We start from the raw sequence: 142855 nt of genomic DNA, 5'->3' as shown, positions 1-142855 counted from the left end.
TTCCACGATTGCTCAGAAAAAATTAATGGAATTTCGGGTGTTTGTTGATTGCGGGTCTACTCTGAATGTAATTGATGGGGGATTCGTGGAAAGACTCAATTTAAATCCTGAACCTTTATCATCCCCCATTGCTGTGGTTTCTGTGGATGGTTCCCCTTTGAAGAATATTACTCTCAAGGTCTGTGAATTTCCTCTCACTATTAATGGTGTTCACCATGAGAAATTGGATTTGGTAGTTTTGAATAACTTGCCTTCTCCAGTAATATTGGGATTGCCCTGGTTAAAATTTCACAATCCTGTACTGGATTGGTCTACCAGTGAAATTAAATCCTGGAGCCATAAATGTTATGACAAGTGTTGTAACGGGCGTATTGCAGCTTTGGATAGGGGAGAATTGCCTGTTCCTATTCAGGATTTTTGGAGAGTTTTTTCTGAGAAGGAATCGCAGGTTTTGCCTCCCCATAGAGACTATGATTGTTCTATTGAATTTGTCCCTGGAGCGACTCTTCCTAAAAGTCGTTTATTTAACCTTACTATTCCTGAGAGGAAGGCTTTGGAGGAATACATACAGACAAGTTTGGCCGCCGGTCACATTAGGCCCTCTAAGTCTCCTGTGGCGGTTGGATTTTTTTTTGTAAAAAAAAAGGACGGCGGTTTACGTCCTTGTCTGGATTTTCGTGAGATTAACAAAATTACTGTACGCAATCCTTACCCACTGCCATTGATTCCTGATCTGTTTAACCAGTTAATGGGGGCCAAGTGGTTCTCTAAAATTGACCTTAAGGGGGCATACAATCTGTTGCGCATGAAGGAGGGTGACGAATGGAAGACTGCTTTTAACACTCCTGTGGGTCATTTTGAGAATCTGGTTATGCCTTTTGGTCTTACTAATGCTCCTGCGTTTTTTCAGAATCTGATTAATGACATCCTTAGACCTTTGATTGGCAAAAATGTGGTTGTGTATTTGGATGACATTTTGATTTATTCGCCGGATCTGGAGTCTCATTGGCAGAGCGTGCGTGAGGTATTACAGTTATTAATGGACAATTCGCTTTTTGCTAAGCTGGAGAAATGTGAGTTCGCTGTACAGAGAATTAGTTTTTTGGGCTACATTATCTCCAGCAAAGGTTTTGAGATGGATCCAGTTAAGGTTCAGGCTGTGCAGGAATGGCCTAGGCCTATTGGTTTGAAATCGATACAGAGGTTTTTGGGTTTCGCCAATTACTACAGAAAATTCATAAAGAATTTTTCTAGTATTGTCAAACCTCTGACTGATCTCACCAGGAAAGGTGCTGATGCGGTTCAGTGGTCTTCTGAGGCCATTGAAGCTTTTGTGTATCTCAAGGAGAGGTTCACCTCTGCTCCCATCCTTATGCAGCCTGATGTTACTAGGCCGTTTTTGGTTGAGGTTGATGCTTCCTCTGTGGGGGTTGGCGCAGTATTGTCTCAGGATAACGGGGATGGATTACATCCCTGTGCCTTTTTTTCAAAAAAAGTTTCGGAGACTGAACTGAATTACGATATTGGTAATCGGGAATTATTGGCTATTAAACTCGCATTTGAACACTGGCGCCACTTCTTGGAAGGTGCGGAATTTCCCGTTCAGGTTCTTACGGATCATAAAAATCTGATATATCTTGATGCTGCCAAGCGCCTGAATGCCCGTCAGGCTAGGTGGGCACTGTTTTTCTCGCGGTTTAATTTCTCCGTTACTTACATCCCTGGTACTAAGAATGTTAAGGCGGATGCCTTGTCTCGCAGTTTTTCTCCCATAGTCGGTGCTGAGAAAGAGGAGAACATTTTACAAGAAGGTGTTGTGATAGCTGCTTTGGACTCCGTTTTGGAAGATGAGATTCTTAAAGCACAGGAGAATGCCCCATCTAACACTCCCCATGGGAGGTTGTTTGTGCCTGGGACCTTTAGGAGAGATTTATTTGTTGAGTGTCATGAATCTCGGTTGGCAGGTCATCCCGGAATCTCTGAGACCAAGAGACTGGTGGGTCGCAGTTTTTGGTGGCCTGGATGGCAGAAGGAAGTCATTAAGTGGGTGCGTCAATGTACTATATGTGCTAGATCTAAGTCCTCTCATACTCCTGCTGCGGGGTTGCTTTGTCCTTTGGAGGTTCCCAGTGCTCCTTGGACACATTTGGCTATGGACTTTATAACTGACCTTCCCCCCTCTGAGGGTTTTACTGTCATCTGGGTGGTCGTGGACCGTTTTAGCAAGATGTGTCACTTGGTTCCCTTTGTCAAACTGCCCTGCGCTAAAACTCTCGCTAAGGCCTTTGTCAAGGAAATTGTCAGACTTCATGGCGTTCCTACTGACATTGTTTCTGATAGGGGTCCTCAGTTCGTGGCTCGTTTTTGGCGTGCCTTTTGTGACAGGTTGGGAGTTCATTTATCGTTCTCGTCCGGATATCATCCTGAATCTAATGGCCAGACAGAAAGGAAAAACCAGGATGTTGAGCAGTTCTTGCGTTGTTTTGTGGCAGACAATTGTAGCACCCTGAGGACTCGGCTGCTACAGGGGTATTGCACCTCAAACCAGAGGTGTGGTATTCCACTCCCGGGTAAGGATGGAGTGTGGAACTGAGCTAGTAGGCTGCATGCACTACATACATCCCATTTCCGGGGGACAGAACTACGGTACTCCCACCAGTATATGTGCAGGTACGACAGCGTCTGTCCCTGGCTGGAGTGGGAGGGGGGTGGAACATCCCAGTAGTGTAGGGGCAGATAGGGGGAGTAGTCTGGGTAAATGTAGGAGCTCATTGGGTGCTGGTCACCTGAGCTCACACATAGAGGGAGTATATAAGGTGGGCACCATCTTAGGACAGGGTCAGTCAGTCAGTCAGTGAGTCAGCAGTAACTCCAGGAGAGGAGAAGGAAGAGGGACCCAGAGGCGCAGAACGAGAGGGGACCCCAAGAGCCCGTATGAGAACTGATAAGGGTGAAGGGTCGGCAAAAGGGTACCGGATCCCAAGCTGGCGGAGGCCAAAGCAAACCTTAGCCAGGAACCGGAGGTCGTGGGCAAGATTTGCCACGACCCTCACCAAATCCACCAGAATGGCACACCGAGCATAGGGTCAGGGAAGCCAGAGAAGGTTCAACCACCAAGAGACCCGAGGGAGCCGGACACAGGTGGATCCCTGGTGGGAACGGCCAGAGAGAGAGAAGAAGGGAGCTCAGGACCATACTCAGGAATTGCCCGGGAGTTGACCGAGTCCTGCACCTGGTGGACGCAGCACGGCTTGGGTGGTCACTGCTGTACAGAGTGACCCGAGCAACACCAGTGAGTAAAAACCCTGAAACTGCATTTCATGCCTCTGAGTCTCCTTGCTGCACCTTCACAACCACCATCCTCCACGTCTGACCCCCTGAGGCTATACCCCTCCCGTTGGGGGTTATACTACCACAGCTGCACACACACCACCAGCCTCAGCGGACCCTTCTGCAGCGGCGGCCTTTTGACCGCAAATCAACGGGTGGCGTAGTCGACACTAAGAACATCTGCAAGGACTGCCGCACACTGAGTTTGACACCCTGGGCACGGACCGGGTCACAGCCACTCGGAGACTACAACCTCCATCTGATCCGGCTCCGGGTATCCCTAACAACATGGCCCAGGGGGCGCGTCAACTTTGGCGTAGTCGGCAGGATCACGTGCCCGCAACAACCGGGTACTGCGTGCCTGAAGAAAAGTTCGCATTTACCTCAAAACGTAGTCTCCCGCCAATTCCAGAGGGTCCCCGCCATCGGACGCCATCTCGGATCAGTTCCCGCCATTTGCCCGTCATCTGCAGTCTTTTCCCACCATCTGCAGTGTCTCCCGCCACTGGGAGACGATTCCCGCCATCGGAGAAGATTTCCCGCCCTGGCAGAGCGGACGCCATTGTGGGCGTGCCAGAGGGTGGCAAGAGGCCACCTCCCATCGTGGGCCAGGACCGGAAATGGCGCCAAAAGTGGAAACCGCCCCCACCAGCAGAGACTGTGATGATTGATATGTCCATCAGCGTGAAGGAACTGCCCCTGGAACTGGCAATCACAAAGTTGCCCCAGGACGACCCCCAATGTGGGCGGATACAGAACAAAAGAAAGAAGATGGGTGCAGCCTGGAAGAGTCTAGAGAGAACACACCCGGAGATGGAGGGAGAGTCAGGCAGCACCGACCCTGTGGTCAGGAGCCTGTTGCAGGCCGCCACTCCAGAAGGCCTGCTGGAGATCCTGGCGCAGCTCCCCGGAGATCGGGAGCGTGCACAGACCGCGCTGGAGGGCCTCGCACGAAGGATGGCCCGGGTGCAGCAGGAAACACTGGCGGAGTGGACCCGAGAGATGGCCCGGCAGGCCGGAGCCCGCCAGCGAAGCATGCCACCCGCAGCGAGGAGCAAGTCCACCTCTGAGGACGGCGAAGGAGGGACGACGGCCGGAGACGACGCCGCGGAGGGAGCCGAAGAGATGATGGCAGGTAATGGGGACGACAACATCCCGTGCCCAGAAGCCGTAAACCTGCCCCAGCTCCCCGTCGCAGAGCCCGAAGCCCCACTCACCGTTCCCGTAGCCGCTGAGTCATCGCTCCAAGCTAGGCCTCAAGCGGCCGGAGCCGCGGCCACGCCCCCTGTGACGTCACGCGCCTCAACCCTGAGCGCGGCCAAGCAGGAGACGCCACCGGCCTGGTCGCAGGGCCGAGTACCCCCGGGCGCCGCAGTACCAACAGCGCCCTCTACCGAGCCACCGGCCTGGTCGCGAAGTCAAGTACACCCGGGCGCCGCCGTCTTCACGGTGCCCTTCACCTTCAGGGTGCCCCAAGCCTGGTCGCAAGGCCTGGTAAACCTGGGCGCCGCTGCCACCACCGCGCCCTCAACCTCTACAGTGCCGCACCTGGGTGAAGACTTGTTTGCCCAGCACACTTGCCCGGATGGGCAGCCCTTAGAGTGGCCACCGGAGTATTACCATCCCCGACTCCGGAAGGAAAGACCCCTGGATGAGCCCCTGATCCCGGCTCCGGCGCCCGCCAAGATCACCCCACTCTCGTTGGAGGAAGCGCAGTTTGCGTGGGACCCCACCGGAGAAGACCTCATTGGGTTCACCGAGGAGACCCGGGCAGCCGCAGCCCAGCGTGCGGAGTGCTGCCAGCAACAATTGGAGGTTTTTGCTAGAGAGCGACGAGAGAGGCGGGTCCGCGAGGAGCGGCTCCAAGTGAAGAGCGCTGAGCAGAAGAGCCGAGCCCGCAGAGACCCCCGTGCTGCCCACGGTCCCCGTGCCAGCGGGACTGTAATAAAATTCCAGTTGGAGCACGGGTGGGGTTTCATCCGGGACCACAAGACCCCCGGCGACGTCTTTGTCACCCGCAGAGACGTTGAAAGTCATCTGCCGGAGGGACACAGAGGTCGTGACCTATACCTGGGTGATGAGGTCACCTTCACCCGGCATCAGTGCGCCAAGGGCCCGTATGCCCTGCATGTGCATAGACTTACTGAGGAGGAGCTACGGGGTAAGGAGGATCAAGAGGACCCGGACGGGTCTAAAGATTACCCTCAGCCAAGAGCACACCGCCACTGATGAACTGTAAATAGAATATGCAAATAGTTACCCGTGAGGGTACAAAAACTGCTGCTACCAAAGTGTAGTCCCCGTCGGGACCAGCAAGTGAATACCCGTGTGTCCCTATCCCTTAACAGGCTGAGGACTGTGAACAGCCATTCCTTTTCCCCACTGGCCGAGGACTGAGAGCGGCCATATTCCCCTTTGTACATAGTTGCGCTTTCTAAGGCGCCCCCTACTGGTTTTGTAAGGAACTGTGTCTTTCCAGAAGAGACTGTTGCACTTTACCCGGTCACAAGTTGCACCGTGGCCGGAGGAACAAGAATGTTTACTATGAAAAGTTTTAAAATGAAAAGTTTTATGCTGCTGATAATGTTTATATGTTCTATATGTTTACGTTTTGAAAAAAAATTGTATGTTTTTGGATGTTTTTATTCTTTTACAGCCCGAGGACGTGCTGTGATTTACCAGGGGGAATGTAGCACCCTGAGGACTCGGCTGCTACAGGGGTATTGCACCTCAAACCAGAGGTGTGGTATTCCACTCCCGGGTAAGGATGGAGTGTGGAACTGAGCTAGTAGGCTGCATGCACTACATACATCCCATTTCCGGGGGACAGAACTACGGTACTCCCACCAGTATATGTGCAGGTACGACAGCGTCTGTCCCTGGCTGGAGTGGGAGGGGGGTGGAACATCCCAGTAGTGTAGGGGCAGGTAGGGGGAGTAGTCTGGGTAAATGTAGGAGCTCATTGGGTGCTGGTCACCTGAGCTCACACATAGAGGGAGTATATAAGGTGGGCACCATCTTAGGACAGGGTCAGTCAGTCAGTCAGTGAGTCAGCAGTAACTCCAGGAGAGGAGAAGGAAGAGGGACCCAGAGGCGCAGAACGAGAGGGGACCCCAAGAGCCCGTATGAGAACTGATAAGGGTGAAGGGTCGGCAAAAGGGTACCGGATCCCAAGCTGGCGGAGGCCAAAGCAAACCTTAGCCAGGAACCGGAGGTCGTGGGCAAGATTTGCCACGACCCTCACCAAATCCACCAGAATGGCACACCGAGCATAGGGTCAGGGAAGCCAGAGAAGGTTCAACCACCAAGAGACCCGAGGGAGCCGGACACAGGTGGATCCCTGGTGGGAACGGCCAGAGAGAGAGAAGAAGGGAGCTCAGGACCATACTCAGGAATTGCCCGGGAGTTGACCGAGTCCCGCACCTGGTGGACGCAGCACGGCTTGGGTGGTCACTGCTGTACAGAGTGACCCGAGCAACACCAGTGAGTAAAAACCCTGAAACTGCATTTCATGCCTCTGAGTCTCCTTGCTGCACCTTCACAACCACCATCCTCCACGTCTGACCCCCTGAGGCTATACCCCTACCGTTGGGGGTTATACTACCACAGCTGCACACACACCACCAGCCTCAGCGGACCCTTCTGCAGCGGCGGCCTTTTGACCGCAAATCAACGGGTGGCGTAGTCGACACTAAGAACATCTGCAAGGACTGCCGCACACTGAGTTTGACACCCTGGGCACGGACCGGGTCACAGCCACTCGGAGACTACAACCCCCATCTGATCGGGCTCCGGGTATCCCTAACAACATGGCCCAGGGGGCGCGTCACAATCAAGAGGGGTGGTCTGAGTTTCTGCCACTTGCTGAATTTGCTCTGAACAATCATACATCTTCTTCTGCTGGTTGTTCGCCTTTTTTTTGTTGTTCTGGGAGACATCCGTCGTTTGGGTCGTTCTCCAAGTTGGGATCTGCCGTGCCTGAGGAGGAGAATTTTTCCGGTGATTTGGAGAGAGTTTGGACGGATGTGCGTGGTAATCTTCAGGAGGCCAACAGAAAATCTAAGGACTACTTTGATAGGAAACGACAGGAGGTTTTGTTCGCTGTTGGTGACATGGTTTGGTTGCCCTCTAGGAATCTGCGGTTGAGGATTCCTTCTAAGAAATTGGGTCCCAAGTTTGTAGGGCCCTTTAAGGTGCTTCAGGTTGTCAACCAATCTGCTGTTAGGTTGGAGGTTCCTACCTCCTGGAGAATTAATCCGGTATTTCATGTCTCTCTGTTGAAAAAAGCTGTTGTATCGGATTGTGACGCCTCTGCCTCTGTTCCTCCGGTGGTGGAGGACGGGGAATATGAAATTTCTCGCATCCTTAACTCTAGACTGTATAGAGGTAGTTTGCAGTATCTTGTGGCCTGGAAAGGTTTCGGACCCGAGGATAACTCTTGGGTGAGGTCGGATGATGTTTCCGCGTCCAGACTTATCAGAGCGTTTCACAGGAGATTTCCTGATAAGCCTGGTCCTAGGGGATCCGGAGGATCCTCTTAGAAGGGGGGGGTACTGTTAGAACCTTGCTCTTAGGTTTTTTTTCCTTTGCTGGTCACATGACCTTGTTGGCCTATTTAAGCCTGCTCCGCCATTCTGGCTTTGCTGGACTTCATTGTATATCTACTTTCTAGCTAGCCTGTGCTCTGTGTCTTGCTCTGTTAGTTTGCTTGGTCTACTGACCTCTATGTTCCATATATTTTGTTTGTTCGTCTGTCTGCTACTATTTCTGTTAGGAGGTGTCCCCTGTTACATCGTAGGGATTAAGCTGAGTTCTATCGTAGGGACAGATCTCCTCTCTTTCCTTAGCTCTGGTAGCAGAACATAACATGCTGGGCCTTATGCTATGACATTTTCCCCCACCTGTGCCCCTGTCTGGTAATGTCCCCATTCTGGCATCATTTACTTCATTCTGGTTTAATGTCCCCATCCTGGTATAGTGTCCCCATTCTGATATAATGTCCCCATTTTGGTATAATGTCTCTAACCTGGTATAATATCCCCCATGCTGGTGTAATGCTCCCAATTCTGCTATAATGTCCCCAAAGCTGGTATAATGCCCCACATCCTGGTATGGTACCTCCAGTTCTGGCATGATGTCCCCCATGCTGCTATAATATCCCCCATACTGGTATAATATCATCATTGTGATGTAATGTCCCCATTCTGATATAGTGTCACCCATCCAGGTATTGTGTACCCCATTCTGGTATAGTGTCCCTTATTCTGGTATAGTGTCCCTTATTCTGGTATAATGTCCCCAATTCTGGTATAATGTCCCCAATTCTGATATAATGTCCTCATTCTGATATAATGTCCCCATCCTGGTATAATGACCCCCCATCCTGGTATAATGACCCCCCATCCTGGTTTAATGACCATCATACTGGTTTAATGCCCCCCATCCTGGTACAATGCACTCCATTCTGTTACAGTGTCTCACATTCTGGCATAATGACCTAATTCTGGTATAATGTACCCATTCTGGCATAATGTCCCCCATCCTGGTATGGTATCTACTGAGATGCCATCCTGGGGATGGGTTATCAATATCAGATAGGTGGGCTCCCACACGTGGCACTGGCTCTACCCATCAGTTGTTTGCAACGCTCAGATGTAAATAGTTTGAAGATCTGAACATCACTGCTCCATTCACTGTACTGTGGGTCCTGCAAGTCAGCTAATATTCATGTAATAGGAGCTGATCTGCAGCACCAGGTAGCAGCCACTACACAGTGACCAGAGCTGTGATGTTCAGCTCCTCAACAATGTTTACATCTGACCTCTGCCGGAGTTTCAAACAACTGAGTAGTGGAGGTGCCACGTGCCGGACCCCCACAAATCTGATATTAACTCCTTATTGATGTCAGGCGTAATAATATGTACCTGCGACCTGGGCCTATTGGACCAGGTGCGTATTATTATGCCTTGGCGATCGCACCCATACAGAGGCTGTGCTGGCGCGATCGCTGCCGGGTGTCAGCTGATTCTCACAGCCAACACCCGATGCTTTGTGCCAGGAGTGGGGCCGCACCGCTCCCTCGAAATGTTGCGAACTAAGTCGATCGCAGCATTCCGGGAGCAGGGGGGAGGTAAGCGCGACTCTCTTACCTTGAATCAAAAACTGCACTGTGAGCACGGGGTCCCGATCGTTGCTATGATGACCCGATGTCGTCATGACAACATCCGGGTCACCAGAAAGTTACTTTGATCATGCGCAGTGCACAATCAAAATAACTTGTGCGTGTGCAGCGCTGACAGGCTGCATGCATAGAGATGCTGCTGCTGCATCTCTATGCTGTACAAGCGATCGGCCTGCAAAAAATGAAAGTCCCATAGTGGGACAAAGTGTAAAAGTAAAAAAAAGTGTAAGAAAGTGAAATATATATATATATATATATATATATACACATAATCAAAATATTTGGGTATATATATATATTGTATATGTGTGTGTATATATATGTATACTGTATATGTGTGTATATATACAGTACAGACCAAAAGTTTGGAAACACCTTCTCATTTAAAGATTTTTCTGTATTTTCATTACTTTGAAAATTGTACATTCACACTGAAGGCATCAAAACTATGAATCAGCTGTGACGCCTCTTACTCGAAAAAGCCCTTTTCTTTACCCTGGGAGATGGGGGACTCGGAGTCAGGTCCTGTGATGGAGAGATGGGGTGTAGCCGTGGCCCGGACCCGACCCGTGCTCAGGGCCGTCACAGTAAAAAAAGAGATGGTGTATGCTTGTCCGGGTTGAGTGGCTGATTAACGACTACGCCACCAGTGGTACCTGGTGAAGGGCCACCAGCGCCGCTTCAGTCCGCTGAGACATGGTGTTATGGCGGTCAAAGTTATTACTACTCCCCACAGGCGGAGCGTGGCCTCAGGGCAGAGGGACAGGATGGAGGGGGTAGTAGTGAAGGAATGCGGGCTCCGCGTCTCGTGGTGTGGCGCAGAATGAACAGTCCGGAGGCCGTAGGGGTGAACTTCCAAGGCTTTACTCACATAGATGGCATGAGGAAGGTGACTCCCTGCTCCCCGCGGAGTCCTTCGGTCACCAGAGACGGGGGTCCGACAACCTCCGAGTAAGTCCAGCATTCAGTCGGGACACTACACCAGAGTGTTCCTGAACTACGGGCCTAATCCTTTCCTGTCAGTGTGTGTGCAAATAGGCCGGGTCTCCCTCTGAGCTCCTCTCAGAACAAGGGCTCGGGTGGCAGCTCCGCTCCGTCCGGTACCCGGTGGGATCCTCAGGGCCTACCGGGCTTCCCCGACCAGGACATGGAGTAGCAAGGTCGGGTGTCGGGGGTAGGTACCCCTCTTGCAGCCGGACTCCCTCTGAATATATCAGGTTGGCGAGGACAGGTGGCGTACACCGCTCCGTCTGCATCCTGCCTGGGATCCATTTGCTGTGGAGTCACACTCTTAAGCTCCAGGCCTTCTTGGTCATGGTCATTGGCCGGGTTGAGACATTCCCCGTCTGCAACTTGCCTCTCGTCCCAAGACCAGGGTACGAGGGCCGTGTCTCCGACCTCTGCAGGCCCACACAGGGTCCACTATCAGAGTGGGAGAGCACAGTAACACACAGTATTTAACAGCACAAAGACCAAAACCAAAGATGGCTTTTTATTAAATATGAAATTTAAAGTGTAACTAACTTGTAGGTCCTCCACCCACACCCACTAACTGGTTCCCCTCACTCTTGGTTCCCCAGTCTCCCTGTAACATACTAGCCCCCTCTGGTGGAGAAGTGTGGTGTTGAATGCAAAGATTGGGTCACGACTATCACACTGTTCTTACCTCAGAGGAGGAACACTACACTCCATTAAAGAAGTGCAGCATCCCTGTGGCGGTCGAACCCTCAGGGGCGCTACACAACACATGTGGAATTATATACTTAACAAAAAAGTGTGAAACAACTGAAAATATGTCTTATATTCTAGGTTCTTCAAAGTAACCACCTTTTGCTTTGATGACTGCTTTGCACACTCTTGGCATTCTCTTGATGAGCTTCAAGAGGTAGTCACCGGAAATGGTTTTCACTTCACAGGTGTGCCCTGTCAGGTTTAATAAGTGGGATTTCTTGCCTTATAAATGGGGTTGGGACCATCAGTTGTGTTGTGCAGAAGTCAGGTGGCTACACAGCTGATAATCCTACTGAATAGACTGTTAGCTGCTTTTTTCTTGCCATAATACAAATTCTAAGCAAAGAAAAATGAGTGACCATCATTACTTTAAGAAACGAAGGTCAGTCAGTCTGAAAAATTGGGCAAACTTTGAAAGTGTCCCCAAGTGCAGTTGCAAAAACCATCAAGCGCTACAAAGAAACTGGCTCACATGAGGACCTCCCAGGAAAGGAAGACCAAGAGTCACTACTGCTTCTGAGGATAAGTTTATCCGAGTCACCAGCCTCAGAAATCACAGGTTAACTGCAGCTCAGATTAGAGACCAGGTCAATGCCACACAGAGTTCTAGCAGCAGACACATCTCTTCAACAACTGTTAAGAGGAGACTTTGTGCAGCAGGCCTTCATGGTAAAATAGCTGCTAGGAAACCACTGCTAAGGACAGGCAACAAGCAGAAGAGACTTGTTTGGGCTAAAGAACACAAGGAATGGACATTAGACCAGTGGAAATCTGCGCTTTGGTCTGAGGAGTCCAAATTTGAGATCTTTGGTTCAAACCATCGTGTCTTTGTGCAACGCAGAAAAGGTGAACGGATGGACTCTACATGCCTGGTTCCCACCGTGAAGCATGGAGGAGGAGGTGTGATGGTGTGGGGGAGCTTTGCTGGTGACACTGTTGGGGATTTATTCAAAATTGAAGGCATACTGAACCAGCATGGCTACCACAGCATCTTGCAGCGGCATGGTATTCCATCCGGTTTGCGTTTAGTTGGTATCAGGGTCTCCACACTGTCCTTGTCTGCTAGGTTACTATTGTGTGGAGGCTGTCAGTCTGTTTTGGGTTTGCTGGGTTGTTTCTGCAATCATCTGTGTTCACTTCCCTTGATTAGTCTTCTACTTAAGCATGCTAGCTCCTTCACCCAGTGTCAATTGTACATTTGGTATTACCTGTGTAGGACTGATCTCTCTGTGCTCTGTGCCTGACCCCGCCTATTTTCCCTTACCTGGATTTTGACCATTTGCTTGTTATCTGACTACTCTTTTGTCTGCTCCCTTTGTACTGCGCCATCTTCCTGGACTTGACTTTGGATTGTTTGACCTCCCTATTTTTATCTAGTAAGTAGCTCTAATATTATATTTCTTTCAGTAATATTAGTCTTTTCTCTCCTCTTCTGAGACTGTTATTTCTGTAGTGACTCGCGTCACAGTTGGACCATCATTTATTTTTCAACAACACAATGACCCCAAACACACCTCCAGGCTGTGTCAGGGCTATTTGACCAAGAAGGAGAGTGATGGGGTGCTACGCCAGATGACCTGGCCTCCACAGTCACCAGAACTGAACCCAATCGAGATGGTTTGGGGTGAGCTGGACCACAGAGTGAAGGCAAAAGGGCCAACAAGTGCTAAGCATCTCTGGGAACTCCTTCAAGATTGTTGGAAGACTATTTCCAGTGACTACCTCTTGAAGCTTATCAAGAGAATGCCAAGAGTGTGCAAAGCAGTCATTAAAGCAAAAGGTGGCTACTTTGAAGAACCTAGAATATATTTTCAGTTGTTTCACACTTTTTTGTTCCACATGTGTTAATTCATAGGTTTGATGCCTTCAGTGTGAATGTACAATTTTCATAGTCATGAAAATACAGAAAAATCTTTAAATGAGAAGGTGTGTCCAAACTTTTGGTCTGTACTGTATATGTATACTGTATGTGTGTGTGTGTATATATATATATATATATATATATATATATATATATATAATATATGCTCTGTCCTCAGTGGCTAGCGGTACACTGCAGGGCGCGGACCTGCGCACCGCAGTGTGCTGCCAGGACCTGCGGTGAAGTCAGCGTTCACCTGATGGTCACGTGACCATCAGGTGATCAGTGCCATCAGCGATCACCTGATGGTTACGCGACCATCAGGTGATCAGTGAAGTCAGCGGTCAGCTGATGGTCGCGTGATCATCAGCTGATCAGTGCTGGCAACAATCAGCTGATGACCACGTGACCATTAGCTGATTGCTGACGCCGGTAATCAGCTGATCAGTCTCATGTCCGATCAGCTGATGTTCAACCTGAGAACATTTGCAAGAATGTTCCCATGGTGGTAAACTCACAGGGGCTCATCAGCTGATCTTCAGCTGATGAACCACAGTGACCCCCTGAAGCACTGTATTCTGACTAGGGGTGATTTTACACCCCTGTCAGTATACATTAAAATACTTTATTCTGGCCGTGTTTTTATTGAAAAAGCGCCGTTCACTTTACTACACGGTTAGTATTGGGGATCTTATGCGCCATTTCTGGGACTGCTGAGGGGTGATATTAATAGCCGCGAAGGGGGCTAGTATTCATGACCCCTTCCCTGGCTATTAATATCAGCCCACAGCTGTCTAGTTTAGCCTTTGCTGGTTAGGTTTTATAGGGGGACCCCATGTCAATTTTTTTCTGGGCTGCTCCTGTAATCTAGTCAGTTAAGGCTAAACAAACAGCTGTGGTTTGATATTAATAGCCAGGGAACATTGTTGGCTAATGGAGCCTTCTGCGGCTACTAATATCAGCCCCCACAGGTGGAGGTCCTGGGGAGAGGTCTTACATTTTCTCCAACTAATGCTTTCAACTTCTTCACAGGGATAAAAGATCTACACCTATTTTCTCGCAAATTGGTATTGAAGAAGTTGCATCACAAGAGCCCGGAGGTTATGGATGCAGCAGTGACTGAGAGAGAAGCATTGAGATGTTTGGAAGAACTGGCAGAGGAACACTGCAATCCTTCACGAGGTGGGTTCCCTCAATCTATTATGCCGAAATCTACAAGGTTCCCCCCTTATCTCTATGCCCTGCAGTAGAGATTTTCACCAAACTTGTCACTGAAGATTTCCTTAGATTACCAACAAAACGGAAATTTGATAATCTCACATATAACCATCGCCGAGCTTTACAACAGCTTCAGGAACTCAGTGACGTGGTTATCAAGGGTGTAGATAAGGGGGGCAACATTGTTATTTGGCCTATCAACAAGTATGAGCGAGAGGCTTTCCGCCAATTGAGAGACCCCAATACCTATGTTAGATTGCCCTCTTGTCTTTTGACCCACTTCACTGCTAGGCTGCAGGACATCCTAACCCAGGCTCTGGAGTGCTGAATAATCTCCAAAAAGGTTTATGAGGGCTTGACAGTGGCCTTCCCCAGGATCCCCACCTTTTACCTTCTACCCAAAATCCACAAAGATCCCGTCGACCCTCCAGGGTATCCGATTGTGTCTGGTATTGGGGGACTATGTGAACCTATATGTAGATTTATTGATCACTATTTAAAACCCTTAGTGACCAATTTACCATCATACATCAAAGACACAACGGATGCCCTTACTAGGGTCGACGGTATCACGGTGGATGAGGGGACTCTCTTGGTCACTGCCGACGTTGAAAGCCTGTATACCAGCATTAACCACACTGATGGTTTGAACGTGGTGCGTCTCTTTCTCGGAGCCTCCGACCTGGATAGTCCCTTGTGTGAACTCATCCTTGAGCTGATGGAATTTGCCCTGACTCATAACTTTTTTGTTTTCAAAGATCAATTTTATCTCCAGAAGCGTGGCACAGCCATGGGGGCGGCCTGTGGCCCCTCATATGCCAACCTCTTCCTAGGGCTGTGGTAAAGGGAAATCTTTGATGGGGATACCATCCCTGCTGCCCACCATGTGCTGTGCTGGCTGAGATATATTGATGACATTTTATTTTTGTGGCGGGGCTCTATACAGCAGCTCGGAGAGTTCATGGACTGTCTTAACATGAATCAATATAACATCAAGCTGACCTATATACATGACACTAAGAGGGTGGACTTTCTGGACATATCCCTGTGTGTCGACATCCATGGGGGCCTGCAGACGGACGTGTTCAGAAAGCCCACCTCGGTCAATGCTTTGATTCATGCGGGATCTGCCCACAGTCCAGCCACAATTGGAGCTGTCCCGGTCGGACAGTTCCTGAGGATGAGGCGCATCTGCTCTACTGAACAGAGCTTTCAGCGTCAGGCACAGGACCTTAAACAGCGCTTCCTGCAACGTGGTTATAGTCGGAGATGTATTAGGAGGGGGTATGATAGAGCATGTAAGACTCCTCGTACTGTCCTCCTGCATCCGAAAATACGATCTTCGGATAGGGAAGAAACCATACGTTTCATCTCCACCTATAACCACGAATGGGATAGCATGAGAGCCATCCTTCAAAAACATTGGAGTATCTTGATGGTGGAGCCCTCCCTGAGGGGACACCCGGGGTCTCTTCCATCAATGACACCAATGAGATGTCGGAATCTTGGCGACATATTGACCAAGAGTCACTACGTTGCACCGGTAACGCGACCCTTTGGCTCTGGGGGCCCTATTAAAGGCAATTATAAATGTGGACACTGTGTGGCCTGTCCAAATGTTTTGCGGTACACCAGCTTTTGTTCAGCTGATGGCCACAGAACATTCGATATCAGACACCATATTTCCTGCGGTACATCCAACATCATTACTATGCCACGTGTAGCTGCCCCATGATCTATGTTGGTTTAACCACAAGGGAACTACGGGTTCGCACACGTGAGCATATTTGTGACATTGCAGCAGCTACCTCGGCGAGCGATCTAGCTCAGCTAAAAACAATACCACGGCACTTTAAATTGAAACATAACTGTAATCCCCGCTCTTTCATGGTGCGTGGTATTGATGCAATACACATGGGGATACGGGGTGGTAATGCCAAAAAGCTATTGGCTCAGAAAGAGTCACAATGGATTGTACGATTAAACACTGTGACACCTTATGGCTTGAACGAATCTCTGAGCTTCTCTCCATTCTTTTAGACACAATCTATGCATTTCTTATTTGGAGCTATATAATCTCCTTACACATGCATATATTGGGTGGTTGTTCATTATTTATATTTTATTTTTTCATTTTATTTTGCATTCTGGTTTTTATCTGTGGCCTTTCTATTTGTGTTTTCTTTTTGGTTTCAGGAGTGTATAGATTTGGCTGCTTCCCTAACCCAATTTGATTTGGCGAATTCTGTGATCACATCCATTATGGGATATATGTCCTGATGAGAGCATTACAAATTAGAATACACACCTATGCCGGGATGATGCTGCTGAATATGGCTAATCTCTATTACTCTGTAGTGGCATTTGTATTATTACTGTTTCATCCCTGTATTGTTATACTGTTATACTCTCTCGTGGCTGCTCCTAGTCGTTGTCCCCGTTCTTCTCCTTTCTTATATCTACAATTGGCAGTGCCATTCACTGACGTGATGTGCGCGTGCGTGTATGATGGGGGAGATTGCGTCGCGCGCTTGCCTGGCTGTCTCCATGCCTCTCTGCGCCTGCGCGAACCTTTTTGGTTCGCGCTTGCGCAGTAGCGGCTTGACGGCCGGGTCGTGCGCGGTGCGCCCCTCTCGCCCGCGTGCATGCGCCGTTACAGCTTTACTTCATGTCATGTAATTTGCGGGACACGCCCCCGGTTTAGCTGGCTACTTCCGGGTGCGCGCCCCGCATCACAGCTACATGTATTTTCGCTAGTATCAAAGGGATATGGACATATATATATATATGCCTTGGGGGCGCCATACATCTATCACCCGCCCTTGAGAAAGCGGTTTTACCGCGAAACGCGCGTCAGGCTCCATGCTACCACCACACTCTCTTCTCTCCCCCTCCTCCCCTCTCTGACTGTGAGAGCTTTCTACAAGTAACATACTTCTCATTATATATTTTGCCCTGGTATTAGGTAGATGTTGGTGCGCCCCCTTGACATATGGCAATGCTTTTCTCTGTTACATTAAGAATACTACTTTACCCGACACAAGTGACAAGTGGAATGCTTTTATTATATATAGCACATTCATTGCTTCCACTATTTATGATTCATGTTTTGCCTTGGGCTAGTGTGCAATCCTATCTATATCAAAGGGCTAAAACCATTGTCTTATTAGTGCATATATTTGAGTATTAGTATGTTCCTACTCAGTCATCTTTTACCTACAATTTGTCTGGTCTAAATACCTATTTTTCTATATATGTTTAAATAAAGATACTTTTTTGCAATGATATGCTGAGCTTTCCTCCTTTTTTTGATATGATGTTTTCAGCGTGCTTTTGGACGGATGCTCGCCATTTGGCTGGCTATCCCCCCACCTTTTTGTAGCTATTGTGTGGCTTTTTTCTGTATTATTAATATCAGCCCCCAGCGGTCGGCTTTCCCTCTGCTGGTTATAAAAATGATGCGGGAGCCCACACCATTTTTTTTTTCTTAGGCTCTGTGCCCATAATTCAGACGTAGCAGCGCTTTGGAAGCAAAGTTTTCCTGCGTCCAAAATGCTGCATTCTATTGAACACAGGTAAATCCACATGTGTTCACTGAACCATGCTGATTTACCGCATTCAATACATTCTGGTGGTCAATTTTCTGTTGCGGAGACTAGCGACTCCGCAAGAGAACTTGACATGCTGCGGTCCTGAAAGACGCACCGCATGTCAGTGTCCACGGGTGATTCGCAGCCTCTGATGCACGCATAGTGGACGTGGGATTTCTAGAGATCCCATCCACTATGCTGTAACATCTGGACGCTGCGGGTTTGACGCTGTATAAACACGCCGCATCAAACCTGCAGCGGCTCCTGATCGTGGCCACGAACCCAAACTCACATGCTAGTCTCTGCTGCAGATTTTGACCGACCTGAAGTGTCATTATATGTGGTGGATTCACATGTACCGACAACAAAAGTGCGGCGTTAGAACATCACGTTTTGGATGCAACATAAATACGTTGTGTCCAAAGCGCTGCTGAGTGCTGATCGGGGGATGTAGCGGCTAACAAACCAGCTGTGAGATGTTATTTAATGGCCAGGGACCATGTTTGCCTAATGGCACCTTCCCAGGCTAAAATTAGCATCTCACACAAGTCGCATAAATTACATGAATAGAAATGCTAATGAAGATTGATTGAATGGGACTAGCTGACACCCAGCTCTTTTGTTTAGTGATGTCAAGGTGTCAATTAGACCTTTTCATGACCAAACTTTAATTTAAAAAAGCATAGACACAGTGTAAACACTTTATCTGAAATACAACAGACCCATTCTTTAATCATTTAAATAAACCAGTATAAACACCCAAGTTCTTATGGTAATCCAAGAGCTTAAGCAATGTCCCACCACCTTTATTTTGCTCCAAAAAGCATTCATTGATGTACAAAAACACTTAAAAAAGCGCATGTAAATCCGCATGCCTTTTACTCTGTCGCCTCTTTGGGGGACACAGGACCTTGGGTGTTATGCTGCTGTCCACTAAGGGAACACTATGCATAATCTGAAAAAGATTAACCGTGGCTCCTCCTCTGCAGTATACACCCCTGGACGGCATCAGCCTTCTCCAGTTTTTGCTTAGTGTCGCATAGGAGGCACACCTAAAACTTTTACTCCGTTTTCTCCGACGGGATTACAGATGAAGAAAAGTGGGTCTACTGAGAGACTCCCGGCATGGCTCCTTCCTCGGCCTCTTATTACGAGGTGCACGGTTGAAGTCGAGATGGCTATTCCCCATGTCGCTCCTTCCCCAGCCCCTCGGGTGCTGGTTCGAAGTCGAGACCCCCCTCCTTCCCCAATTCCTTTTGGTTTCTGGGTTGAGGTCGAGGCGAGGATATAGCCCCCTGACGGTGACAGCAGCACCTCCCTAATCCCCACCCTGGGGGTATTAGGTTGAAACGCCTCAGGTAGGGCCTGTACAGGCAGCAGCTCCCAGCAGCCAGCACACTACGGCTCAATCCAGGGACCCCAGTCCTGCTGCGGGCTCCTGTTGGGGCCAGGGGGTGTGCAGGCAGGCATGACACAACAGAGGCACAGGCCTCCCTGCGCCCTGTTTCTGCGGCAGCACCAGCTCTATGGTGCCTCAGGGGGACTCTTCACAGGGCCCCCCCTTCCGCTCATACCCCACCGCTATCCTGCCTTTAAATCCGGGGGGGTCAGATCCGTCCCCCTCCTGGACTTCCGAGCCAGTCTGGAGTCCCTTTGGGCATCAGGCATCTAATTTAGGCAGCGGCTTCGGCCTAGCCGAAGCCACCACCTCCTCTCCCCGGCCCGCCCCCCCGGATGACAAATTTGACACTCTACAGTGTCATAGAGGGGGCAGATCGAGACTGAAAGGGCGCGATTTCACATAGTTCTGCCGCCCTTTTCAGCTCTCAACCCCACTTCTTTCTTAACTTTACTCCGGCGGCCATTATCTGCTGCAGGATAAGGGAAGACCAGCCAGTCTCCGGGGGGCACAGGACTGTGGATCTTCGGTGCTGGAACTACGGACACACTGGTGGGATAAGATCACAGCTTGAGTTCTTCCTCGGCTGTGAATCCATTATTCCTTATAGGCTCCTCTGCATAGCCAACCCTGTAGGGCCCTCTGCATAGCCACCCCAGTGCACTATGCCTGGCTCAAGGTCCAAGAGAACCAGGCAGGACTTCTATTATGCACTCTGTACAGCCTGCAGCAATACTCTCCCCAGTGGCAGCACGTACCCGTGCTGCCAGGACTGCATCCAGACTACTGTGCCAGAGCCCCAAGAAGCCCCTGTCAATGCTTCGGTGTCTAATTCCATGCCGGAATGGGTCACTCAGATGTCGCAATCTATGACGCAGTCTATAGATAACCTAACCTCCACATTGCTTCAGGCTCTGCAGAGTCATGCCTCGGCTATGAACGCTACCCAGAAAAGGGAAGGCTCGACTCAGGGACATGACGACCCGGGCACATCCACGTCTAGGTCACGACGCAAGCGAACCCACAGGTCACGTTCATCTGCGTCATCCTATAGCACACGGTCATCCCCTTCTAGAGAGAGACACCGTAGTTCCAGGTCATCTAGACCGTCCCCTACCAGGGACAGACAATGCAGTTTTCCACAGCGATCCCCGACCAGACCTCCACCCCGGTTCACCCAGCAGGAGATGCCTTAGCGATACACAGGATTCGGAAGGCATCTGTAATTCCGACTCAGACAAGGAAACTGAAGGGTCCCTGATCCCAATTCCCCCTAGCAATACAGCGCTAGTTGAGGACGTAACCTCGTCCATCCATCGGGTGCTGGACATTTCTGATCCGCCCCCGGAGGCACCACAACACAAGATTTCCTTTTGAAGGAGTTCTGAAGCCGCCTAAGGTCTTCTTTGACCACCCAGAGTTTAAGTCGATCCTTAAAAAGCAGTTCTCACAGCCTGAGTAGAAGTTTACTAATCGCAAATATCTGGAGGCGCGGTACCCCTTCTCACAGGAGGCCACCAAGGAATGGACAGATCCACCCGAAGTGGATCCCCCAGTCTCTAGGCTAGCAGCACAGTCACTCCTTTACAAGCTGGCCTCCAAGTATCTGCTCCTGAGCTGTTGGACCAAGCGGTTCAAATAGCAGTTGTAGCAGATTGCACGCTTCATGCAGCTCTGGATTCTGCAAGGGGTGCAGCGGGGATAGCATCAAACGCCATCAATATTCGGTGTATCCTCTGGCTGCGGGAATGGAAAGCAGATGCAGCCTCTAAGAGGTCCCTCACGCACCTCCCGTACCTCAGTGGTCGACTTTTTGGTGAATAGTTGGACACGATGATATCCAACGCCACCGGGGGTAAGAGTACCTCTCTCCCCCAACTGCAACCCAAACGCACTTACAAGAAGAGTAACCAAACTCGATTCCGATCCTTTCGGAACTCTTCGTGCTGGTCCGTCTCGAGGCCAGCACAAAATAGCAACCACTCCCCACACAGGGACAACTCACGGTCGACTCAAAAGTCGGACAAGACCTGGCAGTCAAAAGCAGGCTAGTCAAAGTCCAAAGGAGGAAAATCTCAGACTTCCTCCTCATCATGACTCATGGACTCCGGAAGACACCCCACCTATAGGTGACCGACTTTTGCTTTTTCATCAAGTCTGGCTGCCTATTACAGAAAACAGGTGGGTCAGGGAACTAGTGTCTTCGGGATGCAAAATAGAGTTCACTTCCAACCCACCAAACAGACTCTTTCTTTCTGTTCCCCCAAAACCGCCAGCCAAGGCTCGTGCCTTCCGCCAAGCGGTCTTCTCGCTTCTTCAAGCATGAGTCATATTACCGGTCCCCGCGGCCGAGGGTTCTACTCCAATTTATTCGTAGTCCCCAAGAAAGGAGGAGGCATACGGCCCATACTGGACCTAAAACAGCTCAACAAATATGTACGGGTACGTCACTAACGCATGGAGTCCCTTCGGTCAATCATTGCGTCCATGGAAAAGGGAGAATTTCTCGCCTCCATAGACATACAAGACGCATACCTGCATATACCAATTGCACCTCCCCATCAGAGATTTTTCAGGTTCGCAATTGACCAGGACCACTACCAGTTCGTGGCTCTCCCGTTCGGACTCGCCACGGCTCCCAGAGTGTTTACCAAAGTCATGGCAGCCACCATGGACGTCCTGCACTCCAGAGGCATAGTAGTCGTTCCATACCTGGACGATCTCCTTATCAAGGCTCCCACCTTCAAGGACTGCGAGCTCAGCGTCTCAATCACAATCAACAAAACCAGGGGAGGAGTCCTGAGGAGATAATTTGCATATTCCCACTGCATTTTGGGGTAAGTGAAGAGTCTCCGCGAGCTCAAAGAACACTGGATTTTGGCTGTTGGAGCTGAAAATAGGACATCGGTAAACCAGGGGAGGAGTCCTGAGGAGATAATTTGCATATTCCCACTGCATTTTGGGGTAAGTGAAGAGTCTCCGCGAGCTCAAAAAACACTGGATTTTGGCTGTTGGAGCTGAAAATAGGACATCGGTAGACCAGGGGAGGAGTCCTGAGGAGATAATTTGCATATTCCCACTGCATTTTGGGGTAAGTGAAGAGTCTCCGCGAGCTCAAAGAACACTGGATTTTGGCTGTTGGAGCTGAAAAGAGGACATCGGTAAACCAGGGGAGGAGTCCTGAGGAGATAATTTGCATATTCCCACTGCATTTTGGGGTAAGTGAAGAGTCTCCGCGAGCTCAAAGAACACTGGATTTTGGCTGTTGGAGCTGAAAAGAGGACATCGGTAAACCAGGGGAGGAGTCCTGAGGAGATAATTTGCATATTCCCACTGCATTTTGGGGTAAGTGAAGAGTCTCCGCGAGCTCAAAGAACACTGGATTTTGGCTGTTGGAGCTGAAAAGAGGACATCGGTAAACCAGGGGAGGAGTCCTGAGGAGATAATTTGCATATTCCCACTGCATTTTGGGGTAAGTGAAGAGTCTCCGCGAGCTCAAAGAACACTGGATTTTGGCTGTTGGAGAAGAAAATAGAACATCGGTAAACCAGGGAAGGAGTCCTGAGGAGATAATTTGCATATTCCCACTGCATTTTGGGGTAAGTGAAGAGTCTCCGCGAGCTCAAAGAACACTGGATTTTGGCTGTTGGAGCTGAAAAGAGGACATCGGTAAACCAGGGGAGGAGTCCTGAGGAGATAATTTGCATATTCCCACTGCATTTTGGGGTAAGTGAAGAGTCTCCGCGAGCTCAAAGAACACTGGATTTTGGCTGTTGGAGCTGAAAAGAGGACATCGGTAAACCAGGGGAGGAGTCCTGAGGAGATAATTTGCATATTCCCACTGCATTTTGGGGTAAGTGAAGAGTCTCCGCGAGCTCAAAGAACACTGGATTTTGGCTGTTGGAGCTGAAAAGAGGACATCGGTAAACCAGGGGAGGAGTCCTGAGGAGATAATTTGCATATTCCCACTGCATTTTGGGGTAAGTGAAGAGTCTCCGCGAGCTCAAAGAACACTGGATTTTGGCTGTTGGAGCTGAAAAGAGGACATCGGTAAACCAGGGGAGGAGTCCTGAGGAGATAATTTGCATATTCCCACTGCATTACCGGCGCGCGCATTTTGGAGCTTTTTTTTTAACCCCTTAAGCCCCGGAGCATTTTTCGTTTTTGCATTTTCGTTTTTGCTCCCCTTGTTTCCAGAGCCATAGCGTTTTTATTTTTAGGTCAATATGGCCATGTGAGGGCTTATTTTTTGCGGGACGAGTTGTACTTTTCAACACCATTACTAGTTTTATCATATCCTGTACGGGAAAACGGGAAAAAAATTCCAAGTGCGGTAAAATTGCAAAAAAAGTGCAATACCACAGATGTTTTTTATTTATTTTTTTTACCATGTTCACTGAATGCTAAAACTGACCTGCCCTTCTTATTCTACAGGTCATTACGAGTTCACACACACCAAACATGTATAGGTTCTTTTATATTTAAGTGGTGAAAAAAAATTCCAAAATTTGGTAAAAAAATAAATAAAAAAAAAGCGCCATTTTCTAAGACCCGTAGCGTCTCCATTTTTCGTGATCTGGGGCTGGTTGATGGCTTATTTTTTGCGTGCCAGGCTGACGTTTTTATTGATAGCATTTGGGGTAGATCCGATGTTTTGATCGCCCGTTATTGCATTTTATTGCAATTTTGCGGCGACCAAAAAACGTAATTCTGGCGTTTAGAATTTTTTTTTTGCTACACCGTTTACCGATCGGAATAATTCTTTTTTTATATTGATAGATCGGGCGATTCTGAACGCGGCGATACCAAATATGTGTATGTGGGGTTTTTTTTTATATATTTTATTTTGAATGGGGCGAAAGGGGGGTGATTTAAACTTTTATATTTTTTTATTTTTTTTTATATTTTTAAAAACTTTTTTTTTTTACTTTTTGCATGCTTCTATAGTCTCCATAGGAGACTAGAAGCAGCAGTTGTCCGATCGCCTCTGCTACATACAGGGGACGAGCAGGTCCCCTGCATGCAGCAGAAATGGTCCTGTGCTATGAGCGCCGACCACTAGGTGGCGCTCATAGCGACAAGATCATGACAACCACAGGCGTCTGCTGCAGACCCTGGGTTGTCATGCACGCCCATCGGCGACCCGCGATCACGTGACGGGGTCGCCGGTGGGCGGGGCTTATGACGCGCTACCCGGAAGCGCGCGTTAAATGCTGCTGTCGGAGATTGACAGCAGCATTTAACTGGTTAACAGCCGCGGGTGGATCGCGATTCCACCCGCGGCTGTTGCGGGCACATGTCAGCTGTAAGAATCAGCTGACATGTGCTCGGTTCAGTGAGGGCTCAGCGCCGGAGCCCTCACTGAACCGGCGGTACGCAAAAGTGCGTACTAATACGTCCCCGGTAAGTAAGGGGTTAAGCTTTTTTCACTGTTTTCAGAACATTAACAATAAGAACATGGAAGAGTCCAGGAGCCATTTGGTGAGCTGCATATCCTGCTACATGTTCACAGACTTGCCAGTGGAAAAGCCAAACTTCACATGCCAGAAATGCAAGCTTGTGTCCCTGTTGGAGGAAAAGTTGCGAAATCTAGAAGAGAGGTTAACTACCTTGAAAATCATTAAGGAAGGTGAAGAGTTCTTAGACAGAGCAGAATTATCTCTTCATGATTCAGAAAGAGAAGAAATTCGAACTGCACCTGACGAAACAGAGGAATGGAAGCATGTGACCCACAGAAGCAGGAGGATCGAGAGGCAGTCAGCACCCATACTGCTCAGGAACCAGTACCAGGCTCTCACGCAGGAGAACCATGAAGAAATACAGCAAAATAAGACTTTGCCAGCAATGAATAACCTTGTAAGCCCTCAGAATCCTCCTGGATGGAGAAAGAAGAATGTTGTGAAGAAAAAACGGAGAGTGGTGGTCATGGGGGATTCCCTGTTAAGAGGAACAGAGGCCGCTATCTGCAGACCAGACATAACCTCAAGAGAAATGTGCTGTCTTCCAGGAGCAAAAATTAAAGATGTGTCTGACAGGATATCAAGACTCTTCAGACCTACAGATCACTACCCATTCCTGCTAATACATGTGGGGACAAATGACACCGCAAGAAAGGACCTGGAAACCATCTGCAGTGACTTTGAAGACTTAGGCAAGAAAGTGAAAGAATTGGGAGCGCAGGTGGTCTTCTCATCCATCCTCCCAGTGGATGGCCATGGAACAATGAGGTGGAATAAGATTCTACAGGTGAACAACTGGCTACGTCGATGGTGCCGTCAACAAGGATTTGGATTTCTGGATCACGGAATGAATTACCTATACGATGGACTACTTGCTAGAGATGGGGTGCACCTTACGAAGACTGGAAAATATGTATTTGGAAGTCGCCTTGCTACACTCATCAGAAGAGCTTTAAACTAGAACAATGTGGGAAGGGAAGCAAAAGGCCAGAAAAAGCAATACAGCTGACAAATACTATTGAGATCTCTGCTACTGGAAGTGGAAAGGAAGAACAAAGACAAAACAATTTAAATAATAAAAATATGGGAGGAAGAGAAACCAATCACAAACTAAAATGTTTTTATACAAATGCACAAAGCATGGGCAACAAACAAGGAGAATTGGAACTACTAATGCAGGAAAAGGAATATGATGTCATTGGAATCACTGAAACTTGGTGGGACGATACACATGATTGGAATAAAAGGCTAAAAGGATACAACTTATTTGCAAGAAACAGACTTGATAAACGAGGAGGAGGTGTTGCATTGTATGTTAGAAAAGCGTATATCTGCACAGACATTGAAGCTTCAGAGACTGGGAGTTCTGTGGAAACTGTTTGGGTAAGAATACAAGGAGAGAACAACGGAAAGGACACCATTGTAGGCATTTACTACAGGCCACCTGGGCAATCTGAAGATATGGATGAACTCTTTATGTATCAAATGACCAAGTTCTCCAAAAAATACGACGTAGTGGTCATGGGAGATTTCAACTATCCAGACATTTGTTGGGAATCTCTCTCAAGTAAAACTAACAGGTCAAGCAAATTCTTATCCTCTCTTGCTGACAACTTTATCTTCCAAAAGGTAGGGGAGAAAACAAGGGGATCTGCTACTTTGGATCTAATCCTTATAAACAAGGAGGAAATGGTTGAGGAGGTAAAAGTGGCTGGGACCCTAGGAGGCAGCGATCATGCTATTATAGAATTTTGGATAACTAGAGGAGGAAGACATGTGAAGACTCAAACTTCAAGGTTAGATTTTAGAAAGGCAGATTTTAAGAGACTCAGAAAGAGAATAGGAGGGATCCAATGGCTGGATGTCCTTAAGGACAAAAATGTCCAGGAAGGATGGGAAATTTTTAAAAATGAGATTCTCAAAGCACAATCGTTAACAATCCCGAAAAGTAGGAAGAATGGGAAGCATTTAAGGAAACCAGGATGGATGAACACAGAACTTAAGCACATGCTAAAAAGAAAGAAAGAAATGTTTATTAAATGGAAAGAGGGAGGCATATCTAAAGAAGATTATAATGCAGTCTGCAGATCCTGTAGGGCACGTATCAGGTTAGCTAAAGCTGACAATGAATTAAGGCTTGCAAGAGATGTCAAAAGCAATAAAAAAGGATTTTGGGGGTATGTCAAAAGTAAAAGAAAAGTCAAAGATGCTATAGGATTTTTACAGGATGAAAATGGAGGAATGGTAAGAGAGGATGTTGAGAAGGCCGAACTTTTTAATTCCTATTTTGCATCTGTTTTCTCTCAGAAAGAAAATGTAACATCAACTGATCTTCACTGTCCTTTTAAAGGAATAGAGGAATCCAAGTTATCTGTAAACAGAAAGATTGTGAGGGAATATTTAGCTAACATAAATGAGTTCAAGTCTCCAGGTCCAGATGAATTACACCCCAGAGTATTGAAGGAGATCGTAGAAGAAATTTTAGAACCACTCTCCATAATCTTTGAAAATTCTTGGAGAACAGGAGAAGTCCCAGAAGACTGGAGAAGAGCAAATGTTGTTCCTATCTTCAAAAAGGGGAAGAAGGTGGACCCAGGGAACTATAGGCCGGTGAGTCTGACTTCTATACCAGGAAAGATCTTTGAACAAATTATTAAACAACATGTATGTAAGTACATGGATAAGAATGAAGTGATTAACCAGAGTCAGCATGGGTTTGTAACTAACAAGTCATGTCAGACTAACTTAATTTCCTTCTATGACAGAATCACTGACTGGGTGGATCAGGGAAATGCTGTAGATATAGTATATCTTGACTTCAGCAAAGCATTTGACAAAGTATCTCACACCATCCTTATTGAAAAAATGACCAAGTATGCAATGGTCCAGGCAACTGTTAGGTGGATTCATAACTGGCTTAGTGATCGGACTCAAAGGGTGGTTGTAAATGGCTTCACATCCAGCTGGATGAATGTCTCAAGTGGGGTACCACAGGGCTCCGTCCTGGGACCTGTATTGTTCAACATCTTTATCAATGATTTCGATGAAGGAATTGAGGGTAAACTGATTAAATTTGCTGATGATACAAAGCTAAGAGGGATAGCTAATACTAGAGAAGAGAGAGAGAGGATTCAAAAAGACCTAAATAAACTGGAGCAGTGGGCAGCAACCAACAGAATGGTTTTTAACAGGGAAAAATGCAAAGTACTACATCTGGGCAATAAAAATGAAAAAAGCATATACAGAATGGGAGGAATAGAGCTAAGCAACAGTACATGTGAAAAAGACTTAGGTATACTAATAGATCATAGACTGAACATGAGTCAACAGTGTGATGCAGCAGCAAAAAAGGCAAATACAATTCTGGGATGTATTAACAGAAGCATACAGTCTAGATCACGTGAAGTCATTATCGGTCTTTACTCCTCTTTGGTCAGACCTCATCTGAAATACTGTGTACAGTTTTGGGCACCACATTTTAAAAAAGACATAGACAAACTGGAGCAAGTTCAGAGAAGAGCGACCAGAATGGTGACTGGTCTGCAAACCATGTCCTATGAGGAACGGTTGCAGGATTTGGGAATGTTTAGCTTGCAAAAAAGAAGACTGAGAGGAGACTTAATAGCTGTCTACAAATATGTCAAGGGCTGTCACATTGTAGAAGGATCATCTTGATTCTCATTTGCACAAGGAAAGACTAGAAGCAATGGGATGAAACTAAATGGGAGGAGACACAGATTAGATATTAGAAAAAACTTTTTGACAGTTAGGGTGATTAATGAGTGGAACAGGCTGCCACGAGAGGTGGTGAGTTCCCCTTCAATGGACGTCTTCAAACAGAGGCTGGACAGACATCTGTCTGAGATGATCTAGTGAATCCTGCTTTGAGCAGGGGGTTGGACCAGATGACCCAGGAGGTCCCTTCCAACTCTACCATTCTATGATTCTATGATTCTAATGCGTAGAGTGGACAGAGCAAGCTCTTTTACCATCTCCCTGTTCTAAAAATCCATTTAATATATGGTCCCCAGATAGGGGACGTATCAGATATTAAACTGATAAGAACAGATTTTTTTTTTTAATTTGGCTATCCCCTGCAGAGGGATAAAACCGTTTATTAAAACTTTAACAAATTACAAGCATAATTAAACAAATACCAAACGTTAAAAGACAAATGAAATTTACAAAACAAAAAAATACAAAGATTTTAAATAATTAGGTTCCATTGGTCAACAAGCCATTTTTTGGAAATATGTACATTCTTCTTTTTGTCAATTAAATAATAAGTATATGTAGCACCCTGAGGATTCGGCTGCTACAGGGGTATTGCACCTCAACCCAGAGGTGTGATATTCCACTCCCGGGTAAGGATGGAGTGTGGAACTGAGCTCGGTAGGCTGCATGCACTACACACATCCCATTTCCGAGGAACAGGCCGACGGTACTCCCACTTAGAAATGTGCAGGTACGACCGAGTCTGTTCCTGGCTGGAGTGGGAGGGGGGTGGTACATCCCAAGTAGTGTAGGGGCAGATAGGGGGAGCAGCCTGGGTAAAGTTAGGAGCTCATTGGGTGCTGGTCACCTGAGCTCACACATAGAGGGTGTATATAAGGTGGGCACCAACTAAGATCAGGGTCAGATGCAGAGAGTCAGTCAGCTGCAGAGAACAAGTCAGGAGCAGAGGAGAGAAGAAAGACCTAGAGTGAGAGAGGAGAAAAGAGAGAGACCCAGAGGCACAGAAGAAAAGGACTCCAAGATCCCAACTAAAATCCCCGGGTGAAGAGTCGGCATCAGGGTACCGGAACCCAAGCTGGTGGGGGTAAAAACACTCCCCAGCCAGAGACCGGAGACCGTGGGCAGCGTTTGTCACGGTCACCCATCACATCCACCCCGAAGGCACACCACATGAAGGGTCAGGGAACCCAGGGCCAAGGGTGTCCCAACAGAAGGCCCGAGGGAGCTGGACCTAGGTGGATCACTGGTGGGGACGGCCAGAGAACGGGACAGAAAGAGAGCTCAGGGCCACGCTCCGGACTTGTTTGGGGGTTGGCTGGATCCAGGACCTGGTGGACGCAGCACGGCTCGGGTGGTCACTAGCAGCTGGAGTGACCAGTACAACATCTGCAGTAAGTAAACACCCTTAACTGCACAACCCGACTCTGTCTTCACTGCCGTCTGCACTACACCACCACAACCCCCATCCTCTGCACCTGTCCCCTCTGAGGCTATACCCCTCCCGTTGGGGGTTATCCCACCAAGCTGCGCACCCACCATCAGCCTCAGCGGACCCTGCTGCAGCGGCGGCCACAGTGACCGCATCACAACGGGTGGCGTAGTCGACACAAAAGAACTCTTAATAACATCTGTAGGACTGCCACATAACACAGAGTTTGACGCCCTGGGCACGGGCCGGGTCACAGCCGCTCGGAGACTACAACCCCCCATCTGATCCGGTGCCGGGTATTCCCCTCAAAAAGGAATATGTCCCAGGGGGCGCGTCAATTTTGGCGTAGTCGGCAGGATTACGTGCCCGCAACACCCGGGTACTGCGTGCCTGAAGAAAAGTGCAAGTTTACCTCAGAAAGAAGTCTCCTGCCGGTTCCGGAGGGTCCACGCCATCGGACCCCGTCACAGGTCGTTTCCCGCCGATTGTCCGCCATTTCCAGCTTGTTCCCGCCATCTACAGAGTTTCCCGCCACTGGGCGACGCTTCCCGCCAAATCCGAAGATTTCCCGCCTTAGAAGAGCAGCGGACGCCATTATGGGCGTGCCAGAGGAGGGCAGGAGGCCGCCTCCCATCGTGGGCCAGGACAGAAAATGGCGCCAAAAGTGGAAACCACCCCCACCAACAGAGACTGTGATGCTAGAGGTGTCTGTCAGCGTGAAAGAACCGCCCCTGGAGCTGACAGTCACCGAGTTGCCCCGGGACCGCCCTCGAAGTGGGAGGGGACGAAAGAAAAGAACGAAGATGGGTGCCGCCTGGAGCAGTCTGGAGCGAGCGCACCCGGAGGCAAGAAGTCTAACGAAGAGTAGCAGAGAAGCTCACCCGGAGATGTCCAGAGAGCAGAGCAGCACCGGCCCGCTGGCCAGGAGCCTGCTGGAAGAAGAGCAGAGCAGCACCGACCCGTTGGTCAGGAGCCTGCTGGACACCACGACCCCACTAGGCCTAGTGGAGGTCCTTGCACAGCTCCCCCGAGACCGGGAGTGTGCACAGACCGCTCTGGAGGGCCTCGCACGGAGGATGGCCCGGGTACAGCGCGAGATATTGGCGGAGTGGAGCCGGGAGATGGCCCAGCAAACCAAGACCCGGAGCACGCCAGCCGAGATGAGGAAGCAGACCGCCTCTGAGGATGGCGCGGGAGGACCCAAGGCCGGAGACGGCGCCGAGGAGGGAGCCGAATACATGGAGGCAGGTAAAGGGGACGCCTATACCCCAAGCCGTGACACCGCTTACCTGCCCCAGCTCCCCGTCGCAGAGCCCGAAAGTCCCCCTGCTGTGCCCGAAAACGCCATGTCACCGACGCAGACTAGGCCCCAACCGGAAGCCGCCGCCGCGACCCCTGTGACGTCACCCGCCTCGACCCCGAGCGTGACCAAGCAGGAAGTACCACCAGCCTGGTCGCAGGGCCTAGAATTCCCGGGCGTCGCATCACCAACAGCGCCCCCTACCTCCGCGGAGCCTCCGGCCTGGTCGCAAGGCCAGGTAGCCCAGGGCGCCGCCGTCCTAACGGTGCCCTTCACCTTCCAGGTGCCCCAGGCCTGGCCGCAAGGCCTGGGCAACCCGGGCGCCACCACCACCGCGCCCGCACCCGTAAAATCAAGGGTGCCGCGTCTGGGAGAGGACTTGTTTGCCCAGCACACGTGGCCGGACGGGCAGCCTTTCATCTGGCCCCAGAAGTATTACGAACTGGAGCACCAGAGGAGGGTTGGGGCCATGTGTGCACCCCTGATTCCGGCTCCGAAGCCCGTAATACGGATCTCGCCCCCGCTAGCGGAAGCGCAGTTTGAGTGGGACCCCACCGGAGAAGATCTAATGGGGTTCACTCAGGAAACCAGGGCAGCTGCAGCAGAGCGTGCTGAGTGCTGCCGCCAACAGCTCGAGGAGTTTGCGAGGGAGCGGAGAGAGAGGCGGGTCCGGGAACAACAGGCCCAAATAAGGAGCGCCGAGCAGAAGAGCCGGACCAGGAGGGACCCCCGTGCAGCGCATTGTCCCCGCACCATCGGGACAGTGATCAAGTTCAACCAGCAGCATGGGTGGGGCTTCATTAGAGACAACAACACCCCCGGCGACGTCTTTGTCACGCGCAGAGATGTGGAGTCCCATCTGCCGGAGGGGCACAGAGGTCGTGACCTCTACATCGGAGACGAGGTCACCTTCACCCGGCACAAGTGTGCCAAAGGACCTTACGCCCTCCACGTACACCGCCTGACGGAGGAGGAGTTGCAGTGCGAGGAGGAGGAGCAAGAGGACCCGGACGGGTCTGAAGTTACCACCAGCTATAAGCAAAGAGCAGGAGGAAGACGCCGTTGAGTGCGGCAGAGCAGTGATGTGAATAGTTACCCGACCGGGTATCAAAGAGACTGTTGCAACATATATATAGTCCCCGTTGGGACCAGCTGAGTGAACTGTTTACCCGTTAACCCCTTAATCCCACAGGCTGAGGACTGTGAGCAGCCATTCCCTTCCCTCTACCTGGCCGAGGACAGAGAGCGGCCAACTCCCCTGTATATAGTTGCGCTTCCTAAAGCGCCCCCTACCGGTTTTATAGGAAAACCAGTTTTTCTAAGAGACTGTCGCACTTTTCCCGGACACACGTTGCACAGTGTCCGGAGGAGGAACCTGAAACAAGAAACGACTACGAGAATGTTTATATGAGAAGTTTTATATATGTAATGGTTAATATGTTTTATATGTTTATAAAAAAAAAAATTGTATGTTTTGGTGTTTTTGTCTTTACAGCCCGAGGACGTGCTGTGATTTACCAGGGGGGAATGTAGCACCCTGAGGATTCGGCTGCTACAGGGGTATTGCACCTCAACCCAGAGGTGTGATATTCCACTCCCGGGTAAGGATGGAGTGTGGAACTGAGCTCGGTAGGCTGCATGCACTACACACATCCCATTTCCGAGGAACAGGCCGACGGTACTCCCACTTAGAAATGTGCAGGTACGACCGAGTCTGTTCCTGGCTGGAGTGGGAGGGGGGTGGTACATCCCAAGTAGTGTAGGGGCAGATAGGGGGAGCAGCCTGGGTAAAGTTAGGAGCTCATTGGGTGCTGGTCACCTGAGCTCACACATAGAGGGTGTATATAAGGTGGGCACCAACTAAGATCAGGGTCAGATGCAGAGAGTCAGTCAGCTGCAGAGAACAAGTCAGGAGCAGAGGAGAGAAGAAAGACCTAGAGTGAGAGAGGAGAAAAGAGAGAGACCCAGAGGCACAGAAGAAAAGGACTCCAAGATCCCAACTAAAATCCCCGGGTGAAGAGTCGGCATCAGGGTACCGGAACCCAAGCTGGTGGGGGTAAAAACACTCCCCAGCCAGAGACCGGAGACCGTGGGCAGCGTTTGTCACGGTCACCCATCACATCCACCCCGAAGGCACACCACATGAAGGGTCAGGGAACCCAGGGCCAAGGGTGTCCCAACAGAAGGCCCGAGGGAGCTGGACCTAGGTGGATCACTGGTGGGGACGGCCAGAGAACGGGACAGAAAGAGAGCTCAGGGCCACGCTCCGGACTTGTTTGGGGGTTGGCTGGATCCAGGACCTGGTGGACGCAGCACGGCTCGGGTGGTCACTAGCAGCTGGAGTGACCAGTACAACATCTGCAGTAAGTAAACACCCTTAACTGCACAACCCGACTCTGTCTTCACTGCCGTCTGCACTACACCACCACAACCCCCATCCTCTGCACCTGTCCCCTCTGAGGCTATACCCCTCCCGTTGGGGGTTATCCCACCAAGCTGCGCACCCACCATCAGCCTCAGCGGACCCTGCTGCAGCGGCGGCCACAGTGACCGCATCACAACGGGTGGCGTAGTCGACACAAAAGAACTCTTAATAACATCTGTAGGACTGCCACATAACACAGAGTTTGACGCCCTGGGCACGGGCCGGGTCACAGCCGCTCGGAGACTACAACCCCCCATCTGATCCGGTGCCGGGTATTCCCCTCAAAAAGGAATATGTCCCAGGGGGCGCGTCATATACATTTCACATAAACATAAACTTAAAACATCATTCACTGATAAAACATCTTGTTTAAAAATAGCAATGTTGCGCGCTTTCCAGAGAGATGACTTGGCGCAGTTCACTGTCTTCCAAGCCATTGTGTACTGGTCCATTGTGGGGCATTCCATAAGTCCGTATAGCACAGTTTTATATGTAAAGTCCTTGAGGTCTGCCACCCTTTCCAGTAGGGGGAGCAGTCTTCTCCAGAAATCCTTTGCAAAATTACATGTCCATAATAGATGTTCCACCGTTTCCTCGTCTTGGCATCCGGCTCTTGGGCAGATGGCAGACCTCACAAATCCTCTTCTGTATTGGAATGCCCGGCAAGGAAGACAGCGGTGCATGCAACTCCAAGCCAGATCTCTCTGTTCATTAAAAAGATAAAAACCGTTAATCATTTTCCAGATAGACATAGATTTGTCATCATCATATCTGTCAACATTACATATTTCCTCACTTTTACGTATTTCTTTAATTAGTTTCTTACTATTTCTTAATTCCTCTATTTTCTTAGTCCCTAAATTAAAATCGGACACTATTTTCCTTAAAATCTCATAATGCGTCGACAAATTAAAAGCATGGGGCACAGATATATTAACTTCATACCATCCAAACTTTCTCATAAAAAATCCTGTATTAAAACGCATAAAAAAGGACCAATAGTGATTCTTAAAAAGGGCATTAAAACAGTAAACGAACAGATGGATTAAAAGAAACCTATTAAAATCTGGAAAATCTTTACCACCTTTTACTTTTGATTTCATCACGATTTCTCTTTTCAGCTTTTCCATTTTTGAGTTCCAAAAGAAGGTAAAACAGGTTTTGGTTATCTTTTTTAAAACATTAACAGGCGGGGGGAAAACCATGCTAAGATACAATAAAAGAGGTAAAATCACCATCTTTAAAACCAATACTTTACCCTCCATTGTAAGTCTCCTCATGTTCCACATACATATTTTCGTATTTATTTTCTGTGTAACTGTTTCCCAACTATTATAACCATCATTATTTTCAGTGAATGATATACCTAAAATGGAAATGGATTCGGAGACATTAATTGGTACATCACGTAAAATCATCCCCCCAACACTTAAAATGTTACACTTATTAAAATTGATTTTAAAACCAGAAGCTAGACAAAAGGATTGCACTTGATGGAGAGTGGCCGTAAGTGATGGTGCATCTGTACACAAGACCGCCACGTCATCCATGTAGCCTACAACCTTGGCCTCCAAACCACCGCTTCCAGGCAGAGGGACACCGCATATCTGTTTATTTTGGCGTATTGCACATAACATTGGTTCCAGTGCACAGATAAACAGTAGGGGGGACAGAGGGCATCCCTGTTTCACCCCTGACCGTAAAAATACCTCTTGTGTCTTAAAACCATTCACTAAAATCTTACTTGTACAATCCTTGTAAAATGCTTTAAGCGATAGTAAAAACCCTTCTGGTATGCCCATTTTCTCTAAAACTTTAAAAAGATAAAAGTGTGAGACACGGTCAAATGCTTTTTCAAAATCAATAGATAAAATCGCTATTTTCCCCTTTCTGTCTTTCACATCCTCAATACAGTCTTTCACTAAATTCAGATTGTCCCATATACTGCGCCCCGGCACCCCACACACTTGATTAGAATGAATAACTTTGCTGATGACTTCTTTTAGACGATTTGCACAAATTTTAGCCATTATTTTATAGTCACAATTTAAAAGTGTTATTGGTCTCCAGTTTTCTAATTTTGATTTATCGCCTTTTTTGTATAGGAGGGAGACTTCACCTTTCTTCCAGGAATTTAATAAAACCTTATTATTAAAAACCTCAGTAAACAAATAAAACAAATCATCTTTTAAAATATCATAAAAACATACATAAAATTCTATTGGGATGCCATCAGGACCAGGGACCTTTCCAGTTTTAAAACTTTTAATAGTTTTTAACACTTCTTGTTCCGTTAAAACTTGGGATAAAAACTCTTGGGATGCGGGATCTAAAACAGCTGTTAGTCCTTGCAGCGAATCATCCATTAATTTATTATCTATATTTTTTCCATTAAAAAGATTAGAAAAAAAAAACTCAACTTTACCCAGCATATTTTTTATATTATTCTCACCATCTATATGGTCAATTATCACTTTTTCTTTTTTATTTTTCCTAAAAAAATATCTGGAACACTTTTCATTTTCTTCTATATGTTGTACTCTAGAACGAAAAATTATCTCTTTTCCTTTTTGTTCTAGCCATTTTGAAATCTCTTCTTTTAAGTTTGAAATATCAACTTGTACATCTATCCCATTGTCTCTGAGCTTAAATAATGTTTGTAGGCGGGTATTTAAAATTCTATATTCTTCATATTTTTCTTTGGCTCTACATATACTCTTTTTAATAAAAAAGTCTTTTATTTTTACTTTCATTCTATCCCACCATACACTCATAGTCTCATTTGTTTTTTTCCCTTTTCTACATTTCCTATAAAACTCAATAAAATCTGATAAAATCTGCGGGTCGGTTAAAAGGGATACGTTCATTTTCCAGCTTTTCTTACCACATTTTTTGTTGTCATTTACTTTTATGGTAAAGGATAAAAGTTTATGGTCTGAAAATATATTAGTTAAAACTTCACATTCGGCAGGTATTGTTTTATCTGAACCAAAAATAAAATCAATCCTAGAGCTACAATTAGCATTGCTCCAAGTGAAACCGGCGTCCTCTGGGCTGTCACTATGACACTCTTTATATATGTCTATCAATTTAGCATCTTTGACTATATCATGTAGCATACCTGAGGTTTTATCGTAGTTCCTGCTTACAGAGCTGGAGCGCCGGTTTTCACCTTTTAAAACACAATTAAAATCCCCTGCTAAGATAAAAGGTTCAGAGTTATTAATAAATAATGGTAAAAGATCAAGCATTTCGGCTCTTTCATTTTTCTCTGGGGATCCATAAAAATTTAAAAACTGCCATCTAATACCATCAATAAAAGCTTTCACTAATAAAATACGACCTGGTAAAATTTCCTGAATAAAATCAATTAAAACGTTCCCTTTAAAAAGTATGGCTACACCCGCTGATCCTGCAGCATTCGATCCGGACCAGACAGATGGCCCACACTTCCACTCATCTTTATATTTTTGATATGACATTTCATGTGGGATATTACATTCTTGCAGAAAAAATACAGATGCAGTAAAACACGTAAAAAAATTAAAAAGAGCAGTTCTTCTCGTGTTAGATTTTATGCCTCTCACGTTGAGGGAAATACCTTTGAGTTCAGCCATCATTAGAAAATGTAGAAATTTTACTTAGGTAACTAAGAGCAACGGATTTACCTGTCCGATGAACCTGATCAGACCACTGGGCTTACGCCTCCCTCCTCATCTGATAGTATCGTCACGAGAGTCTCCGTGGAGGAGGAAAGATTACCACATTTATATAAACCCGACGCTACACTGGCATAGCTCGGAGGGCTGGCTGGCAGAACCCGCTGGGTCTCCATTGGCTGGCCATGCAGTTCCTCATCAGGTGGGTCCCCGAGGGGTTCCGACGCCCCTGTTTGACCTGTAGAAGGTCGTCCTAAAGGAGGAGGTTGCGCACAAGGCAGAGCCTCTGACTCTTCAGAGGCAGCAAGATCCCGGTCCCCACCTGTAGCAGCGGAGACCGAAACCCCTGAGGGTCCTGCGTCCACGTCCCCTTCTGGAGAAGTGTCCATCTGTTCACCTCCTGCTGCCTCCTCCGAACCACCCTTTTTCTTTTTCTTAGGACCCACCTTTATCCACTCAGCGCCCTCAGCACTAGGAGACCCAGACTGGGCATGGGCTTCTGTGTCGGCCTTTTGCCGGTCCCTTTTGACCTTACCAGTAGTGCCCTTCTGCTCCTTCTCAGCCCTCCTTTTGGACTCCCGCAGGTCCTGCAGCCAGGTTTTGGGATTTGGTATTTTACCTGTCATAGACTCTGGAGACACTTCACTATTTGGTACGCCCTTATTGTCTCCAGAGGCTCCAGGTTGTTGTTCCTCCTCCTGAGGGGTGGTCTGATCTTTTGGTCCTTGGTCGGACGTCTTGGACTTCCCCTTTTGCTCATCTTCCCGAAATCTGTGAGGGCAAGAAAAATAAAAGTGACCTGGAGTCTGGCAAAAACTGCATTTCTTTTCCTTAGGGCATTCTTTTGTCTCATGTTCTTCACTAGCACAATTTCTACATGATACATGACAGTTTTCTTTTGAATGACCATAGCGCCCACAATTTCTGCAATATACTGGCATCCCAGAAAAGAAGAAATCCCCATTTGTTTGCCCAATTTTGAAACGGGCAGGGGGGAGCCGTATACCACCTGGTGTATTTGGATCTCTTGTACACTTCACAAGGAATTTCCACTTAGATGTCCATATGTTATATTCGTTTAATATCTTCCCAATACATTTAACACTTTTAAAATAAATTGCTAGAAATGACATTACTTCTGGAGCAGAAACAAAGGGCGAAAATATTTTTACAATAACCAGTCTTACCTCATCCAGGACGTGCTCAACAATTTGTATCCCTTTCAAAACAGGACTATTTTCAACTTTTTTTAACTTTTCTAGTACATCTCTAAAAATACCTTCTCCGGTGAATGTGATGTCATAGTCACCTCTTCTGGGATAATCCTGGATGGAGAGAATTTCATTCCTTTGTACGCCAAGAAGGTTCCTGAGCACGTCCTGGACTACATACCCTAATTTCCTCATATCCGAGCCACCCGCCGTGAAGTGAACTCGGATAGAGTTTTTTAGCCTCGCATAAAGAGGCACGAGGTTAGGGTCAACCTCCATGGAAAAAGGCAACAAGGTTGCAAATTGCAGCCGCTTGCAATCTGCGCTCCCAGTGTTCTTGCAGCGAAAAACACCTGGAAGCTGGGGGATCGCAACTCGTTACCCTGGGACTAAGCCCTCTCCCTAATAGCAGCAAGCAGGTTAAGTCCACCAAAGTGGACGATCCTGCCAGGCCAAGGAGAGGGGTACCCGAGTGCCCTTCAACCACAATCTCCTGCAATAAAGCACTTGATCGTAGCCAAAAGGCCGAGAAGCGATAACCAGAATTGGTTTCGGCCTACGGTGCCACCCTCGGATCCTGAAAAGTCCATTTGTGGAGATGGCCACCTGGACTCCCGTTAAGAAGACATGTTGTCAACCTCTAGATCCCTTACATGCCTGCACTTTTCGGCTTGCTGCTGCAGCAATCCACGCGTTTTAGATCTGCATGACTCCAACTATTTTAGCACAGCACCCTCACCCCCTGCTGTTCCCACCCGCCTCAACACCGGTGGAAAGGAGGAGAACCAATTAAGGGTGGAACGAGCAGCTGTCTACCCTTAGCAGGAGTGTTGCTGATTACTTACCTTTCCTGCTGCTGCTGGCTGTCCAGCAGCAGACTGAAGGTGGCTGCTGCCGTGCGCTGGTATATAAAGGCTCAGAGCCTATTATGACATGCGCAGCCAGTGTTCCATTGCCACATTCCATCTACTCCAGGCAGGATAGCTGGCTGGTTGAACGGCACTGAGAAGCTCACAGAGACCGCCATAAGCAACAGTTTAAAAGAATGCCACAGACTAATCAACCAAACTTTTTGGGTTGGGTTATTTTTTATAGTCTGCAGGCGTTAAATGAAAGAAGTCAGTGTTCCACCAGAGGGAGACAACGTTTCAGAAAAGGCATTGGAGCAAGCCAAAAAAGACATTTTAAGTGCAGCAGAGTAACCAGCGCACATACCTGTTAGCTCAGGTGAGTTTAAATGGCTGCTGTTGATAACAAGGGCATTTGCTAAATAGATGGTGTGTGTGCAACAATATACTGAAAGAACAATTATATTGTGCAGCTTATCTCACCACCTGTAATTAGTTAGGTGAAAGCTCCAAAATGCTTGCCTAATATGGCTGTTTATCCAAAAGGAAGTAAAGAGGGAGAGCTAGATAGATAGCATTGCATTACAGTACATGGCTATGCAATGCAGAGTTGCTGAAGTTGAACCAAAATGAGTTTGTCATCTGGCTTCTGCAACTTTTAACATGAAAAATACAATTAGGAGAAGAAAAGCAAAGCCAAAAAGTCCATCCAAAAATCCGACAAACAAGCAAAAGCAACAAAATGCATTGAATTCAATTTTTTCTGATTTTAGAAACTGCATTAAAGAATGAGTGCACTGGTCCTGGAAATGCTGCAATACCAGGTCAATGCGTGGAGTGGACAGAGCAAGCTCTTTTACCATCTCCCTGTTCTAAAAATCCATTTAATATATGGTCCCCAGATAGGGGACGTATCAGATATTAAACTGATAAGAACAGATACTACACTTGATCTTAGCCAAAAGGCCGAGAAGCGATAACCAGAATTGGTTTCGGCCTACGGTGCCACCCTCGGATCCTGAAAAGTCCATTTGTGGAGATGGCCACCTGGACTCCCGTTAAGAAGACATGTTGTCAACCTCTAGATCCCTTACATGCCTGCACTTTTCGGCTTGCTGCTGCAGCAATCCACGCGTTTTAGATCTGCATGACTCCAACTATTTTAGCACAGCACCCTCACCCCCTGCTGTTCCCACCCGCCTCAACACCGGTGGAAGGGAGGAGAACCAATTAAGGGGGGGACGAGCAGCTGTCTACCCTTAGCAGGAGTGTTGCTGATTACTTACCTTTCCTGCTGCTGCTGGCTGTCCAGCAGCAGACTGAAGGTGACTGCTGCCGTGCGCTGGTATATAAAGGCTCAGAGCCTATTATGACACGCGCAGCCAGTGTTCCATTGCCACATTCCATCTACTGCAGGCAGGATACCTGGCTGGTTGAACGGCACTGAGAAGCTCACAGAGACCGCCATAAGCAACAGTTTAAAAGAATGCCACAGACTAATCAACCAAACTTTTTGGGTTGGGTTATTTTTTATAGTCTGCAGGCGTTAAATGAAAGAAGTCAGTGTTCCACCAGAGGGAGACAACGTTTCAGAAAAGGCATTGGAGCAAGCCAAAAAAGACATTTTAAGTGCAGCAGAGTAACCAGCGCACATACCAGTTAGCTCAGGTGAGTTTAAATGGCTGCTGTTGATAACAAGGGCATTTGCTAAATAGATGGTGTGTGTGCAACAATATACTGAAAGAACAATTATATTGTGCAGCTTATCTCACCACCTGTAATTAGTTAGGTGAAAGCTCCAAAATGCTTGCCTAATATGGCTGTTTATCCAAAAGGAAGTAAAGAGGGAGAGCTAGATAGATAGCATTGCATTACAGTACATGGCTATGCAATGCAGAGTTGCTGAAGTTGAACCAAAATGAGTTTGTCATCTGGCTTCTGCAACTTTTAACATGAAAAATACAATTAGGAGAAGAAAAGCAAAGCCAAAAAGTCCATCCAAAAATCCGACAAACAAGCAAAAGCAACAAAATGCATTGAATTCAATTTTTTCTGATTTTAGAAACTGCATTAAAGAATGAGTGCACTGGTCCTGGAAATGCTGCAATACCAGGTCAATGCGTGGAGTGGACAGAGCAAGCTCTTTTACCATCTCCCTGTTCTAAAAATCCATTTAATATATGGTCCCCAGATAGGGGACGTATCAGATATTAAACTGATAAGAACAGATACTACACTTGATCTTAGCCAAAAGGCCGAGAAGCGATAACCAGAATTGGTTTCGGCCTACGGTGCCACCCTCGGATCCTGAAAAGTCCATTTGTGGAGATGGCCACCTGGACTCCCGTTAAGAAGACATGTTGTCAACCTCTAGATCCCTTACATGCCTGCACTTTTCGGCTTGCTGCTGCAGCAATCCACGCGTTTTAGATCTGCATGACTCCAACTATTTTAGCACAGCACCCTCACCCCCTGCTGTTCCCACCCGCCTCAACACCGGTGGAAGGGAGGAGAACCAATTAAGGGGGGGACGAGCAGCTGTCTACCCTTAGCAGGAGTGTTGCTGATTACTTACCTTTCCTGCTGCTGCTGGCTGTCCAGCAGCAGACTGAAGGTGGCTGCTGCCGTGCGCTGGTATATAAAGGCTCAGAGCCTATTATGACACGCGCAGCCAGTGTTCCATTGCCACATTCCATCTACTGCAGGCAGGATACCTGGCTGGTTGAACGGCACTGAGAAGCTCACAGAGACCGCCATAAGCAACAGTTTAAAAGAATGCCACAGACTAATCAACCAAACTTTTTGGGTTGGGTTATTTTTTATAGTCTGCAGGCGTTAAATGAAAGAAGTCAGTGTTCCACCAGAGGGAGACAACGTTTCAGAAAAGGCATTGGAGCAAGCCAAAAAAGACATTTTAAGTGCAGCAGAGTAACCAGCGCACATACCTGTTAGCTCAGGTGAGTTTAAATGGCTGCTGTTGATAACAAGGGCATTTGCTAAATAGATGGTGTGTGTGCAACAATATACTGAAAGAACAATTATATTGTGCAGCTTATCTCACCACCTGTAATTAGTTAGGTGAAAGCTCCAAAATGCTTGCCTAATATGGCTGTTTATCCAAAAGGAAGTAAAGAGGGAGAGCTAGATAGATAGCATTGCATTACAGTACATGGCTATGCAATGCAGAGTTGCTGAAGTTGAACCAAAATGAGTTTGTCATCTGGCTTCTGCAACTTTTAACATGAAAAATACAATTAGGAGAAGAAAAGCAAAGCCAAAAGTCCATCCAAAAATCCGACAAACAAGCAAAAGCAACAAAATGCATTGAATTCAATTTTTTCTGATTTTAGAAACTGCATTAAAGAATGAGTGCACTGGTCCTGGAAATGCTGCAATACCAGGTCAATGCGTGGAGTGGACAGAGCAAGCTCTTTTACCATCTCCCTGTTCTAAAAATCCATTTAATATATGGTCCCCAGATAGGGGACGTATCAGATATTAAACTGATAAGAACAGATACTACACTTGATCTTAGCCAAAAGGCCGAGAAGCGATAACCAGAATTGGTTTCGGCCTACGGTGCCACCCTCGGATCCTGAAAAGTCCATTTGTGGAGATGGCCACCTGGACTCCCGTTAAGAAGACATGTTGTCAACCTCTAGATCCCTTACATGCCTGCACTTTTCGGCTTGCTGCTGCAGCAATCCACGCGTTTTAGATCTGCATGACTCCAACTATTTTAGCACAGCACCCTCACCCCCTGCTGTTCCCACCCGCCTCAACACCGGTGGAAGGGAGGAGAACCAATTAAGGGGGGACGAGCAGCTGTCTACCCTTAGCAGGAGTGTTGCTGATTACTTACCTTTCCTGCTGCTGCTGGCTGTCCAGCAGCAGACTGAAGGTGACTGCTGCCGTGCGCTGGTATATAAAGGCTCAGAGCCTATTATGACACGCGCAGCCAGTGTTCCATTGCCACATTCCATCTACTGCAGGCAGGATACCTGGCTGGTTGAACGGCACTGAGAAGCTCACAGAGACCGCCATAAGCAACAGTTTAAAAGAATGCCACAGACTAATCAACCAAACTTTTTGGGTTGGGTTATTTTTTATAGTCTGCAGGCGTTAAATGAAAGAAGTCAGTGTTCCACCAGAGGGAGACAACGTTTCAGAAAAGGCATTGGAGCAAGCCAAAAAAGACATTTTAAGTGCAGCAGAGTAACCAGCGCACATACCTGTTAGCTCAGGTGAGTTTAAATGGCTGCTGTTGATAACAAGGGCATTTGCTAAATAGATGGTGTGTGTGCAACAATATACTGAAAGAACAATTATATTGTGCAGCTTATCTCACCACCTGTAATTAGTTAGGTGAAAGCTCCAAAATGCTTGCCTAATATGGCTGTTTATCCAAAAGGAAGTAAAGAGGGAGAGCTAGATAGATAGCATTGCATTACAGTACATGGCTATGCAATGCAGAGTTGCTGAAGTTGAACCAAAATGAGTTTGTCATCTGGCTTCTGCAACTTTTAACATGAAAAATACAATTAGGAGAAGAAAAGCAAAGCCAAAAGTCCATCCAAAAATCCGACAAACAAGCAAAAGCAACAAAATGCATTGAATTCAATTTTTTCTGATTTTAGAAACTGCATTAAAGAATGAGTGCACTGGTCCTGGAAATGCTGCAATACCAGGTCAATGCGTGGAGTGGACAGAGCAAGCTCTTTTACCATCTCCCTGTTCTAAAAATCCATTTAATATATGGTCCCCAGATAGGGGACGTATCAGATATTAAACTGATAAGAACAGATTTTTCTTTTTTCGAAAGCCCGAATTCGTGTACAAAACCCGAGTGCGCTTAAAAAAGTGACAAGTGCCACAAAAAAAAGTGCACTAGGATGCTGGTCTTCTTGAAACCCTCTCCAAAAGGAGAAGGGTCCCCCAAACCATTCCCCGTCCCTCCGAGCCAGAAGGCCACAGCGAGGAACAGGGACAAATAGCCACCTCCAGCCGGAGCCAGAGGCGACCCAATCTTACCCCCAATACCTGCCCGAGTTCTCACCCGAGCAAGGCACTGGGAGCCAAAGACTGTGCTCCCCTCCCGGAAGAGGGGAGCCAACAACGCTCTCCTCCCGAAAGAGGAGAGCCAGTGGGGTTCAGGGGGGAGCGGAACCTGATGGCCACACACTCCCCCCCTAGACCTGCCAAGAGAGGAACCCGTAAGGGAACCGCATCCCGACAAAATCCTAGTAAGGACGTGGACACACGTGAAAAAGTGGACACACAGTGACAAAAAAAAATTAAATAAATAGTGAAGGTTTCACAGTATAATACTGCCCGGACCTTCGACCGTGAATTGAAAAATTCCCCATCCTAAGGCCAGAAGGCCCGGAATAAGGGTGTGTGTGAAGAAAGAAATATTGAAGTGCTAGTGCAAATGTGCCATAAACTCAAGTGGGGTTCCCAATCCCAGTGAGTTAAGGCACCCCAGGGTCACCACTCCTGGGGCACTTCACACTTCGGGCTTTCGATCTTCCCCGGCCCAATGGCGTCGATCCTGGGGGGCCATGCTTTCCACCAGATGACTATATTAGCCACCTGGCGTACTAACAAGCGCCTAAACCCCAGTGTGCATAATGTATCAATCTACTAGGGCGGCCAACATCCAAAACCGCCTTTTCGAAAGATACTACACTTGATCTTAGCCAAAAGGCCGAGAAGCGATAACCAGAATTGGTTTCGGCCTACGGTGCCACCCTCGGATCCTGAAAAGTCCATTTGTGGAGATGGCCACCTGGACTCCCGTTAAGAAGACATGTTGTCAACCTCTAGATCCCTTACATGCCTGCACTTTTCGACTTGCTGCTGCAGCAATCCACGCGTTTTAGATCTGCATGACTCCAACTATTTTAGCACAGCACCCTCACCCCCTGCTGTTCCCACCCGCCTCAACACCGGTGGAAGGGAGGAGAACCAATTAAGGGGGGGACGAGCAGCTGTCTACCCTTAGCAGGAGTGTTGCTGATTACTTACCTTTCCTGCTGCTGCTGGCTGTCCAGCAGCAGACTGAAGGTGACTGCTGCCGTGCGCTGGTATATAAAGGCTCAGAGCCTATTATGACACGCGCAGCCAGTGTTCCATTGCCACATTCCATCTACTGCAGGCAGGATACCTGGCTGGTTGAACGGCACTGAGAAGCTCACAGAGACCGCCATAAGCAACAGTTTAAAAGAATGCCACAGACTAATCAACCAAACTTTTTGGGTTGGGTTATTTTTTATAGTCTGCAGGCGTTAAATGAAAGAAGTCAGTGTTCAACCAGAGGGAGACAACGTTTCAGAAAAGGCATTGGAGCAAGCCAAAAAAGACATTTTAAGTGCAGCAGAGTAACCAGCGCACATACCTGTTAGCTCAGGTGAGTTTAAATGGCTGCTGTTGATAACAAGGGCATTTGCTAAATAGATGGTGTGTGTGCAACAATATACTGAAAGAACAATTATATTGTGCAGCTTATCTCACCACCTGTAATTAGTTAGGTGAAAGCTCCAAAATGCTTGCCTAATATGGCTGTTTATCCAAAAGGAAGTAAAGAGGGAGAGCTAGATAGATAGCATTGCATTACAGTACATGGCTATGCAATGCAGAGTTGCTGAAGTTGAACCAAAATGAGTTTGTCATCTGGCTTCTGCAACTTTTAACATGAAAAATACAATTAGGAGAAGAAAAGCAAAGCCAAAAAGTCCATCCAAAAATCCGACAAACAAGCAAAAGCAACAAAATGCATTGAATTCATTTTTTTCTGATTTTAGAAACTGCATTAAAGAATGAGTGCACTGGTCCTGGAAATGCTGCAATACCAGGTCAATGCGTGGAGTGGACAGAGCAAGCTCTTTTACCATCTCCCTGTTCTAAAAATCCATTTAATATATGGTCCCCAGATAGGGGACGTATCAGATATTAAACTGATAAGAACAGATACTACACTTGATCTTAGCCAAAAGGCCGAGAAGCGATAACCAGAATTGGTTTCGGCCTACGGTGCCACCCTCGGATCCTGAAAAGTCCATTTGTGGAGATGGCCACCTGGACTCCCGTTAAGAAGACATGTTGTCAACCTCTAGATCCCTTACATGCCTGCACTTTTTGGCTTGCTGCTGCAGCAATCCACGCGTTTTAGATCTGCATGACTCCAACTATTTTAGCGCAGCACCCTCACCCCCTGCTGTTCCCACCCGCCTCAACACCGGTGGAAGGGAGGAGAACCAATTAAGGGGGGACGAGCAGCTGTCTACCCTTAGCAGGAGTGTTGCTGATTACTTACCTTTCCTGCTGCTGCTGGCTGTCCAGCAGCAGACTGAAGGTGGCTGCTGCCGTGCGCTGGTATATAAAGGCTCAGAGCCTATTATGACACGCGCAGCCAGTGTTCCATTGCCACATTCCATCTACTGCAGGCAGGATACCTGGCTGGTTGAACGGCACTGAGAAGCTCACAGAGACCGCCATAAGCAACAGTTTAAAAGAATGCCACAGACTAATCAACCAAACTTTTTGGGTTGGGTTATTTTTTATAGTCTGCAGGCGTTAAATGAAAGAAGTCAGTGTTCAACCAGAGGGAGACAACGTTTCAGAAAAGGCATTGGAGCAAGCCAAAAAAGACATTTTAAGTGCAGCAGAGTAACCAGCGCACATACCTGTTAGCTCAGGTGAGTTTAAATCGCTGCTGTTGATAACAAGGGCATTTGGTAAATAGATGGTGTGTGTGCAACAATATACTGAAAGAACAATTATATTGTGCTGCTTATCTCACCACCTGTAATTAGTTAGGTGAAAGCTCCAAAATGCTTGCCTAATATGGCTGTTTATCCAAAAGGAAGTAAAGAGGGAGAGCTAGATAGATAGCATTGCATTACATTACATGGCTATGCAATGCAGAGTTGCTGAAGTTGAACCAAAATGAGTTTGTCATCTGGCTTCTGCAACTTTTAACATGAAAAATACAATGAGGAGAAGAAAAGCAAAGCCAAAAAGTCCATCCAAAAATCTGACAAACAAGCAAAATGAACAAAAAACATTGAATTCAATTCTTTCTGATTTTAGAAACTGCATTAAAGAATGAGTGCACTGGTCCTGGAAATGCTGCAATACCAGGTCAATGCGTGGAGTGGACAGAGCAAGCTCTTTTACCATCTCTCTGTTCTAAAAATCCATTTAATATATGGTCCCCAGATAGGGGACGTATCAGATATTAAACTGATAAGAACAGATTTTTTTTTTTTTTTTTTTTTTTTAAAACCACTCAGGTTTAGATATAAGCAAACAGTTAACCAGACTTCGTCATAAGTTATACTGCCACTTCATAAACATCATTGTGGTTTCTTTATTAAAGTATTATTCAACAAAAATACAAACAAGTAATCCTATGCCAGAGAAATTTCCAGAAAAAATATCAACGGTATTTAACCATATCCTGCCACTTAAGGTATTTCCACACACCTTCAGAATCTGTTCCACCACCACCACCTTCTCTTGTATCCCACAAATAGATTACATATAGTTTTGCTAAGATCAACCTAATACAATCATTTACTGTTAAATTTACTCTTTTAAACACACACAAATTTCTCACATCCCATAAGCTCTCCTGCACACACACCATAATAAACCACATCATCCTTTCTAGGCCACGACGACTAGCACCAAAACCAAACATAGCCACTCTCCAATCAATAAACTTCACACCAGCAACCCCTTTACACAGTCCACCCACACCTTTCCACACATCATACGCAAAATTACAATCCCACATAAGGTGCCTCACCGTCTCATTCGCTCCACAACCATCCCTTGGACATACTGCAGATCTTATGAGATCTCTTTTCTTCTGAAAATCCCTCACTGGCAAAATATTATGAAGGCCCATCCATACTATATCTCGCTGTCTATTCGACACACCTTGAATGCTTAACTTCTTCCATACCCGCGCAACTTCCATAGAACGCAATCCCACCACATTACTCTCACACTCATTCACACACATCTTCCCCATCACCTTCTTAACCAACATAAAGTCTTTCATTGCAACTGCTAACAAATCATTCTTCCTCACAAACTTCTCAATCAAACCATACCACTCAGGACGCTTAAAAGCAACAGGCACATTCTTATCACGCTTCACCCAATTCAGACCATACAGCATCCATCCAGCCAAATACTTACACATAAATGCCCCTTTATTATTCTTCCCAATCAAAATGACCATAGTCTTAATAAAATGCAATGTTAGAAACACTTCAATATTCAGAAACTTCAGTCCCCCATACAAATATTGCTTAAACAAAATCTCTCTCTTAAGTCTTTCCATCCTACTGCCCCAAAAAAACACAAAAATTAGTTTCTCCACTTTTTTAATTTTACTATAGGGCACTGGAAAAATACAAGAAACATAAAGCAAAATAGGGAGAATAACAGCCTTAATAATAAGAACCTTCCCTACCAAAGACAAAGAACGTAACTTCCAAAAATTCATCTTCCGCACAATCCGCTCACCACATTCATCCCAACTCTCATAACCTTTCAAATCATCATTAAAAAAAACTCCCAACACTTTAATTGCACCATCCACACCAGCCACACCATCCATCTTAATCCTATTGTCACCAAAACATTTAAACATGCATTTGTTCCAATTCACACGAAACGCTGACGCGCCACAAAAAAAATTCAACAACAATTTTACTCTCTCCATAGAGGCCACACTCTCACTCACCACTACTACATCATCCATATATCCTAAGACTTTCACAGTCATTCCACCACTCCCTGGCACTAACAAGCCACGCACCACTTTCTCTTTCCGAATCATACACAGCAGTGGCTCAATCACACACACAAATAATACCGGTGACATGGGACAACCTTGCCTCACACCAGACCTAATACACACTTTCTCACTCAAAAACCCATTCACCAGAAATTCACTCACCACCTCCCCATACAATCCTCTCACGGCACGCACAAATTTCTCCGGAAAACCCATTCTACGCAAAACCTCAAATAGAAACACATGAGACACGCGATCAAACGCCTTTTCAAAGTCAACAGCCATCACCATACACTTCTGCTTTCTTACTTTACAATCCCACAACACATCTCTTAAAAGACACAGATTATCCGTCATACATCTACCAGGCACTGCACACACTTGATCTTTACCAATCACATCAGCTACAACCACACGCATCCGACACGCCAAAATTTTACTGAATACCTTGTAATCGGCGTTCAGAAGCGTAATTGGCCTCCAATTACTCAAACACCTTTTATCCCCTTTCTTATGGATTAAGACCACCACTCCCTCCTTCATTGAACCCGCAAGCATCCCATTCTCCCACATAAACTGACACACTTCCACTAAATCCATACCCATCACTTCCCACATCATAACATATAGCTCCACAGGCAAACCATCCTTCCCAGGCGTCACATTTTTCCTTGCACCAAACACCGCTTTCTTAACTTCCTCCTCAATCACTGCCTCACATAGACCAGAACATCCATCCTTATCCACCTTACAATCCAAAGTCTTAAGCACTTCTTCTTTCAAACTCTCATCCACCCACTTCCTGCCAAACAACTCAGCATAAAACGTGACCACTTCCTTCATTACATCCTCCCCACTCACACAAACACCATCCACATCAAAAATCTCCTCCATACCCTCCTTCTTACCATTTATTTTTTTAAAGAAATATCTTGAACACTTTTCATCTTTATCAAGATGGACCACCTTTGACCTAAAAATTATTTCCCTTCCCTTCCTCTCCAAAGTCCTCTTCAAATCCTCTCTCGCACTTCTTAACAAATCATCCACATCCACACCACACATCCTCATTTTCTCCAGCCATTCCACCCTCATCATTAAATCTTTATATTGACTCCTAACCATGGCAGCCTTTTTATAGCCCCATCGACGAAAAAACTTTTGCACTTCATACTTCATCCAATCCCACCACACCAACACACTTTCAAACTTACTCTTTTGAGATTTACACCAACTATATTTTTTCTTAAAATCATTCACAATTCTCTCATCCTCAAGCAAACTCACATTCAATTTCCACACACCTCTCCCATGCACCCGCCTTAAATCCCCTCTAAACTCACCTTTCAGGCACACATGGTCCGAAAAAGGAACTGAAAATTGAGAAAAACCATCACATATTATATTTTTAGAAAAAAACATCCTATCAATCCTAGATGTTATCCCACCCCTGTCAGCTTTATAGGTTGGTGGTGGTGGCTTCCCCAAATAAACCTCAGCAGCATCAAAAAAGAAAAAATCAGAAATAATGTTTGCCAATTTTTTTCCTGAGGCATCAACTTTCCCCTCAGTTACACAGTTAAAATCACCTGTTACTATCACAGGGATCCTACCAGGTAATTCTAAACATAATTTATCTAATAAACTTAACCTGTCTTCTTTTTTTGTAGGACCATAAATATTTATAATTTTAACTTTCCACCCCCTCCCACACACAACTGCAGAGATGCAACGACCCACCTCTATTACCTTATAACATTCAAAAACAAAATTTCTATTATTTAATACTATCCCAACTCCATCATTTTTATTCCCACTAGAGCCAGACCAGATATGCTGGCCATATGGCCAATCAGCGTTTTCCAGGGGTTCTTCTATACCACACTCCTGTAGACACATAATATCAAAAGAATGGTTATGTAAGAAGTCCAGAATCACAGATCTTCTAACTCTAGACTTTAAAAGTCTTACATTAAGGGACGCAATGTCCCAATTTAGTTTAGAGACCATTCTTTGGCTCAAAAACCAGAAACACCAGTCTCAGCAAAACAACATGCCTTCCTTATCCTTTGTCATCCGGCGAACTCCCACTTAGCTGAAAGATAGTGGACTCCAAATTCTCCTCCAGGTAAGCCGTTGACGCAGGAGAAAGAGAAACCACTGGGTAATCCCGCTCACTCACCGGACTTGCCACGCATTGGCTACTTGATGGTTCAGACAACCGGGCCCTTTTATTCTTAGCGCGGTCCGGTTCCTCAGAAGACCTCACCCCAGTCTCAGTGAAGTCTCCTTGACCTCCAGCTCCCTCTTCATCCATACTTTCACTGCTCCAACTGAGAGCCGGGTCCCCTGGGATTTCCAAGGCTCCCTCACGTTCTTCACAAAAGGAGTCAATGAAACCCCCCTGATAGGAAGAAATGTCCATCTCAGCTGCCAGAACCTCTTCCACTCTCCCGGGCTCCACCAGTAGGTCAGCAGACGCCCTCACTGGAGCAGTCTCCACACGCTGTTCCACTACCTTCACCCTGGAAGAAACTGCGGCCTCAGGTGCCACACTCTTAGGCCTCGGAGAGTTCGAGACCACCTCAGAGTATGCCCTTGCCTTGCCCTCGTTCGCACGACGAGTACAATCCTTAAAGGCATGCCCCTCCATACCACAAGCATTGCAAACAATTGGATTGGTACAGTCCTTAGCAACATGCCCACTTTGGTTGCACTTGGAGCAAACAGGCACAGCAGTACAAACCTCTTGTAAGTGTCCGTACTTCTTACATTTCCTGCAAAAAACTGGGGCCTCAGGAAAGAAGAGAATACCCCTATCTCTCCCGATAGAGAAACTTTGGGGAGGGTAATGAACACCTCCAGGCTCCAAAGAACTTTCCCCAAATCTGACAAAATATCTGTATTTGCCAGTCCATAAGTTCTCCTCGTTCATGATTTTGTGACTGTTGCTCACAAAGTCACAATGCCTTTTAAGAAAAGTCGCAATGTCATGTTCGTGCACAAAGGGATTATACATAAATATGACTAGGGGAACATCACCTTTGGAGTACAAGACTGTAAAAGTCAAACCATGCAAGGTTGGATTCTTCTCCTGCTCCCTCAACTTCTTATACAGGTTCCGGCAAGCCGCCATAGATTGCAGCACCAAGACATACCGTCCTTCTTTCCGGGATTCCTGCAGGCAGACGATGTTTTCTCTTGTCACTTCCAGGATTTTGAAGATCACCTCGTGCACCATATACGACAGATTGAAACGCTCTCTGACAGCAGCATCAACTTCAATGCGGAATGCATAGCGAACCCGATTGTCATCGGTCCCAGCATAGCGTATCTTCACGCCCATTATGATCACTCTCTCGTTCCTCCTCGTTCTCCCCCTAAAGCAGTAACCGGCTTAAGCCATCAAGATGGCGATGCCGGAAGGCCAAGGGAAAACACTCAAGGACCCCAGACAAGACACTTGATCTTAGCCAAAAGGCCGAGAAGCGATAACCAGAATTGGTTTCGAACTACGGAGCCACCCAAGGATCCTGAAAAGTCCATTTGTGGAGATGAGCTCCTGGACTCCCGTTAAGAAGACATGTTGTCAACCTCTAGATCCCTTACATGCCTGCACTTTTCGGCTTGCTGCTGCTGCAATCCACGCGTTTTAGATCTGCATAACTCCACCTCTTTAAACACAGCACCCTCACCCCCTGCTGTTCCCACCCGCCTCAACACTGTTGGAAGGGAGGAGAACCAATTAAGGCGGGGGGTGGGGTGGAAAGAGCAGCTGTCTACCCTTAGCAGGAGGGCTGCTGATTACTTACCTCTCCTGCTGCTGCTGGCTGTCCAGCAGCAGACTGAAGGTGGCTGCTGCTGTGCGCAGGTATATAAAGGCTCAGAGCCTATTATGTCACGCGTAGCCAGTGTTCCATTGCCACATTCCATCTACTGCAGGCAGGATACCTGGCTGGCTGAATGTCACTGAGAAGCTCACAGAGACCGCCATAAGCAACAGTTTAACAGAATGCCACAGACTAATCAACCAAACTTTTTGGTTTGGGTTCTCTTTTATAGTCTGCAGGCATTAAATGAAAGAAGTCAGTGTTCCAGCAGAGGGAGACAACGTTTCAGAAAAGGCATTGTAGAAAACCAAAAAAGAAATTTTAAGCGCAGCAGAGTAACCAGCGCACATACCTGTTAGCTCAGGTGAGTTTAAAAGGCTGCTGTTGATAACAAGGGCATTTGCTAAATAGATGGTGTGTGTGCAACAATATACTGAAAGGTCAATTATATTGTGCAGCTTATCTCACCACCTGTAGTTATTTACAGTTATATGAAAAAGTGTGGGCACCCCTATTAATCTTAAGCTTAATGTTTTATAAAAATTGGTGTTTTTGCAACACCTATTTCAGTTTGATATATGTAATAATTGTTGGACACAGTAATGTTTCTGCCTTGAAATGAGGTTTATTGTACTAACAGAAAATGTGCAATCTGCATTCAAACAAAATTTGACAGGTGCATAAGTATGGGCACCTCACGAGAAAAGTGACATTAATATTTAGTAGATCCTCCTTTTGCAAAAATAACAGCCTCTAGTCGCTTCCTGTAGCTTTCAATGATTTCCTGGATCTTGCATGAAGGTATTTTTGACCATTCCTCTTTACAAAACAATTCCAGTTCAGTTAAGTTTGATGGTCGCCGAGCATGGACAGCCCTCTTCAAATGATCCCACAGATGTTCAATGATATTCAGGTCTGGGGACTGGGATGGCCATTCCAGAACATTGTAATTGTTCCTCTGCATGAATGCCTGAGTAGATGTGGAGCAGTGTTTTGGATCATTGTCTTGCTGAAAGATCCATCCCCTGCATAACTTCAACTTTGTCACTGATTCTTGAACATTATCGTCAAGAATCTGCTGATACTGAGTGGAATCCATGCGTCCCTCAACTTTAACAAGATTCCCGGTGCCGGCATTGGCCACACAGCCCCAAAGCATGATGGAACCTCCACCAAATTTTACTGTGGGTAGCAAGTGTTTTTCTTGGAATGCTGTGTTTTTTTGCTGCCATGCATAACGCCTTTTTGTATGACCAAACAACTCAATCTTGGTTTCATCAGTCCACAGGACCTTCTTCCAAAAAGAAATTGGCTTCTCCAAATGTGCTTTTGCATACCTCAGCCGACTCTGTTTGTGGCGTGCTTGCAGAAACGGCTTCTTTCGCATCACTCTCCCATACAGCTTCTCCTTGTGCAAAGTGCGTTGTATAGTTGACCGATGCACAGTGACACCATCTGCAGCAAGTTGATGCTGCAGCTCTCTGGAGGTGGTCTGAGGATTGTCCTTGACTGATCTCACCATTCTTCTTCTCTGCCTTTCTGATGTTTTTCTTGGCCTGCCACTTCTGGCCTTAACAAGAACTGTCCCTGTGTACTTCCATTTCCTTACTATGTTCCTCACAGTGGAAACTGACAGGTTAAATCTCTGAGACAGCTTTTTGTTTCCTTCCCCTGAACAACTATGTTGAATAATCTTTGTTTTCAGATCATTTGACAGTTGTTTTGAGGAGCCCATGTTGCCACTCTTCAGAGGAGATTTAAACAGGAGAACAACTTGCAAGTGACCACTTTAAGTAGCTTTTCTCATGATTGTATACACCTGGCTATGAAGTTCAAAGCTCAATGAGGTTACAGAACCAAAAAAAGTGCTTTAGTAAGTCAGTAAAAAGTAGGTAGGAGTATTTAAAACAAGAAAATGATAAGGGTGCCCATACTTATGCACCTGTCAAATTTTGTTTGAATGCAGATTGCACATTTTCTGTTAGTACAATAAACCTCATTTCAAGGCAGAAACATTACTGTGTCCAACAATTATTACATATATCAAACTGAAATAGCTGTTGCAAAAACACCAATTTTTATAAAACATTAAGCTTAAGATTAATAGGGGTGCCCAAACTTTTTCATATAACTGTAGGTGAAAGCTCCAAATGCTTGCCTAATATGTCTGTTTATCCAAAAGGAAGTAAAGAGGGAGAGCTAGAAAGATAGCATTGCATTACATTACATGGCAATGCAATGCACAGTTGCTGAAGTTGAACCAAAATGAGCTTGTCATCTGGCTTCTGCAACTTTGAACATGAAAAATCCAATGAGGAGAAGAAAAGCAAAGCCAAAGAGTCCATCCCAAAATCCGACAAACAAGCAAAATGAACAAAAAACATTGAATTCAATTCTTTCTGATTTTAGAAACTGCATTAAAGAAGGGGTGCACCGGTCCTGGAGATACTGCAATACCAGGTCAATGCGTGGAGTGGACAGAGCAAGCTCTTTTTCCATCTCCCTGTTCTAAAAATCCATTTAATATATGGTCCCCAGATAGGGGACGTATCAGATATTAAACTGATAAGAACAGATTTTTTTTTAATTTGGCTATCCCCTCACAGGGATAAAACCAGTTTTATTTAAAAATTACACAGATGTACAGAAATAAAAGCAACATTTTACATCATTACAAATTTTTATACATTGTCTCGAAACATACGAGACTTAAAAACATAAATTATTCAAATAGGATAAAAATTTGCATATATTCAAATTAATAAAATGTTACAAAAATTCAAAATGTGTTCCATACATTGACATCCCATTTTAGGGAGATATTTGGATTATTTTTTTTATCTAATAAAAAATATACATACATTTCACTTAAACAAAAACTAAAAACATCATTTAAAGACAATTCATCATGATTAAAAATTAAAATATTTCGGGCTTTCCAGAGAGCTATTTTGGCGCAATTTATTGTCTTCCATGCCATAATTTTTTGGTCTTCTGTTGGGCATTCCATAAGTCCATAAAGTATTGTGGCGTAGTTAAAGTCTTTGAGGTCTGCCACTTTTTCCATCAGAGGGAGCAATTTTCTCCAGAACGCTTTTGCAAAAGGACAAGTCCATATTAGATGTTTCACTGATTCCTCCTCTTGACATCCGCTTCTTGGGCAAATGGCAGACCTCACGAGTCCTCTTCTATGTTGGAATGCCCGGCACGGAAGACATTGGTGTGCGCAGCTCCAAGCCAAATCTTTCTGTATATTAAAAAGATATTTTGCATTAATGACTTTCCATATATTCAATATTTGTTCATCATCATAGCGCTCAATGTTACATAACTCTTCATTTTTACAAAGACTTTTAATTAATTTCTTACTATTTTGTAGATCTCCCGCTTCTTTACCCCCTAAATTAAAATGAATCACTATTTTTTCTAAAATTAAATAATGCGTTGGCAGTTTAAAAGCATATGGAGATGATAAAACCGTTTCAAACCACCCAAACTTTCTCATAAAAAAAACAGTGTTATAACGCATAAAAAAGGACCAATAGTGATTTTTAAAAAGGGCATTAAAACAGAAGCAAAAAAATGTAATTAAAAGGAATCTACTAAAATCTGGAAAGTCTTTCCCACCTTTGAGCTTTGGTTTTGTTACAATTTCTCTTTTTAATTTCTCCATCTTAGAACTCCAGAAAAAAGTAAAACATGCTTTAGTGATCTTTTTTAAAATATTTACTGGGGGAGGGAAAACCAAACTCAAATACAATAAAAGAGGCAAAATGACCATTTTTATAATTAATACTTTACCCTCCATCGTTAATTTTCTCATATTCCACATACATATTTTCGTATTCACTTTCTGAGCTACCGCCTCCCAGTTATTTAGACCATTATTGGATTCACAGAAAAAAATACCTAAAATATTAATAGAGTCAGTTATTGGAATAAAAACATCGTGTAAAATCATCTCCCCAATATTTAAAATACTACTCTTATTAAAATTAACCTTAAAACCAGAAGCTGTACAAAAGGATTGGATCTGTTTGAGTGAGTTTTGTAGTGATGGTGCATCTCGGCAAAGGACCGCCACATCGTCCATGTAACCCACCACTTTTGCTTCTGTTCCTTTGCTTCCAGGTAGAGGGATACCACATATTTGTCTATCTCTACGGATTGCACATAAAAGTGGCTCAAGAGCACAAATAAAAAGTAGTGGGGACAGGGGGCACCCCTGTTTTACCCCTGATTTTAAAAAAACATCTTGTGTCTTAAAACCATTTACTAAAATCTTACTTGTGCAGTCCTTATAAAACGCTTTAAGAGATAATAAAAACCTTTCTGGTATGCCCATTTTTTCTAAAACCTTAAAAAGATAAAAATGAGAAATCTGATCAAAAGCTTTTTCGAAGTCAATTGATAAAATTGCCATCTTCCCTTTTCTGTTTTTAATGTCTTCAATACAGTCTTTAACAAGGTTTAGATTGTCCCAGATACTGCGCTCAGGCACACCACATACTTGGTTTGAGTGGATTATTTTTCCTATAATTTTTTTAAGGCGGTTTGCACAAATTTTTGCCATTATTTTATAGTCACAGTTTAGTAGGGTTATAGGTCTCCAGTTTTTTAAGTCTGTCTTATCACCTTTCTTATATAATAATGAGACCTCCCCTTTTTTCCAGGATTTTAATAAAACCTTATCATTAAAAACTTCAGTAAAAACATAAAACAGATCCTCTTTTAAAATATCATAAAATTTTACATAAAACTCTATAGGAATACCGTCTGATCCAGGGACTTTTCCAATTTTAAAACTTTTTATGGCTTGTAAAATTTCTTCTTCTGTTATGTTTTGTGATAAAAACTCTTTGGAGGCGGTATCTAAAACAGATGTTATTTCTTCTAGAGAATTTTGCATTATATTTTCATCTATTCTTTTATCATTAAAAAGATTAAAATAGTAACCATGTACCTTTTCCAAAATTTTTCCCATATTTTTCTCTCCATCTATATCTTCAGTTACTGTTTTTTTCTCTCTAATTTTTTTAAAAAAATATCTAGAACATTTTTCGTCTTCCTCCACGTGTTTTATTCTGGAGCGGAAAATGAGCTCTTTCCCTTTTTGTTCTAGTGATTTTGTTATTTCTTCTTTCAGTATTTTAATATCTTTTTCTACTTCTAGACCATTTTCTCTAAGTTTATATAAGGTCTGTAACCGGGTATTTAAAATATTATATAATTCTAGCTTTTCTTTTGCTTTATATATGCTTTTCTTAATAAAAAAATCTTTTATTTTTTTTTTCATTTTATCCCACCAGGCACTTATAGGGACATTTACATCTTTCTTCCTCCTGCAGTTTTTATAAAATTCAATAAAATCCGATAAAATCTTAGAATCATTTAAAAGGGATACATTCATTTTCCAAGTTTTTTTCCCATATTTTTTATTAGCATTAATTTTTACACTAAAAGATAAAAATTTATGATCTGAGAAGATATTATCGTGGGTTTCGCATTTATCAGGTAAAATTTGTTCTGAACCGAATATAAAATCTATTCTTGAACTGCAATTTAAATTGCTCCAGGTAAAGCCGGCCTCTACTGAACTAGTCTTGTTGCATTCTTTATAAATATCAACAAGTCTAAAATCACTTAAAATATAACTTAACATACCGGAAGTTTTATCATAGTTTCTACTTACGGCTGTAGAGCGCCGACTTTCACCCTTTAAAATACAATTAAAATCACCTGCCAAGATAAAAGGTTCAGAGGTATTAATAAATAATGGTAAAATCTCTAACATGTCAGCTCTTTCATTTTTATCTGGGGACCCATAAAAATTTAAAAATTGCCATTTTACACCATTAATAAAAGCTTTAACTAATAACATACGACCTGGTAAAATCTCTTGGATAAAATCAATTTGAACGTTTCCCTTAAAAAGTATAGCTATCCCTGCTGATCCGGTAACATTTGACCCGGACCACACTGATGGGCCACATTTCCAATCCTCTTTGTATTTTTTGTAGGATACTGTGTGCGGGATATTGCATTCCTGTAAAAAGAATACGGAAGCCGTAAGACAAGTTAAAAAATTAAATAATGTTACTCTTCTGGTTTTTGATTTTAGACCCCTCACATTGAGGGAAATGCCCTTAAGTTCTGCCATTGGAGGAAAGTAAAAAAATTATATAAAACAGAAATACTAAACTTACTTCCTATCCGCTGAACCGGCCAGACCACTTACGCTCGAGCTACTTCCCTCGTCCGAATTTATCGTAAGTAAGGACTCCATGGAGGAGGAACTTGACTCACCAAGACAATGACCCAACGCTACATGTGAGTAGCTTGGGAGACAACTAAGCGGAACAGCACCCTGGGTCTCCATGGGCTGGCCATTCAGATCCTTATCAGGTGGGTCCCCAGGTGGCTCCCCTGCACCCAGGGGAGGCCGACACACAGGGGAAGGTTGTGCACAAGGCAATGTACCCGAGCTCACGGAGCTGGCAAGGCCCGGCTCCCCACCGGGGTCAGCAGGGTCTGGGACCTTTGGGGGACCAACGTCCACCTCCCCACCAGGAGATGTGTCCATCTGATCCCCATCAGCCGCTTCATCCGAACCATCTTTCTTCCCTCTGTTCTTTTTATTGGGACCCACCGTAGTCCAGTTAGCCTCAGACTCAGGCCCAGGAAACCCAGTTTTTGCCTCGGGCTCGGTGTCAACCTTCTGCCGGTCTCTTTTGGTTTTACCGATCATGCCCTTTTGTTCCTTTTCTGCCTTTCTTTTAGCCTCCCTGTTGTCTTGGTGCCAACTTTTCCTCACTGCTTGGGGTTACCCTTCATTACCTCTGAGCTTTCCTCATCACTCGAATCGCCCTCTTTGCTCGCTGAGGCTCCAGGTTGTTGTTCCTCCTCCTGAGGGGTGGTCTGACCTGTTGGTTCATTTTCGGATGTCCTGGCCTTTTCCTTCCATCTCTGTTCGGCCTCCCAGAACCTATGTGGGCATGAAAAATAAAAATGACCAGGTTTTTGGCAGAAATTACATTTTTTATCATGAGGACATTCTTTGGTGTCATGTTCTGTACTAGCACAGTTTCTACAGGTTGCCTCACAGTCATCCTTAAAATGGCCATATTTTCCACAGTTTCTACAAAAGGGTGGCATACCAGAAAAAAAGAAGTCTCCATTTGAGGAACCTATTTTAAAACGTGCAGGAGGGAGTTTCACACCGCCTGGGAAATTAGGGTCTCTTTCACATGTTACTAGAAATTTCCATTTAGACGTCCATATGTGAAACTCATTAAGTACTTTCCCTATACATTTTACACTTTTAAAGTACATTGCAAGAAAACATGTTAGTTCCACTGAAGTAACGAAAGGAGAAAATACTTTAAGGATTACCATTTTTACCTCATCCAGGACGTGCTCGATAACTTGTATCCCTTTTAGAATAGGATTGTTTTTTGCCTTTCTGGCTCTTACCAGGACATCCTGAAAAATGCCTTCCCCGGTGAAGGTGATGTCATAATCGCCACGCCTCGGATAATCCTGGATAGAGAGAATCTCATTCTTCTGCACATGAAAGAGCCCTTCAAGCACGTCCTGGACTACGTACCGCAATTTCCTTTCATCACTTCCGCCCTCTGTGAAATGAATACGGATAGTGTTTTTAAGCCTCGCATAGTGAGGCACGAGGTTGGGGTCAACCTCCATGGTAGCGCAACAAGAAAAAGCAAATCGCAAACCGCTTGCAATCTGCGCCTTTCAGAGTTCTGTAAACAAAAACACCTGAGAGGCTGGGGGGGATCGCAACCCGTTACCCTGGGACTAAGCCCTCTCCCAATAGCAGCAGGCAGGGGAGCCCACCGAAGTGAGTCACCCTGCAAGGCCGAGGAGAGGGGTACCCGAGTACCTTCTGGACCACAGTCGCCTGTACAAGACACTTGACCGCAGCCAAAAGGCCGAGAAGCGATAACCAGAATTGGTTTCGGACTACGGAGCCACCCAAGGATCCTGAAAAGTCCATTTGTGGAGATGAGCTCCTGGACTCCCGTTAAGAAGACATGTTGTCAACCTCTAGATCCCTTACATGCCTGCACTTTTCGGCTTGCTGCTGCTGCAATCCACGCATTTTAGATCTGCATAACTCCACCTCTTTAAACACAGCACCCTCACCCCCTGCTGTTCCCACCCGCCTCAACACCGTTGGAAGGGAGGAGAACCAATTAAGGCGGGGGGTGGGGTGGAACGAGCAGCTGTCTACCCTTAGCAGGAGGGCTGCTGATTACTTACCTCTCCTGCTGCTGCTGGCTGTCCAGCAGCAGACTGAAGGTGGCTGCTGCTGTGCGCAGGTATATAAAGGCTCAGGGCCTAATATGACACGCGCAGCCAGCGTTCCATTGCCACATTCCATCTACTGCAGGCAGGATACCTGGCTGGCTGAATGTCACTGAGAAGCTCACAGAGACCGCCATAAGCAACAGTTTAACAGAATGCCACAGACTAATCAACCAAACTTTTTGGGTTGGGTTCTCTTTTATAGTCTGCAGGCATTAAATGAAAGAAGTCAGTGTTTCAGCAGAGGGAGACAACGTTTCAGAAAAGGCATTGTAGCAAACCAAAAAAGAAATTTTAAGCGCAGCAGAGTAACCAGCGCACATACCTGTTAGCTCAGGTGAGTTTAAAAAGCTGCTGTTGATAACAAGGGCATTTGCTAAATAGATGGTGTGTGTGCAACAATATACTGAAAGGTCAATTATATTGTGCAGCTTATCTCACCACCTGTAGTTATTTAGGTGAAAGCTCCAAAATGCTTGCCTAATATGTCTGTTTATCCAAAAGGAAGTAAAGAGGGAGAGCTAGATAGATAGCATTGCATTACATTACATGGCAATGCAATGCACAATTGCTGAAGTTGAACCAAAATGAGCTTGTCATCTGGCTTCTGCAACTTTGAACATGAAAAATCCAATGAGGAGAAGAAAAGCAAAGCCAAAGAGTCCATCCCAAAATCCGACAAACAAGCAAAATGAACAAAAAACATTGAATTCAATTCTTTCTGATTTTAGAAACTGCATTAAAGAAGGGGTGCACCGGTCCTGGAGATACTGCAATACCAGGTCAATGCGTGGAGTGGACAGAGCAAGCTCTTTTTCCATCTCCCTGTTCTAAAAATCCATTTAATATATGGTCCCCAGATAGGGGACGTATCAGATATTAAACTGATAAGAACAGATTTTTTTTTTTTTTTTTTTTTTTTAAAACCATTCAGGTTTAGTTTTTATATAGCAAAACCGAATATTATTCTTCGAATAATTGCCAAAAACTATTCATCATCATGGTTTTCTCCTCTTTTTTAATTTCAAAAATGATAAATGCTTCAAACTGAAATACATCCAATTATAAGCGACAACATCTCACTCATATAAAATATCTAAACTCATTATCGTAGGCCATAATCCCAATTACATTCAAGTCCTGACACTAACCTTGCTTTTTAACAAAAATAACCTGCAATTCCTAACTATTGCATAATACGTATAAAACATAATTGTTGCACATATTTCCAACATCAGAACTTCTCTTTTACTTTCCTTCCTTCAAACAAAGTAACCTTCTTCTCAGGCACCCAAAAATTCTTTATTTCCACCTCCATTTCTTCCCTCATTTCCTCATTTAAATCATCTAACTCCAAATTCCAGTCAAGAATCTGCTCTTCTTCTTTTTCCTTTACCTTCTCCATTTTCTCCGATTTTCCTCTACCATTGTCACTTGCCTTCCTCACCTTCTTCATATCTTCTTCCATAAAAAAGCTCAGTTTCTCTTTATACCTTTCCACCTTATCTCTTTTCTCGTCGGATCTCACACATGCCACAAAGTCTTCCTGCTTTTCCATCGTAACTTTCCCTCCTTTGCCACCAGTTTCCCAGTAACAAAAGCCTGCTTTCCCTTCTATAAACAGCTTTCCAACCGAAAATTCTTCGTCTTGTTTCATCCACAACAAAAATCTTCTCTTACCATTCCATACTCCGATTCGATTCATATACTCTTTTTGAAACACAACCATCACAGTTCTTAATTTCAGATACCCTAAAACTTCCTCTTGTCCAACGAACGGATCGTCCATGTACACAATAAGGCTCTTCGGTTTCCCAACCACCGAAAAATAAACTCCAAATTCACTCTTCTGTATGCTCCGACCTTCTTGCCATAAGCGAAAGAACTGAAAACATTTCTCTTCATCTCTTAAAGTCACATCAAAAACATTTCTGTTTCTATTTTCCTGCATACATAATATGTCCGATTTGCATAATCCATGCGTTTCCAAAAAGCACAGTACCTCTTCTTCTCCCAGTATTTTCCTCTTTGCATTATCCTCCAGAAAAATTCTCAAACAGTTCTTCTTCTTCCAAAACTCCATTTTCTCCAAAAGTTCCGTCTGTCCACACGAAATCCTGTTGTCCCAACAGCTAAGTGTTGGGACAGCCGCCCCCTACGAAAGTAGTGGCAAGGTGATCGCCTCTCGTTGCCCGGGGACTAATCCAACTCCCTAATAGCAGCAGGGGGGTGAAGCCCTGCTGAAAGACAGAGCGATCCCCCCAGGCCAAGGAGCCGGGTACCCCGAGCACCTCTCAGCCAAGACCAAGGCAGCAACCACTAGATCACTACACTTGATCTTAGCCAAAAGGCCGAGAAGCGATAACCAGAATTGGTTTCGAACTACGGAGCCACCCAAGGATCCTGAAAAGTCCATTTGTGGAGATGAGCTCCTGGACTCCCGTTAAGAAGACATGTTGTCAACCTCTAGATCCCTTACATGCCTGCACTTTTCGGCTTGCTGCTGCTGCAATCCACGCGTTTTAGATCTGCATAACTCCACCTCTTTAAACACAGCACCCTCACCCCCTGCTGTTCCCACCCGCCTCAACACTGTTGGAAGGGAGGAGAACCAATTAAGGCGGGGGGTGGGGTGGAACGAGCAGCTGTCTACCCTTAGCAGGAGGGCTGCTGATTACTTACCTCTCCTGCTGCTGCTGGCTGTCCAGCAGCAGACTGAAGGTGGCTGCTGCTGTGCGCAGGTATATAAAGGCTCAGAGCCTATTATGACACGCGCAGCCAGCGTTCCATTGCCACATTCCATCTACTGCAGGCAGGATACCTGGCTGGCTGAATGTCACTGAGAAGCTCACAGAGACCGCCATAAGCAACAGTTTAACAGAATGCCACAGACTAATCAACCAAACTTTTTGGGTTGGGTTCTCTTTTATAGTCTGCAGGCATTAAATGAAAGAAGTCAGTGTTCCAGCAGAGGGAGACAACGTTTCAGAAAAGGCATTGTAGCAAACCAAAAAAGAAATTTTAAGTGCAGCAGAGTAACCAGCGCACATACCTGTTAGCTCAGGTGAGTTTAAAAGGCTGCTGTTGATAACAAGGGCATTTGCTAAATAGATGGTGTGTGTGCAACAATATACTGAAAGGTCAATTATATTGTGCAGCTTATCTCACCACCTGTAGTTATTTAGGTGAAAGCTCCAAAATGCTTGCCTAATATGTCTGTTTATCCAAAAGGAAGTAAAGAGGGAGAGCTAGATAGATAGCATTGCATTACATTACATGGCAATGCAATGCACAGTTGCTGAAGTTGAACCAAAATGAGCTTGTCATCTGGCTTCTGCAACTTTGAACATGAAAAATCCAATGAGGAGAAGAAAAGCAAAGCCAAAGAGTCCATCCCAAAATCCGACAAACAAGCAAAATGAACAAAAAACATTGAATTCAATTCTTTCTGATTTTAGAAACTGCATTAAAGAAGGGGTGCACCGGTCCTGGAGATACTGCAATACCAGGTCAATGCGTGGAGTGGACAGAGCAAGCTCTTTTTCCATCTCCCTGTTCTAAAAATCCATTTAATATATGGTCCCCAGATAGGGGACGTATCAGATATTAAACTGATAAGAACAGATTTTTTTTTTTTTTTTTTTTTTTTTTTTTATACCATTCAGTAAAATTTTTCAAGCAACAATCAATAGTATAAAAACTCATACTACGTTGCCCAGTCTTACATCATAATGGTACTTTATTTCATATTTATAACTTTATACTGAAACAGTTGTGATACCTTTTGAATGGACAAAAAACTATAAAACATACCATTATCATAAAAAAAGACAGATCACAACACTTAAACAAGGACTTACTGGTACTTTACCAGTGACCTCCATTTTTTGACTTTCCAAAAACCTTCTGAATCAGAGCCACCACCGCCACGGCTGTCCCATAAATAAACTATGTATAACCTTGACAAAGCCATCCTAACACAATTATTAACTGAGATTATTTTCCTTTTAAATAAACACAAATTCCTAACGTCCCACAGACTTTCTATTACACATGCCATTATCAACCACAACAATCTCTCTTTCACCCGGCTACTTGCACCCATCCCAAACATTACCACTCTCCAATTTATAAAATTCACGCCCGCTAGTTCCTTGCATAAACCACCCACTCCCTTCCAAACACTCTGAGCATAATCACAATTCCAAACCAAATGCATAACAGTTTCACTCGCCCCACATCCATCCCTCGGACATACCTCTGTTCTAATCAGATCCCTCCTCTTCTGTACCTCTCTCACAGGCAAAATCTCATTCAAACTCATCCATACGATATCACGCTGCCTATTCGATATTCCTTTTATACTCAGGTTCCTCCATACACACAACGCTTCACTCGATCTCAAGCCCCTAATGTTACATTCAAACTCTCTAACACGCATTCTTCTCCTTACATTCCTTATCACTTTGAAATCACCCATAGGAACATCCAACAAATCATGCTTGACAACAAATTTTTCAACAAACTCATACCACACTGGACATTTAAACGAAACAGGCACTCTTGCATCCCTTCTCATCCATTTCAACCCAAACAACATCCATCCAGCCATATATTTAATCATAAAAGCCGTCTTGTTATCCCTACCTAACAGAACAACCACCGTTTTAATATAATTTAAACCAAGACAAAATTCAAAATTTGGGAAATCCATTCCCCCATGTTCACGTAACTTACACAAATATTCCCTTTTAAGTTTTTCCATCTTACTTCCCCAATAAAACGTAAAAATTAGCTTCTCAATCCGCCTAAAACCCCTATAAGGGGCTGGAAAAACCACTGACACAAAAAGTAACATAGGAAGAATCACTGACTTAATAATAAGGACTTTGCCTGACAATGTCAAGTCCCGTAACCTCCAAAAATTTAACTTCTGTTCAATCCTCTTACCGCATTCATCCCAACTCTCATTCCCTTTCAGATCTTTGTTAAACCACACCCCCAAAACCTTAATAGCACCTTCTTCACATATCACACCATCCATCCTAACACTCGAATCCCCGAAACACTTAAAGCTACACTTCCCCCAATTCACCCTAAAACCAGATGCACCACAAAAGAAATCTAAAAGCAACCTTGCTCGATTCATAGCAGCCATATTATCACTCACCACAACAACATCGTCCATATACCCCATTACCTTTACAGTCTTTCCACCACTCCCTGGGATCAGAAGACCATTCATCACTTTCTCTTTCCGAATCATGCACAACAGGGGCTCAATCACACTTATAAACAGGACAGGGGACAACGGACACCCCTGCCTGACCCCTGAATTTATGCACACCTTCTCACTCAAACATCCATTCACTAACACTTCACTCACCACACCATCATACAAACACCTTATGGCATTCACAAAAACACTAGGAAAACCAATCCTAACTAACACCTCAAACATAAACGCATGCGACACTCTATCAAAAGCTTTCTCAAAATCCACACAAAAAAACATACATTTCCCCTTCCTAAACATACAATCTCCAATTACGTCCCTCAACAACAAGAGGTTATCAGTCATACACCTACCTGGCACCGCGCACACTTGATCATCACCAACCACACTTCCAATCACCCCACGCATACGGTTAGCCAGAATTTTGCTAAAGACTTTATAATCTGCATTGAGTAATGTAATCGGCCTCCAATTACGCAAATTCTTTTTCTCACCCTTCTTATATAGTAAAACAACTACTCCTTCTTTCATGGAATTACAAAGTACACCATTCATCCACATATATTGACATACCTCCACAAAATCAACACCAATCACATCCCATGCTTTTACATAAAACTCCACAGGCAACCCATCTTTCCCAGGTGTTTTATTCTTTTTCGCACCATCCACCGCCTTTTTAACCTCATCAAAAACAATATCCTCACTCAAACACTCACGTTCCCCTGATTCAAGCTGACTCTCCAACATACCTAACACATGCTCTTTCAAACCCCCATCCACCCATTTAGACTCAAATAAACTACTATAGAAACTATGTACCTCATCCAACACTTCCCTTCCAACCACAGTCATACCATTATCATTTTCAACCTCATCCAACTCATCTATTTTACTGCACATTTTTTTAAAAAAGTACCTCGTACACTTCTCATCCATATCCAAATGCTCAACTCTCGTCCTAAAAATAATTTCCTTCCCACGCTTTTCCAAAACACGCTTCATCTCATCTCTCGCTCCTCTGAGTTGATCACTAACATCAATTCCTTTCATACTCATTTTATGTAACCACTCAATCCTCATATTTAAATCTTTAAATCTGCCTCTTTCAATTGCTGCTTTTTTATAACCCCACCTCCTAAAAAAATTCTTAATTTCCACTTTCACCCAATCCCACCATACAGTCACATCCACAAAATTATTTTTCCTAGACCTCCACCATTCATACTTACCTTCGATGTCTCTCATAACCCTAACATTCTCTAACAACCTAACATTTAGCTTCCATACCCCAACACCATGCACCATTTTTTTATCACCTTCAAACATACCCCACAAACATTCATGGTCTGTGAAAGAAAAAACATGCTGTTTAAAAAATTTACACACCAAACCTCTATTTGTATACAGCATGTGGTCAATCCTGGACACTATTCCTCCCCTATCAGCTCTATATGTGGCCGGTGGTGGCTTACTCAAAAATTCCGCTGCATCTAAAAAAGAAAAATCAGATGTAATTTGATTAAGGACCTTACCCGTGACATCAATTTCCCCTTCAGAAACACAATTGAAATCACCAACTAATAATATTGGAATCCTTCCAGGCAAAAATAAACGTATTTTCTCTAATAGTGCTAACCTATCCCCTTTGTTAATTGGACAATACACGTTAACAATTTTCACCCTCCACCCTCTCCCCTTAACCACTGCCATTATACAACGACCTGGCTCCACCACCATATAATTTTCAAAACTTAAATCCCTATTCCCCAACAAAATCCCCACACCATCATTTTTGTTTGTCATTGAACCTGACCAAATGCTATGCCCATATACCCAGTCCTTTTCAGGAGGTGACTCTTCAATTCCGCACTCTTGCAGACAGTAAATATTTGCTCCAAGATTTTTTAGTTCTTCCAGTATAGCCAATCTTCTAGGCTTAGATTTTATAAGCCTTACATTTATTGACAGTACACTACAGCCCACGTTGGAGCCCATTTTTTAACCATATTCGGTAAAAAAGAACATACCCCCCACCGAAGAGTCAACCTTTCTCGTCTTGAAACTCGATTCCTGATGTTAAGCAGAGAATGCTGGCCCCCTCCTCCAAAAAAGACCTCCTAGGAGAGGCACTGTAGCTTTCGGGATAGCTCCTATCACTTAAGGGGCTGATGCTCCCAATACTGGCAGGTGAAAAATCTGGCCGGAACTTCTTTGCAGAAGACACATCAGAGTCCTCATCAGGGGGCCTCACCACAGCCCCGGTGAAGTCACCCTGGCCACCACCACCTTCATGAATTGCCTCTGAGCTTTCCAAAGCCAACACCGGCGTTGTGGAGAGTGAACCGCTCACTTCTCCCTCACCACTCACATCAAGCAGAATTGACATATCTGCAGGCTCTATCTCAACAGCGCTTCCACGAGCAGGATCGGGTGCTTGCTCCATCTCTTCCATGAAGTCCCTTACTGCCTCGATCGCCTCACCAATAGTGGCGGCAGTAGTAGGACGTGGGGACACGGCCTCTGCATATGACCTGGAACGATGGGGACAGTCCTTGAAAGCGTGTCCCTCCTCGCCACATGCATTACAAACCATGGAGTTAGTACACTCCATTGCCAGATGACCCTCTTTATTGCATTTCCCACAAAACTTCTCCACCGTGCAGTCCTCTTGGTAGTGTCCAAAGGATTTACACTTCCTGCAAAAACGCGGAGCACCAGGAAAATACATATACCCTCTATCCCTCCCGATGGCAAAACTGAGGGGAGGGTAGTGGATACCCCCAGGTCCCTGGGGGTCCTCCTGGAACCGTATAAAAAACTTGTGTTTGCCAGTCCACAAGCCCACCTCATTCCTCACCTTGTGTGAGTAGGACACATAGCTGCAATGACGGTTCAGGAATCTAGTAATGTCCTCCACATCCACAAGGGGGTTGTGCATAAACACAACAACTGGCACTTCCCCCTTAGTATACAAAACCGTGAATGTAAGCCCATCAAGAGCCGGATGATCCAAGGCTTGCTGATCCTTTAGAGTCTTGAAAAGATTCTGGCAAGCTGCCATACGATCAAAGACTAAAACGTACCGGCCATTCTTTGGGAACTCCTGTAGGCAAATGATGTCTCCACGACCAACATTCAAAATCTTGAAGATGACGACTTCCACCAAGAACCGCAGGTTAAAGAAATTCCTCCTCGACTCCTCAATATCAATGCGAAAAGCATTTTTGACCCGAATATCATCGGTCCCGGCATAGCGAATCTTGACGCCCATTATCACCTCTCGTTTCCTCTGGACCCCCCCCAATAGCAGCAGGCAGATTAAGCCACCTAAGTGGCGATGCTGCAAGGCCGAGGGGGAGACACTATAGGATCCTTCTGACCAGATACAAGATCTAAGCCAAAAGGCCGAGAAGCGATAACCAGAATTGGTTTCAAACTACGGAGCCACCCAAGGATCCTGAAAAGTCCATTTGTGGAGATGAGCTCCTGGACTCCCGTTAAGAAGACATGTTGTCAACCTCTAGATCCCTTACATGCCTGCACTTTTCGGCTTGCTGCTGCTGCAATCCACGCGTTTTAGATCTGCATAACTCCACCTCTTTAAACACAGCACCCTCACCCCCTGCTGTTCCCACCCGCCTCAACACTGTTGGAAGGGAGGAGAACCAATTAAGGCGGGGGGTGGGGTGGAACGAGCAGCTGTCTACCCTTAGCAGGAGGGCTGCTGATTACTTACCTCTCCTGCTGCTGCTGGCTGTCCAGCAGCAGACTGAAGGTGGCTGCTGCTGTGCGCAGGTATATAAAGGCTCAGAGCCTATTATGACACGCGCAGCCAGCGTTCGATTGCCACATTCCATCTACTGCAGGCAGGATACCTGGCTGGCTGAATGTCACTGAGAAGCTCACAGAGACCGCCATAAGCAACAGTTTAACAGAATGCCACAGACTAATCAACCAAACTTTTTGGGTTGGGTTCTCTTTTATAGTCTGCAGGCATTAAATGAAAGAAGTCAGTGTTCCAGCAGAGGGAGACAACGTTTCAGAAAAGGCATTGTAGCAAACCAAAAAAGAAATTTTAAGCGCAGCAGAGTAACCAGCGCACATACCTGTTAGCTCAGGTGAGTTTAAAAGGCTGCTGTTGATAACAAGGGCATTTGCTAAATAGATGGTGTGTGTGCAACAATATACTGAAAGGTCAATTATATTGTGCAGCTTATCTCACCACCTGTAGTTATTTAGGTGAAAGCTCCAAAATGCTTGCCTAATATGTCTGTTTATCCAAAAGGAAGTAAAGAGGGAGAGCTAGAAAGATAGCATTGCATTACATTACATGGCAATGCAATGCACAGTTGCTGAAGTTGAACCAAAATGAGCTTGTCATCTGGCTTCTGCAACTTTGAACATGAAAAATCCAATGAGGAGAAGAAAAGCAAAGCCAAAGAGTCCATCCCAAAATCCGACAAACAAGCAAAATGAACAAAAAACATTGAATTCAATTCGTTCTGATTTTAGAAACTGCATTAAAGAAGGGGTGCACCGGTCCTGGAGATACTGCAATACCAGGTCAATGCGTGGAGTGGACAGAGCAAGCTCTTTTTCCATCTCCCTGTTCTAAAAATCCATTTAATATATGGTCCCCAGATAGGGGACGTATCAGATATTAAACTGATAAGAACAGATTTTTTTTTTTTTTAATTTGGCTATCCCCTGCAGAGGGATAAAAACCGTTTATTTAAAATTTAACAAATTACAGAAATAAAACCATTACATCCACATTACACTTTCGGGACTTCAAAGAAAAAGAAAAATTCCATCACAGCAAATTTTACAAGACTTCAAATATTCCATAGGTTAAAAAGCCATTTGCCTGCCAACGTTACATTCTTTTTCCTGTCCAATAAATAGTATATGTACATTTCACTTTTACAAAAGGCTAAAACATCATCTACTGATAACATTTCAAGTTTAAAAACAGCAATATTTCTAGCATTCCAGAGCGCTATCTTGGCACAATTCACTATCTTCCACGCCATTATTTTTTGGTCCATTGTTGGGCATTCCAGAAGACCATATAACACTGATGCAAAATTAAAGTCCTTGAGGTCCACCATTTTCTCCAGCAGGGGGATTAGTCTTCTCCAGAACTCTTTAGCAAAAGCACAAGTCCATAAAAGATGCTTCACTGTCTCTTCTTCTTGACAACCTTCTCTTGGGCAGATGGCAGACCTCACAAAACCTCTTCTGTACTGGAATGCCCGGCAAGGAAGACAGTGGTGTGCGCAGCTCCAAGACATGTCTTTCTGTACATTAAAAAGATAAGGGGCGTTAATCATTTTCCATATGTGTACAGTTTTGTCATCATCATAACGTTCAAAATCACACAACGTCACATCAGTACTAATTTGTTTGAGTAGTGTCTTGCTGTTACATAGATCCCCTGTCTGTTTCTTATTCAAATTAAAATCAAGAATAATTTTCTTTAAAATCTCATAATGTGCAGGTAGGTTAAAAGCATAAGGAAAGGATAAAACCGTTTCAAACCAACCAAACCTTCTCATGAGAAAACCAGTGTTAAAACGCATAAAATAGGAAAGGTAATTATCTTTAAAAAGGGTTTTAAAACAGAAACAGAAAAAATGTATTAAAAGAAACTTATCTAAAACAGGGAAATCTTTCCCACCTTTAACCTTTGGCTTTGTCACAATTTCTCTTTTGAGTTTCTCCATTTTTGAGCCCCAAAAAAAGGTAAAACATACTTTTGTAATTCGTTTCAACAAATTTGTAGGAGGGGGGAACACCAAACTAAGATATAACAGGATAGGTAATATCACCATTTTTACAATCAGAACTTTACCTTCCATTGACAGCTTTCTCATATTCCACATGCAGATTTTCTGATTAATTTTCTGTGCTGCCGCATCCCAGCTATTAAAACCATTATTAGATTCATTAAAAGAAACACCTAAAATAGTAATGGAATCTGTAACTGCAATTGGTACATCATGTAAACTCATCCCCCCGACATTTAAAATATTACATTTAGTAAGATTAATTTTAAAACCGGAAACTGTACAAAAAGACTGAATTTGGCTTATCGTTTTTTGTATTGAAGGTACATCACATCCAAACACTGCTACATCATCCATATAGCTTACAACTTTAACTTGTAGACCGTTCCCTCCGGGTAAGGGTACTCCACATATTTGCTTATCCCGGCGTATTGTACATAAAAGGGGTTCTATAGCACATATAAAAAGCAGGGGGGACAAAGGGCAACCCTGCTTCACCCCTGATTTTAAAACTACCTCTTTTGTTTTAAAACCATTAACTAAAATCTTACTCGTACAATCATTATAAAAAGCTTTAAGAGACAATAAAAACCCACCCGGAATGCCCATTTTTTCTAAAACTTTAAAAAGATAAAAATGAGATACGCGGTCAAAAGCTTTCTCAAAATCCACCGCTAGGATTGACATCTTTGTCTTTCTGGTTTTTACATCTTCAATACAATCTTTCACCAGGTTTAAATTGTCCCAGATACTACGCCCAGGTACCCCGCATACCTGATTTGCATGAATTACTTTATGTATCACCTTTTTCAACCGATTTGCACAGATCTTAGCCATAATTTTGTAATCACTATTTAAAAGAGTTATCGGCCTCCAGTCTTTAAGATCCGTTTTGTCACCTTTTTTGTACAGTAGTGATACCTCACCTTCCATGAGTTGAGTAAAACCTTATTATTAAAAACTTCGGAAAACAAATTAAACAAATCATCTTTTAAAATATCATAAAAACTTATATAAAACTCTATGGGGATACCATCAGGGCTGGGCACTTTACCATTTTTAAAACTCTTCATGGTTTCTAAAATCTCTTCCTCAACTAGAGGTTGGGATAAAAAACTTTGGGCATCAGCATCTAGGGTGGACTTGATCTCCCCCAGGAAAGTGTGTATTAAATCATGGTCTATAGTTTTTACATTAAAAAGATCATTAAAATAGACATTTACCTTATCCAATATAACGTTGATATTACTATCTCCATCTATGTTATCAATTATTGTTTTCGCCTGTTTGTTTTTCTTAAAAAAATACCTGGAACAAGTCTCATGCTCTTCTACGTGTTTTACCTTTGAACGAAAAATCAGTTCTTTTCCTTTTTGTTCCAACCACTTTGAAATTTCTCCTTTAAGACTCAATATATCATTACCTACATCCAGACCATTGTCTTTGAATTTGTACAATGTCTGTAACCTGATATTAAGAAAATTATAGATCTCAAACTTTTCTTTAGCTTTTTGTATGCTTTTCTTTATAAAGAAATCTTTAATGCTTATTTTCATTCTATCCCACCAGGAGCTAAAAGAAATATTGGGGTTTTTCCTTTTTCTACAGTTTACATAAAACTCAATAAAATCCGATAAAATTTGTGGATCTTTTAAAAGGGACACATTCAATTTCCAAGATTTCTTACCACATTTCTTCTTTCCATTAATCCTCACTCTAAAAGATAAAACCTTGTGATCTGAGAGAATATTAGTTAAAACTTCACATTTCACTGGCAGTATTTTTTCTGAACCTAAAACAAAATCTATCCTGGAGCTACATGTAGAATTGCTCCAGGTGAAACCAGCGTCTATAGGGCTATCCTTGTTACATTCTTTATACACATCAGTTAATTTACAATCATTTATAATATTGTTTAACATTCCAGACGTTTTGTCATAATTTCTACTCACGGAACCGGAGCGTCGGCTTTCGCCTTTTAAAATACAATTAAAATCACCTGCCAGGATAAAAGGTTCAGAAATGTTAATAAATAAAGGTAAAATTTCCAGCATATCAGCCCTTTCATTTTTATCAGGTGACCCATAAAAATTTAAAAACTGCCATCTTGTCCCATCAATAAAAGCCTTAACTAAAAGAATACGACCCGGTAAAATATCTTGGATAAAATCAATAGACACATTTCCCTTAAAAAGTATAGCTACCCCGGCTGATCCGGTTGCATTTGATCCAGACCAGACCGATGGACCATGTTTCCACTCTTCCTTATATTTTTTGTAAGAAATCTTATAAGGGATATGACATTCTTGTAAAAAGAAAACAGAAGCTGTAAAACAGGTTAAAAAATGTAAAACAGTAGCTCTTCTGGTCTTGGATCCTATGCCTCTCACATTGAGGGAAACACCACTAATGTCAGCCATCATAACAAATGGTTAGGAAGAAACAAAAACTGGACTTTACCTATCCGATGGACGGATCAGACCACTTGGACTTTCACCAACGCCCTCTTCTGAATCCACCGTTATCAAAGAGTCTTCATCATCGGAGAAGGAACATTCACTTAAATTAAGACCCGACGCTACTGGGGTGTAGCTCGGAAGGATATTGAGAGAAAGGTTACACTGGGTCTCCATAGGCTGACCATTTAGGTCCTCGTCAGGTGGGTCTCCGAGAGGCTCCGCACTCCCCTGCTGACCCGCAGAGGGTCGTAACACAGGGGCAGGCTGCGCACATGGCGGAGCCTCAGAGTCCCCGGAGGCAGCCAGGTTCGGGGCCCCACCTGGGGCAGCAGAGCCCCGGGACCTCGGGATTCCAGAGTCTACACCCCCGTGAGGGGATGTATCCATCTCCTCCCTATTAGCCACCTCCACGGAACCATTCTTTTTCTTATTATGAGACCTCACCAAATGCCACGTACCGCCCTCGCTCTCGTGAGATCCAGTGGGAATTTTGGGCTCGGTGTCAGCCTTTTGGCGCTCTTTTTTGGCCTTACCGACCGCCCCTTTATGATCTTTCTCAGCCTTCCTTTTAGCCTCCTTATGGTCTTTCAGCCAGCTCCTGGGCTCCTGTGAGTTACCTGTCATTGACTCGGAGGGATTGTTACTAGTCGAAGCGCCCTTATCACCTCCCGAGGCTCCAGGTTGTTGTTCCTCCTCCTGAGGGGTGGTCTGATTGGCCCGTCCATTCCCGGATGTCTTGGACTTCTCCTTTTGTTTTTGTTCATCCTCTCTGAACCTGTGAGGGCAAGAAAAATAGAAATGACCAGGTGTCCGACAAAAAGAGCATTTTTTTTCATTTGGGCACTCCTTTGTGTCATGTTCAGTACTGGCACAATTTCTACAAGTGGCACCACAACTATCCTTAGAGTGCCCATAGAGACCACAATACCTACAGAAAAGTGGCATTCCTGAGAAAAAAAAATCCCCATTAGTTTGCCCTATTTTAAATCGAGCTGGAGGAAGTCTCACACCTCCAGGGAATTTAGGGTCTCTTTCACATTTTACTAAAAACTTCCATTTTGAGGTCCAGATGTTAAACTCATTCAACACTTTCCCAATCAATTTCACACTTTTAAAATAAACTGACAAAAAGGAAATAACCTCTGGTGCCGTTATGAAGGGTGAGAAGATTTTCACAACCACCATCTTTACCTCATCCAGGACGTGCTCGATGATCTGAATCCCTTTTAGACCAGGGCTATTTTCTACCGACTTAACTCTGGACAAAACATCTTTGAAAATACCTTCGCCAGTAAAGGTTACATCATAATCTCCACGTCGAGGATAATCCTGGATAGAAAGGATTTAGTTGGTTCTGACGTGGAGCAGTTTCTCAAGCACGTCCTGGACTACATATCCCAGATTCCGCATATCGGAACCACCAGCCGTAAAGCGGACCCTTATGGTGTTCTTAAGCCTCGCATATAGAGGCACGAGGTTGGGGTCAACCTCCATGGTATGGCGCAACAAAATGCAAATTGCAACCGCCTGCAATCTGCGCCTTCAGAGCTTTGAGATAAAGCACCTGAAGGCTGGGGGATCGCTGCCCGTTACCCTAGGACTAATCCCTCTCCCTAATAGCAGCAGGCAGGTGAAGCCCACCGAAGTGGACGATACTGCCAGGCCAAGGAGAGGGGTACCTGAGTGCCCTTTAACTGAAACCTCCTGCTGTGAAGCACTTGGTCTCAGCCAAAAGGCCGAGAAGCGATAACCAGAATTGGTTTCGAACTACGGAGCCACCCAAGGATCCTGAAAAGTCCATTTGTGGAGATGAGCTCCTGGACTCCAGTTAAGAAGACATGTTGTCAACCTCTAGATCCCTTACATGCCTGCACTTTTCGGCTTGCTGCTGCTGCAATCCACGCGTTTTAGATCTGCATAACTCCACCTCTTTAAACACAGCACCCTCACCCCCTGCTGTTCCCACCCGCCTCAACACCGTTGGAAGGGAGGAGAACCAATTAAGGCGGGGGGTGGGGTGGAACGAGCAGCTGTCTACCCTTAGCAGGAGGGCTGCTGATTACTTACCTCTCCTGCTGCTGCTGGCTGTCCAGCAGCAGACTGAAGGTGGCTGCTGCTGTGCGCAGGTATATAAAGGCTCAGAGCCTATTATGACACACGCAGCCAGCGTTCCATTGCCACATTCCATCTACTGCAGGCAGGATACCTGGCTGGCTGAATGTCACTGAGAAGCTCACAGAGACCGCCATAAGCAACAGTTTAACAGAATGCCACAGACTAATCAACCAAACTTTTTGGTTTGGGTTCTCTTTTATAGTCTGCAGGCATTAAATGAAAGAAGTCAGTGTTCCAGCAGAGGGAGACAACGTTTCAGAAAAGGCATTGTAGCAAACCAAAAAAGAAATTTTAAGCGCAGCAGAGTAACCAGCGCACATACCTGTTAGCTCAGGTGAGTTTAAAAGGCTGCTGTTGATAACAAGGGCATTTGCTAAATAGATGGTGTGTGTGCAACAATATACTGAAAGGTCAATTATATTGTGCAGCTTATCTCACCACCTGTAGTTATTTAGGTGAAAGCTCCAAAATGCTTGCCTAATATGTCTGTTTATCCAAAAGGAAGTAAAGAGGGAGAGCTAGAAAGATAGCATTGCATCACATTACATGGCAATGCAATGCACAGTTGCTGAAGTTGAACCAAAATGAGCTTGTCATCTGGCTTCAGCAACTTTGAACATGAAAAATCCAATGAGGAGAAGAAAAGCAAAGCCAAAGAGTCCATCCCAAAATCCGACAAACAAGCAAAAACAACAAAAAACATTGAATTCAATTCTTTCTGATTTTAGAAACTGCATTAAAGAAGGGGTGCACCGGTCCTGGAGATACTGCAATACCAGGTCAATGCGTGGAGTGGACAGAGCAAGCTCTTTTTCCATCTCCCTGTTCTAAAAATCCATTTAATATATGGTCCCCAGATAGGGGACGTATCAGATATTAAACTGATAAGAACAGATTTTTTTTTTAATTTGGCTATCCCCTGCAGAGGGATAAAACCGTTTATTAAAACTTTAACAAATTACAAGCATAATTACACAAATACCAAACGTTAAAAGACAAATGAAATTTACAAAACAAAAAAATACAAAGATTTTAAATAATTAGGTTCCATTGGTCAACAAGCCATTTTTTGGAAATATGTACATTCTTCTTTTTGTCAATTAAATAATAAGTATACATTTCACATAAACATAAACTTAAAACATCATTCACTGATAAAACATCTTGTTTAAAAATAGCAATGTTGCGCGCTTTCCAGAGAGATGACTTGGCGCAGTTCACTGTCTTCCAAGCCATTGTGTACTGGTCCATTGTGGGGCATTCCATAAGTCCGTATAGCACAGTTTTATATGTAAAGTCCTTGAGGTCTGCCACCCTTTCCAGTAGGGGGAGCAGTCTTCTCCAGAAATCCTTTGCAAAATTACATGTCCATAATAGATGTTCCACCGTTTCCTCGTCTTGTCATCCGGCTCTTGGGCAGATGGCAGACCTCACAAATCCTCTTCTGTATTGGAATGCCCGGCAAGGAAGACAGCGGTGCATGCAACTCCAAGCCAGATCTCTCTGTTCATTAAAAAGATAAAAAACGTTAATCATTTTCCAGATAGACATAGATTTGTCATCATCATATCTGTCAACATTACATATTTCCTCACTTTTACGTATTTCTTTAATTAGTTTCTTACTATTTCTTAATTCCTCTATTTTCTTAGTCCCTAAATTAAAATCGGACACTATTTTCCTTAAAATCTCATAATGCGTCGACAAATTAAAAGCATGGGGCACAGATATATTAACTTCATACCATCCAAACTTTCTCATAAAAAATCCTGTATTAAAACGCATAAAAAAGGACCAATAGTGATTCTTAAAAAGGGCATTAAAACAGTAAACGAACAGATGGATTAAAAGAAACCTATTAAAATCTGGAAAATCTTTACCACCTTTTACTTTTGATTTCATCACGATTTCTCTTTTCAGCTTTTCCATTTTTGAGTTCCAAAAGAAGGTAAAACAGGTTTTGGTTATCTTTTTTAAAACATTAACAGGCGGGGGGAAAACCATGCTAAGATACAATAAAAGAGGTAAAATCACCATCTTTAAAACCAATACTTTACCCTCCATTGTAAGTCTCCTCATGTTCCACATACATATTTTCGTATTTACTTTCTGTGTAACTGTTTCCCAACTATTATAACCATCATTATTTTCAGTGAATGATATACCTAAAATGGAAATGGATTCGGAGACATTAATTGGTACATCACGTAAAATCATCCCCCCAACACTTAAAATGTTACACTTATTAAAATTGATTTTAAAACCAGAAGCTAGACAAAAGGATTGCACTTGATGGAGAGTGGCCGTAAGTGATGGTGCATCTGTACACAAGACCGCCACGTCATCCATGTAGCCTACAACCTTGGCCTCCAAACCACCGCTTCCAGGCAGAGGGACACCGCATATCTGTTTATTTTGGCGTATTGCACATAACATTGGTTCCAGTGCACAGATAAACAGTAGGGGGGACAGAGGGCATCCCTGTTTCACCCCTGACCATAAAAATACCTCTTGTGTCTTAAAACCATTCACTAAAATCTTACTTGTACAATCCTTGTAAAATGCTTTAAGCGATAGTAAAAACCCTTCTGGTATGCCCATTTTCTCTAAAACTTTAAAAAGATAAAAGTGTGAGACACGGTCAAATGCTTTTTCAAAATCAATAGATAAAATCGCCATTTTCCCCTTTCTGTCTTTCATATCCTCAATACAGTCTTTCACTAAATTCAGATTGTCCCATATACTGCGCCCCGGCACCCCACACACTTGATTAGAATGAATAACTTTGCTGATGACTTCTTTTAGACGATTTGCACAAATTTTAGCCATTATTTTATAGTCACAATTTAAAAGTGTTATTGGTCTCCAGTTTTCTAATTTTGATTTATCACCTTTTTTGTATAGGAGGGAGACTTCACCTTTCTTCCAGGAATTTAATAAAACCTTATTATTAAAAACCTCAGTAAACAAATAAAACAAATCATCTTTTAAAATATCATAAAAACATACATAAAATTCTATTGGGATGCCATCAGGACCAGGGACCTTTCCAGTTTTAAAACTTTTAATAGTTTTTAACACTTCTTGTTCCGTTAAAACTTGGGATAAAAACTCTTGGGATGCGGGATCTAAAACAGCTGTTAGTCCTTGCAGCGAATCATCCATTAATTTATTATCTATATTTTTTCCATTAAAAAGATTAGAAAAAAAAAACTCAACTTTACCCAGCATATTTTTTATATTATTCTCACCATCTATATGGTCAATTATCACTTTTTCTTTTTTATTTTTCCTAAAAAAATATCTGGAACACTTTTCATTTTCTTCTATATGTTGTACTCTAGAACGAAAAATTATCTCTTTTCCTTTTTGTTCTAGCCATTTTGAAATCTCTTCTTTTAAGTTTGAAATATCAAGTTGTACATCTATCCCATTGTCTCTGAGCTTAAATAATGTTTGTAGGCGGGTATTTAAAATTCTATATTCTTCATATTTTTCTTTGGCTCTACATATACTCTTTTTAATAAAAAAGTCTTTTATTTTTACTTTCATTCTATCCCACCATACACTCATAGTCTCATTTGTTTTTTTCCCTTTTCTACATTTCCTATAAAACTCAATAAAATCTGATAAAATCTGCGGGTCGGTTAAAAGGGATACGTTCATTTTCCAGCTTTTCTTACCACATTTTTTGTTGTCATTTACTTTTATGGTAAAGGATAAAAGTTTATGGTCTGAAAATATATTAGTTAAAACTTCACATTCGGCAGGTATTGTTTTATCTGAACCAAAAATAAAATCAATCCTAGAGCTACAATTAGCATTGCTCCAAGTGAAACCGGCGTCCTCTGGGCTGTCACTATGACACTCTTTATATATGTCTATCAATTTAGCATCTTTGACTATATCATGTAGCATACCTGAGGTTTTATCGTAGTTCCTGCTTACAGAGCTGGAGCGCCGGTTTTCACCTTTTAAAACACAATTAAAATCCCCTGCTAAGATAAAAGGTTCAGAGTTATTAATAAATAATGGTAAAAGATCAAGCATTTCGGCTCTTTCATTTTTCTCTGGGGATCCATAAAAATTTAAAAACTGCCATCTAATACCATCAATAAAAGCTTTCACTAATAAAATACGACCTGGTAAAATTTCCTGAATAAAATCAATTAAAACGTTCCCTTTAAAAAGTATGGCTACACCCGCTGATCCTGCAGCATTCGATCCGGACCAGACAGATGGCCCACACTTCCACTCATCTTTATATTTTTGATATGACATTTCATGTGGGATATTACATTCTTGCAGAAAAAATACAGATGCAGTAAAACACGTAAAAAAATTAAAAAGAGCAGTTCTTCTCGTGTTAGATTTTATGCCTCTCACGTTGAGGGAAATACCTTTGAGTTCAGCCATCATTAGAAAATGTAGAAATTTTACTTAGGTAACTAAGAGCAACGGATTTACCTGTCCGATGAACCTGATCAGACCACTGGGCTTACGCCTCCCTCCTCATCTGATAGTATCGTCACGAGAGTCTCCGTGGAGGAGGAAAGATTACCACATTTATATAAACCCGACGCTACACTGGCATAGCTCGGAGGGCTGGCTGGCAGAACCCGCTGGGTCTCCATTGGCTGGCCATGCAGTTCCTCATCAGGTGGGTCCCCGAGGGGTTCCGACGCCCCTGTTTGACCTGTAGAAGGTCGTCCTAAAGGAGGAGGTTGCGCACAAGGCAGAGCCTCTGACTCTTCAGAGGCAGCAAGATCCCGGTCCCCACCTGTAGCAGCGGAGACCGAAACCCCTGAGGGTCCTGCGTCCACGTCCCCTTCTGGAGAAGTGTCCATCTGTTCACCTCCTGCTGCCTCCTCCGAACCACCCTTTTTCTTTTTCTTAGGACCCACCTTTATCCACTCAGCGCCCTCAGCACTAGGAGACCCAGACTGGGCATGGGCTTCTGTGTCGGCCTTTTGCCGGTCCCTTTTGACCTTACCAGTAGTGCCCTTCTGCTCCTTCTCAGCCCTCCTTTTGGACTCCCGCAGGTCCTGCAGCCAGGTTTTGGGATTTGGTATTTTACCTGTCATAGACTCTGGAGACACTTCACTATTTGGTACGCCCTTATTGTCTCCAGAGGCTCCAGGTTGTTGTTCCTCCTCCTGAGGGGTGGTCTGATCTTTTGGTCCTTGGTCGGACGTCTTGGACTTCCCCTTTTGCTCATCTTCCCGAAATCTGTGAGGGCAAGAAAAATAAAAGTGACCTGGAGTCTGGCAAAAACTGCATTTCTTTTCCTTAGGGCATTCTTTTGTCTCATGTTCTTCACTAGCACAATTTCTACATGATACATGACAGTTTTCTTTTGAATGACCATAGCGCCCACAATTTCTGCAATATACTGGCATCCCAGAAAAGAAGAAATCCCCATTTGTTTGCCCAATTTTGAAACGGGCAGGGGGGAGCCGTATACCACCTGGTGTATTTGGATCTCTTGTACACTTCACAAGGAATTTCCACTTAGATGTCCATATGTTATATTCGTTTAATATCTTCCCAATACATTTAACACTTTTAAAATAAATTGCTAGAAATGACATTACTTCTGGAGCAGAAACAAAGGGCGAAAATATTTTTACAATAACCAGTCTTACCTCATCCAGGACGTGCTCAACAATTTGTATCCCTTTCAAAACAGGACTATTTTCAACTTTTTTTAACTTTTCTAGTACATCTCTAAAAATACCTTCTCCGGTGAATGTGATGTCATAGTCACCTCTTCTGGGATAATCCTGGATGGAGAGAATTTCATTCCTTTGTACGCCAAGAAGGTTCCTGAGCACGTCCTGGACTACATACCCTAATTTCCTCATATTCGAGCCACCCGCCATGAAGTGAACTCGGATAGAGTTTTTTAGCCTCGCATAAAGAGGCACGAGGTTAGGGTCAACCTCCATGGAAAAAGGCAACAAGGTTGCAAATTGCAGCCGCTTGCAATCTGCGCTCCCAGTGTTCTTGCAGCGAAAAACACCTGGAAGCTGGGGGATCGCAACTCGTTACCCTGGGACTAAGCCCTCTCCCTAATAGCAGCAAGCAGGTTAAGTCCACCAAAGTGGACGATCCTGCCAGGCCAAGGAGAGGGGTACCCGAGTGCCCTTCAACCACAATCTCCTGCAATAAAGCACTTGATCGTAGCCAAAAGGCCGAGAAGCGATAACCAGAATTGGTTTCGGCCTACGGTGCCACCCTCGGATCCTGAAAAGTCCATTTGTGGAGATGGCCACCTGGACTCCCGTTAAGAAGACATGTTGTCAACCTCTAGATCCCTTACATGCCTGCACTTTTCGGCTTGCTGCTGCAGCAATCCACGCGTTTTAGATCTGCATGACTCCAACTATTTTAGCACAGCACCCTCACCCCCTGCTGTTCCCACCCGCCTCAACACCGGTGGAAAGGAGGAGAACCAATTAAGGGGGGAACGAGCAGCTGTCTACCCTTAGCAGGAGTGTTGCTGATTACTTACCTTTCCTGCTGCTGCTGGCTGTCCAGCAGCAGACTGAAGGTGGCTGCTGCCGTGCGCTGGTATATAAAGGCTCAGAGCCTATTATGACACGCGCAGCCAGTGTTCCATTGCCACATTCCATCTACTCCAGGCAGGATAGCTGGCTGGTTGAACGGCACTGAGAAGCTCACAGAGACCGCCATAAGCAACAGTTTAAAAGAATGCCACAGACTAATCAACCAAACTTTTTGGGTTGGGTTATTTTTTATAGTCTGCAGGCGTTAAATGAAAGAAGTCAGTGTTCCACCAGAGGGAGACAACGTTTCAGAAAAGGCATTGGAGCAAGCCAAAAAAGACATTTTAAGTGCAGCAGAGTAACCAGCGCACATACCTGTTAGCTCAGGTGAGTTTAAATGGCTGCTGTTGATAACAAGGGCATTTGCTAAATAGATGGTGTGTGTGCAACAATATACTGAAAGAACAATTATATTGTGCAGCTTATCTCACCACCTGTAATTAGTTAGGTGAAAGCTCCAAAATGCTTGCCTAATATGGCTGTTTATCCAAAAGGAAGTAAAGAGGGAGAGCTAGATAGATAGCATTGCATTACAGTACATGGCTATGCAATGCAGAGTTGCTGAAGTTGAACCAAAATGAGTTTGTCATCTGGCTTCTGCAACTTTTAACATGAAAAATACAATTAGGAGAAGAAAAGCAAAGCCAAAAAGTCCATCCAAAAATCCGACAAACAAGCAAAAGCAACAAAATGCATTGAATTCAATTTTTTCTGATTTTAGAAACTGCATTAAAGAATGAGTGCACTGGTCCTGGAAATGCTGCAATACCAGGTCAATGCGTGGAGTGGACAGAGCAAGCTCTTTTACCATCTCCCTGTTCTAAAAATCCATTTAATATATGGTCCCCAGATAGGGGACGTATCAGATATTAAACTGATAAGAACAGATACTACACTTGATCTTAGCCAAAAGGCCGAGAAGCGATAACCAGAATTGGTTTCGGCCTACGGTGCCACCCTCGGATCCTGAAAAGTCCATTTGTGGAGATGGCCACCTGGACTCCCGTTAAGAAGACATGTTGTCAACCTCTAGATCCCTTACATGCCTGCACTTTTCGGCTTGCTGCTGCAGCAATCCACGCGTTTTAGATCTGCATGACTCCAACTATTTTAGCACAGCACCCTCACCCCCTGCTGTTCCCACCCGCCTCAACACCGGTGGAAGGGAGGAGAACCAATTAAGGGGGGGACGAGCAGCTGTCTACCCTTAGCAGGAGTGTTGCTGATTACTTACCTTTCCTGCTGCTGCTGGCTGTCCAGCAGCAGACTGAAGGTGGCTGCTGCCGTGCGCTGGTATATAAAGGCTCAGAGCCTATTATGACACGCGCAGCCAGTGTTCCATTGCCACATTCCATCTACTCCAGGCAGGATAGCTGGCTGGTTGAACGGCACTGAGAAGCTCACAGAGACCGCCATAAGCAACAGTTTAAAAGAATGCCACAGACTAATCAACCAAACTTTTTGGGTTGGGTTATTTTTTATAGTCTGCAGGCGTTAAATGAAAGAAGTCAGTGTTCCACCAGAGGGAGACAACGTTTCAGAAAAGGCATTGGAGCAAGCCAAAAAAGACATTTTAAGTGCAGCAGAGTAACCAGCGCACATACCTGTTAGCTCAGGTGAGTTTAAATGGCTGCTGTTGATAACAAGGGCATTTGCTAAATAGATGGTGTGTGTGCAACAATATACTGAAAGAACAATTATATTGTGCAGCTTATCTCACCACCTGTAATTAGTTAGGTGAAAGCTCCAAAATGCTTGCCTAATATGGCTGTTTATCCAAAAGGAAGTAAAGAGGGAGAGCTAGATAGATAGCATTGCATTACAGTACATGGCTATGCAATGCAGAGTTGCTGAAGTTGAACCAAAATGAGTTTGTCATCTGGCTTCTGCAACTTTTAACATGAAAAATACAATTAGGAGAAGAAAAGCAAAGCCAAAAAGTCCATCCAAAAATCCGACAAACAAGCAAAAGCAACAAAATGCATTGAATTCAATTTTTTCTGATTTTAGAAACTGCATTAAAGAATGAGTGCACTGGTCCTGGAAATGCTGCAATACCAGGTCAATGCGTGGAGTGGACAGAGCAAGCTCTTTTACCATCTCCCTGTTCTAAAAATCCATTTAATATATGGTCCCCAGATAGGGGACGTATCAGATATTAAACTGATAAGAACAGATACTACACTTGATCTTAGCCAAAAGGCCGAGAAGCGATAACCAGAATTGGTTTCGGCCTACGGTGCCACCCTCGGATCCTGAAAAGTCCATTTGTGGAGATGGCCACCTGGACTCCCGTTAAGAAGACATGTTGTCAACCTCTAGATCCCTTACATGCCTGCACTTTTCGGCTTGCTGCTGCAGCAATCCACGCGTTTTAGATCTGCATGACTCCAACTATTTTAGCACAGCACCCTCACCCCCTGCTGTTCCCACCCGCCTCAACACCGGTGGAAGGGAGGAGAACCAATTAAGGGGGGGACGAGCAGCTGTCTACCCTTAGCAGGAGTGTTGCTGATTACTTACCTTTCCTGCTGCTGCTGGCTGTCCAGCAGCAGACTGAAGGTGGCTGCTGCCGTGCGCTGGTATATAAAGGCTCAGAGCCTATTATGACACGCGCAGCCAGTGTTCCATTGCCACATTCCATCTACTGCAGGCAGGATACCTGGCTGGTTGAACGGCACTGAGAAGCTCACAGAGACCACCATAAGCAACAGTTTAAAAGAATGCCACAGACTAATCAACCAAACTTTTTGGGTTGGGTTATTTTTTATAGTCTGCAGGCGTTAAATGAAAGAAGTCAGTGTTCCACCAGAGGGAGACAACGTTTCAGAAAAGGCATTGGAACAAGCCAAAAAAGACATTTTAAGTGCAGCAGAGTAACCAGCGCACATACCTGTTAGCTCAGGTGAGTTTAAATGGCTGCTGTTGATAACAAGGGCATTTGCTAAATAGATGGTGTGTGTGCAACAATATACTGAAAGAACAATTATATTGTGCAGCTTATCTCACCACCTGTAATTAGTTAGGTGAAAGCTCCAAAATGCTTGCCTAATATGGCTGTTTATCCAAAAGGAAGTAAAGAGGGAGAGCTAGATAGATAGCATTGCATTACAGTACATGGCTATGCAATGCAGAGTTGCTGAAGTTGAACCAAAATGAGTTTGTCATCTGGCTTCTGCAACTTTTAACATGAAAAATACAATTAGGAGAAGAAAAGCAAAGCCAAAAAGTCCATCCAAAAATCCGACAAACAAGCAAAAGCAACAAAATGCATTGAATTCAATTTTTTCTGATTTTAGAAACTGCATTAAAGAATGAGTGCACTGGTCCTGGAAATGCTGCAATACCAGGTCAATGCGTGGAGTGGACAGAGCAAGCTCTTTTACCATCTCCCTGTTCTAAAAATCCATTTAATATATGGTCCCCAGATAGGGGACGTATCAGATATTAAACTGATAAGAACAGATACTACACTTGATCTTAGCCAAAAGGCCGAGAAGCGATAACCAGAATTGGTTTCGGCCTACGGTGCCACCCTCGGATCCTGAAAAGTCCATTTGTGGAGATGGCCACCTGGACTCCCGTTAAGAAGACATGTTGTCAACCTCTAGATCCCTTACATGCCTGCACTTTTCGGCTTGCTGCTGCAGCAATCCACGCGTTTTAGATCTGCATGACTCCAACTATTTTAGCACAGCACCCTCACCCCCTGCTGTTCCCACCCGCCTCAACACCGGTGGAAGGGAGGAGAACCAATTAAGGGGGGGACGAGCAGCTGTCTACCCTTAGCAGGAGTGTTGCTGATTACTTACCTTTCCTGCTGCTGCTGGCTGTCCAGCAGCAGACTGAAGGTGACTGCTGCCGTGCGCTGGTATATAAAGGCTCAGAGCCTATTATGACACGCGCAGCCAGTGTTCCATTGCCACATTCCATCTACTGCAGGCAGGATACCTGGCTGGTTGAACGGCACTGAGAAGCTCACAGAGACCGCCATAAGCAACAGTTTAAAAGAATGCCACAGACTAATCAACCAAACTTTTTGGGTTGGGTTATTTTTTATAGTCTGCAGGCGTTAAATGAAAGAAGTCAGTGTTCCACCAGAGGGAGACAACGTTTCAGAAAAGGCATTGGAGCAAGCCAAAAAAGACATTTTAAGTGCAGCAGAGTAACCAGCGCACATACCAGTTAGCTCAGGTGAGTTTAAATGGCTGCTGTTGATAACAAGGGCATTTGCTAAATAGATGGTGTGTGTGCAACAATATACTGAAAGAACAATTATATTGTGCAGCTTATCTCACCACCTGTAATTAGTTAGGTGAAAGCTCCAAAATGCTTGCCTAATATGGCTGTTTATCCAAAAGGAAGTAAAGAGGGAGAGCTAGATAGATAGCATTGCATTACAGTACATGGCTATGCAATGCAGAGTTGCTGAAGTTGAACCAAAATGAGTTTGTCATCTGGCTTCTGCAACTTTTAACATGAAAAATACAATTAGGAGAAGAAAAGCAAAGCCAAAAAGTCCATCCAAAAATCCGACAAACAAGCAAAAGCAACAAAATGCATTGAATTCAATTTTTTCTGATTTTAGAAACTGCATTAAAGAATGAGTGCACTGGTCCTGGAAATGCTGCAATACCAGGTCAATGCGTGGAGTGGACAGAGCAAGCTCTTTTACCATCTCCCTGTTCTAAAAATCCATTTAATATATGGTCCCCAGATAGGGGACGTATCAGATATTAAACTGATAAGAACAGATACTACACTTGATCTTAGCCAAAAGGCCGAGAAGCGATAACCAGAATTGGTTTCGGCCTACGGTGCCACCCTCGGATCCTGAAAAGTCCATTTGTGGAGATGGCCACCTGGACTCCCGTTAAGAAGACATGTTGTCAACCTCTAGATCCCTTACATGCCTGCACTTTTCGGCTTGCTGCTGCAGCAATCCACGCGTTTTAGATCTGCATGACTCCAACTATTTTAGCACAGCACCCTCACCCCCTGCTGTTCCCACCCGCCTCAACACCGGTGGAAGGGAGGAGAACCAATTAAGGGGGGGACGAGCAGCTGTCTACCCTTAGCAGGAGTGTTGCTGATTACTTACCTTTCCTGCTGCTGCTGGCTGTCCAGCAGCAGACTGAAGGTGGCTGCTGCCGTGCGCTGGTATATAAAGGCTCAGAGCCTATTATGACACGCGCAGCCAGTGTTCCATTGCCACATTCCATCTACTGCAGGCAGGATACCTGGCTGGTTGAACGGCACTGAGAAGCTCACAGAGACCGCCATAAGCAACAGTTTAAAAGAATGCCACAGACTAATCAACCAAACTTTTTGGGTTGGGTTATTTTTTATAGTCTGCAGGCGTTAAATGAAAGAAGTCAGTGTTCCACCAGAGGGAGACAACGTTTCAGAAAAGGCATTGGAGCAAGCCAAAAAAGACATTTTAAGTGCAGCAGAGTAACCAGCGCACATACCTGTTAGCTCAGGTGAGTTTAAATGGCTGCTGTTGATAACAAGGGCATTTGCTAAATAGATGGTGTGTGTGCAACAATATACTGAAAGAACAATTATATTGTGCAGCTTATCTCACCACCTGTAATTAGTTAGGTGAAAGCTCCAAAATGCTTGCCTAATATGGCTGTTTATCCAAAAGGAAGTAAAGAGGGAGAGCTAGATAGATAGCATTGCATTACAGTACATGGCTATGCAATGCAGAGTTGCTGAAGTTGAACCAAAATGAGTTTGTCATCTGGCTTCTGCAACTTTTAACATGAAAAATACAATTAGGAGAAGAAAAGCAAAGCCAAAAGTCCATCCAAAAATCCGACAAACAAGCAAAAGCAACAAAATGCATTGAATTCAATTTTTTCTGATTTTAGAAACTGCATTAAAGAATGAGTGCACTGGTCCTGGAAATGCTGCAATACCAGGTCAATGCGTGGAGTGGACAGAGCAAGCTCTTTTACCATCTCCCTGTTCTAAAAATCCATTTAATATATGGTCCCCAGATAGGGGACGTATCAGATATTAAACTGATAAGAACAGATTTTTCTTTTTTCGAAAGCCCGAATTCGTGTACAAAACCCGAGTGCGCTTAAAAAAGTGACAAGTGCCACAAAAAAAAGTGCACTAGGATGCTGGTCTTCTTGAAACCCTCTCCAAAAGGAGAAGGGTCCCCCAAACCATTCCCCGTCCCTCCGAGCCAGAAGGCCACAGCGAGGAACAGGGACAAATAGCCACCTCCAGCCGGAGCCAGAGGCGACCCAATCTTACCCCCAATACCTGCCCGAGTTCTCACCCGAGCAAGGCACTGGGAGCCAAAGACTGTGCTCCCCTCCCGGAAGAGGGGAGCCAACAACGCTCTCCTCCCGAAAGAGGAGAGCCAGTGGGGTTCAGGGGGGAGCGGAACCTGATGGCCACACACTCCCCCCCTAGACCTGCCAAGAGAGGAACCCGTAAGGGAACCGCATCCCGACAAAATCCTAGTAAGGACGTGGACACACGTGAAAAAGTGGACACACAGTGACAAAAAAAAATTAAATAAATAGTGAAGGTTTCACAGTATAATACTGCCCGGACCTTCGACCGTGAATTGAAAAATTCCCCATCCTAAGGCCAGAAGGCCCGGAATAAGGGTGTGTGTGAAGAAAGAAATATTGAAGTGCTAGTGCAAATGTGCCATAAACTCAAGTGGGGTTCCCAATCCCAGTGAGTTAAGGCACCCCAGGGTCACCACTCCTGGGGCACTTCACACTTCGGGCTTTCGATCTTCCCCGGCCCAATGGCGTCGATCCTGGGGGGCCATGCTTTCCACCAGATGACTATATTAGCCACCTGGCGTACTAACAAGCGCCTAAACCCCAGTGTGCATAATGTATCAATCTACTAGGGCGGCCAACATCCAAAACCGCCTTTTCGAAAGATACTACACTTGATCTTAGCCAAAAGGCCGAGAAGCGATAACCAGAATTGGTTTCGGCCTACGGTGCCACCCTCGGATCCTGAAAAGTCCATTTGTGGAGATGGCCACCTGGACTCCCGTTAAGAAGACATGTTGTCAACCTCTAGATCCCTTACATGCCTGCACTTTTCGGCTTGCTGCTGCAGCAATCCACGCGTTTTAGATCTGCATGACTCCAACTATTTTAGCACAGCACCCTCACCCCCTGCTGTTCCCACCCGCCTCAACACCGGTGGAAGGGAGGAGAACCAATTAAGGGGGGGGACGAGCAGCTGTCTACCCTTAGCAGGAGTGTTGCTGATTACTTACCTTTCCTGCTGCTGCTGGCTGTCCAGCAGCAGACTGAAGGTGACTGCTGCCGTGCGCTGGTATATAAAGGCTCAGAGCCTATTATGACACGCGCAGCCAGTGTTCCATTGCCACATTCCATCTACTGCAGGCAGGATACCTGGCTGGTTGAACGGCACTGAGAAGTTCACAGAGACCGCCATAAGCAACAGTTTAAAAGAATGCCACAGACTAATCAACCAAACTTTTTGGGTTGGGTTATTTTTTATAGTCTGCAGGCGTTAAATGAAAGAAGTCAGTGTTCCACCAGAGGGAGACAACGTTTCAGAAAAGGCATTGGAGCAAGCCAAAAAAGACATTTTAAGTGCAGCAGAGTAACCAGCGCACATACCTGTTAGCTCAGGTGAGTTTAAATGGCTGCTGTTGATAACAAGGGCATTTGCTAAATAGATGGTGTGTGTGCAACAATATACTGAAAGAACAATTATATTGTGCAGCTTATCTCACCACCTGTAATTAGTTAGGTGAAAGCTCCAAAATGCTTGCCTAATATGGCTGTTTATCCAAAAGGAAGTAAAGAGGGAGAGCTAGATAGATAGCATTGCATTACAGTACATGGCTATGCAATGCAGAGTTGCTGAAGTTGAACCAAAATGAGTTTGTCATCTGGCTTCTGCAACTTTTAACATGAAAAATACAATTAGGAGAAGAAAAGCAAAGCCAAAAAGTCCATCCAAAAATCCGACAAACAAGCAAAAGCAACAAAATGCATTGAATTCATTTTTTTCTGATTTTAGAAACTGCATTAAAGAATGAGTGCACTGGTCCTGGAAATGCTGCAATACCAGGTCAATGCGTGGAGTGGACAGAGCAAGCTCTTTTACCATCTCCCTGTTCTAAAAATCCATTTAATATATGGTCCCCAGATAGGGGACGTATCAGATATTAAACTGATAAGAACAGATACTACACTTGATCTTAGCCAAAAGGCCGAGAAGCGATAACCAGAATTGGTTTCGGCCTACGGTGCCACCCTCGGATCCTGAAAAGTCCATTTGTGGAGATGGCCACCTGGACTCCCGTTAAGAAGACATGTTGTCAACCTCTAGATCCCTTACATGCCTGCACTTTTTGGCTTGCTGCTGCAGCAATCCACGCGTTTTAGATCTGCATGACTCCAACTATTTTAGCGCAGCACCCTCACCCCCTGCTGTTCCCACCCGCCTCAACACCGGTGGAAGGGAGGAGAACCAATTAAGGGGGGACGAGCAGCTGTCTACCCTTAGCAGGAGTGTTGCTGATTACTTACCTTTCCTGCTGCTGCTGGCTGTCCAGCAGCAGACTGAAGGTGGCTGCTGCCGTGCGCTGGTATATAAAGGCTCAGAGCCTATTATGACACGCGCAGCCAGTGTTCCATTGCCACATTCCATCTACTGCAGGCAGGATACCTGGCTGGTTGAACGGCACTGAGAAGCTCACAGAGACCGCCATAAGCAACAGTTTAAAAGAATGCCACAGACTAATCAACCAAACTTTTTGGGTTGGGTTATTTTTTATAGTCTGCAGGCGTTAAATGAAAGAAGTCAGTGTTCAACCAGAGGGAGACAACGTTTCAGAAAAGGCATTGGAGCAAGCCAAAAAAGACATTTTAAGTGCAGCAGAGTAACCAGCGCACATACCTGTTAGCTCAGGTGAGTTTAAATCGCTGCTGTTGATAACAAGGGCATTTGGTAAATAGATGGTGTGTGTGCAACAATATACTGAAAGAACAATTATATTGTGCTGCTTATCTCACCACCTGTAATTAGTTAGGTGAAAGCTCCAAAATGCTTGCCTAATATGGCTGTTTATCCAAAAGGAAGTAAAGAGGGAGAGCTAGATAGATAGCATTGCATTACATTACATGGCTATGCAATGCAGAGTTGCTGAAGTTGAACCAAAATGAGTTTGTCATCTGGCTTCTGCAACTTTTAACATGAAAAATACAATGAGGAGAAGAAAAGCAAAGCCAAAAAGTCCATCCAAAAATCCGACAAACAAGCAAAATGAACAAAAAACATTGAATTCAATTCTTTCTGATTTTAGAAACTGCATTAAAGAATGAGTGCACTGGTCCTGGAAATGCTGCAATACCAGGTCAATGCGTGGAGTGGACAGAGCAAGCTCTTTTACCATCTCTCTGTTCTAAAAATCCATTTAATATATGGTCCCCAGATAGGGGACGTATCAGATATTAAACTGATAAGAACAGATTTTTTTTTTTTTTTTTTTTTTTTAAAACCACTCAGGTTTAGATATAAGCAAACAGTTAACCAGACTTCGTCATAAGTTATACTGCCACTTCATAAACATCATTGTGGTTTCTTTATTAAAGTATTATTCAACAAAAATACAAACAAGTAATCCTATGCCAGAGAAATTTCCAGAAAAAATATCAACGGTATTTAACCATATCCTGCCACTTAAGGTATTTCCACACACCTTCAGAATCTGTTCCACCACCACCACCTTCTCTTGTATCCCACAAATAGATTACATATAGTTTTGCTAAGATCAACCTAATACAATCATTTACTGTTAAATTTACTCTTTTAAACACACACAAATTTCTCACATCCCATAAGCTCTCCTGCACACACACCATAATAAACCACATCATCCTTTCTAGGCCACGACGACTAGCACCAAAACCAAACATAGCCACTCTCCAATCAATAAACTTCACACCAGCAACCCCTTTACACAGTCCACCCACACCTTTCCACACATCATACGCAAAATTACAATCCCACATAAGGTGCCTCACCGTCTCATTCGCTCCACAACCATCCCTTGGACATACTGCAGATCTTATGAGATCTCTTTTCTTCTGAAAATCCCTCACTGGCAAAATATTATGAAGGCCCATCCATACTATATCTCGCTGTCTATTCGACACACCTTGAATGCTTAACTTCTTCCATACCCGCGCAACTTCCATAGAACGCAATCCCACCACATTACTCTCACACTCATTCACACACATCTTCCCCATCACCTTCTTAACCAACATAAAGTCTTTCATTGCAACTGCTAACAAATCATTCTTCCTCACAAACTTCTCAATCAAACCATACCACTCAGGACGCTTAAAAGCAACAGGCACATTCTTATCACGCTTCACCCAATTCAGACCATACAGCATCCATCCAGCCAAATACTTACACATAAATGCCCCTTTATTATTCTTCCCAATCAAAATGACCATAGTCTTAATAAAATGCAATGTTAGAAACACTTCAATATTCAGAAACTTCAGTCCCCCATACAAATATTGCTTAAACAAAATCTCTCTCTTAAGTCTTTCCATCCTACTGCCCCAAAAAAACACAAAAATTAGTTTCTCCACTTTTTTAATTTTACTATAGGGCACTGGAAAAATACAAGAAACATAAAGCAAAATAGGGAGAATAACAGCCTTAATAATAAGAACCTTCCCTACCAAAGACAAAGAACGTAACTTCCAAAAATTCATCTTCCGCACAATCCGCTCACCACATTCATCCCAACTCTCATAACCTTTCAAATCATCATTAAAAAAAACTCCCAACACTTTAATTGCACCATCCACACCAGCCACACCATCCATCTTAATCCTATTGTCACCAAAACATTTAAACATGCATTTGTTCCAATTCACACGAAACGCTGACGCGCCACAAAAAAAATTCAACAACAATTTTACTCTCTCCATAGAGGCCACACTCTCACTCACCACTACTACATCATCCATATATCCTAAGACTTTCACAGTCATTCCACCACTCCCTGGCACTAACAAGCCACGCACCACTTTCTCTTTCCGAATCATACACAGCAGTGGCTCAATCACACACACAAATAATACCGGTGACATGGGACAACCTTGCCTCACACCAGACCTAATACACACTTTCTCACTCAAAAACCCATTCACCAGAAATTCACTCACCACCTCCCCATACAATCCTCTCACGGCACGCACAAATTTCTCCGGAAAACCCATTCTACGCAAAACCTCAAATAGAAACACATGAGACACGCGATCAAACGCCTTTTCAAAGTCAACAGCCATCACCATACACTTCTGCTTTCTTACTTTACAATCCCACAACACATCTCTTAAAAGACACAGATTATCCGTCATACATCTACCAGGCACTGCACACACTTGATCTTTACCAATCACATCAGCTACAACCACACGCATCCGACACGCCAAAATTTTACTGAATACCTTGTAATCGGCGTTCAGAAGCGTAATTGGCCTCCAATTACTCAAACACCTTTTATCCCCTTTCTTATGGATTAAGACCACCACTCCCTCCTTCATTGAACCCGCAAGCATCCCATTCTCCCACATAAACTGACACACTTCCACTAAATCCATACCCATCACTTCCCACATCATAACATATAGCTCCACAGGCAAACCATCCTTCCCAGGCGTCACATTTTTCCTTGCACCAAACACCGCTTTCTTAACTTCCTCCTCAATCACTGCCTCACATAGACCAGAACATCCATCCTTATCCACCTTACAATCCAAAGTCTTAAGCACTTCTTCTTTCAAACTCTCATCCACCCACTTCCTGCCAAACAACTCAGCATAAAACGTGACCACTTCCTTCATTACATCCTCCCCACTCACACAAACACCATCCACATCAAAAATCTCCTCCATACCCTCCTTCTTACCATTTATTTTTTTAAAGAAATATCTTGAACACTTTTCATCTTTATCAAGATGGACCACCTTTGACCTAAAAATTATTTCCCTTCCCTTCCTCTCCAAAGTCCTCTTCAAATCCTCTCTCGCACTTCTTAACAAATCATCCACATCCACACCACACATCCTCATTTTCTCCAGCCATTCCACCCTCATCATTAAATCTTTATATTGACTCCTAACCATGGCAGCCTTTTTATAGCCCCATCGACGAAAAAACTTTTGCACTTCATACTTCATCCAATCCCACCACACCAACACACTTTCAAACTTACTCTTTTGAGATTTACACCAACTATATTTTTTCTTAAAATCATTCACAATTCTCTCATCCTCAAGCAAACTCACATTCAATTTCCACACACCTCTCCCATGCACCCGCCTTAAATCCCCTCTAAACTCACCTTTCAGGCACACATGGTCCGAAAAAGGAACTGAAAATTGAGAAAAACCATCACATATTATATTTTTAGAAAAAAACATCCTATCAATCCTAGATGTTATCCCACCCCTGTCAGCTTTATAGGTTGGTGGTGGTGGCTTCCCCAAATAAACCTCAGCAGCATCAAAAAAGAAAAAATCAGAAATAATGTTTGCCAATTTTTTTCCTGAGGCATCAACTTTCCCCTCAGTTACACAGTTAAAATCACCTGTTACTATCACAGGGATCCTACCAGGTAATTCTAAACATAATTTATCTAATAAACTTAACCTGTCTTCTTTTTTTGTAGGACCATAAATATTTATAATTTTAACTTTCCACCCCCTCCCACACACAACTGCAGAGATGCAACGACCCACCTCTATTACCTTATAACATTCAAAAACAAAATTTCTATTATTTAATACTATCCCAACTCCATCATTTTTATTCCCACTAGAGCCAGACCAGATATGCTGGCCATATGGCCAATCAGCGTTTTCCAGGGGTTCTTCTATACCACACTCCTGTAGACACATAATATCAAAAGAATGGTTATGTAAGAAGTCCAGAATCACAGATCTTCTAACTCTAGACTTTAAAAGTCTTACATTAAGGGACGCAATGTCCCAATTTAGTTTAGAGACCATTCTTTGGCTCAAAAACCAGAAACACCAGTCTCAGCAAAACAACATGCCTTCCTTATCCTTTGTCATCCGGCGAACTCCCACTTAGCTGAAAGATAGTGGACTCCAAATTCTCCTCCAGGTAAGCCGTTGACGCAGGAGAAAGAGAAACCACTGGGTAATCCCGCTCACTCACCGGACTTGCCACGCATTGGCTACTTGATGGTTCAGACAACCGGGCCCTTTTATTCTTAGCGCGGTCCGGTTCCTCAGAAGACCTCACCCCAGTCTCAGTGAAGTCTCCTTGACCTCCAGCTCCCTCTTCATCCATACTTTCACTGCTCCAACTGAGAGCCGGGTCCCCTGGGATTTCCAAGGCTCCCTCACGTTCTTCACAAAAGGAGTCAATGAAACCCCCCTGATAGGAAGAAATGTCCATCTCAGCTGCCAGAACCTCTTCCACTCTCCCGGGCTCCACCAGTAGGTCAGCAGACGCCCTCACTGGAGCAGTCTCCACACGCTGTTCCACTACCTTCACCCTGGAAGAAACTGCGGCCTCAGGTGCCACACTCTTAGGCCTCGGAGAGTTCGAGACCACCTCAGAGTATGCCCTTGCCTTGCCCTCGTTCGCACGACGAGTACAATCCTTAAAGGCATGCCCCTCCATACCACAAGCATTGCAAACAATTGGATTGGTACAGTCCTTAGCAACATGCCCACTTTGGTTGCACTTGGAGCAAACAGGCACAGCAGTACAAACCTCTTGTAAGTGTCCGTACTTCTTACATTTCCTGCAAAAAACTGGGGCCTCAGGAAAGAAGAGAATACCCCTATCTCTCCCGATAGAGAAACTTTGGGGAGGGTAATGAACACCTCCAGGCTCCAAAGAACTTTCCCCAAATCTGACAAAATATCTGTATTTGCCAGTCCATAAGTTCTCCTCGTTCATGATTTTGTGACTGTTGCTCACAAAGTCACAATGCCTTTTAAGAAAAGTCGCAATGTCATGTTCGTGCACAAAGGGATTATACATAAATATGACTAGGGGAACATCACCTTTGGAGTACAAGACTGTAAAAGTCAAACCATGCAAGGTTGGATTCTTCTCCTGCTCCCTCAACTTCTTATACAGGTTCCGGCAAGCCGCCATAGATTGCAGCACCAAGACATACCGTCCTTCTTTCCGGGATTCCTGCAGGCAGACGATGTTTTCTCTTGTCACTTCCAGGATTTTGAAGATCACCTCGTGCACCATATACGACAGATTGAAACGCTCTCTGACAGCAGCATCAACTTCAATGCGGAATGCATAGCGAACCCGATTGTCATCGGTCCCAGCATAGCGTATCTTCACGCCCATTATGATCACTCTCTCGTTCCTCCTCGTTCTCCCCCTAAAGCAGTAACCGGCTTAAGCCATCAAGATGGCGATGCCGGAAGGCCAAGGGAAAACACTCAAGGACCCCAGACAAGACACTTGATCTTAGCCAAAAGGCCGAGAAGCGATAACCAGAATTGGTTTCGAACTACGGAGCCACCCAAGGATCCTGAAAAGTCCATTTGTGGAGATGAGCTCCTGGACTCCCGTTAAGAAGACATGTTGTCAACCTCTAGATCCCTTACATGCCTGCACTTTTCGGCTTGCTGCTGCTGCAATCCACGCGTTTTAGATCTGCATAACTCCACCTCTTTAAACACAGCACCCTCACCCCCTGCTGTTCCCACCCGCCTCAACACTGTTGGAAGGGAGGAGAACCAATTAAGGCGGGGGGTGGGGTGGAAAGAGCAGCTGTCTACCCTTAGCAGGAGGGCTGCTGATTACTTACCTCTCCTGCTGCTGCTGGCTGTCCAGCAGCAGACTGAAGGTGGCTGCTGCTGTGCGCAGGTATATAAAGGCTCAGAGCCTATTATGTCACGCGTAGCCAGTGTTCCATTGCCACATTCCATCTACTGCAGGCAGGATACCTGGCTGGCTGAATGTCACTGAGAAGCTCACAGAGACCGCCATAAGCAACAGTTTAACAGAATGCCACAGACTAATCAACCAAACTTTTTGGTTTGGGTTCTCTTTTATAGTCTGCAGGCATTAAATGAAAGAAGTCAGTGTTCCAGCAGAGGGAGACAACGTTTCAGAAAAGGCATTGTAGAAAACCAAAAAAGAAATTTTAAGCGCAGCAGAGTAACCAGCGCACATACCTGTTAGCTCAGGTGAGTTTAAAAGGCTGCTGTTGATAACAAGGGCATTTGCTAAATAGATGGTGTGTGTGCAACAATATACTGAAAGGTCAATTATATTGTGCAGCTTATCTCACCACCTGTAGTTATTTACAGTTATATGAAAAAGTGTGGGCACCCCTATTAATCTTAAGCTTAATGTTTTATAAAAATTGGTGTTTTTGCAACACCTATTTCAGTTTGATATATGTAATAATTGTTGGACACAGTAATGTTTCTGCCTTGAAATGAGGTTTATTGTACTAACAGAAAATGTGCAATCTGCATTCAAACAAAATTTGACAGGTGCATAAGTATGGGCACCTCACGAGAAAAGTGACATTAATATTTAGTAGATCCTCCTTTTGCAAAAATAACAGCCTCTAGTCGCTTCCTGTAGCTTTCAATGATTTCCTGGATCTTGCATGAAGGTATTTTTGACCATTCCTCTTTACAAAACAATTCCAGTTCAGTTAAGTTTGATGGTCGCCGAGCATGGACAGCCCTCTTCAAATGATCCCACAGATGTTCAATGATATTCAGGTCTGGGGACTGGGATGGCCATTCCAGAACATTGTAATTGTTCCTCTGCATGAATGCCTGAGTAGATGTGGAGCAGTGTTTTGGATCATTGTCTTGCTGAAAGATCCATCCCCTGCATAACTTCAACTTTGTCACTGATTCTTGAACATTATCGTCAAGAATCTGCTGATACTGAGTGGAATCCATGCGTCCCTCAACTTTAACAAGATTCCCGGTGCCGGCATTGGCCACACAGCCCCAAAGCATGATGGAACCTCCACCAAATTTTACTGTGGGTAGCAAGTGTTTTTCTTGGAATGCTGTGTTTTTTTGCTGCCATGCATAACGCCTTTTTGTATGACCAAACAACTCAATCTTGGTTTCATCAGTCCACAGGACCTTCTTCCAAAAAGAAATTGGCTTCTCCAAATGTGCTTTTGCATACCTCAGCCGACTCTGTTTGTGGCGTGCTTGCAGAAACGGCTTCTTTCGCATCACTCTCCCATACAGCTTCTCCTTGTGCAAAGTGCGTTGTATAGTTGACCGATGCACAGTGACACCATCTGCAGCAAGTTGATGTTGCAGCTCTCTGGAGGTGGTCTGAGGATTGTCCTTGACTGATCTCACCATTCTTCTTCTCTGCCTTTCTGATGTTTTTCTTGGCCTGCCACTTCTGGCCTTAACAAGAACTGTCCCTGTGTACTTCCATTTCCTTACTATGTTCCTCACAGTGGAAACTGACAGGTTAAATCTCTGAGACAGCTTTTTGTTTCCTTCCCCTGAACAACTATGTTGAATAATCTTTGTTTTCAGATCATTTGACAGTTGTTTTGAGGAGCCCATGTTGCCACTCTTCAGAGGAGATTTAAACAGGAGAACAACTTGCAAGTGACCACTTTAAGTAGCTTTTCTCATGATTGTATACACCTGGCTATGAAGTTCAAAGCTCAATGAGGTTACAGAACCAAAAAAAGTGCTTTAGTAAGTCAGTAAAAAGTAGGTAGGAGTATTTAAAACAAGAAAATGATAAGGGTGCCCATACTTATGCACCTGTCAAATTTTGTTTGAATGCAGATTGCACATTTTCTGTTAGTACAATAAACCTCATTTCAAGGCAGAAACATTACTGTGTCCAACAATTATTACATATATCAAACTGAAATAGCTGTTGCAAAAACACCAATTTTTATAAAACATTAAGCTTAAGATTAATAGGGGTGCCCAAACTTTTTCATATAACTGTAGGTGAAAGCTCCAAATGCTTGCCTAATATGTCTGTTTATCCAAAAGGAAGTAAAGAGGGAGAGCTAGAAAGATAGCATTGCATTACATTACATGGCAATGCAATGCACAGTTGCTGAAGTTGAACCAAAATGAGCTTGTCATCTGGCTTCTGCAACTTTGAACATGAAAAATCCAATGAGGAGAAGAAAAGCAAAGCCAAAGAGTCCATCCCAAAATCCGACAAACAAGCAAAATGAACAAAAAACATTGAATTCAATTCTTTCTGATTTTAGAAACTGCATTAAAGAAGGGGTGCACCGGTCCTGGAGATACTGCAATACCAGGTCAATGCGTGGAGTGGACAGAGCAAGCTCTTTTTCCATCTCCCTGTTCTAAAAATCCATTTAATATATGGTCCCCAGATAGGGGACGTATCAGATATTAAACTGATAAGAACAGATTTTTTTTTAATTTGGCTATCCCCTCACAGGGATAAAACCAGTTTTATTTAAAAATTACACAGATGTACAGAAATAAAAGCAACATTTTACATCATTACAAATTTTTATACATTGTCTCGAAACATACGAGACTTAAAAACATAAATTATTCAAATAGGATAAAAATTTGCATATATTCAAATTAATAAAATGTTACAAAAATTCAAAATGTGTTCCATACATTGACATCCCATTTTAGGGAGATATTTGGATTATTTTTTTTATCTAATAAAAAATATACATACATTTCACTTAAACAAAAACTAAAAACATCATTTAAAGACAATTCATCATGATTAAAAATTAAAATATTTCGGGCTTTCCAGAGAGCTATTTTGGCGCAATTTATTGTCTTCCATGCCATAATTTTTTGGTCTTCTGTTGGGCATTCCATAAGTCCATAAAGTATTGTGGCGTAGTTAAAGTCTTTGAGGTCTGCCACTTTTTCCATCAGAGGGAGCAATTTTCTCCAGAACGCTTTTGCAAAAGGACAAGTCCATATTAGATGTTTCACTGATTCCTCCTCTTGACATCCGCTTCTTGGGCAAATGGCAGACCTCACGAGTCCTCTTCTATGTTGGAATGCCCGGCACGGAAGACATTGGTGTGCGCAGCTCCAAGCCAAATCTTTCTGTATATTAAAAAGATATTTTGCATTAATGACTTTCCATATATTCAATATTTGTTCATCATCATAGCGCTCAATGTTACATAACTCTTCATTTTTACAAAGACTTTTAATTAATTTCTTACTATTTTGTAGATCTCCCGCTTCTTTACCCCCTAAATTAAAATGAATCACTATTTTTTCTAAAATTAAATAATGCGTTGGCAGTTTAAAAGCATATGGAGATGATAAAACCGTTTCAAACCACCCAAACTTTCTCATAAAAAAAACAGTGTTATAACGCATAAAAAAGGACCAATAGTGATTTTTAAAAAGGGCATTAAAACAGAAGCAAAAAAATGTAATTAAAAGGAATCTACTAAAATCTGGAAAGTCTTTCCCACCTTTGAGCTTTGGTTTTGTTACAATTTCTCTTTTTAATTTCTCCATCTTAGAACTCCAGAAAAAAGTAAAACATGCTTTAGTGATCTTTTTTAAAATATTTACTGGGGGAGGGAAAACCAAACTCAAATACAATAAAAGAGGCAAAATGACCATTTTTATAATTAATACTTTACCCTCCATCGTTAATTTTCTCATATTCCACATACATATTTTCGTATTCACTTTCTGAGCTACCGCCTCCCAGTTATTTAGACCATTATTGGATTCACAGAAAAAAATACCTAAAATATTAATAGAGTCAGTTATTGGAATAAAAACATCGTGTAAAATCATCTCCCCAATATTTAAAATACTACTCTTATTAAAATTAACCTTAAAACCAGAAGCTGTACAAAAGGATTGGATCTGTTTGAGTGAGTTTTGTAGTGATGGTGCATCTCGGCAAAGGACCGCCACATCGTCCATGTAACCCACCACTTTTGCTTCTGTTCCTTTGCTTCCAGGTAGAGGGATACCACATATTTGTCTATCTCTACGGATTGCACATAAAAGTGGCTCAAGAGCACAAATAAAAAGTAGTGGGGACAGGGGGCACCCCTGTTTTACCCCTGATTTTAAAAAAACATCTTGTGTCTTAAAACCATTTACTAAAATCTTACTTGTGCAGTCCTTATAAAACGCTTTAAGAGATAATAAAAACCTTTCTGGTATGCCCATTTTTTCTAAAACCTTAAAAAGATAAAAATGAGAAATCTGATCAAAAGCTTTTTCGAAGTCAATTGATAAAATTGCCATCTTCCCTTTTCTGTTTTTAATGTCTTCAATACAGTCTTTAACAAGGTTTAGATTGTCCCAGATACTGCGCTCAGGCACACCACATACTTGGTTTGAGTGGATTATTTTTCCTATAATTTTTTTAAGGCGGTTTGCACAAATTTTTGCCATTATTTTATAGTCACAGTTTAGTAGGGTTATAGGTCTCCAGTTTTTTAAGTCTGTCTTATCACCTTTCTTATATAATAATGAGACCTCCCCTTTTTTCCAGGATTTTAATAAAACCTTATCATTAAAAACTTCAGTAAAAACATAAAACAGATCCTCTTTTAAAATATCATAAAATTTTACATAAAACTCTATAGGAATACCGTCTGATCCAGGGACTTTTCCAATTTTAAAACTTTTTATGGCTTGTAAAATTTCTTCTTCTGTTATGTTTTGTGATAAAAACTCTTTGGAGGCGGTATCTAAAACAGATGTTATTTCTTCTAGAGAATTTTGCATTATATTTTCATCTATTCTTTTATCATTAAAAAGATTAAAATAGTAACCATGTACCTTTTCCAAAATTTTTCCCATATTTTTCTCTCCATCTATATCTTCAGTTACTGTTTTTTTCTCTCTAATTTTTTTAAAAAAATATCTAGAACATTTTTCGTCTTCCTCCACGTGTTTTATTCTGGAGCGGAAAATGAGCTCTTTCCCTTTTTGTTCTAGTGATTTTGTTATTTCTTCTTTCAGTATTTTAATATCTTTTTCTACTTCTAGACCATTTTCTCTAAGTTTATATAAGGTCTGTAACCGGGTATTTAAAATATTATATAATTCTAGCTTTTCTTTTGCTTTATATATGCTTTTCTTAATAAAAAAATCTTTTATTTTTTTTTTCATTTTATCCCACCAGGCACTTATAGGGACATTTACATCTTTCTTCCTCCTGCAGTTTTTATAAAATTCAATAAAATCCGATAAAATCTTAGAATCATTTAAAAGGGATACATTCATTTTCCAAGTTTTTTTCCCATATTTTTTATTAGCATTAATTTTTACACTAAAAGATAAAAATTTATGATCTGAGAAGATATTATCGTGGGTTTCGCATTTATCAGGTAAAATTTGTTCTGAACCGAATATAAAATCTATTCTTGAACTGCAATTTAAATTGCTCCAGGTAAAGCCGGCCTCTACTGAACTAGTCTTGTTGCATTCTTTATAAATATCAACAAGTCTAAAATCACTTAAAATATTACTTAACATACCGGAAGTTTTATCATAGTTTCTACTTACGGCTGTAGAGCGCCGACTTTCACCCTTTAAAATACAATTAAAATCACCTGCCAAGATAAAAGGTTCAGAGGTATTAATAAATAATGGTAAAATCTCTAACATGTCAGCTCTTTCATTTTTATCTGGGGACCCATAAAAATTTAAAAATTGCCATTTTACACCATTAATAAAAGCTTTAACTAATAACATACGACCTGGTAAAATCTCTTGGATAAAATCAATTTGAACGTTTCCCTTAAAAAGTATAGCTATCCCTGCTGAACCGGTAACATTTGACCCGGACCACACTGATGGGCCACATTTCCAATCCTCTTTGTATTTTTTGTAGGATACTGTGTGCGGGATATTGCATTCCTGTAAAAAGAATACGGAAGCCGTAAGACAAGTTAAAAAATTAAATAATGTTACTCTTCTGGTTTTTGATTTTAGACCCCTCACATTGAGGGAAATGCCCTTAAGTTCTGCCATTGGAGGAAAGTAAAAAAATTATATAAAACAGAAATACTAAACTTACTTCCTATCCGCTGAACCGGCCAGACCACTTACGCTCGAGCTACTTCCCTCGTCCGAATTTATCGTAAGTAAGGACTCCATGGAGGAGGAACTTGACTCACCAAGACAATGACCCAACGCTACATGTGAGTAGCTTGGGAGACAACTAAGCGGAACAGCACCCTGGGTCTCCATGGGCTGGCCATTCAGATCCTTATCAGGTGGGTCCCCAGGTGGCTCCCCTGCACCCAGGGGAGGCCGACACACAGGGGAAGGTTGTGCACAAGGCAATGTACCCGAGCTCACGGAGCTGGCAAGGCCCGGCTCCCCACCGGGGTCAGCAGGGTCCGGGACCTTTGGGGGACCAACGTCCACCTCCCCACCAGGAGATGTGTCCATCTGATCCCCATCAGCCGCTTCATCCGAACCATCTTTCTTCCCTCTGTTCTTTTTATTGGGACCCACCGTAGTCCAGTTAGCCTCAGACTCAGGCCCAGGAAACCCAGTTTTTGCCTCGGGCTCGGTGTCAACCTTCTGCCGGTCTCTTTTGGTTTTACCGATCATGCCCTTTTGTTCCTTTTCTGCCTTTCTTTTAGCCTCCCTGTTGTCTTGGTGCCAACTTTTCCTCACTGCTTGGGGTTACCCTTCATTACCTCTGAGCTTTCCTCATCACTCGAATCGCCCTCTTTGCTCGCTGAGGCTCCAGGTTGTTGTTCCTCCTCCTGAGGGGTGGTCTGACCTGTTGGTTCATTTTCGGATGTCCTGGCCTTTTCCTTCCGTCTCTGTTCGGCCTCCCAGAACCTATGTGGGCATGAAAAATAAAAATGACCAGGTTTTTGGCAGAAATTACATTTTTTATCATGAGGACATTCTTTGGTGTCATGTTCTGTACTAGCACAGTTTCTACAGGTTGCCTCACAGTCATCCTTAAAATGGCCATATTTTCCACAGTTTCTACAAAAGGGTGGCATACCAGAAAAAAAGAAGTCTCCATTTGAGGAACCTATTTTAAAACGTGCAGGAGGGAGTTTCACACCGCCTGGGAAATTAGGGTCTCTTTCACATGTTACTAGAAATTTCCATTTAGACGTCCATATGTGAAACTCATTAAGTACTTTCCCTATACATTTTACACTTTTAAAGTACATTGCAAGAAAACATGTTAGTTCCACTGAAGTAACGAAAGGAGAAAATACTTTAAGGATTACCATTTTTACCTCATCCAGGACGTGCTCGATAACTTGTATCCCTTTTAGAATAGGATTGTTTTTTGCCTTTCTGGCTCTTACCAGGACATCCTGAAAAATGCCTTCCCCGGTGAAGGTGATGTCATAATCGCCACGCCTCGGATAATCCTGGATAGAGAGAATCTCATTCTTCTGCACATGAAAGAGCCCTTCAAGCACGTCCTGGACTACGTACCGCAATTTCCTTTCATCACTTCCGCCCTCTGTGAAATGAATACGGATAGTGTTTTTAAGCCTCGCATAGTGAGGCACGAGGTTGGGGTCAACCTCCATGGTAGCGCAACAAGAAAAAGCAAATCGCAAACCGCTTGCAATCTGCGCCTTTCAGAGTTCTGTAAACAAAAACACCTGAGAGGCTGGGGGGGATCGCAACCCGTTACCCTGGGACTAAGCCCTCTCCCAATAGCAGCAGGCAGGGGAGCCCACCGAAGTGAGTCACCCTGCAAGGCCGAGGAGAGGGGTACCCGAGTACCTTCTGGACCACAGTCGCCTGTACAAGACACTTGACCGCAGCCAAAAGGCCGAGAAGCGATAACCAGAATTGGTTTCGGACTACGGAGCCACCCAAGGATCCTGAAAAGTCCATTTGTGGAGATGAGCTCCTGGACTCCCGTTAAGAAGACATGTTGTCAACCTCTAGATCCCTTACATGCCTGCACTTTTCGGCTTGCTGCTGCTGCAATCCACGCATTTTAGATCTGCATAACTCCACCTCTTTAAACACAGCACCCTCACCCCCTGCTGTTCCCACCCGCCTCAACACCGTTGGAAGGGAGGAGAACCAATTAAGGCGGGGGGTGGGGTGGAACGAGCAGCTGTCTACCCTTAGCAGGAGGGCTGCTGATTACTTACCTCTCCTGCTGCTGCTGGCTGTCCAGCAGCAGACTGAAGGTGGCTGCTGCTGTGCGCAGGTATATAAAGGCTCAGGGCCTAATATGACACGCGCAGCCAGCGTTCCATTGCCACATTCCATCTACTGCAGGCAGGATACCTGGCTGGCTGAATGTCACTGAGAAGCTCACAGAGACCGCCATAAGCAACAGTTTAACAGAATGCCACAGACTAATCAACCAAACTTTTTGGGTTGGGTTCTCTTTTATAGTCTGCAGGCATTAAATGAAAGAAGTCAGTGTTCCAGCAGAGGGAGACAACGTTTCAGAAAAGGCATTGTAGCAAACCAAAAAAGAAATTTTAAGCGCAGCAGAGTAACCAGCGCACATACCTGTTAGCTCAGGTGAGTTTAAAAGGCTGCTGTTGATAACAAGGGCATTTGCTAAATAGATGGTGTGTGTGCAACAATATACTGAAAGGTCAATTATATTGTGCAGCTTATCTCACCACCTGTAGTTATTTAGGTGAAAGCTCCAAAATGCTTGCCTAATATGTCTGTTTATCCAAAAGGAAGTAAAGAGGGAGAGCTAGATAGATAGCATTGCATTACATTACATGGCAATGCAATGCACAATTGCTGAAGTTGAACCAAAATGAGCTTGTCATCTGGCTTCTGCAACTTTGAACATGAAAAATCCAATGAGGAGAAGAAAAGCAAAGCCAAAGAGTCCATCCCAAAATCCGACAAACAAGCAAAATGAACAAAAAACATTGAATTCAATTCTTTCTGATTTTAGAAACTGCATTAAAGAAGGGGTGCACCGGTCCTGGAGATACTGCAATACCAGGTCAATGCGTGGAGTGGACAGAGCAAGCTCTTTTTCCATCTCCCTGTTCTAAAAATCCATTTAATATATGGTCCCCAGATAGGGGACGTATCAGATATTAAACTGATAAGAACAGATTTTTTTTTTTTTTTTTTTTTTTTTAAAACCATTCAGGTTTAGTTTTTATATAGCAAAACCGAATATTATTCTTCGAATAATTGCCAAAAACTATTCATCATCATGGTTTTCTCCTCTTTTTTAATTTCAAAAATGATAAATGCTTCACACTGAAATACATCCAATTATAAGCGACAACATCTCACTCATATAAAATATCTAAACTCATTATCGTAGGCCATAATCCCAATTACATTCAAGTCCTGACACTAACCTTGCTTTTTAACAAAAATAACCTGCAATTCCTAACTATTGCATAATACGTATAAAACATAATTGTTGCACATATTTCCAACATCAGAACTTCTCTTTTACTTTCCTTCCTTCAAACAAAGTAACCTTCTTCTCAGGCACCCAAAAATTCTTTATTTCCACCTCCATTTCTTCCCTCATTTCCTCATTTAAATCATCTAACTCCAAATTCCAGTCAAGAATCTGCTCTTCTTCTTTTTCCTTTACCTTCTCCATTTTCTCCGATTTTCCTCTACCATTGTCACTTGCCTTCCTCACCTTCTTCATATCTTCTTCCATAAAAAAGCTCAGTTTCTCTTTATACCTTTCCACCTTATCTCTTTTCTCGTCGGATCTCACACATGCCACAAAGTCTTCCTGCTTTTCCATCGTAACTTTCCCTCCTTTGCCACCAGTTTCCCAGTAACAAAAGCCTGCTTTCCCTTCTATAAACAGCTTTCCAACCGAAAATTCTTCGTCTTGTTTCATCCACAACAAAAATCTTCTCTTACCATTCCATACTCCGATTCGATTCATATACTCTTTTTGAAACACAACCATCACAGTTCTTAATTTCAGATACCCTAAAACTTCCTCTTGTCCAACGAACGGATCGTCCATGTACACAATAAGGCTCTTCGGTTTCCCAACCACCGAAAAATAAACTCCAAATTCACTCTTCTGTATGCTCCGACCTTCTTGCCATAAGCGAAAGAACTGAAAACATTTCTCTTCATCTCTTAAAGTCACATCAAAAACATTTCTGTTTCTATTTTCCTGCATACATAATATGTCCGATTTGCATAATCCATGCGTTTCCAAAAAGCACAGTACCTCTTCTTCTCCCAGTATTTTCCTCTTTGCATTATCCTCCAGAAAAATTCTCAAACAGTTCTTCTTCTTCCAAAACTCCATTTTCTCCAAAAGTTCCGTCTGTCCACACGAAATCCTGTTGTCCCAACAGCTAAGTGTTGGGACAGCCGCCCCCTACGAAAGTAGTGGCAAGGTGATCGCCTCTCGTTGCCCGGGGACTAATCCAACTCCCTAATAGCAGCAGGGGGGTGAAGCCCTGCTGAAAGACAGAACGATCCCCCCAGGCCAAGGAGCCGGGTACCCCGAGCACCTCTCAGCCAAGACCAAGGCAGCAACCACTAGATCACTACACTTGATCTTAGCCAAAAGGCCGAGAAGCGATAACCAGAATTGGTTTCGAACTACGGAGCCACCCAAGGATCCTGAAAAGTCCATTTGTGGAGATGAGCTCCTGGACTCCCGTTAAGAAGACATGTTGTCAACCTCTAGATCCCTTACATGCCTGCACTTTTCGGCTTGCTGCTGCTGCAATCCACGCGTTTTAGATCTGCATAACTCCACCTCTTTAAACACAGCACCCTCACCCCCTGCTGTTCCCACCCGCCTCAACACTGTTGGAAGGGAGGAGAACCAATTAAGGCGGGGGGTGGGGTGGAACGAGCAGCTGTCTACCCTTAGCAGGAGGGCTGCTGATTACTTACCTCTCCTGCTGCTGCTGGCTGTCCAGCAGCAGACTGAAGGTGGCTGCTGCTGTGCGCAGGTATATAAAGGCTCAGAGCCTATTATGACACGCGCAGCCAGCGTTCCATTGCCACATTCCATCTACTGCAGGCAGGATACCTGGCTGGCTGAATGTCACTGAGAAGCTCACAGAGACCGCCATAAGCAACAGTTTAACAGAATGCCACAGACTAATCAACCAAACTTTTTGGGTTGGGTTCTCTTTTATAGTCTGCAGGCATTAAATGAAAGAAGTCAGTGTTCCAGCAGAAGGAGACAACGTTTCAGAAAAGGCATTGTAGCAAACCAAAAAAGAAATTTTAAGCGCAGCAGAGTAACCAGCGCACATACCTGTTAGCTCAGGTGAGTTTAAAAGGCTGCTGTTGATAACAAGGGCATTTGCTAAATAGATGGTGTGTGTGCAACAATATACTGAAAGGTCAATTATATTGTGCAGCTTATCTCACCACCTGTAGTTATTTAGGTGAAAGCTCCAAAATGCTTGCCTAATATGTCTGTTTATCCAAAAGGAAGTAAAGAGGGAGAGCTAGATAGATAGCATTGCATTACATTACATGGCAATGCAATGCACAGTTGCTGAAGTTGAACCAAAATGAGCTTGTCATCTGGCTTCTGCAACTTTGAACATGAAAAATCCAATGAGGAGAAGAAAAGCAAAGCCAAAGAGTCCATCCCAAAATCCGACAAACAAGCAAAATGAACAAAAAACATTGAATTCAATTCTTTCTGATTTTAGAAACTGCATTAAAGAAGGGGTGCACCGGTCCTGGAGATACTGCAATACCAGGTCAATGCGTGGAGTGGACAGAGCAAGCTCTTTTTCCATCTCCCTGTTCTAAAAATCCATTTAATATATGGTCCCCAGATAGGGGACGTATCGGATATTAAACTGATAAGAACAGATTTTTTTTTTTTTTTTTTTTTTTTTTTATACCATTCAGTAAAATTTTTCAAGCAACAATCAATAGTATAAAAACTCATACTACGTTGCCCAGTCTTACATCATAATGGTACTTTATTTCATATTTATAACTTTATACTGAAACAGTTGTGATACCTTTTGAATGGACAAAAAACTATAAAACATACCATTATCATAAAAAAAGACAGATCACAACACTTAAACAAGGACTTACTGGTACTTTACCAGTGACCTCCATTTTTTGACTTTCCAAAAACCTTCTGAATCAGAGCCACCACCGCCACGGCTGTCCCATAAATAAACTATGTATAACCTTGACAAAGCCATCCTAACACAATTATTAACTGAGATTATTTTCCTTTTAAATAAACACAAATTCCTAACGTCCCACAGACTTTCTATTACACATGCCATTATCAACCACAACAATCTCTCTTTCACCCGGCTACTTGCACCCATCCCAAACATTACCACTCTCCAATTTATAAAATTCACGCCCGCTAGTTCCTTGCATAAACCACCCACTCCCTTCCAAACACTCTGAGCATAATCACAATTCCAAACCAAATGCATAACAGTTTCACTCGCCCCACATCCATCCCTCGGACATACCTCTGTTCTAATCAGATCCCTCCTCTTCTGTACCTCTCTCACAGGCAAAATCTCATTCAAACTCATCCATACGATATCACGCTGCCTATTCGATATTCCTTTTATACTCAGGTTCCTCCATACACACAACGCTTCACTCGATCTCAAGCCCCTAATGTTACATTCAAACTCTCTAACACGCATTCTTCTCCTTACATTCCTTATCACTTTGAAATCACCCATAGGAACATCCAACAAATCATGCTTGACAACAAATTTTTCAACAAACTCATACCACACTGGACATTTAAACGAAACAGGCACTCTTGCATCCCTTCTCATCCATTTCAACCCAAACAACATCCATCCAGCCATATATTTAATCATAAAAGCCGTCTTGTTATCCCTACCTAACAGAACAACCACCGTTTTAATATAATTTAAACCAAGACAAAATTCAAAATTTGGGAAATCCATTCCCCCATGTTCACGTAACTTACACAAATATTCCCTTTTAAGTTTTTCCATCTTACTTCCCCAATAAAACGTAAAAATTAGCTTCTCAATCCGCCTAAAACCCCTATAAGGGGCTGGAAAAACCACTGACACAAAAAGTAACATAGGAAGAATCACTGACTTAATAATAAGGACTTTGCCTGACAATGTCAAGTCCCGTAACCTCCAAAAATTTAACTTCTGTTCAATCCTCTTACCGCATTCATCCCAACTCTCATTCCCTTTCAGATCTTTGTTAAACCACACCCCCAAAACCTTAATAGCACCTTCTTCACATATCACACCATCCATCCTAACACTCGAATCCCCGAAACACTTAAAGCTACACTTCCCCCAATTCACCCTAAAACCAGATGCACCACAAAAGAAATCTAAAAGCAACCTTGCTCGATTCATAGCAGCCATATTATCACTCACCACAACAACATCGTCCATATACCCCATTACCTTTACAGTCTTTCCACCACTCCCTGGGATCAGAAGACCATTCATCACTTTCTCTTTCCGAATCATGCACAACAGGGGCTCAATCACACTTATAAACAGGACAGGGGACAACGGACACCCCTGCCTGACCCCTGAATTTATGCACACCTTCTCACTCAAACATCCATTCACTAACACTTCACTCACCACACCATCATACAAACACCTTATGGCATTCACAAAAACACTAGGAAAACCAATCCTAACTAACACCTCAAACATAAACGCATGCGACACTCTATCAAAAGCTTTCTCAAAATCCACACAAAAAAACATACATTTCCCCTTCCTAAACATACAATCTCCAATTACGTCCCTCAACAACAAGAGGTTATCAGTCATACACCTACCTGGCACCGCGCACACTTGATCATCACCAACCACACTTCCAATCACCCCACGCATACGGTTAGCCAGAATTTTGCTAAAGACTTTATAATCTGCATTGAGTAATGTAATCGGCCTCCAATTACGCAAATTCTTTTTCTCACCCTTCTTATATAGTAAAACAACTACTCCTTCTTTCATGGAATTACAAAGTACACCATTCATCCACATATATTGACATACCTCCACAAAATCAACACCAATCACATCCCATGCTTTTACATAAAACTCCACAGGCAACCCATCTTTCCCAGGTGTTTTATTCTTTTTCGCACCATCCACCGCCTTTTTAACCTCATCAAAAACAATATCCTCACTCAAACACTCACGTTCCCCTGATTCAAGCTGACTCTCCAACATACCTAACACATGCTCTTTCAAACCCCCATCCACCCATTTAGACTCAAATAAACTACTATAGAAACTATGTACCTCATCCAACACTTCCCTTCCAACCACAGTCATACCATTATCATTTACAACCTCATCCAACTCATCTATTTTACTGCACATTTTTTTAAAAAAGTACCTCGTACACTTCTCATCCATATCCAAATGCTCAACTCTCGTCCTAAAAATAATTTCCTTCCCACGCTTTTCCAAAACACGCTTCATCTCATCTCTCGCTCCTCTGAGTTGATCACTAACATCAATTCCTTTCATACTCATTTTATGTAACCACTCAATCCTCATATTTAAATCTTTAAATCTGCCTCTTTCAATTGCTGCTTTTTTATAACCCCACCTCCTAAAAAAATTCTTAATTTCCACTTTCACCCAATCCCACCATACAGTCACATCCACAAAATTATTTTTCCTAGACCTCCACCATTCATACTTACTTTCGATGTCTCTCATAACCCTAACATTCTCTAACAACCTAACATTTAGCTTCCATACCCCAACACCATGCACCATTTTTTTATCACCTTCAAACATACCCCACAAACATTCATGGTCTGTGAAAGAAAAAACATGCTGTTTAAAAAATTTACACACCAAACCTCTATTTGTATACAGCATGTGGTCAATCCTGGACACTATTCCTCCCCTATCAGCTCTATATGTGGCCGGTGGTGGCTTACTCAAAAATTCCGCTGCATCTAAAAAAGAAAAATCAGATGTAATTTGATTAAGGACCTTACCCGTGACATCAATTTCCCCTTCAGAAACACAATTGAAATCACCAACTAATAATATTGGAATCCTTCCAGGCAAAAATAAACGTATTTTCTCTAATAGTGCTAACCTATCCCCTTTGTTAATTGGACAATACACGTTAACAATTTTCACCCTCCACCCTCTCCCCTTAACCACTGCCATTATACAACGACCTGGCTCCACCACCATATAATTTTCAAAACTTAAATCCCTATTCCCCAACAAAATCCCCACACCATCATTTTTGTTTGTCATTGAACCTGACCAAATGCTATGCCCATATACCCAGTCCTTTTCAGGAGGTGACTCTTCAATTCCGCACTCTTGCAGACAGTAAATATTTGCTCCAAGATTTTTTAGTTCTTCCAGTATAGCCAATCTTCTAGGCTTAGATTTTATAAGCCTTACATTTATTGACAGTACACTACAGCCCACGTTGGAGCCCATTTTTTAACCATATTCGGTAAAAAAGAACATACCCCCCACCGAAGAGTCAACCTTTCTCGTCTTGAAACTCGATTCCTGATGTTAAGCAGAGAATGCTGGCCCCCTCCTCCAAAAAAGACCTCCTAGGAGAGGCACTGTAGCTTTCGGGATAGCTCCTATCACTTAAGGGGCTGATGCTCCCAATACTGGCAGGTGAAAAATCTGGCCGGAACTTCTTTGCAGAAGACACATCAGAGTCCTCATCAGGGGGCCTCACCACAGCCCCGGTGAAGTCACCCTGGCCACCACCACCTTCATGAATTGCCTCTGAGCTTTCCAAAGCCAACACCGGCGTTGTGGAGAGTGAACCGCTCACTTCTCCCTCACCACTCACATCAAGCAGAATTGACATATCTGCAGGCTCTATCTCAACAGCGCTTCCACGAGCAGGATCGGGTGCTTGCTCCATCTCTTCCATGAAGTCCCTTACTGCCTCGATCGCCTCACCAATAGTGGCGGCAGTAGTAGGACGTGGGGACACGGCCTCTGCATATGACCTGGAACGATGGGGACAGTCCTTGAAAGCGTGTCCCTCCTCGCCACATGCATTACAAACCATGGAGTTAGTACACTCCATTGCCAGATGACCCTCTTTATTGCATTTCCCACAAAACTTCTCCACCGTGCAGTCCTCTTGGTAGTGTCCAAAGGATTTACACTTCCTGCAAAAACGCGGAGCACCAGGAAAATACATATACCCTCTATCCCTCCCGATGGCAAAACTGAGGGGAGGGTAGTGGATACCCCCAGGTCCCTGGGGGTCCTCCTGGAACCGTATAAAAAACTTGTGTTTGCCAGTCCACAAGCCCACCTCATTCCTCACCTTGTGTGAGTAGGACACATAGCTGCAATGACGGTTCAGGAATCTAGTAATGTCCTCCACATCCACAAGGGGGTTGTGCATAAACACAACAACTGGCACTTCCCCCTTAGTATACAAAACCGTGAATGTAAGCCCATCAAGAGCCGGATGATCCAAGGCTTGCTGATCCTTTAGAGTCTTGAAAAGATTCTGGCAAGCTGCCATACGATCAAAGACTAAAACGTACCGGCCATTCTTTGGGAACTCCTGTAGGCAAATGATGTCTCCACGACCAACATTCAAAATCTTGAAGATGACGACTTCCACCAAGAACCGCAGGTTAAAGAAATTCCTCCTCGACTCCTCAATATCAATGCGAAAAGCATTTTTGACCCGAATATCATCGGTCCCGGCATAGCGAATCTTGACGCCCATTATCACCTCTCGTTTCCTCTGGACCCCCCCCAATAGCAGCAGGCAGATTAAGCCACCTAAGTGGCGATGCTGCAAGGCCGAGGGGGAGACACTATAGGATCCTTCTGACCAGATACAAGATCTAAGCCAAAAGGCCGAGAAGCGATAACCAGAATTGGTTTCAAACTACGGAGCCACCCAAGGATCCTGAAAAGTCCATTTGTGGAGATGAGCTCCTGGACTCCCATTAAGAAGACATGTTGTCAACCTCTAGATCCCTTACATGCCTGCACTTTTCGGCTTGCTGCTGCTGCAATCCACGCGTTTTAGATCTGCATAACTCCACCTCTTTAAACACAGCGCCCTCACCCCCTGTTGTTCCCACCCGCCTCAACACCGTTGGAAGGGAGGAGAACCAATTAAGGCGGGGGGTGGGGTGGAACGAGCAGCTGTCTACCCTTAGCAGGAGGGCTGCTGATTACTTACCTCTCCTGCTGCTGCTGGCTGTCCAGCAGCAGACTGAAGGTGGCTGCTGCTGTGCGCAGGTATATAAAGGCTCAGAGCCTATTATGACACGCGCAGCCAGCGTTCGATTGCCACATTCCATCTACTGCAGGCAGGATACCTGGCTGGCTGAATGTCACTGAGAAGCTCACAGAGACCGCCATAAGCAACAGTTTAACAGAATGCCACAGACTAATCAACCAAACTTTTTGGGTTGGGTTCTCTTTTATAGTCTGCAGGCATTAAATGAAAGAAGTCAGTGTTCCAGCAGAGGGAGACAACGTTTCAGAAAAGGCATTGTAGCAAACCAAAAAAGAAATTTTAAGCGCAGCAGAGTAACCAGCGCACATACCTGTTAGCTCAGGTGAGTTTAAAAGGCTGCTGTTGATAACAAGGGCATTTGCTAAATAGATGGTGTGTGTGCAACAATATACTGAAAGGTCAATTATATTGTGCAGCTTATCTCACCACCTGTAGTTATTTAGGTGAAAGCTCCAAAATGCTTGCCTAATATGTCTGTTTATCCAAAAGGAAGTAAAGAGGGAGAGCTAGATAGATAGCATTGCATTACATTACATGGCAATGCAATGCACAGTTGCTGAAGTTGAACCAAAATGAGCTTGTCATCTGGCTTCTGCAACTTTGAACATGAAAAATCCAATGAGGAGAAGAAAAGCAAAGCCAAAGAGTCCATCCCAAAATCCGACAAACAAGCAAAATGAACAAAAAACATTGAATTCAATTCGTTCTGATTTTAGAAACTGCATTAAAGAAGGGGTGCACCGGTCCTGGAGATACTGCAATACCAGGTCAATGCGTGGAGTGGACAGAGCAAGCTCTTTTTCCATCTCCCTGTTCTAAAAATCCATTTAATATATGGTCCCCAGATAGGGGACGTATCAGATATTAAACTGATAAGAACAGATTTTTTTTTTTTTTAATTTGGCTATCCCCTGCAGAGGGATAAAAACCGTTTATTTAAAATTTAACAAATTACAGAAATAAAACCATTACATCCACATTACACTTTCGGGACTTCAAAGAAAAAGAAAAATTCCATCACAGCAAATTTTACAAGACTTCAAATATTCCATAGGTTAAAAAGCCATTTGCCTGCCAACGTTACATTCTTTTTCCTGTCCAATAAATAGTATATGTACATTTCACTTTTACAAAAGGCTAAAACATCATCTACTGATAACATTTCAAGTTTAAAAACAGCAATATTTCTAGCATTCCAGAGCGCTATCTTGGCACAATTCACTATCTTCCACGCCATTATTTTTTGGTCCATTGTTGGGCATTCCAGAAGACCATATAACACTGATGCAAAATTAAAGTCCTTGAGGTCCACCATTTTCTCCAGCAGGGGGATTAGTCTTCTCCAGAACTCTTTAGCAAAAGCACAAGTCCATAAAAGATGCTTCACTGTCTCTTCTTCTTGACAACCTTCTCTTGGGCAGATGGCAGACCTCACAAAACCTCTTCTGTACTGGAATGCCCGGCAAGGAAGACAGTGGTGTGCGCAGCTCCAAGACATGTCTTTCTGTACATTAAAAAGATAAGGGGCGTTAATCATTTTCCATATGTGTACAGTTTTGTCATCATCATAACGTTCAAAATCACACAACGTCACATCAGTACTAATTTGTTTGAGTAGTGTCTTGCTGTTACATAGATCCCCTGTCTGTTTCTTATTCAAATTAAAATCAAGAATAATTTTCTTTAAAATCTCATAATGTGCAGGTAGGTTAAAAGCATAAGGAAAGGATAAAACCGTTTCAAACCAACCAAACCTTCTCATGAGAAAACCAGTGTTAAAACGCATAAAATAGGAAAGGTAATTATCTTTAAAAAGGGTTTTAAAACAGAAACAGAAAAAATGTATTAAAAGAAACTTATCTAAAACAGGGAAATCTTTCCCACCTTTAACCTTTGGCTTTGTCACAATTTCTCTTTTGAGTTTCTCCATTTTTGAGCCCCAAAAAAAGGTAAAACATACTTTTGTAATTCGTTTCAACAAATTTGTAGGAGGGGGGAACACCAAACTAAGATATAACAGGATAGGTAATATCACCATTTTTACAATCAGAACTTTACCTTCCATTGACAGCTTTCTCATATTCCACATGCAGATTTTCTGATTAATTTTCTGTGCTGCCGCATCCCAGCTATTAAAACCATTATTAGATTCATTAAAAGAAACACCTAAAATAGTAATGGAATCTGTAACTGCAATTGGTACATCATGTAAACTCATCCCCCCGACATTTAAAATATTACATTTAGTAAGATTAATTTTAAAACCGGAAACTGTACAAAAAGACTGAATTTGGCTTATCGTTTTTTGTATTGAAGGTACATCACATCCAAACACTGCTACATCATCCATATAGCTTACAACTTTAACTTGTAGACCGTTCCCTCCGGGTAAGGGTACTCCACATATTTGCTTATCCCGGCGTATTGTACATAAAAGGGGTTCTATAGCACATATAAAAAGCAGGGGGGACAAAGGGCAACCCTGCTTCACCCCTGATTTTAAAACTACCTCTTTTGTTTTAAAACCATTAACTAAAATCTTACTCGTACAATCATTATAAAAAGCTTTAAGAGACAATAAAAACCCACCCGGAATGCCCATTTTTTCTAAAACTTTAAAAAGATAAAAATGAGATACGCGGTCAAAAGCTTTCTCAAAATCCACCGCTAGGATTGACATCTTTGTCTTTCTGGTTTTTACATCTTCAATACAATCTTTCACCAGGTTTAAATTGTCCCAGATACTACGCCCAGGTACCCCGCATACCTGATTTGCATGAATTACTTTATGTATCACCTTTTTCAACCGATTTGCACAGATCTTAGCCATAATTTTGTAATCACTATTTAAAAGAGTTATCGGCCTCCAGTCTTTAAGATCCGTTTTGTCACCTTTTTTGTACAGTAGTGATACCTCACCTTCCATGAGTTGAGTAAAACCTTATTATTAAAAACTTCGGAAAACAAATTAAACAAATCATCTTTTAAAATATCATAAAAACTTATATAAAACTCTATGGGGATACCATCAGGGCTGGGCACTTTACCATTTTTAAAACTCTTCATGGTTTCTAAAATCTCTTCCTCAACTAGAGGTTGGGATAAAAAACTTTGGGCATCAGCATCTAGGGTGGACTTGATCTCCCCCAGGAAAGTGTGTATTAAATCATGGTCTATAGTTTTTACATTAAAAAGATCATTAAAATAGACATTTACCTTATCCAATATAACGTTGATATTACTATCTCCATCTATGTTATCAATTATTGTTTTCGCCTGTTTGTTTTTCTTAAAAAAATACCTGGAACAAGTCTCATGCTCTTCTACGTGTTTTACCTTTGAACGAAAAATCAGTTCTTTTCCTTTTTGTTCCAACCACTTTGAAATTTCTCCTTTAAGACTCAATATATCATTACCTACATCCAGACCATTGTCTTTGAATTTGTACAATGTCTGTAACCTGATATTAAGAAAATTATAGATCTCAAACTTTTCTTTAGCTTTTTGTATGCTTTTCTTTATAAAGAAATCTTTAATGCTTATTTTCATTCTATCCCACCAGGAGCTAAAAGAAATATTGGGGTTTTTCCTTTTTCTACAGTTTACATAAAACTCAATAAAATCCGATAAAATTTGTGGATCTTTTAAAAGGGACACATTCAATTTCCAAGATTTCTTACCACATTTCTTCTTTCCATTAATCCTCACTCTAAAAGATAAAACCTTGTGATCTGAGAGAATATTAGTTAAAACTTCACATTTCACTGGCAGTATTTTTTCTGAACCTAAAACAAAATCTATCCTGGAGCTACATGTAGAATTGCTCCAGGTGAAACCAGCGTCTATAGGGCTATCCTTGTTACATTCTTTATACACATCAGTTAATTTACAATCATTTATAATATTGTTTAACATTCCAGACGTTTTGTCATAATTTCTACTCACGGAACCGGAGCGTCGGCTTTCGCCTTTTAAAATACAATTAAAATCACCTGCCAGGATAAAAGGTTCAGAAATGTTAATAAATAAAGGTAAAATTTCCAGCATATCAGCCCTTTCATTTTTATCAGGTGACCCATAAAAATTTAAAAACTGCCATCTTGTCCCATCAATAAAAGCCTTAACTAAAAGAATACGACCCGGTAAAATATCTTGGATAAAATCAATAGACACATTTCCCTTAAAAAGTATAGCTACCCCGGCTGATCCGGTTGCATTTGATCCAGACCAGACCGATGGACCATGTTTCCACTCTTCCTTATATTTTTTGTAAGAAATCTTATGAGGGATATGACATTCTTGTAAAAAGAAAACAGAAGCTGTAAAACAGGTTAAAAAATGTAAAACAGTAGCTCTTCTGGTCTTGGATCCTATGCCTCTCACATTGAGGGAAACACCACTAATGTCAGCCATCATAACAAATGGTTAGGAAGAAACAAAAACTGGACTTTACCTATCCGATGGACGGATCAGACCACTTGGACTTTCACCAACGCCCTCTTCTGAATCCACCGTTATCAAAGAGTCTTCATCATCGGAGAAGGAACATTCACTTAAATTAAGACCCGACGCTACTGGGGTGTAGCTCGGAAGGATATTGAGAGAAAGGTTACACTGGGTCTCCATAGGCTGACCATTTAGGTCCTCGTCAGGTGGGTCTCCGAGAGGCTCCGCACTCCCCTGCTGACCCGCAGAGGGTCGTAACACAGGGGCAGGCTGCGCACATGGCGGAGCCTCAGAGTCCCCGGAGGCAGCCAGGTTCGGGGCCCCACCTGGGGCAGCAGAGCCCCGGGACCTCGGGATTCCAGAGTCTACACCCCCGTGAGGGGATGTATCCATCTCCTCCCTATTAGCCACCTCCACGGAACCATTCTTTTTCTTATTATGAGACCTCACCAAATGCCACGTACCGCCCTCGCTCTCGTGAGATCCAGTGGGAATTTTGGGCTCGGTGTCAGCCTTTTGGCGCTCTTTTTTGGCCTTACCGACCGCCCCTTTATGATCTTTCTTAGCCTTCCTTTTAGCCTCCTTATGGTCTTTCAGCCAGCTCCTGGGCTCCTGTGAGTTACCTGTCATTGACTCGGAGGGATTGTTACTAGTCGAAGCGCCCTTATCACCTCCCGAGGCTCCAGGTTGTTGTTCCTCCTCCTGAGGGGTGGTCTGATTGGCCCGTCCATTCCCGGATGTCTTGGACTTCTCCTTTTGTTTTTGTTCATCCTCTCTGAACCTGTGAGGGCAAGAAAAATAGAAATGACCAGGTGTCCGACAAAAAGAGCATTTTTTTTCATTTGGGCACTCCTTTGTGTCATGTTCAGTACTGGCACAATTTCTACAAGTGGCACCACAACTATCCTTAGAGTGCCCATAGAGACCACAATACCTACAGAAAAGTGGCATTCCTGAGAAAAAAAAATCCCCATTAGTTTGCCCTATTTTAAATCGAGCTGGAGGAAGTCTCACACCTCCAGGGAATTTAGGGTCTCTTTCACATTTTACTAAAAACTTCCATTTTGAGGTCCAGATGTTAAACTCATTCAACACTTTCCCAATCAATTTCACACTTTTAAAATAAACTGACAAAAAGGAAATAACCTCTGGTGCCGTTATGAAGGGTGAGAAGATTTTCACAACCACCATCTTTACCTCATCCAGGACGTGCTCGATGATCTGAATCCCTTTTAGACCAGGGCTATTTTCTACCGACTTAACTCTGGACAAAACATCTTTGAAAATACCTTCGCCAGTAAAGGTTACATCATAATCTCCACGTCGAGGATAATCCTGGATAGAAAGGATTTCGTTGGTTCTGACGTGGAGCAGTTTCTCAAGCACGTCCTGGACTACATATCCCAGATTCCGCATATCGGAACCACCAGCCGTAAAGCGGACCCTTATGGTGTTCTTAAGCCTCGCATATAGAGGCACGAGGTTGGGGTCAACCTCCATGGTATGGCGCAACAAAATGCAAATTGCAACCGCCTGCAATCTGCGCCTTCAGAGCTTTGAGATAAAGCACCTGAAGGCTGGGGGATCGCTGCCCGTTACCCTAGGACTAATCCCTCTCCCTAATAGCAGCAGGCAGGTGAAGCCCACCGAAGTGGACGATACTGCCAGGCCAAGGAGAGGGGTACCTGAGTGCCCTTCAACTGAAACCTCCTGCTGTGAAGCACTTGGTCTCAGCCAAAAGGCCGAGAAGCGATAACCAGAATTGGTTTCGAACTACGGAGCCACCCAAGGATCCTGAAAAGTCCATTTGTGGAGATGAGCTCCTGGACTCCCGTTAAGAAGACATGTTGTCAACCTCTAGATCCCTTACATGCCTGCACTTTTCGGCTTGCTGCTGCTGCAATCCACGCGTTTTAGATCTGCATAACTCCACCTCTTTAAACACAGCACCCTCACCCCCTGCTGTTCCCACCCGCCTCAACACCGTTGGAAGGGAGGAGAACCAATTAAGGCGGGGGGTGGGGTGGAACGAGCAGCTGTCTACCCTTAGCAGGAGGGCTGCTGATTACTTACCTCTCCTGCTGCTGCTGGCTGTCCAGCAGCAGACTGAAGGTGGCTGCTGCTGTGCGCAGGTATATAAAGGCTCAGAGCCTATTATGACACACGCAGCCAGCGTTCCATTGCCACATTCCATCTACTGCAGGCAGGATACCTGGCTGGCTGAATGTCACTGAGAAGCTCACAGAGACCGCCATAAGCAACAGTTTAACAGAATGCCACAGACTAATCAACCAAACTTTTTGGGTTGGGTTCTCTTTTATAGTCTGCAGGCATTAAATGAAAGAAGTCAGTGTTCCAGCAGAGGGAGACAACGTTTCAGAAAAGGCATTGTAGCAAACCAAAAAAGAAATTTTAAGCGCAGCAGAGTAACCAGCGCACATACCTGTTAGCTCAGGTGAGTTTAAAAGGCTGCTGTTGATAACAAGGGCATTTGCTAAATAGATGGTGTGTGTGCAACAATATACTGAAAGGTCAATTATATTGTGCAGCTTATCTCACCACCTGTAGTTATTTAGGTGAAAGCTCCAAAATGCTTGCCTAATATGTCTGTTTATCCAAAAGGAAGTAAAGAGGGAGAGCTAGAAAGATAGCATTGCATTACATTACATGGCAATGCAATGCACAGTTGCTGAAGTTGAACCAAAATGAGCTTGTCATCTGGCTTCAGCAACTTTGAACATGAAAAATCCAATGAGGAGAAGAAAAGCAAAGCCAAAGAGTCCATCCCAAAATCCGACAAACAAGCAAAATGAACAAAAAACATTGAATTCAATTCTTTCTGATTTTAGAAACTGCATTAAAGAAGGGGTGCACCGGTCCTGGAGATACTGCAATACCAGGTCAATGCGTGGAGTGGACAGAGCAAGCTCTTTTTCCATCTCCCTGTTCTAAAAATCCATTTAATATATGGTCCCCAGATAGGGGACGTATCAGATATTAAACTGATAAGAACAGATTTTTTTTTTAATTTGGCTATCCCCTGCAGAGGGATAAAACCGTTTATTAAAACTTTAACAAATTACAAGCATAATTACACAAATACCAAACGTTAAAAGACAAATGAAATTTACAAAACAAAAAAATACAAAGATTTTAAATAATTAGGTTCCATTGGTCAACAAGCCATTTTTTGGAAATATGTACATTCTTCTTTTTGTCAATTAAATAATAAGTATACATTTCACATAAACATAAACTTAAAACATCATTCACTGATAAAACATCTTGTTTAAAAATAGCAATGTTGCGCGCTTTCCAGAGAGATGACTTGGCGCAGTTCACTGTCTTCCAAGCCATTGTGTACTGGTCCATTGTGGGGCATTCCATAAGTCCGTATAGCACAGTTTTATATGTAAAGTCCTTGAGGTCTGCCACCCTTTCCAGTAGGGGGAGCAGTCTTCTCCAGAAATCCTTTGCAAAATTACATGTCCATAATAGATGTTCCACCGTTTCCTCGTCTTGTCATCCGGCTCTTGGGCAGATGGCAGACCTCACAAATCCTCTTCTGTATTGGAATGCCCGGCAAGGAAGACAGCGGTGCATGCAACTCCAAGCCAGATCTCTCTGTTCATTAAAAAGATAAAAAACGTTAATCATTTTCCAGATAGACATAGATTTGTCATCATCATATCTGTCAACATTACATATTTCCTCACTTTTACGTATTTCTTTAATTAGTTTCTTACTATTTCTTAATTCCTCTATTTTCTTAGTCCCTAAATTAAAATCGGACACTATTTTCCTTAAAATCTCATAATGCGTCGACAAATTAAAAGCATGGGGCACAGATATATTAACTTCATACCATCCAAACTTTCTCATAAAAAATCCTGTATTAAAACGCATAAAAAAGGACCAATAGTGATTCTTAAAAAGGGCATTAAAACAGTAAACGAACAGATGGATTAAAAGAAACCTATTAAAATCTGGAAAATCTTTACCACCTTTTACTTTTGATTTCATCACGATTTCTCTTTTCAGCTTTTCCATTTTTGAGTTCCAAAAGAAGGTAAAACAGGTTTTGGTTATCTTTTTTAAAACATTAACAGGCGGGGGGAAAACCATGCTAAGATACAATAAAAGAGGTAAAATCACCATCTTTAAAACCAATACTTTACCCTCCATTGTAAGTCTCCTCATGTTCCACATACATATTTTCGTATTTACTTTCTGTGTAACTGTTTCCCAACTATTATAACCATCATTATTTTCAGTGAATGATATACCTAAAATGGAAATGGATTCGGAGACATTAATTGGTACATCACGTAAAATCATCCCCCCAACACTTAAAATGTTACACTTATTAAAATTGATTTTAAAACCAGAAGCTAGACAAAAGGATTGCACTTGATGGAGAGTGGCCGTAAGTGATGGTGCATCTGTACACAAGACCGCCACGTCATCCATGTAGCCTACAACCTTGGCCTCCAAACCACCGCTTCCAGGCAGAGGGACACCGCATATCTGTTTATTTTGGCGTATTGCACATAACATTGGTTCCAGTGCACAGATAAACAGTAGCAGGGACAGAGGGCATCCCTGTTTCACCCCTGACCGTAAAAATACCTCTTGTGTCTTAAAACCATTCACTAAAATCTTACTTGTACAATCCTTGTAAAATGCTTTAAGCGATAGTAAAAACCCTTCTGGTATGCCCATTTTCTCTAAAACTTTAAAAAGATAAAAGTGTGAGACACGGTCAAATGCTTTTTCAAAATCAATAGATAAAATCGCCATTTTCCCCTTTCTGTCTTTCACATCCTCAATACAGTCTTTCACTAAATTCAGATTGTCCCATATACTGCGCCCCGGCACCCCACACACTTGATTAGAATGAATAACTTTGCTGATGACTTCTTTTAGACGATTTGCACAAATTTTAGCCATTATTTTATAGTCACAATTTAAAAGTGTTATTGGTCTCCAGTTTTCTAATTTTGATTTATCACCTTTTTTGTATAGGAGGGAGACTTCACCTTTCTTCCAGGAATTTAATAAAACCTTATTATTAAAAACCTCAGTAAACAAATAAAACAAATCATCTTTTAAAATATCATAAAAACATACATAAAATTCTATTGGGATGCCATCAGGACCAGGGACCTTTCCAGTTTTAAAACTTTTAATAGTTTTTAACACTTCTTGTTCCGTTAAAACTTGGGATAAAAACTCTTGGGATGCGGGATCTAAAACAGCTGTTAGTCCTTGCAGCGAATCATCCATTAATTTATTATCTATATTTTTTCCATTAAAAAGATTAGAAAAAAAAAACTCAACTTTACCCAGCATATTTTTTATATTATTCTCACCATCTATATGGTCAATTATCACTTTTTCTTTTTTATTTTTCCTAAAAAAATATCTGGAACACTTTTCATTTTCTTCTATATGTTGTACTCTAGAACGAAAAATTATCTCTTTTCCTTTTTGTTCTAGCCATTTTGAAATCTCTTCTTTTAAGTTTGAAATATCAAGTTGTACATCTATCCCATTGTCTCTGAGCTTAAATAATGTTTGTAGGCGGGTATTTAAAATTCTATATTCTTCATATTTTTCTTTGGCTCTACATATACTCTTTTTAATAAAAAAGTCTTTTATTTTTACTTTCATTCTATCCCACCATACACTCATAGTCTCATTTGTTTTTTTCCCTTTTCTACATTTCCTATAAAACTCAATAAAATCTGATAAAATCTGCGGGTCGGTTAAAAGGGATACGTTCATTTTCCAGCTTTTCTTACCACATTTTTTGTTGTCATTTACTTTTATGGTAAAGGATAAAAGTTTATGGTCTGAAAATATATTAGTTAAAACTTCACATTCGGCAGGTATTGTTTTATCTGAACCAAAAATAAAATCAATCCTAGAGCTACAATTAGCATTGCTCCAAGTGAAACCGGCGTCCTCTGGGCTGTCACTATGACACTCTTTATATATGTCTATCAATTTAGCATCTTTGACTATATCATGTAGCATACCTGAGGTTTTATCGTAGTTCCTGCTTACAGAGCTGGAGCGCCGGTTTTCACCTTTTAAAACACACTTAAAATCCCCTGCTAAGATAAAAGGTTCAGAGTTATTAATAAATAATGGTAAAAGATCAAGCATTTCGGCTCTTTCATTTTTCTCTGGGGATCCATAAAAATTTAAAAACTGCCATCTAATACCATCAATAAAAGCTTTCACTAATAAAATACGACCTGGTAAAATCTCCTGAATAAAATCAATTAAAACGTTCCCTTTAAAAAGTATGGCTACACCCGCTGATCCTGCAGCATTCGATCCGGACCAGACAGATGGCCCACACTTCCACTCATCTTTATATTTTTGATATGACATTTCATGTGGGATATTACATTCTTGCAGAAAAAATACAGATGCAGTAAAACACGTAAAAAAATTAAAAAGAGCAGTTCTTCTCGTGTTAGATTTTATGCCTCTCACGTTGAGGGAAATACCTTTGAGTTCAGCCATCATTAGAAAATGTAGAAATTTTACTTAGGTAACTAAGAGCAACGGATTTACCTGTCCGATGAACTTGATCAGACCACTGGGCTTGCGCCTCCCTCCTCATCTGATAGTATCGTCACGAGAGTCTCCGTGGAGGAGGAAAGATTACCACATTTATATAAACCCGACGCTACACTGGCATAGCTCGGAGGGCTGGCTGGCAGAACCCGCTGGGTCTCCATTGGCTGGCCATGCAGTTCCTCATCAGGTGGGTCCCCGAGGGGTTCCGCCGCCCCTGTTTGACCTGTAGAAGGTCGTCCTATAGGAGGAGGTTGCACACAAGGCAGAGCCTCTGACTCTTCAGAGGCAGCAAGATCCCGGTCCCCACCTGTAGCAGCGGAGACCGAAACCCCTGAGGGTCCAGCGTCCACGTCCCCTTCTGGAGAAGTGTCCATCTGTTCACCTCCTGCTGCCTCCTCCGAACCACCCTTTTTCTTTTTCTTAGGACCCACCTTTATCCACTCAGCGCCCTCAGCCCTAGGAGACCCAGACTGGGCATGGGCTTCTGTGTCGGCCTTTTGCCGGTCCCTTTTGACCTTACCAGTAGTGCCCTTCTGCTCCTTCTCAGCCCTCCTTTTGGACTCCCGCAGGTCCTGCAGCCAGGTTTTGGGATTTGGTATTTTACCTGTCATAGACTCTGGAGACACTTCACTATTTGGTACGCCCTTATTGTCTCCAGAGGCTCCAGGTTGTTGTTCCTCCTCCTGAGGGGTGGTCTGATCTTTTGGTCCTTGGTTGGACGTCTTGGACTTCCCCTTTTGCTCATCTTACCGAAATCTGTGAGGGCAAGAAAAATAAAAGTGACCTGGAGTCTGGCAAAAACTACATTTCTTTTCCTTAGGGCATTCTTTTGTCTCATGTTCTTCACTAGCACAATTTCTACATGATACATGACAGTTTTCTTTTGAATGACCATAGCGCCCACAATTTCTGCAATATACTGGCATCCCAGAAAAGAACAAAATCCCCATTTGTTTGCCCAATTTTGAAACGGGCAGGGGGGAGCCGTATACCACCTGGTGTATTTGGATCTCTTATACACTTCACAAGGAATTTCCACTTAGATGTCCATATGTTATATTCGTTTAATATCTTCCCAATACATTTAACACTTTTAAAATAAATTGCTAGAAATGACATTACTTCTGGAGCAGAAATAAAGGGCGAAAATACTTTTACAATAACCAGTCTTACCTCATCCAGGACATGCTCAACAATTTGTATCCCTTTCAAAACAGGACTATTTTCAACTTTTTTTAACTTTTCTAGTACATCTCTAAAAATACCTTCTCCGGTGAATGTGATGTCATAGTCACCTCTTCTGGGATAATCCTGGATGGAGAGAATTTCATTCCTTTGTACGCCAAGAAGGTTCCTGAGCACGTAATGGACTACATAACCTAATTTCCTCATATCCGAGCCACCCGCCGTGAAGTGAACTCGGACAGAGTTTTTTAGCCTCGCATAAAGAGGCACGAGGTTAGGGTCAACCTCCATGGAAAAACGCAACAAGGTTGCAAATTGCAGCCGCTTGCAATCTGCGCTCCCAGTGTTCTTGCAGCGAAAAACACCTCGAAGCTGGGGGATCGCAACTCGTTACCCTGGGACTAAGCCCTCTCCCTAATAGCAGCAAGCAGGTTAAGTCCACCAAAGTGGACGATCCTGCCAGGCCAAGGAGAGGGGTACCCGAGTGCCCTTCAACCACAATCTCCTGCAATAAAGCACTTGATCGTAGCCAAAAGGCCGAGAAGCGATAACCAGAATTGGTTTCGGCCTACGGTGCCACCCTCGGATCCTGAAAAGTCCATTTGTGGAGATGGCCACCTGGACTCCCGTTAAGAAGACATGTTGTCAACCTCTAGATCCCTTACATGCCTGCACTTTTCGGCTTGCTGCTGCAGCAATCCACGCGTTTTAGATCTGCATGACTCCAACTATTTTAGCACAGCACCCTCACCCCCTGCTGTTCCCACCCGCCTCAACACCGGTGGAAGGGAGGAGAACCAATTAAGGGGGGGACGAGCAGCTGTCTACCCTTAGCAGGAGTGTTGCTGATCACTTACCTTTCCTGCTGCTGCTGGCTGTCCAGCAGCAGACTGAAGGTGGCTGCTGCCGTGAGCTAGTATATAAAGGCTCAGAGCCTATTATGACACGCGCAGCCAGTGTTCCATTGCCACATTCCATCTACTGCAGGCAGGATAAATGGCTGGTTGAACGGCACTGAGAAGCTCACAGAGACCGCCATAAGCAACAGTTTAAAAGAATGCCACAGACTAATCAACCAAACTTTTTGGGTTGGGTTATTTTTTATAGCCTGCAGGCATTAAATGAAAGAAGTCAGTGTTCCACCAGAGGGAGACAACGTTTCAGAAAAGGCATTGGAGCAAGCCAAAAAAGACATTTTAAGTGCAGCAGAGTAACCAGCGCACATACCTGTTAGCTCAGGTGAGTTTAAATGGCTGCTGTTGATAACAAGGGCATTTGCTAAATAGATGGTGTGTGTGCAACAATATACTGAAAGAACAATTATATTGTGCAGCTTATCTCACCACCTGTAATTAGTTAGGTGAAAGCTCCAAAATGCTTGCCTAATATGGCTGTTTATCCAAAAGGAAGTAAAGAGGGAGAGCTAGATAGATAGCATTGCATTACAGTACATGGCTATGCAATGCAGAGTTGCTGAAGTTGAACCAAAATGAGTTTGTCATCTGGCTTCTGCAACTTTTAACATGAAAAATACAATGAGGAGAAGAAAAGCAAAGCCAAAAAGTCCATCCAAAAATCCGACAAACAAGCAAAAGCAACAAAAAGCATTGAATTCAATTCTTTCTGATTTTAGAAACTGCATTAAAGAATGAGTGCACTGGTCCTGGAAATGCTGCAATACCAGGTCAATGCGTGGAGTGGACAGAGCAAGCTCTTTTACCATCTCCCTGTTCTAAGAATCCATTTAATATATGGTCCCCAGATAGGGGACGTATCAGATATTAAACTGATAAGAACAGATAAGGTTTCAACATAATTTTTATTGTACATAAGTCAGATTACTAGATAATAAATGCGAAACCTTTCAAGTACAAAAAACATAACAACATTTAACAATTATACATTACAGAGAATAAAAATAATCAATATAAAATGGAATTCCACATATAAAAGCACCATCTCCGGTTCACTTCCTTCTTGCCCATATCTTTTACATTTTTTAAATAATAAACATACATTTCACTAAAAGCCAGTTTAATACAATCAAGCACAGAAATAAAATCACGATTAAACAATAAAATATTCCTTGCTTTCCAAATTGCATTCTTGGCACAGTTTATTATACACCAGCAGATTTCAGATTGGTATGCAGTAGGGCAATTAAAAACTCCGTATAAAACATATTCATAATAAAAGTCCTTTAAACCGCAAACCCACTTAAAAAGAATCCCCAATTTCCCCCAGAGTTCTTGTGCAAAGGTGCAGTTCCAAAAAAGGTGCATAATGGTCTCATCACAATGGCAAGAGTCTCTTGGGCATTTTGCCCGTGCCACCAGGCCTCTCCGGTGTTGGAATTCTCTGGTTGGGAGGCACTGGTGGACGGACATCCAGGCAAGGTCTTTATGGACATTGGCGAGGAACTTCCCGAAGACATTCCTCCACACACGTTTGGATCTGTTCCATGAGTAGTTACAAACTGGGGATGTCTCTTCTTCTCTCCTCAAGTGGACAAATAGCTTCTTCCGGTCCAGAAGGATGTCAGCTCCAAGGTCTTTTAAGTTATGAGTCTTTATAACTTTTTCTAAAATAATAAGGTGCTTTGGTGGACACAATAAAACAGGTGCTGATAAGGATGGCCTAAACCATCTCTTAAAGATAAAACCACACGTGTATTTTAAAAACAGGCCAAAAGTACTATCAGACTTAAAAGCTTTAAAACAAAAACAGAAAAAATTTACATATAAAAACAGGCGAAGATCGGGAACATCTTTTCCTCCATTCTGCTTTCTCTTATACATTTCTGATCGTTTAAGCTTTTCCATTTTAGAGCCCCATATAAACATAAAAATACAACGAGTTAGTTTTTTTAGCATTAAGTCAGAGGGAGGATACACCATGGCATTATATAAAATCATAGGTAATAAAACAGATTTAATAACAAGGACTTTCCCTTCGATCGAAAGATTCCTCAGGGTCCAAAAGGAAAGTTTCTTTGCCATTTTATCTTGAACCTCTCCCCAACTCACAAGCCCATCATTATTTGCATCAAATACAACCCCTAAAATTTTCACATTGTCATATTTCACATTAAAAGTCGGTAAGTCATTCCTATCCCACGCACCCATAATCAAACACTCAGTTTTATTAAAATTCATTTTAAAACCAGAAGCTTGACTAAAAAGATTGGTGCACAATACTACTCTCCGGAGTGAAGCAGGATCAGTACAAATAGCCGTCACGTCATCCATATATCCAAGCACTTTAACCTGAGCCCCTCCCCCTCCTGGGACAGGAACCCCCCGGACTACCTTGTCTTTCCGGATCATGCATAAAAGGGGTTCCATAGCGCAAATAAACAGAATTGGGGAAAACGGACATCCCTGCTTCACTCCGGATTCCAGTGGGATAAAATCAGTTAAAAAACCATTGACAGAGATTTGTGAAAACATATTGTTATATAAACTCTTAATGCGAGATAAAAACCAGTCTGGGATTGCCATTTGTTTTAAAACTTTAAAAAGATATTCATGAGAAACCCTGTCAAACGCTTTCTCGAAGTCTAATGCTAACAGGGCCAGCCCTTGATCCCTGTCTTTACTGTACCATATTACGTCTCTGTAATACTCCTCCCTGGTACACCACATACTTGTTCGGGTTGTATTAACACATTAATGACAGTTTTAAAACGACATGCAATAATCTTAGCTAAAACCTTATAATCCATGTTAAGGAGGGTGATAGGTCTCCAATTTTTGAGGTCGTCCCGAGCGCCCTTCTTCTTGTATATTAAGGACACTATCCCCCTCCTCCATGACTTGGGTAACTTATCACACAAAAAAAACTCTTTAAAAAGTGCTAAAAGATCCTCTTTTAAAATATCCCAAAAGGATAAATAAAATTCCACAGGAAGACCATCAGCTCCTGGGGCTTTCCCTCTTGAAAAACTTTTAAAAACACTAAAAAGTTCTTCTAAAGTAATATCTTTTGTTAAAAACCCCTGATCTGCAGAATTTAGCCTAAAATCCAGGACATTAAGAGCATCTTGTAAAAACACATTATTAACACTTTTTTTGCTAAAAAGGTTTCTATAAAAATTAAAAGCTACCCTCTTCATACCTTGTATTGTGCTATCTCCATCTAGGCAGGTAATAGTTTCTTTCCTCTCCACCACTTTTTTGAAAAAGAAACGTGTACACTTTTCCCCTTCTTCTAAAAATTGCACCTTAGAATTAAATATTATTTCCTTCCCTTTTTGTTCAAGGTATGATTGTATCTCATTTTTAAGGCTTACAATATCATCATGCACCTCTAAGCCTATCTCTTTGAATTTAAGGAGAGTCTGCAGTCTAGTATTCAAATTTGCATAGCCCTGCTTCTTCTGCCTCGCCTTCCTCTTCCCAGCCCTGATTAAAAAAATGTTGGATCTTGTCTTTAATCCCTTCCCACCAGGACAGCATTTTAAAATATGGGGGTTTGAGCTGCCTCCATTCTTGGTACTTTTTGATAAAATCTGACCTTACCAGGGGGTCTTCCAATAGGTGTACCCCCAGGCGCCACAACCCTCTATTCACCTTTAGTTCCCCCTGGTATTCTATCTCTAATTTTAAAATGTTATGGTCAGAAAATAAATTAGGAATTAAAACAAAATACACAGGGCTAAAAACTTCAGATAAAAAGATAAAATCGATCCTGGAGGCCACTCCCCGACCGGACCACGTAAATCCCGGGTCCGTCGGCGATAGCGACCTCCAGGCATCGCGCAACTTAAAATCTGTCTGCAAATTACTTAATAAAAAACACGATTTATCTAATTTACGGATCGGGTCCCCTCCTCCTCGGCGCTCGTTTACACTGAGGCAATTAAAGTCCCCAGCTACCAAAAGAGGAGATGACCCTACACAGAACAATGGTAAAATTTCAAACAACTGTATCCGCTCTTGTTTATCTGGTGGGGCATAAACATTTATAACACGAAAGTTAAAATTATTAAAACATAAATGTACTAAAATAGCTCTGCCGGGCACAATCTCAGTGACAGAGGAGATTATAAAAGCATTACCTCGGCAGAGCAGACCCACACCAGCTGATTTATTGTCATTAGAGCCGGACCAAATGGAGGGCCCTAGTTTCCAGTCTTTCTTTAGCTCATTATACCGTAGTCCGTGTTGCAGACCGCATTCCTGTAGGAAACAAATATCAAAGTCTAATGTTTTGAAATAATCAAAGAGAGCAGCCCTGCGGACAGGGCTCTTTAAAGATCTCACATTGAGTGAGAGACACTTAATAGATGGCATTTGTGTCATGGGGGAGGGGAGTCATCCATTATATCCCCTGCAGCGCCCGTCAAGTTCTCGAGTGTAGAGGAGAAGCAAAGAATATTCTGGGAGTCCGAACCAGATATCGGATACCCGGAGGAACTGGGTTGCCATATATCGTCCCTGGCAAGGCACACATCAGGCGAGTCTGGATTAAATTCCGGAGGATCGTCCGCTCTCAGCTTTTTCCCACACGGCTCAATCACGTCGCTCGTGCAGTCATCCTCCGCTATTGCTGTGTGGCCTCTCACTTCCTGAAGACTCTCCAGGTCAGACATAAAAAACTCGCCATCATTGCCACCTGCTGAACAAAGAACCGAGGTCTGCTGGCACGAGTCCCTAGGTATGCCTGGGGTCTTTGACACAGAGCCCCCCACCGCCAACTCACTGGGGGCGCCCTGCTCCAACACACCAGGGACCATCGACGCAGTGGTCCTCTCCCTGACGGGAGAGTCCCTCTGCTCCGGTCTTTGGGTGGTCCGCCCTCCGCCCTTTTTCTGGAACTTCGCCACAGGAGGCTCTCCACGGGGGAGACCCGATTCCTGCTCCGTCCTCTCCTTCCTCGCGCCCTTGACCTTCTCCGCCACCTCCTCTGTTTTGGAAACTGAAGGACGAGGCTCAGGTCCTTTACTGGTCTCCGGAACACGAACTGGTCCTTCCCGTGGCATAGGTCCTCCAGCAGCCTCCGCATATGTTCGGGTCTTGGTCTTCAGTGGGCACTCCCGAAATATATGGCCGTCCACGCCACACAGGTTGCAAGAATCCTTATGGGGGCATTCCTTAAATAAATGTCCTAGTAGACCACAGTTATTACAACGGAAAGCCTTGGACTCCGCACAATTGCTCTGGACATGCCCCATTTTCCCACAATTTCGACAGTACATGGGCATGCCAGCATAAAATAAATACACCCGACTTTTCCCAATAGTGATAGTAGAGGGGGGGTGATGTGTTCCTCCATAGCCCTGGGGATCCTTCCGCAACCGCACAAGAAACCTCCGCTTCCCACCCCAGAAGCCAACAGAGTTCTTCACAGGCCCAAGGTATCTCACCTCATCACAGTGACGGCTCAAACAGGTTTGGATGTCCTGTCTCTCCACAAAAGGGTTGGGAAAATACGTTGTTATTTGTACCTCCTCATGGATGAAAAGAAGGGAAAACACCAGGCCATCCATCTCATCTCTCCAACCATTCTCGTTCACCTTCTGGACCAACTGTTGGCAGCATCCTTGGTTCTTAAAAGTGATGGTATAAATACCTTTGAGTTTATTGTCCTGGAAACAAAAGATGTCATCTCTGTCGAACTCAAGGATCCCAAGGAGGATGGTATTGCAGACGAAGCGGATTCCTTTCTGCTCTCTGAAACTTTCCAAGACCTCAATACGGACTGTGTTCCTCATCCGGGGCTCTCCCGATGCAAAAGAAATTGTAGCAGGCATCCTTCCACGAAAGCGTACCAACTACAGAAGAAAAGAAAAAAGGCGTGAGCCTTTTTAAGGGATCGCAACACGTTGTAAGGGGAATAAGCCAGCTCCCTAATAGCAGCAGGGGGGTGAAGCCCCACCGTAAGGTGGGACGATCCCCCCAGGCCAAGGAGCCGGGTACCCCAAACACCTATCAGCCAAGACCAGATGCAATGCCTAAACACCACACCCGATCTTAGCCAAAAGGCCGAGAAGCGATAACCAGAATTGGTTTCGGCCTACGGTGCCACCCTCGGATCCTGAAAAGTCCATTTGTGGAGATGGCCACCTGGACTCCCGTTAAGAAGACATGTTGTCAACCTCTAGATCCCTTACATGCCTGCACTTTTCGGCTTGCTGCTGCAGCAATTCACGCGTTTTAGATCTGCATGACTCCAACTATTTTAGCACAGCACCCTCACCCCCTGCTGTTCCCACCCGCCTCAACACCGGTGGAAGGGAGGAGAACCAATTAAGGGGGGGACGAGCAGCTGTCTACCCTTAGCAGGAGTGTTGCTGATTACTTACCTTTCCTGCTGCTGCTGGCTGTCCAGCAGCAGACTGAAGGTGGCTGCTGCCGTGCGCTGGTATATAAAGGCTCAGAGCCTATTATGACACGCGCAGCCAGTGTTCCATTGCCACATTCCAGCTACTGCAGGCAGGATACCTGGCTGGTTGAACGGCACTGAGAAGCTCACAGAGACCGCCATAAGCAACAGTTTAAAAGAATGCCACAGACTAATCAACCAAACTTTTTGGGTTGGGTTATTTTTTATAGTCTGCAGGCGTTAAATGAAAGAAGTAAGTGTTCCACCAGAGGGAGACAACGTTTCAGAAAAGGCATTGGAGCAAGCCAAAAAAGACATTTTAAGTGCAGCAGAGTAACCAGCGCACATACCTGTTAGCTCAGGTGAGTTTAAATGGCTGCTGTTGATAACAAGGGCATTTGCTAAATAGATGGTGTGTGTGCAACAATATACTGAAAGAACAATTATATTGTGCAGCTTATCTCACCACCTGTAATTAGTTAGGTGAAAGCTCCAAAATGCTTGCCTAATATGGCTGTTTATCCAAAAGGAAGTAAAGAGGGAGAGCTAGATAGATAGCATTGCATTACATTGCATGGCTATGCAATGCAGAGTTGCTGAAGTTGAACCAAAATGAGTTTGTCATCTGGCTTCTGCAACTTTTAACATGAAAAATACAATGAGGAGAAGAAAAGCAAAGCCAAAAAGTCCATCCAAAAATCTGACAAACAAGCAAAAGCAACAAAAAGCATTGAATTCAATTCTTTCTGATTTTAGAAACTGCATTAAAGAAGGGGTGCACCGGTCCTGGAGATACTGCAATACCAGGTCAATGCATGGAGTGGACAGAGCAAGCTCTTTTTCCATCTCCCTGTTCTAAAAATCCATTTAATATATGGTCCCCAGATAGGGGACGTATCAGATATTAAACTGATAAGAACAGATCCGTTTTCAAACAAGCTTTATTTAAATCAGACATACATCATAAATTACAAACAAATCACAAAGACTTGAATAAAATATGACATAAAACAAATACAAGGTCAGATTTAAAAAGCGCATAAAAGCATAAAAAGCATAAAACACAGTTTTGCATATAATTTGCATAAATAAATACATATGTCAAATGCAAACACCATAGCTTTTTAACTTTATCTTTTTACAATCAGGTAGTATGAAAACTTTTCACAAAGAACATATCCGATACAATATTTGAAACAAATCACAAATACTGGAATAAAATATGACATAAAACTAATACAGAGTCAGAATTAAAATGCACTTAAAAGCATAAAAAGCATAAAACACAGTTTTGCATATAATTTACATAAATAAATACATATTCCAAATTTGCAAACACCATAGCTTTTTTGCTTCATTGATTCCCATCTTTTTACAATCTCTCAGATAGTATGTAAACATTTCACAAAGAGCAAGCCCAATACAATCTTTGACAGGAATAAATTCACGTTTAAACAATAATATATTGCGCACTTTCCATAAAGCTTCTTTTAAACAGTTTATTATAAGCCATGCGACTCGTGCTTGTTTCATGGTTGGGCAATTAATTATCCCATATATTATAATGTCACAATTAAGGGTTTGTATACCACATATCCATTTTAGGAGGGTGCCCACCGTCTGCCATAGCTCTTGTGCGTAGGGGCAATCCCACAGTAAATGAAACACTGACTCGTTTGGGGCGCATCTTTCTCTGGGACATCTAGCACTAGCCACCAGCCCCCTATGATGCTGAAAAGCTCTCGTAGGGAGACATTGGTGAACAACCTGCCAAGCTAAATCCTTTTGTGAGTTGCTAAGTGCAGGACAGGCCACGTTGTTCCACACCAGGCGGCACCTGGAGATGGAAAAATTAGACACATCCTCCATCTCCTCATGTCCCTTACAAATAACTGTTAACTTACGTTGATCAAATAAAAGCTGACGATCAACTTGGGTCAGATCATATTCTGAAATGACCTTCTCCAAGATCTTGTAATGCTTAGGGGGAGATAAGAGAAAAGGACAATTAACAGTCATACTGAAGTTCAACTTTCGGAAAAGAAACCCAGTTGTATATCTAAGAAAACAAGAGAAAGCCCCAACATTATTCAAGCTTTTGCAACAAAATACAAAAAACTTGATAAATAAAAACAATTTTAAATCAGGGAACCCTTTACCCCCATTTTTCTTGCTTTTACATACCACCTCCCTCCTCAATTTCTCCATTTTGGATCCCCACAGAAAATAAAACATGGGCTTCATAAGTCTTTTAAGATACAGAGAATTAGGGGGAAAAACCATAGCGGCATACAAAATGATAGGAAGCAAAACCATTTTAATTACAAGAATCTTGCCCTCCATTGTTAGTTTTCGAGTTTGCCATAAAGAGATCTTCTGATTTAATTTATTCAAAACCAAATCCCAGTTTTCAATACCATCATTAGCAGGATTAAACAAGACACCCAGGATCTTGATTCCTACTGTTTGTGTTGGAACCCTAGGCAGATCTGACTCCCATTGACCCATAATCATACAGTCACATTTATTTATATTCAACTTAAACCCAGACCCAGCACTAAAAATTTCAGTAATTAGAATTGCTCTGTTAATAGATGCTGAGCTAGTGCCATATACAGATATGTCATCCATATATCCAATGGCTTTAACTTGTTGTCCACCCCCACCCGGAATAAAAATGCCCCTAACCACCTTGTCCCGACGCAGCAGGCACAACAGTGGCTCAATGGAGCAGACAAATAAAAGTGGGGACATGGGGCAACCTTGTTTAACACCGGAAAGAAGCTCCACCTCTCTAGTTAAAAAACCATTGACTAAAATCCGGGCAGATGACTGTTTGTATAAAAGCACAATTTTCTGAATAAAAGAATCAGGGAACCCCATCTTTCCCATAACTTTAAAAAGATAAAAGTGGGAGACCCTATCAAACGCTTTCATAAAATCCAAAGATAAAATAGCTAGTGGCTGTTTTCTATCTTTTTGAAACCAGATAAGATCACGAATTAGGTTTAGATGCTCCCAGATTGATCTCCCGGGGACACCACACACCTGATCTGGATGAATTACATTTTTAATAACTGCTTTAAGACGACCAGCAACAACTTTAGCTAAAATCTTGTAGTCTGTATTTAATAGTGAAATAGGCCTCCAGTTCTCCAACTTTGATTTATCACCTTTCTTAAAAATTAATGTAATCATACTTTTACGCCATGAATATGGTAATAAATCAGCCTTAGAGGCTTCACAAACTACTTGTATAAAATCCTCCTTAATTAGATCCCAAAAGCAAAGATAAAATTCAATAGGAAGGCCATCTGATCCAGGAGCCTTACCTTTATTAAAACTCTTAAGGGTCTCTTCAATTTCACTGGGTAAAAGTTCTTTAGCTAAAAAAATCTGGTCATCTTTATTTAAAAACTGGGATAAAACATTAAGATTCTCTGTAAAAGCAGGTTCATCAGCATTTTTAATACTAAAAAGATCTCTATAAAAATTAGCAGTATGCTCTAAAATGCCCTCAGTGGAAGATTGTCCTTCTAGCTCAGTAATCACTTGTTTTTTGTCACTCATTTTTTTAAAGAAAAACCTTGAGCAGGTCTCACCCTCTTCCAAATATTTCACACGGGCATTAAATATAATTTCTTTACCCTTTTGTTCCAGGAATTTTTGGATTTCTGTCTGGATCTTGGCAATCTCACCATCCACACCAGGCACTCCCCACCCCTTAAGCTTATGGAGAGTTTGCATCCTGACATTAAAATCTTTAAAACATTTCCTTTTTTCACGTGCCTTCCTTTTACCAATTTTAATAAAAAATTCTTTAATACGGGTTTTAACACACTCCCACCACCCCAACATACTCTGATTTGGGTGTTTCCGTCTTCTCCAACTCTCATACTTTGCATAAAACTCCGCCCTTACCAGTTCGTCTTCTAATAAGAGCACATTCAATTTCCACATACCTTTTCCAACTTTTGCTTCCTGTGGAGTTTGCAATACATTGTATAGTAATACATGATCAGAAAAAATATTTTCTATTAGACCAGCATTCCTAGGTTTAAAAACATCAGAAGAGGAAAAAATAAAATCAATACGAGATGACATCCCTCTACCCCTCCATGTATGCCCAGGGTCAGTAGGGTAGGACTTTCTCCAAGCATCTAATAATTTGAGGTCCGTTGTCAAATGTTTTAACAGACTGGATGTTTTGTCTGTTCTTCCATTAGTATCACCTCCACTCCTCCCCTCCCCCAACATGACACAGTTAAAATCCCCTCCCACTATCACAGGGGACGGACCTGATAAAAACAAAGGGATGACATTAAAAAGGGAAGCACGCTCATTTTTCTCTGGGGATGCATAAACATTAATAAGACGACAGGTAAAACCATTTAAAATAACATGAGTTGATAAGGCACGACCTGGAACTATTTCAGTGATGGATAAAACATTAACATTTTGACATTTGAATAAAATCCCAACCCCGGCAGCTTTATTTTCATTTGACCCTGACCAAATAGAGGGTCCTGCTGACCAGTCCATTTTTAAGTTGGGGTATGACAAATCGTGATCAATACCGCATTCTTGCAGGAAAAAAATGTCAAAGTTCAGAGTCATTAACCAAGCAAACAAAGCAGCCCGACTAACAGGGCTCTTTAGGCTTCTCACATTTAGTGAGGCAACACGGATTTCTGCCATGTTAGGTGTTTTTTATTGATTCATTATACTCTGAATCTGAATCAATAATTTGTGACAGAGAAGGTGAAGGAAGGGATGACACAGTTCGTAAACTGTCCGTTTCATCTGAGTCCGTGAAATCCTCAATTAAGTTAGTCCCCTCTGGGCTGAGAATTTTTGCAGCACTAGATAGAAAGACTTTACGGGACATCTGAGGCAGGTTATGCTCCTCCTGCGCCTCTTCACGACTTCTCTTACCACTGGCGCTGAGATCCATCCGATCCTCCGAATCCACCCGATCTCAACCAGGCACTGCAGCAGGTGGAATACCCGCAGACCCTCCAGGAGCACCAAGGGACATCATCTCCGGAGCAGGATGACCATCAGGACCAGCAACAGGTTCACCAACCACTGCACGACCTCTATCATCCAGGCAGGCAACAGGACATCCATCAGGAATGGTTCCAGGACATCCATCTGGACTGGCATCAGGACATCCATCTGGACTGGCATCAGGACATCCATCTGGACTGGCATCAGGGCATCCGTCTGGGTTGGCATCAGGACATCCATCTGGATTGGCATCAGGGCATCCGTCTGGATTGGCATCAGGGCATCCATCTGGATTGGCATCAGGGCATCCGTCTGGACTGGCATCAGGGCAGACATCTGGTCCAACATCTGTGCTGGCATCAGCAGGGGCATCTGGATGGACATCTGGATTGGTACCAACAGCTCCAGATTTTCGCCTCTTTTTTGGTTCCCTCTCATTTCCGCTCTGAGAAGGTGCCATCTCCCCACCAGGTGAAACCTGGACCCCTGCAGGAGTAGGCAAAGGCGTGACCTCGGCTACAGAGTCCGGGTTTTTCCGCAAAGGTACCGACTGAGCATCGACTGAGTCAGACTGTTTTTGACCTTTAGTAATGTCCACAAAGCTTTTTCTGGGGTCACCTGGGCTGACCCTGCTGGTATCAGCAGGAACTCCTGCGGAGCTAGCCGCAGGCGCCCGAGAGCCACCACGAGACCTTGTCCGCATCGGACAATTACTGAACAGGTGAGTAGACATTCCGCACCCACTGCAGGTCTTACTGTTCTTACAGTCCTTTGAGGCATGACCCCATTGTCCACAATTGTGGCACTGACTCATCCGCTCGTTCTTACAATCGCTCTGCATGTGACCAAGGTCACCACACCTACGACACCTGAATGGTTGTCCATCATAGAAGAGGTAGCCATGGTCTCTTCCCAGCACCACTGTGGAGGGGGGGTGCATAAGGCCTTCTATACCCCCAGGGTCAAGTCTGAAGCGTACCATAAAGCGTCGTTTCCCATTCCAGAAACCGATCCGACCTATGACGTTCCCCGTAAATCTGACAGATGTACAATATCTGCTCAGAAAAAGCTCAATATCATCTGTGGACACATGGGGGTTAAACATGTATACCACAAGGGGAACGTCAACTCCGCCATAGAGACCCGTAAAAATCACTCCGTCCAACAGCTTGCTGTTACGGTGGCCCTTAACGCATTCGTAAAAGTGCTGGCAGGCAACCTTGGTCGAGAACGTGAGAATATATGTACTCTGCCCCTTCTCCTGCAGGCAGTAAACATCATGATCTTTCACGTTCAACAGGTCTCTCAAAATCTGTACATAGAACTCACGGGGGTTGTCATATCCGACGTGGCTTGCTGGAACCTCGATACGCACCGAGTTCCTGATCTGGCCGGAGCCAGTGGAAAATTGAAATGAACAAGGCATCTCAACAAAGTGGCAAAGGCTTACCGTCACTACGGGCTCGGCCTTTCGCCTGGGGATCGCAACTTGTTGTCCGGGGACTAACCAGCTCCCTAATAGCAGCAGGGGGGTGAAGTCCCACCAAAAGGTGAGACGATCCCCCCAGGCCAAGGAGCCGGGTACCCCGGGCACCTCTCAGCCAAGACCAAGGCAGCAACCGTTAGATCACTGCACCTGTTCTCAGCCAAAAGGCCGAGAAGCGATAACCAGAATTGGTTTCGGCCTACGGTGCCACCCTCGGATCCTGAAAAGTCCATTTGTGGAGATGGCCACCTGGACTCCCGTTAAGAAGACATATTGTCAACCTCTAGATCCCTTACATGCCTGCACTTTTCGGCTTGCTGCTGCAGCAATCCACGCGTTTTAGATCTGCATGACTCCAACTATTTTAGCACAGCACCCTCACCCCCTGCTGTTCCCACCCGCCTCAACACCGGTGGAAGGGAGGAGAACCAATTAAGGGGGGGACGAGCAGCTGTCTACCCTTAGCAGGAGTGTTGCTGATTACTTACCTTTCCTGCTGCTGCTGGCTGTCCAGCAGCAGACTGAAGGTGGCTGCTGCCGTGCGCTGGTATATAAAGGCTCAGAGCCTATTATGACACGCGCAGCCAGTGTTCCATTGCCACATTCCATCTACTGCAGGCAGGATACCTGGCTGGTTGAACGGCACTGAGAAGCTCACAGAGACCGCCATAAGCAACAGTTTAAAAGAATGCCACAGACTAATCAACCAAACTTTTTGGGTTAGGTTATTTTTTATAGTCTGCAGGCATTAAATGAAAGAAGTCGGTGTTCCACCAGAGGGAGACAACGTTTCAGAAAAGGCATTGGAGCAAGCTAAAAAAGACATTTTAAGTGCAGCAGAGTAACCAGCGCACATACCTGTTAGCTCAGGTGAGTTTAAATGGCTGCTGTTGATAACAAGGGCATTTGCTAAATAGATGGTGTGTGTGCAACAACATACTGAAAGAACAATTATATTGTGCAGCTTATCTCACCACCTGTAATTAGTTAGGTGAAAGCTCCAAAATGCTTGCCTAATATGGCTGTTTATCCAAAAGGAAGTA

At 43.6% G+C, this 142855-nt stretch overlaps 21 non-coding genes and 7 pseudogenes across 21 annotated transcripts; all 28 read right to left on the bottom strand.

Annotated features, from left to right (window-relative positions):
- Positions 1-28681: 28681 nt before the first annotated feature.
- On the bottom strand, positions 28682-28875 carry LOC141219361 (U2 spliceosomal RNA). The gene has a single exon (XR_012287885.1). It is a non-coding gene; the product is annotated as a U2 spliceosomal RNA (small nuclear RNA).
- Positions 28876-40163: 11288 nt separating this feature from the next.
- Positions 40164-40354, bottom strand: LOC141219336 (U2 spliceosomal RNA). Its single transcript, XR_012287869.1, has one exon. It is a non-coding gene; the product is annotated as a U2 spliceosomal RNA (small nuclear RNA).
- Positions 40355-41452: 1098 nt separating this feature from the next.
- LOC141219335 (U2 spliceosomal RNA) lies at positions 41453-41643 on the bottom strand. Its single transcript, XR_012287868.1, has one exon. It is a non-coding gene; the product is annotated as a U2 spliceosomal RNA (small nuclear RNA).
- Positions 41644-42740: 1097 nt separating this feature from the next.
- Positions 42741-42931, bottom strand: LOC141219334 (U2 spliceosomal RNA). Its single transcript, XR_012287867.1, has one exon. It is a non-coding gene; the product is annotated as a U2 spliceosomal RNA (small nuclear RNA).
- Positions 42932-44027: 1096 nt separating this feature from the next.
- LOC141219351 (U2 spliceosomal RNA) lies at positions 44028-44209 on the bottom strand. The gene has a single exon (XR_012287882.1). It is a non-coding gene; the product is annotated as a U2 spliceosomal RNA (small nuclear RNA).
- Positions 44210-45003: 794 nt separating this feature from the next.
- Positions 45004-45095, bottom strand: LOC141219370 (U2 spliceosomal RNA; annotated as a pseudogene).
- A 1098-nt stretch (positions 45096-46193) lies between these two features.
- LOC141219332 (U2 spliceosomal RNA) lies at positions 46194-46384 on the bottom strand. Its single transcript, XR_012287866.1, has one exon. It is a non-coding gene; the product is annotated as a U2 spliceosomal RNA (small nuclear RNA).
- Positions 46385-47481: 1097 nt separating this feature from the next.
- LOC141219360 (U2 spliceosomal RNA) lies at positions 47482-47694 on the bottom strand (annotated as a pseudogene).
- Positions 47695-55443: 7749 nt separating this feature from the next.
- Positions 55444-55630, bottom strand: LOC141219342 (U2 spliceosomal RNA). The gene has a single exon (XR_012287875.1). It is a non-coding gene; the product is annotated as a U2 spliceosomal RNA (small nuclear RNA).
- A 6463-nt stretch (positions 55631-62093) lies between these two features.
- On the bottom strand, positions 62094-62278 carry LOC141219344 (U2 spliceosomal RNA). Its single transcript, XR_012287877.1, has one exon. It is a non-coding gene; the product is annotated as a U2 spliceosomal RNA (small nuclear RNA).
- Positions 62279-64820: 2542 nt separating this feature from the next.
- On the bottom strand, positions 64821-65023 carry LOC141219353 (U2 spliceosomal RNA; annotated as a pseudogene).
- A 6090-nt stretch (positions 65024-71113) lies between these two features.
- LOC141219347 (U2 spliceosomal RNA) lies at positions 71114-71306 on the bottom strand. Its single transcript, XR_012287880.1, has one exon. It is a non-coding gene; the product is annotated as a U2 spliceosomal RNA (small nuclear RNA).
- A 6386-nt stretch (positions 71307-77692) lies between these two features.
- On the bottom strand, positions 77693-77881 carry LOC141219340 (U2 spliceosomal RNA). The gene has a single exon (XR_012287873.1). It is a non-coding gene; the product is annotated as a U2 spliceosomal RNA (small nuclear RNA).
- A 6373-nt stretch (positions 77882-84254) lies between these two features.
- LOC141219371 (U2 spliceosomal RNA) lies at positions 84255-84445 on the bottom strand. Its single transcript, XR_012287887.1, has one exon. It is a non-coding gene; the product is annotated as a U2 spliceosomal RNA (small nuclear RNA).
- Positions 84446-85543: 1098 nt separating this feature from the next.
- On the bottom strand, positions 85544-85734 carry LOC141219366 (U2 spliceosomal RNA). The gene has a single exon (XR_012287886.1). It is a non-coding gene; the product is annotated as a U2 spliceosomal RNA (small nuclear RNA).
- Positions 85735-86832: 1098 nt separating this feature from the next.
- On the bottom strand, positions 86833-87023 carry LOC141219354 (U2 spliceosomal RNA). Its single transcript, XR_012287883.1, has one exon. It is a non-coding gene; the product is annotated as a U2 spliceosomal RNA (small nuclear RNA).
- A 1098-nt stretch (positions 87024-88121) lies between these two features.
- LOC141219343 (U2 spliceosomal RNA) lies at positions 88122-88312 on the bottom strand. Its single transcript, XR_012287876.1, has one exon. It is a non-coding gene; the product is annotated as a U2 spliceosomal RNA (small nuclear RNA).
- Positions 88313-89409: 1097 nt separating this feature from the next.
- Positions 89410-89591, bottom strand: LOC141219350 (U2 spliceosomal RNA). Its single transcript, XR_012287881.1, has one exon. It is a non-coding gene; the product is annotated as a U2 spliceosomal RNA (small nuclear RNA).
- A 794-nt stretch (positions 89592-90385) lies between these two features.
- LOC141219369 (U2 spliceosomal RNA) lies at positions 90386-90477 on the bottom strand (annotated as a pseudogene).
- A 1099-nt stretch (positions 90478-91576) lies between these two features.
- LOC141219331 (U2 spliceosomal RNA) lies at positions 91577-91767 on the bottom strand. The gene has a single exon (XR_012287865.1). It is a non-coding gene; the product is annotated as a U2 spliceosomal RNA (small nuclear RNA).
- Positions 91768-92864: 1097 nt separating this feature from the next.
- Positions 92865-93077, bottom strand: LOC141219358 (U2 spliceosomal RNA; annotated as a pseudogene).
- A 7749-nt stretch (positions 93078-100826) lies between these two features.
- LOC141219341 (U2 spliceosomal RNA) lies at positions 100827-101013 on the bottom strand. The gene has a single exon (XR_012287874.1). It is a non-coding gene; the product is annotated as a U2 spliceosomal RNA (small nuclear RNA).
- Positions 101014-107476: 6463 nt separating this feature from the next.
- Positions 107477-107662, bottom strand: LOC141219345 (U2 spliceosomal RNA). Its single transcript, XR_012287878.1, has one exon. It is a non-coding gene; the product is annotated as a U2 spliceosomal RNA (small nuclear RNA).
- Positions 107663-110204: 2542 nt separating this feature from the next.
- Positions 110205-110405, bottom strand: LOC141219357 (U2 spliceosomal RNA; annotated as a pseudogene).
- A 6090-nt stretch (positions 110406-116495) lies between these two features.
- Positions 116496-116688, bottom strand: LOC141219346 (U2 spliceosomal RNA). The gene has a single exon (XR_012287879.1). It is a non-coding gene; the product is annotated as a U2 spliceosomal RNA (small nuclear RNA).
- A 6386-nt stretch (positions 116689-123074) lies between these two features.
- On the bottom strand, positions 123075-123263 carry LOC141219339 (U2 spliceosomal RNA). Its single transcript, XR_012287872.1, has one exon. It is a non-coding gene; the product is annotated as a U2 spliceosomal RNA (small nuclear RNA).
- Positions 123264-129637: 6374 nt separating this feature from the next.
- LOC141219355 (U2 spliceosomal RNA) lies at positions 129638-129822 on the bottom strand. The gene has a single exon (XR_012287884.1). It is a non-coding gene; the product is annotated as a U2 spliceosomal RNA (small nuclear RNA).
- Positions 129823-136086: 6264 nt separating this feature from the next.
- Positions 136087-136259, bottom strand: LOC141219352 (U2 spliceosomal RNA; annotated as a pseudogene).
- Positions 136260-142855: the final 6596 nt, after the last annotated feature.

Source organism: Phyllobates terribilis, unplaced genomic scaffold (genome assembly GCF_046119375.1).
Source record: "Phyllobates terribilis strain yellow unplaced genomic scaffold, ASM4611937v1 Scaffold_264__1_contigs__length_2628131, whole genome shotgun sequence".
NCBI lineage: Eukaryota > Metazoa > Chordata > Amphibia > Anura > Dendrobatidae > Phyllobates > Phyllobates terribilis.
This window is presented reverse-complemented; position numbering and strand designations above follow the sequence as displayed.